The following is a 121,896-nucleotide window of genomic DNA, read 5'->3' on the forward strand; positions in this document are numbered from 1 at the left end:
CGGAAAAGGCGTTTCAGAGGCCTAACATTCTAGTCACCCAGAAAACTCCAGACTCCTACTAAGCACTAAACTCTTAATATGCCTAACAAATGCTATCTTGTAACTAAATAAAAAGTAACCTGCAGTTAAATCTCTCTCTCTTCACCCTGAATTCCACAAAATAAATGTGAGCCTATATCACTATCCATATAATGCAATCTAATCAGGAAAGACGTTTCTAACAACAGTACCAGGAAACCCAAGTTCCCTAAAAACACAGAATAGCATGCTCTCTCTAACAAGGTTCAAATACTTAGCTCCAGTCAGGTTTTGTTTGGATGTTAATAAAGTAGGAGCTCTCATCTGGCACAAGCTTCAAGTCCCAACTCCTCCAGACTTCTCTCTCCTCTGCTTGCTCTCCTTGTTTCTTCCTTCTCCTCCTGCTTCTCCTCTCTACCCCATGCTCTTAAGGTGAATTTATACTGTGTCTTTTGGCCCTGCTCCTTTGCAATCATTAATCCACCACTTACCTAGGCATACTAAAGGCAATTTTACTTGCCTTTATTGTTCCTGCTCAAGGACCCCCCCCCCCCTCCCCCCAGACCTCAGCAAACATCCTTTCTGCTTTGAAGCTAGAAGTGTTCACTTTTCCCAGTGTCACAAACTTTTATCTAAATTCCAAGAGACACTTCACAAGTCACCCAAAGCTGTAACAATACCGTATAACTGTATTAGTGCATTTGAGCAAAGTAGTTAAGATTTTACTTCACCCCAGATGAGTTAAAATGTAAACTTAAAAAGGTAAAATGTAGAGGAACAAGTAATAGGTTTGTTCCATGCTGAAAAAAAAGAGAACACAATGTTTCGGCCGTGGAGCCTTCTTCAGGTGTGAGAGAGACAGGGCAGTAGGCAAAGGTAAAGTAGCGGGAGAACAAAGGTTGGGAGGGAGGAGGAGTGAGAGGCGGGAGCAGGGGACAGAAAGAGAGGCCAATCAAGAGGTGTGAAGTCAGAATGGGTGCAGAGAGGTGTGAAATGAAACTTCCAATGAATGGAGAAAATTTAAAAGAACAGTAGATAGATACTTTATTGATCCCGTGAGGGAAATTGCAGTGCAACAGCAGCTTAACACACACAACACAGCCCCAGTGTAACGAATTATATAATAATAGTACAATACATACAATACAATACAAGAGTTACTCACAGTCCGGACACACAAGAGGAAACTAGAACAGAACAGTACACAGAAAATCGTATCACACGTATGAATATAAATATAGATGTAACCATAGATATAAATATAAATATAAATGTATTGCACAGGTCCCTGGCATATATTGCACAAAAGTGGTTGTAAACGGGAAAAAGAAAAAGAAAAAGAAAGAGAACAGATGTAGCAGTAGATGTGTGTATGCGTTTAGTCCAGAAACAGGTCACTGTCACTGTTGCCTCTGCCAAGACGCAAGGTGGATGCGTTGTACAGTCTTATGGCAGACGGCAAGAATGACCTCCTGTAGCGCTCCCTGTCGCACCGTGGGTGAATCAGTCTATTGCTGAACGTGCTCTTCATTCCTGCAAGCCTGTCATAGAGGGGATGGGAGAAGTTGTCCATGATGGCCTCTAGTTTGGACATCATTCTCCTCTCAGCCACTACCTCCAAGGGGTCCAGGTCAGACCCAATGACAGAGCTTGCTCTCCTGATGAGCTTGTTCAGCCTTTTGGAATCTACTGCTCTAATCCCAGAGCCCCAGCACACCACTGCGTAGAAAATGGCACTCGCTACCACCGACTGATAAAACATGTGTAGCATCTTACTACACACATTGAAGGACCTGAGCCTCCTCAAGAAGTAAAGTCGGCTCTGTCCGTTCTTATAGATGGCCTCGATGTTCTTAGACCATTCCAGTCTATCGTCGATGTGCACTCCCAGGTACTTGTACGAGTCCACCATCTCCACGCCACTCCCATGGATGTAGACAGGAGTAGGTTTGATCTTTTTCCTCCTGAAATCTACCACCAGTTCCTTTGTCTTTGTAACATTCAGTTCCAAGTGGTAGTCAGTAGTGTAACTGAAAGTGTAACATTCAGTAGTCGTTTAGAGAAGGGAGAATGTGTGATCCTAGCTGCAGAATAATTTTAGTTTCGATGGTCTTTCTGATGTATGAGTTTGGAAAACCGTCTTTGAGAACACAGACCGAGAGAACACAGACAGGTAAAATATAGTTGGAGTAGCTGTGCTCTTGGCAAACAGATAAAACACTTGTTTGTTGAAATAGAGTGCACAGAAAAATCATAAAAAGGGTATTGTCTGTTCTGGTCTGTGTGCCAAATTGAGTTGTAAAGCAATCACTGGTGTGTTTCTTTCTCTCCTCAGCACATTTAAACATCCTGGAGCAGGCTATAAGCAGTAAAGCTGTGAAATCAGATGCTGATTTAGACACACATACCAGCCAGCACTTCTCAGGCTGCTATGGACATATAGATGGATACGGATGAGATACAAACACATAATAATAATAATAATAATAATAATAATAAGAAGAAGAAGAAGAAGAAGAAGAAGAAGAAGAAGAATAAGAAGAATAATAATAACATTAATTGCTTACACTTTTATAGCGCTTTTCTGGACACTCCACTCAAAGCGCTTTACAAGTAATGGGGACTCCCCTCCACCACCACCAATGTGCAGCATCCACCTGGATGATGCAACAGCAGCCATAGTGCGCCAGAACGCTCACCACACACCAGCTAATAGTCGGGAGGAGAGCAGAGTAATGAAGCCAATTCATAGATGTTGATTATTAGGAGGCCATGATTGGTAAGGGCCAATGGGAAATTTGGCCAGGACGCCGGGGTTACACCCCTACTCTTTTCGAGAAACGCCCTGGGATTTTTAATGACCACAGAGAGTCAGGACCTTGGGTTTACTTCTCATCTGAAGGACGGCGGCGGTTTACAGTATAGTGTCCCCGTCACTATACTGGGGCATTAGGACCCACATGGACTGCAGGGTGGACTGCTGGCCCCAATAACACCTCTTCCAGCAGCAACCTTAGTTTTTCCCAGGAGGTCTCCCATCCAGGCCCTGACCAGGCTCACTCCTGCTTAGCTTCAGTGGATTGCCAGTTTGCAGATAAATGAAGAGTTAAGTGTAATGAATATATAACTTTGTATTTCAGAAACAAGAAAAAACATTCCATGATAGTGTACAATACTGTAAATGGGAAAGAGGTTGCTAGCACTCTGGGGAAAGAAAGGATATAGATCTCAAGAGTCTCATGGTACAACTGCATCCATATCACTATGCAACTCACAACTGGCAACCCATTGAAGATAAAAAATGTAGATGATTGTCATCACACAACTGAAATACAGCATTGTTAGTCATGATTAAATAATTAACTATTATGACCAGCATTGTAAATGTAACATTTAGCTTTTGGGAATTTTGGGAACCTTTTCCTTAACAAATAGGGACAAACAACAGTCAATAAGGTAAAATATGATTCCTTCTTCAGCCAGCAAAGCCAGGAAGAAACAAAAGGGAGACAGACTGTCTGAGTAGGTCAGACTGCTCCCAGTTTTATTTTCTCCAGCACGGGTTCAATGTTCTCACTGAGAGTGTGAGCTATAGTGTAGAATGAGAATCTAAAATAGAAGGAGTTTACCATTTCAACTCATGAGACTCCCTGTCACTCATGAAAACGGCCATAGAAAAGGGTAATTCTTCAGCAAAAGTTATTATTGATTAGGAGATAACAGTCTTCTGTCGGTTGTTGACTGCCTGGTGCCCACACTGCAGACCTCCCTAAAAAAAATGGTCAGGTTCCAGACAAGAGTTGTTTTGAATGCAGTTGCCATGATCCAGGATAGGTCTAATTAAATAGGAACCTTTATGCTGAGGATTTGAAATGTAAGGGTTAATAATAATATTCAAAATAATTACTGGTAATGGAGACTCCCCTCCAACACCACCAATGTGCAGCACCCACCTGGATAATGCGACGGCAGCCAAAGTGATGAAGCCAATTCATAGATGGAGATTTATCTTATAAGATGAAGAGTACAATGTCTGTGCTGGGCTTCACGTGACAGCCCAAGGAAGCTGGAAGAAAAATGTAGCTTTAAAGCATGGCTAATAGCTTATGGGGCAGTGGAAAAAATTATAGAAAAGGTGGGACCTGTACAAGATGAATGGACTGCACTCAGACCACAGCAGTATCAATGTTCTGGGAAAGATATGTGAAAAGTAGTTGAGAAGGATTTAAACTAGGGAATATGGCAGAGGGGAGTGTGGAGGGGGCAGGGAATTTAAAATAGGCCAATTCAGAAAAGCCCTGGACAACACCAAGGACAAATTCAAGACAATTAATTTGCCAAATCTTAAATTAGATTACCTCAATCCTAGAAGCAAGGAATAACATGTAAAATGCAATAAAATAAATTGATTCCACTGCACTAACTGGGAACTTTAATGTCATACAAGTAACTAAACCATGTGAGGATGGACGGGTCCACACTTTTTCAGAAAGACAGGCACGGGAGACAAGGTGATGGCGTGGAGCTATATATCCAAAATAATCTGCAAGTTAAAGAGTTGATATTAAAGATTACAGGCACTCTAGCGTTAAACTGGTTATACACCAGTTAATGCAGGACATCATGTAGATTAGCAATTTGGGCACAAAAGTGATGAGACCAAGGTCTTCACATGGGATACTGTGAATATAATGGATACAGAAGATGAAATTGAGATGGCTGAAATGGTTAATCATTGCTTGTTAACACAGTAAAATCATCAACTTAGCAAGATGCTCTTAATCTTTTTGAGCAACCAGGATATAATTAAGTGAAAAGACATGATAGAACTGCTGCAAAATTGTGACCATAATATGATATCCTTTGATGATACATTAAAGATAAAAAACGTGAGTCTAAAATTAGGGTCTATAATTTTAGAAGAACTATGAAGCCATTAAGGAAGAACTTACAATCAATGAATTGGGAACAGGATTAAGAGTCAATAGAAGTAGGATGGATATATTTCAAAACATAATGTTAAAGGCTCAAAATTCCTTCCTAAAACTGTGAAATCCTGGAAAATGCTGCCTAAATGGTTTAATAGAGATATTTTAAAAAACCATATGCAAGATAGAACATCACAGACAGCATAAAAAGGTTCATGATTCAGAAATAGGAAAAGAATTTCCAAAAAAGGGACAGAAAAAAATATTGCAATAGAGGCAGAAAATAATGCAAAACACTCTTTACAAACAAAGCAATAATACTGTACAATTGTGAATAAATTGTTTGCAAGATAATAGTGATTTTTAACAGTAGATGGTAAAAGTATAGTTAACATACTAAGTAAATATTTCACACAGGTGTTTACAACAGAATATATAAATAACATGCTCCCATGCTATAGATCCAAGTTCTGGCAGAATTCTGTGATTTTAACCTAAAAAAGAAAGAAAGGCTAAAATAATGGTTATCATCTGGGGTTTATCCCTTTCTGCACGTCAGCTTAGAGGCAGGTAAACACAGATGATCAGGTTTCTGATGATTTACTCAGAGAGAAAGAAGGAAGATCAACTTCAACCTTCTCTTCCTGAAAATGTGTGCTATGTGAGAGGATGTTGTTCTGATCCGTCTTGGAAACTAGATTCTGGTTATATAATTATTTATTAGCACTCACTCTTTTTATTTTCTTTTTGGCCTGTTTAGATGTTACATGGTGCTTTCTGATTACAGGTGTAGAACTGTGCTGGAGAATAAATAGAATTCACATACTATTTCACATGTGCCTCACATTTGCCAAACACTTGGGTTATTTCCTGACCCTGCTTATTTTTAACAGTATTCATTCCCTTCCAATAATGTTGTGCTTTGTTGAATTACAAAAACGTTTTAAATCATTACTTGAATGCTCAGACTTGAACACTTATGGGTGGAAGTGTATTTCAACAAGGCTGAAAATAAGAATAATCTATCATAACATAAGTATTTACCACCCTTACTCAATACTGGATGGAACCATGTTATTACAATTACGATCATTCTATATAAGCCATTGTGCATGGTTATGTTCACTTTGAAGCTGTAAGGCTGCTCTGAAGAGGTGAAAAGGAGCCAATGCAGATGCAGGAGTCGTAGGGGGGTAAGTAAGCGAACAAACCGAAACTAGAAGCTGAATCGTAGTCAGAAGGTGTAAGGTAGGTCGAAATCCGGTAGAGACACAGGTGGCGAACAATCCAAAACAGAATCGAGGTCGAAAAGAGCGGTAGTAAATCCGGTATAGACACTGATAGCAAACAATCCGAGGGGAAAGGCGAGATCCATAGTCCGAAGTCAAAAAGGTGTAGTCCAAAATTCCAGGAAGGCAAAAAGGTAGAGAAACACTAGGTAGAGCTTACGAGAAGTTAACTCAATACCGAGCAACGGGAAGCAGATTAGAATGGTAATAAATAAATAGAATGTCCAAATAGGTGATTTACAGGTCCAATTCTTAATTCAGATTCCCCAAATTCAACAAACAGGCCAAAATGTTCATTTTTGTAAATATTAGTTTTGTAAATTTGGTTTAATGCTGCAACCTGCAATTGCCCACATGTAGTTCTTTAATAAATGGAATTTAAATTAGGAGGAAAGGGAAGATGGAAAATGAAGGAGCTATTTGTGGAAATGGTCCTCAAATAGCCCTTTCATTGTCAGTAATATAAATGTTGTTAGTCACTGCTGAACATTTTGGTTTTCATGTTGTTTTTTCTTTGTTTTCAGGAATTGATCAATATAAGCTTTTGTGGTATTGCGTACTTGAAATATGAAAAATCATTGACATTGGAATTCTCATCATTGTGTTTTGTCAAAACTCACAACTTGTAAGTTTACACTGAATAAGGTCTGATTACAATATTCACTTGTAAAAAGGTGTAAACATTTTATATAATTCAACAAAATGGGGCAATTATTGGAAGAGGGTTAATATGTGTCAGCACAATAAAGATACATATTGTTACCTCTGAGGGCATCACAGTTTTTAAATTTCACATACATTCCCTAGTGTGTTAAAGGGAAACAATTAACAGTACTGTTTGTGCTTGGAAAAACCTTGGGAATGTATACACAGCTGTCTTTATCGGCTCCTGTCCCTGAAGCAGTAAACATGGCCTAACAATTGAAGAATTGAAGAAAGGATCAAATACCACAAAAAACATACCACAAAAAACAGGGAAGAAACAGTGCTGTGGGAGTTTCCTCCTTTACAGACCAGGAGCATAGACCTATCAAGTAATTTAGTCTTTAAGTAAGGGACTGTTGTGTTATATTTCTGGAAATACTGATTTCCAACTTGAGGTATGCAAAAGGCTATTATGAAATCTCTAAATCTGTTAGTGATGCCTTATTTTGAGTAAGGAAATACAATTGTATAACGTCAATTTGAAAAAGGATCTATTGGATAAGACATGGGCTGCTTCCTTAACCTTCCTTTCCCTATAAGAGGTCTATTTGTTCATGTGTGTAATGGGGAGGACTCTGTTTCTCATAGATTTGTTATTATGTCTCTTGCCGCAGAGGTTTTGTGTTGTGTATTTTAAATTTAGTATAACTTAAGTCTTTGTTTTGCCACCTGGTTATTAGTTTGTTACCACGCTATGCCAGTGAAACAAAGAAAGCATGTCAGAGTTATACCACGGAAGGCTGCTGGACCTGACAATATACCTGGTCATGTGCTCAAAGAATGTGCAGCACAGTTAGCTGATGTTTTTACAGACATTTTTAATATCTTCCTTTGCCAGGCAGTCATCCCTGTATGTTTCAAGACCACTACGATTATACCAGTGCCGAAGAAGTCTACTGTGTCCTGTCTCAATGACTATCGCACCGTGGCACTAGCACTAATGAAACGCTTCGAAAGGCTAGTCATTGGGCACATTAAATCCAGACTCCCCACCTCTCTGGACCCCCTCCAGTTTACGTATCATCCGAACAAATCTACAGATGATGCCATATCCCTGACCCTTCACCTTGCCCTGTCCCATCTGGATAAGAGGGACACTTACTGTATGTAAGAATGCTGTTCATTGACTTCAGTTCAGCATTCAACACAATCATCCCCCAGAAACTGATAGAAAAACTGAGCTTGCTGAATCTTAACACCTCCCTCTGTAACTGGATTCTCTCTGACTGAGAGACCTCAGAAAGTCTGGATTGGAAATAACATCTCTAGTATCACGATACTGAACACCGGAACCCCTCAGGGCTGGGTACACAGCCCAGGAGCGTAGCCACAGGTGGGCCTGGGTTTCCTTGTTTGTGTTACATGATTTAGCAATTAGTGGATTGGTGCTTAAACAACAATCTGTCTCTGAATTTATCGATAAGACAAAAGAGATGATAATTGACTTCAGGAGGGCCTTTGCTGATCACTCCTCACTGCACATCAATGGCTCCCCTGTGGAGACAGCTACAGTAGAAGTACTAAGTTTCTTGGTGTGCATATCACAGATGAACTCACTTGGACCATCAACGCCACCTCCCTAGCTAAAAAAGCACAACAATGTCTCTACTTCCTGCGGCGACTGACAAGGGCAAACCTTCCCTCCCCATACTATCCACATTCTATAGAGGTACCATCGAGAGCATCTTGACAAACTGCATCATTGTTTGGTTTGGGAAATGTAAGGTCTCGGATCGCAAGTCCCTGCAACGAATTGTCAATATAAGCAGGAAACATCATTGGAGCCTTCCGTCCATTCAGGACATGTGCCACTAACGCTGCTCACACACAAAGCCTCCAGTATCTCTCCCACCCTTCCTGCAACCTCTTTGTCCTCCTACCATCTGGTAAAAGGTATCACAGTATACAGGCCAGCTCCACCAGACTCCGTAACAGCTTTACTCCACAGGCTGTCAGGCTCCTCAACACCTTGGTACAGTACTTACTGCACTACTCTAAATCTGGAAACTGAATTCTTTTTTGCCTAATGTCATGCATACTGTCTGATGTATTCTTTGCACAATTTTTTGCACAAGCCTGTGAAGTAAATTGCACATTGCACTTTATGTACCCTGTACCCTGTCAGAAATGTCTATGTCTACATTGTCTATAGCATTGTCTTGTCAGTGTATTGTCTGTATTCACACCGTAGACCTGGAGAATGATATCTCACTCCTCTGTATACTTGTTTATGGCTAGAATTACAAATAAACTTGAACTTCAACGTAAATGTGGTCAAACAAAATTTTAAAAAAGGTTAATATCTTTCACATCTCAAATGCACATTTTCATTTCAGATGGATCTGTGACATTTAAAAGAAAGTAGTCTTTGATTTAGAGTAATGGAGTACAAGCATAGAATCTATGCCCCAATCCACATAAAATTATCTTTTAGATACAGTATGTTTTCCTCACAATGTTAAGAAAACCTTTTTTTAAGAACTGTGTCAATCACTACTCAACATTGTTTTCAATTCCAGTTTTTAATGAATTTATTAAAATATTTATGTATTTCATGCACTTAACACTATATATACACTATATAGTATATATATATACTGCAGTTTGTGCTATTCATGTGGCATGAACAGAATGATAATCCTCAACAGCAATGCTTAAAAAAAAACAAATCAATTTTGTATTTTATTTTAAACTATATGCCATGTGCCAGTAACACTCTTTAGTACATTTTTGTTGAAAATTTAATACAGTAAAATTATTGCTGCTTTTCACAATCTTTGCAGGTGTATTTTGTGTATAGCTACTTTTTTTTTACAAGTTTAGCCTTACCCTAAACCTGGCAATTCTGTTATATCTTACTGTAAAGAGATGTACAGTAGTGGTTCTCATTTACGCCACTGCTATAGCTAATCGCCGTCACTGCATCTATCTTTAGCATCTTTTTAGTTGCTTGACATCCAATGTATTTGACATACTGTACCCTGGTCCAAATGTGACAATAATGTCATTTTGGTACTGTGGCATTTGTGTTAATTTCACAAAATAGCTTTTGATAAGGCGTTTTTGTATATTTTTGTCATTAATTCTGAATTCGATTATTTTGAATTAGGTCATATGTTGTTTGAGAGAAAATATTATACCTCCCTTGTCCTAAAATACTATTACCCAAAGTAGCATATTTGCAGTGCAATAAGACTTTCAGTAAATATGTCATCAGCAGCACTTTGGTCCTCCTTAGTGCCCTCAGTAGTCAGTAGAACAGTACTGCACTTGAATAATTTCTATAAATTTTGGGGTATATTTTACTACAATATCTTGTTAGTATGTAGCACATACATTTTAATGATTGGAGATTTCTGTCCTCTCAATGAAGCTCCTTGTTAGTAAACCAGGCTGATTCCCCAGAATAGGGACAGTTCCTGAACGTGGTTATAACAAAAAACAAAATCAACACTAAAATATATATTTTTTGGCAGATGTGAAAAAAAAAACATACTTTTCAAGGTTAGGCTTAAGGTTTTTACCCTTAAAGCTTTTATGAGTTACATTTCATTTAACAAACCTTAAAATCATTTGCATAAAAAGAGCTAATATACTGTACAGTACACTATTTCAGTATACGTATAACTACTAAGTATAATAAGTAGTCTGAATTATTTAGGCCAGTTTTATGTGGTCTAATAATGCAGATCTAACCAGTATGCAAAGGTTCACATGTTATAATAAAGCATCAGGAAAAAGAAGGCACTATGCATCTATTAAGCATATTTACTGGAGAGCCTTTACTGAAATGAAAAGTAAAACCACAATTGTTCTCCAGTTTTATGGATAAAATCTTTTTAAACTGTACTGTTTGTGAACCAAAGATTTTCAACCACTGTATTTTGCTTTTCATTGGTAATGAACACAATTGCAGATTCAATTATCCTACTCTTATGCTCTGTTGCTGTGGATACTTTAATTTTAATAAAGCATTCCAAATTCTCTCACAATTACCTACTTGTATAAATAAATACAGAATGTCTAGCAGTGTAATGGTCATAGAACATTTGCATTCAATATATTCTGAACACTTACAGCTTATTTAATTTTTTTCCACACAGACCATTCATTTTCTAAGAGACCTGCTCTTCAGGGTTCTGCATCTCATTGAGATTAAGTCCCTTATTTATATTCAGCTTCATTAGGCATCTGCATATAAACATACTTTACAGGCTGTGGAAAACATTCAATTTAGTTGATAAATAACTGATTATACACGCAGAGGGAGACTAATTACCTTTATTTTTCTCCTGCAATGACCAACAGGCATCACTACTCAAATCCACTTGTTCCCTGTCATCTTCCAAAAACATGACAGGTATTTTAATTGTTGTTTCCCAACTGTCTCTGTGTGCTGTGTGTGTGTTTGCTCTGTGATGGACTAGTGTCCTGTCAAGCTTGCAGTCCTGCCTTACATCATATGCTTCAGTGACAGGGGCCATTGTGTTGTGACCATCGCCAGGAATAAGAAGTTCTTAGGACTGAGCTGCATTCAATGATATCAGCGATGATGATGTTGATGATAAGAATGCACTATTATAGCACAATTGTAACTCACATAACAGAACCTAAAAGAAAGAGAAATCTAAACTATGCTTTGAAAGCTACCTTGAAACCATAGTCCTTCAAAAGAATTTTCAAGACGCTGACACTGGCAGAGCAATTTGCAAAGTGTCTAATTTGGGGAGTCACGTCTACAGACATGGTGCTCACACATGAAGGCTCCATCACCCATTGACTTTGGAAAAGCAAGCAGGCCTAAATCAATAGATCTCAGATTTAGAGTTTGGTTATAGTCAAACAATAAATTATTAATATGGAAATAGACAGATAGACTATTCAGTGCCTTGTATCTGAGCAGGAGACACTTGAAATCTTGTGTAATTTGCAGACCATGGGACATATATGGTAATATAAAATACTTTTAGTTGCGTTAGAGCTGCAGTATTCTGACATATTGTAGCATTTATAGTAAATAAGAAGATACCCCAGTAAGTAAAATAAAACAATATTTCAGCTTCAAATAGCAATGGACTTAATGTTACAGTTGAAGGAAAGGTACCCTTGTGACATTCCTAACATTGGCCTCAAATGACAACAGGGTCAGAGTTAAAACTTCCATCAAGGCTTTAATTTTATCACAATGCTAAATTTACCGAGGTTACAAAATGAATGTTGGGAACATATGAGCAGAACTGCAGTCTTGTCACAGTTCATCTTGGAAAAAAAAGTTTTGTTGCACATATTTCTTAATTACAGACATCTGGAAAGTTAAAAAAACACAGCTGTTATAGAATTTTGAAATCCGAAAAGAAACCCATATAACAACAGGCCAGCCATTTAATGAACTACTGCCTATATCAAAATCTAGATACATTTGAAGTTCCAAAGCAAAATCCTGGTGTTTCAGACTGCCCAATGTTGACCCCAATGTAATTTTGTACTTTTTTGCCTGTTATCTTCATTAACTAATGTCATGTATGTTTTGAATATATGTCCTCAAACTGGACTGATAGATGTGCACAGCCCAAGGCAAATATATCACCAAGAAGCATGGATATTTACAGTAAGCACCTACTGTATACATATTGAATAACCTGGCCATAATTCTAAGACAAACATACCATGCCTCATGCTGAAGACCTGTAGGAAGAACAGAAACTGGTACAAACTCAATGAAGGTAAATTAAGTTTCTGGTGTCCATTACTCCCTAGTTCATTAATAAATCCTTTTCCATCAATGGTTAAACAGTGTTGCAGCTCATCCCAGAACCACCTGGCCATATTGATGCAAGATTGTATCATTGATCACTTTCATTTATGTGATCTATTTTTAACAGCTTCTACTACAGCTTGAGAGACATTTGGAACACACCAGTGACAAGTGAAATTAATATTTCATGGCACCAACTTAATAATTCTCAGCTGTGGCGTCATCATCTCAAAGATGGCACATTTCATTGAGTTTCGTTGATGGGCTCTTCAGCAGCGAGCGGTAGTTGGCCTCCTGGAGTCACAAATCAATGGCAAAACATTCTTTCTTCTAATGATGTGCATTTCTTTATGTACTGTTATTGTGATGATATATATATATACTGTAAAGATAAGTAGAAAGGGATTCTAAGGGAAGATCTTCTAACATGTTATAAGCTGTCATTCAGTATTAACAGACACTTGTCACGGGTGTGCTTCAAAGGTCTTTGTAAAAAAGGTCTCTCTTGAAAAGGTTAAGTATATCCAAAGGAGTCAATAAACAACAGACACAGTGTAACGGACAGTTCTTTCCGGACCCTATGCGGACGACACAATCCGAAGTAATGAGGAAACACTGGGGGAAAAGGTCATGCAGGAATACGGGGATGAAAACAGGTGGGCATGTCCAAAGTGCACTGGTGCATGGGGGAGGTGTGGCCGAGGCAAACAATCCAAAGGTAAACCAGATGGCGAACCCAAAAACACAAGCATTAGTCCATGGCCAGGCGATCCATCCAGGAGATTAAAACCAGGAACCGGGTCGGGACCGGCAGGGGGAACAGGAACAGGAACAGGAACAGGAACAGAGACTTAAAAACATGAAGGACCCAGAGTCATCAGGACCCGGGCTTGCACTATATGGAAATCAGATGCAGAGCCCAGAACTGACTGAGTGGGAGGGGGGCGGGAAGGAGGCTGGAACAAGGTGCAGGTGCACAGAATTAAGTCCAAAGTGAAAAGAGCCGGAGCGCACTTAAGGAGGAGGGACTACAATCGTGACACACAGGTAGTGGCAGAAATGCCACAGCACAATAAAAGAATGTTCTCTGGTTGCGTTGTTTAATACAATTTTGTCTTCCAGCATGACAAAGACAGAGCACACTACAAGACACATCCCAGAATTCCTTAAACAGAACATCATTAAAGCAATGAATTGGTCCAACCTTAGCCCACATCTAAATCTTTCTAATCTACTGTTTTATACCGTAGATGTCCAATATTAGGGGATCTGAATTAAGAAACTCTTTCTCTCCAAACGTTTGTAATAAACTTGTCTATGGAGGAGCTGCAACTGTTATTAATCAATAGTTTGTTCTTCAATAGGGGCCAATAGTTGACAACACAGTTTTCAGAGACTGAAATTAGTCACATAAGATATTAACACATGTAAATGCTTTATACAAGCATTTGGGATCAGATTTGTTTTATTTGAAATTAGTGTCTCATCAATATATTTATATTTCCTCCAAAATACATTTGGCCTATGCTTTTTTTCAGAGGTGAGTATACAGTGCATTTCGTAATCAAAATACAAAGTATTTCATTTTATTCAATTTGAAGTCATTACATGTGAGCCTGAATATCATATTGTTTAAGCTATGTTATAACACATCTTTTGACAGCTCTCTGAATTACTTTACATTTTATTTGTCAGTTTCCTGTGTTTCCATGTCCATTTGATCATAGTTTGTTTTCTTTTTTCAACTCAATCTAATATCCAACACTGCAAGTCAAAAGCATGATCCATTTGTGTTATGTTTTAAGTAAATAGTTGCATTAGCTTTTAAAAATTTGTAAATAATGCTAAATGTTACAGAGCAAATTGTGAGTGCATACAAAATTGCTCTAAATAAAAGCAACAGCAAAATAAATTCACAGTGTAATTTATAGAAGAGTGTGCTTTCCTATATTAAAACCAATCCAAACTTAACAGATGTGCAAAAGTAAATTCACTCAACAGTTTGCCACTGTACAGTATATGCATGTGCAGAACCAAGCGTAATGGATGTTTGGTGTTTTACACAGAAGATAAGACAAAGAGCTTTCCGTTATTTTACTTTTCCATTTAACCCTAGCGCATTTACCATATCTAATTACTACCTTTACAATCTGGTCCAGGCACTTTATTAACATTCTACGTATGTTCATTAGTCGAGCAAATGCTCCATGAAAGACATTTCCTTTGCACAATGCATTTTGCAAAACACTTATCTTCTAATGTTATCATTTATACAATAGGCACATGGCACAGTTAATCATGTTTCAGACTGTGATTGGAAATAATGGTTATAAATTGACCCTGATAAACTCAGCAATATTATAAAGCTACATATTCATCCATATGTATTTGGTAGTTTTAAGAGCAGCAAACAAAAAGCTTTATGAAAGCAGAAAGATCATCTAAGAGAACAAGCGCTACAGTACTTTAGTGACACGTGACATGAACTATTTTAGTAATGTTCTCTGGTGTCTTTGCTAATGTCTGCTGTTCTTTCTTCTCTCCCATCAGAGAGAATGATGTGTTGGCCTTTTACCTTACAGTATACTCAAGGGCACAAGAGAGAGATCACAAGAAAAAGTACTGTACATTGAAAAGCTTGAGCTGCATAAGGCTTTATACTTTGTGGGAAATGCTTTATATGAAAAACTAACTATACCAGAATCTAGATCTTTGATATGAATTAGGCAGTCAGTGGTCCTAAAACAGATCCCTATGGAAACCCACTAAGTGCATCACCCCAAGTTGAGGTTTCACCCTTGTCTGTACCCTTGGTTTTCAATTAATTAACCAATTCAAAATTCAAATGCTTATCCTCAGTTGTTTGAAAAATATCCCCTGTGTACTTAGGGCCTATAGTTTGAGAATTAGTCTTTGATGAGAAACTTTATCAAAAGCGTTCTGAAACTCCAAATACAGTACACTATATCATATGTTCTGTGAGCATCCATTACTGTAAAGCAAGATCCACCTTTTCTAAATCCATTTTGGCTATTTTTTAGAATTATTTCCACATAGGTGATTTTCTAATTCAATTCTAATAATTATTTTCATAACCTTACATGTTCTGGATGTCTGACTTATTGGGCTATAATTATTGGTTCAGTTTTGTTGTTTCTTTTATAGAAGGGCACTACAGTACATTACCAACTCTCCACTCCATGAGTACTATTCCTAACTTGAGCAAGTGTTAGAAAAGTTGCATCAATGGCTTATTGTACAGTATGTATATCATTTCTTGTTTCCTTGAGTACAATTGGTAAGATAACATCAGGCCCTGGGGATTTTGTCATTTTGAGTGCTTCTAGTACCTAAAACACTTCTGCCTCATCTATGTTAATATTATTTAATAACATTTTTTTTCTTTCTGTTGCCTGGGGCATGTTGTTGACTTCTTCCCTCATAAACCCCTGAGTGAAATACTAATTTAATAGATCTGCTATTTCCCTTTCATTATCTAGACGTTTACCATTGTTGTGTAGGATTTAATTTTATGTAATCTTTAATGGTTCTTTTCTTGTTGTAGTACTAAAAGGACTTTTTATTATTAATGTTAGCCTCCATTCCATTTAAGTTTCTCCCTGGGCTTTTTTGCCTGTCCTTGTCATTGTTTGTAATTTTCTTAAACTGTATGCTTTTGTTTCTTTGCAATTTTTAAAGCACAGACTTTTCCCTTATGTTTTTCCTAATTGATTTGTTGAACCCATGATGATACTGTTTGTTTATTCTTTAATTTACTCACTCTTGGGATAAGTGTATTCTGTGTTTTAAGCAGGATCTCTTTAAACTGTTGCCATACTTTCTCCATTGATTCCATGTCTTTCTTATTCCATTTTACTTCACATAAACTCTGCCTTGATCCTTCAAAGTTTGTCTCCATGAGCTTGAAAAACTTTGATTTGGGCACACACTGCAGTTTCAAAATATACCTCAAAGAGCACCACATTATGATCACACTTCCTTAAAGGTTCTCTTACCTTTGTGTGCCTCAATCTATCCTGATTGTTTGAATACTCCTAACATAATACCAATAATATTTCTCTAGCTTAAGTTCCTGAGCCTGTTGGAAAATGTCAGATCTATCCAACTTTACCTGTTCTTACTCTGAATAAGCAAGAACAAGAAACTGAATAAGCAAGCAATACTTAACCATGTGTACTATTTCAGTTTCTGCTGCTGATATTCCTACAGTATACTGTAGGTCTTTCCCAGTCTATGTTGCCAAAAATGAAGTCTTAATTGTATTACACAGTGTTGAATTATAATCAGAATCTGCATTTGGTGGTCTACTGCAAACTCCTAACATAATACTAATACTGTTTCTCTAGCTTAAGGTGTTTATATGTTTACTCTTTTTGTAATATAGTGTCACTCTTCTTTCGTTTCTCCATGGAACATTGTGGATGCATTAATGTTACATTAATTTCCATGATTTGCACCCCATGTTACTGTGATTCCAAAAACATCATAATTGGAAATTCTTCTATCTCATCCAGTTTATTTCTAATACTATCTGCATTTAAGTACAGTATAAGGTCTTAATTACCTGGTACTTTATTTTGTTGTCCCATTGGTTCTCCTTTTGTCTTTGCTCCTCAGATAACCTTCCTTCTATAATTCTCCTCCATTCCATTCTGGACATTTAATATTTTCAGGTTTCTTTTTGTGTTAAAGTGACTGGTACCCATCTGTAACAGGGCAGCCAGATTTGGGAGGTGAAAAGAGGCTGGAGCTGCCAGAGGGTGGCAATGAGGCATTTCCATATGCTGCTCTCTCACAAAGAAATAAAATAATTAGCTGCACCTGTGATCAGACAGCCATCCATAAAAGTCATAATACAGGAAGGAAGGGGGTTCACCCTCACCAGTCTTCCAGACAGGGAGACCCAAAGATCTCAGGGTGAGATCACTCGCAATATTAGGATGAAAGAGAACAATTACATCTCTTGTGATCTTAGAAACAGCCAAGGTCGAAACCATGTCAGCCACTAGTAAAAAGATGATCATTATTTGGAGGACTGTCCAAACTTGTCCAAACCAAGCGAGGACATTTTCCACTGTTACCAATGGGTTAAAACGGGGACCTAGGCATGCCTTCACTGGGACTCACGTCAAGGTGGGAAGGCAACATTACATCAGGGTGATCTGTTTGCTATCTAGGCTCCTCTGTAATACGGACCATTTATGTGTAGATTTACTTGTTATGCTACCAATCAGAGGGGATCTGTTACACCATCTCATTGAGATGTAATCCAACACATGTGTACAGATGGCCTATATAGTGGAAAGGTTTCCAGTGGGCAGGAAGTTTATTCTGTACACCTTGTCCTAAGTCTTGCATTGTGTTGATGGGTTAATATTTGAAGCTATTCACTTTTGCACTATAGGTACTGTAGGATTCCTGAGAAAACAATTGATTTAGTCCTGTTCTTCAGATTGTCATTGTGTTATCTGAATTTTGTGACAGATGGATAGTTGGCTGTTAATGCCAATGCCATTTGTACCTACATGGATAAGCTAGTCAATGATAATATCTTATAATAATAATAATTGCTTACACTTATATGGTGCTTTTCTGGACACTCCACTCAAAGCGCTTTACAGGTAATAGGGACTCCCCTCCACCACCACCAATGTGCAGCCCCACCTGGATGATGCGACGGCAGCCATAGTGCACCAGAACGCTCACCACATATCAGCTATGGGGGAATGGGAAAGTTTTGCCAGGGTGCTAGTTCAACACCCCTACTATTTTCGAGAAACACCCTGGGATTTTTAAAGACCACAGAGAGTCAGGTCTTTGGTTTTACTATTATTATACTGGGACATTAGGATCCACATGGGCTGCAGGGTGAGCACCCCCTGCTGGCCCTACTAACACCTCTTCCAGCAGCCACCTTAGTTTTCCCAGGAGGTCTCCCATCCAGGTACTGACCAGGCTCACACCTGCTGGGCTTCAGTGGGTTGCCAGCTGTGAGTTGCAGGGTGATACAGTATGTCTGCAGGGTGATACAGTATGTATCTCTAGGGTGACTAGAGGTAAGATACTATACCTTACATCACCTTAGCTCTATGGTGACTGCAACCACAACTTCTCTTTCTGCATTCTTGGTAATGCAGGCAGTACAATCAAATCAGGGGGATTAGAAACCCTGTTGAAGCAGCAAATGATATTCCAAAAGATTAAGCTAAAATTCGAGACTGGGCCAATACCTGGCAGATGATGTTCAATGTGGACAAGTGCATGCAGGTAGCAAAAACTTAAAATATAAACATAAAATTGGAATAGTGCAGCTACGTTGCAAAAAGATATTAGGTGTTTATGCTGACATATCATTTCCATCTTCTAGGCAATGTGGGGAAGCAATAAAAGGCAAACAAAATTTTAGGATACAGTATGTAGATACCTGTGTGTTTAAATGAAAGGGATGATATTTTAAAATGTGTATGACCTCATTTGGAATGTTATGTCACTGCATTATAAAAAAACTCTTTTTGCTCTGGAATCTGTCCAAGAAGGCCAGTTGGATAGATTCTTGGACTTGAGGGAATGCCCTACCCTGACAGGCTGAAGGACCTGAAACTTTATAGTCTTGAACAGAGAAGACTGTGAGAGAATCTCAAACACATACTGTAGTCTAAATCCTCAAAAGGCACTGGCAAAGTCAACTCAACAGATTTCTTCAGAATGAACAGGGAAACATGAACCAGAGAGCACTCTGAAGTGCATTTGAAATGGAGAACAGGAAGCACTTCTTTACATAGAGTATAAGCGTTGTGGGGGTATGGAAGAAGCTATCCTCCCTGTTATTGAAGCCAATACACTGGTTTCTTTCAAGAAACAGCTGGATAAGTTCCTTGGATCAAACAGCTAACAAAAGCGCTTCATGGGGCAGATGACCTCATCTTGTTTTTAACTGTTCGTATATACATATTGAAGAGAATTGTTTCTTTTTTAAAAACAAAGCACTCTGCTGTGTATTACATTCAGAGAGAAATTGTCTGGATGAAGTGCATCTAAACAAGTCCTTCCATTCTCAGCATCAAACCTCAAGAAATGTAAAGTGTTATGCCTGCTCTTCATCTGCTACCTTCCAGATATGAAATTCAGAGCACACTTTTGTTGAATATGAATGTAAGACTCTGTGCCAAGGAAAGGTTAAAATCTAGTTCAGCAGGTAACTGCATTACTGGCACACTGCTGTCAGTGTTCTGTTTGTTCTCATGTGAGGCCTCATGCCAAATCCATACATCACTGTCTTCTTTAATGAAACATTGGGCCATTGTGAACTATGCAAACAATATTATCTGACTACGGCACAGGCCGAGGATCTGCAATAAAGATAACTACATTTAGCCTACCTTCTGGCCAGTGGCTATTTTTGTCTTAAACATGAAATCCAATTGAATTTGTACTTCAAGATTTTTTGCAACTAGTATTTGCCTTTCTCACTCACAAAATAATTTTATTGAGTTCAAAGGACAGACTTCAATGTAAAGATATATATATAATATATGGTGGCACGGTGGTAAGCATGCAGGTTGCATTGTTGCTGTGTGTGTGGAGTTGCATATACGCATATGTGAGTTTCCTCCAGGTGTTCTGGTTTCCACCCACAGTACAAAGATATACTGGTAGGTTAATTGGCTTCAGAGAAACTGGCCCTGGTGTGAATGTATACATGCTGGTGTCTATGTATGTCCTCCAACGGACGACATCTAAGGTATATCCTTCCTTGAACCCATTGCTTGCCAGGATAGGCTCTGGCTCCCCTCTGACCCTATATTGGATAAGTGGATTAGAAAATAGATAAATTGGGTATACTGTATATACTTTTTAGGCTTTTAAGACTGCAGTATACAAATGAACGACTAAAAAAAAGTTAAGGTTTAAATGATTAAAAGAAGCATTTGTTTCAGAAAGTTTCAGACAACAGACTTTCTTTGGGTGTAGAAATAAATATAACCACAGTGCAGTATACATGTTTAACATTGGTATATACAGTATGTACAGAATAATACATATACATATACATATACATATACATATACACACACTTGCATTAATTCAAGAAAGGTTCCCACATAAAGTACAATTAATGTGTTCTTTTTTATAATTCCTTACACTTTCATAATCTGAAAATAACTTGTATCCATCAGGTTATTTCTTGAATGGAAGTGTTGGCCTCACAAAATATGGCACAAGCACCAACAGAGGCTGCATTGTTTGCCAGATAATGAGGCTGCAGTGCTGCTGGAAAGTACTGGAGCACAGTGGGACCTGAAAATCCACCGGAGCCGGAGTTGGACTGCAGCAATTAAAAAGTAAAAAATAAATATTAACCAATGCAATTTACTCCTGAAAGTACACTTCTTAACGAAACACTATCGAAGGGTACTCTGGCACTAGTGAACTGCTATGGTTGTGATAGATCAATGTGACAATTATTGCTCAGAAGCTGTTATTGCTTTTAATACATGTTCACCAAGAAAAAACAAATATTCCACTCTAACACAAAATGTCATTATATTTGTAACATTTATTGAAAAAAATACTTTATTGATGTCTTATTTTTGCATTTTGGCAGGGCAGGATGTAGGCAAAGCATTTAGATGAGCTAAACTCATCTGCAAAGTAATTAATAATATAGTACAGTATCTTACTGAGGGATAGTTTTATTAACCTTGAGATTTTATTCTGATAGTAACAGCACATGTACGTCTGACTGACCATGATGAACACTACACTGCAGCTGTGTGGAGTGCCCCACTAAAGGGTATGATGGATAAAAAACTCAAAACATTGTTTTCTCAAGAATTCCCATGGTTTAGTTCATGAGATTAAAAGACATTGGCCAACTCAAATTAAAAATCCATTAAGTGAAGAGGCAGGGTGGCATAGCAAGTATCTGGCCCCATAAGTGGTGGGTAATGGGTTCAAATCCTCTCTGCAGTTTCTGCTGTTGTACCCTGAGTGAGGTACTTTACCTCAATGATTTCAGTCCACCCAGCTGTACAAATGGCGACCCCATTGCTGGGGTCATCCCCGCAATGGGCTAGTGTGCCTTCCAGTGGAGGAGACACATGTGCTCTCATGTCCACATAATGCCCTTTAAACAATGTGAAGTCTGGCCCTGGACAAACTGCTGTGGTCTTGATTATTAGAAAAGACTAGCTCAATAAAGAAATTCCCTGCAGTAGGTGATCTGAGAAAGCAATTGATAGGCATGTCTACTATTTCAGCTACAGTTGCTGAAATTTCTGTTGGTTTTGCCCAGTGCATGTAAGGGCAACTCAAATTTCTTAAGATAATAGTAGATTGCATTGCACTCTGAAATACAACCAGCTACCTGTGGAGATAGATGACCCAGCCTGCCCATCCGCTGCTAGTCAATGGCATCAACATACATCCTCCAAGCAACGTTAAGTGTCTTTTAGGCACTTAGACACTAGCAGCATGAAAAATGCTGGATGGCTCTGACAAAACCATAGTTAAAAGGAAAGCTTGTGAAATCCCCAACCTACCTGTGCCTGTACAAGGGTTTTTGTGCTGACATCAAGTTTAAAAATGGGTTATTCCAATATACAGTAAATCTTCCTAAAAATTCAAATTAAAAATGTATTCCTAAAAGATGAATTTTAGTTACATTAACCATTTATAGAAAAAATAATAAAAGGATCGAAGTGTTCTTTTACCACCTGAACCACTGTGGAGGTCCACGGATACTTTTATATTTATTTATTTAATATAGTAAATAGTCTACATATTATTAGAAATACTCCATGTGGACTGGATGAATTTATCTAACTGGTCATATTATGCCTGGGAACTGTAGGCTCTGTACAGTGCATCTCGGTCTATAATTGTGAGCAAAGTCTTGAACTGCTTGTTTTTTATCTTCTCATCCATGGAGTTTGTGGCTTTGATTTTTGCAGAACAACTGTTCAGTTTTGTTTCTAGCAGATTGTAATATTTCTGCTTGACCGTTCCTGTGCTCCTGTAGCAAGTCTAACTGATGCTTTTATATAAAGGAATGATTGATTCATTCACAAGTTAAGGGAGAATCCACTGTTTTCTTTCAGAGGGAAGAAACAATTGTTCTCGGCCACTGCATGAACTTTCTTTGCTTTTCTGTTGCTCAGCAGAACCTTGCAAATTGATATCTTTCTAAATGAAGGACAAGCTCCAGGTTTGTGACAATGTGCACATTTTCCATTTTATTTAACTTAATTCCAAAGAGATGTACATTCTTCCATCTCTACTAGTACAGTAAATCCTCGGTTTAACAGACCTTACTTTAATGGACTTTGGATTTAACAAACAATAGCTGCTAAGGGGAATTTCATCTGTAAAATCAGAAACTCTGGACTTTCCCCACCCCACAAGAATGGACAATGTATAGAGCAACGGATATAGGACTAGATGAATTGCTTAAAATGGGTGTTGTTTGTGTTTCATAGGCATTATGTGAGTTTTTATAAAAGACCATTTCAAAACAACCTCAAATGGTGATCATGTAAAAAAGCTCTGTACAATGTGCAAATAAAACAACAAGGTGAAATTAAACTGTACTTACATTTAGAAACTCAGATACATTAGTGTTGCCCTATGGGGGTAGATCAGCTGCCTTTGTGTTTCACACGCATTAGCAAATTTGAAAGAGTATATTTATGACACCGTGACAATTTTTATTAACTGTGTTAATTGTAAATAATAAAAATGTCCAAAGATCCAGAAATCTATATATAAGATATATTTCCCGTAAAATAGTGTTTTTAAGCCTTCTTGACAAGGACTCAAGACTCATTTCAGTGGTGGTGGAAGTATCCTTTTGAAGTCTGGGAGGTGGGGAGAACCAACTGCTTGGGGATCATTGAGGAAATGGCTGTGTACAGATGGCTCGATACATTGTGTATTTGCACCCTGTTCTAGAGACCCCCTCTCAGTCACAGGCACAGTCAAACATGTCTTGCCAGCAGCCATATCACTCTGCAACTCACAACTGGCAGCCCTCTGAAGCTGAGTGTAACAGTTCTTGGGGTTTCTGCCCTTGCCACTCCTGCCCTGCCAGTTCATCCCTCACTGCCTGGGTGCGAACCTGGGTCTCCGGCATCATGCAACAGGGAACTTGCCGGCTGAGCTAAATGAGACCTCCGTTAGCAAGGGCCTGCTGAGATCCCTGTTATATGCAGGGGCGTATTCGTTACATAAGCAAGTGTGAGCCTGGTCAGTACCTGGATGGGAGACCTCCTGAGAAAAACTAAGCTTGCTGCTGGAAGAGGTATTAGAGAGGGGGTGCTCAAACCTGTGGTCTGTGTGTGTCCTAATGCCCCATTATAGTGACTGGGACACTATACTGTAAAAAGGCGCTGTCCTTCGGATGAGACATGAAGATCCTGACACACTGTGGTCATTAAAAATCCTGGGGCGGATGCGAAAAGAGTAGGGGTGTTACCCCGGCATCCTGGCCAAATTTCCCATTGGCCCTTACCAATCATGGCCTCCTAATAATCTCCATCTCTGAATTGACTTCATCACTCTGTTCTCCTCCCCACTGATAGCTGATGTGTGGTGAGCGTTCTGGCGTACTATGGCTGCCGTCGCATCATCACTTTTGACTGAGCGAGTAGTTTGACCATTCTATTTAGATCATGTGGATTCTTTCAATTTCTTATTAACTGGAAAAGATGGGGGCAAAATGACATACATTTTTAAAAATTGAGGATGACAAAAACAACACATTGGATGTCAGGCAACAGAAACTGTAACCCCATACTACTTTCTCAGTACATTATTTATATGATTTAACAGTAACTACATCTTGACTACAGTATTAGTTTCCAAAAACCTTTTTCAGAGCCACATAACTTAAACAGACCATTTTCTAAAGCTTTTGTTTCATTTTTTGTAAACAGGGCAATATCCCAAGCTTGTGAAAACAAATGGTTTTTGATTAAGTTCAAGCTGATTGACTGACTCAAACTGATTTTTACATTGAGACACAAGACATTTGTAACATGAGAGGGATGCTAAAATAGTTACGCATGTCGTCCAGTATAAACCTTCAAGTTATATTCCTAGAAATATTCCAATACATAATTCTTGGTTTACCTAAAAAGGAATAATGCAACACAATGCAAAGATAATGAACTACAATGCAAAGCTTACTGCAATGTGAAATAAGAAGGCAATCAATTCTTAGAACTGTTAAAACAGTTAGAACTGTTGGAACATAAACCTGAAATGACCATATTAGAGAAGGCACCCTCCATTAGTGGTGACTTTAAATAAAACAGAAAACTATTTATGACAGGGAGACAATAATGTGAAAGGATCACTTGGGTGTCTGACCTTAAAAATATATGCAATCATAAACATAATGCAGTTTAACATGGTTAGTCATTTAATGCATATTATAATATAATATGCATTTAAGCATATTATACTGCAAATTAATTACTGATGAAGTGACAAAATGCTGGTTCAAAAGAAACACTGATCAAGATGTTTTCTAACAATAATGTGAAACAGCAGGATCTTTTTAAAAACTCAACACAAAACTGGAATAAATGAAAACTGAAAGTGTGCCTGCCCCATAGTTTGAGTGGCACTACAAATTGTATACAGTGGATATCACATTTTATTTGTATGAAGTTGTGTTTTAATTTGATCATTCTGGCACTCAAGGAAAAGAAACAAATAAACAAAAATGTATTTTCTTTTCCTGAAATGTGCAAAAAAAGCCCTGTTTGCATGGTTGCTATGGGTGACTAATCTAAGCTTTGAGAGAGAGAATGAGCAGATGGACTCCTCAATGTACAGGATCATGGGTCATTTGTTTTATGAAATAAAGGTTTTGCATCTATTATGCTTTGGATATTTCATCCCTTTCATAATTTTCTGAAATGATTGCAACACGTCATGGTCATAGAATATGAAACACAGAATCCAGGCCAGCATTTTATTCAGTAGCTCAGTTTGAAATACAACATCCTTCAACAGTAATCTGCCACATCAACTTCACACATATCTTGTTTCATCTAAATTAAAAATGAATTGATTAAATATTAAAGAAAAATATGATAATAAGAACAAATAATAAGCTTTCTTATTATTTATTATGCAGCCTACATTTACTGTAACCCAAAAAGACAAAAAAAAGCTGTAATTGAGAATGCTACATCAAATGTAGAGATGTTATCCCTTAATATAAAAAATAAGGTTAAAATGCTGCCAGTACTAATTAATGCAAGAATGAGTCTAGCATTGAAAAACTCTAAAATGCCTCCTGAAACCCCATCCTTTAAGAATAAAAACTCAAGAGGCATTGACAGTTTACCAAGCTCTTTTAATAATAATGATAAGAAGTGGATTGAGTTGTTATCTTCTCAGTATTCTTTTTTTAGATTCAGGAAAAAAAGAGTTTACTGGGACTGCAATTGTATTACCCTGAGAGAACAAAACTGCAAAAAGTTCTTCTTCCTCTTTAGTATTTCAGGACTACATTGAACTTCATTGCTGTTATACCTGTGCGAATATCGACTCGCACCCCCACATATTCACGCAGTCTGATGCAGCCACACAGTTTGGGCTTTTGTCTGTCTCCCCTGCCACTAATTAACAGGCAATTACCTTATTAACATATTTAGTATTTAAGACCTGACTACCCCTGCTGTCATTGTGGGTTTTCTCCCTGAAGATCCCTGTCAGCCTCGTTGTGCGTTGCTTTCTCTTTGCTCGCTTTGCCTTGTCACTTTTCCGTGTATCCACCTCCAGCTTGTCTCCCAACCGTGATCCCCGATCTTCCCTGGCTTTGTCTACTCGGAGAGTGCCTGGCTACAAACCTCGCCTGTCTGACTTTGTGTTTTTGGAAACCCTTTGGATTCTGCAGTCTGATCTCTCCCTTTGTCTTGGCTCTTCAGTTGACCAGCTTGCGTCTGGATTCAAGTGCCAGTCTGAAAATCACCAGCACAATCCCTGAATGCCGGTTTAATAAAAATAATTGCTTACACTTATAAAGTGCTTTTCTGGACACTCCACTCAAAGCGCTTTACAGGTAATGGGGACTCCCCTCTACCACCACCAATGTGCAGCATCCACCTGGATGATGTGACGGCAGCCATAGTGCGCCAGAACATTCACCACACATCAGCTTTCAGTGGGGAGGAGACCAGAGTAATTAAGCCAATTAATAGATGGGGATTATTAGGAGGCCATGATTGGTAAAGGCCAATGGGAAATTTGGCCAGGACACCCCTACTCTTTTCGAGAAATGCCCTGGGATTTTTAATGACCACAGAGAGTCAGGACCTCAGTTTTACGTCTCATCCGAAGGACAACGCCTGTTTAAAGTATAGTGTCCCCGTCACTATACTGGGGCATTAGGACCCACATGGACTGCAGGGTGAGTGTCCCCTGCTGGCCCCACTAACACCTCTTCCAGCAGCAACCTTAATTTTTCCCAGGAGGTTTCCCATCCAGGTACTGACCAGGCTCACACCTGCTTAGCTTCAGTGGGTTGCCAGTTGTGAGTTGCAGAGTGATACAGCTGCTGAATTTATGCTTTATTGCTTTATTACCATTCTAAAAATAAATGATGGAAGTCAATCAGAACTGATAAAGAGGGTATCTATTGTGAAAGCCACTGCCTATTATTATATGTGGCCACTGGTTCTAGTATATGTGGAAGAAATATAATCAGTAGATTGGGGATCCAGACTTTTGACCATTTACAGATATTGTATTGTCAGGTGAGGGCCTAGGACTTGATCAATGTAGCACCAGGCAGTGGGGTTGCCATCAATCACTAACAGAAGAGATATGTAGCAACTGCACACTCCTGAACTGACCAATCACCCTTGCAATTCTCCATCAATTAGTTTGCCGCACCCAAAACTAGTAGACCATTCTGTGTATTTGCATCACACTTGCTGACACTATTTAAGTGATCTGCTCAAAACCTTGAACAGCTAAAAAGAAATGGGCTGCAATGCTAAGAACTCATCTGAGGTGACTTATAACCAGCGTCTAGCATATACATGACATGAAGGCATCATTTTCTTGATAAATGGAGCATATTGCCTCCTATTTGTGTTATCGCTTGATTTTCTGCAGATGTGACCATCATCAGGTAAAACCACTTCATCATTTGCTCCCAATCACTTTTCTCACTAATGAAGTTATGTAGTGCTTGTTCAAGTGCTTGTCACTTCACTATCATATTCAGACATGAATCATTAATCAAATGATACCAAAAAATGTAATCAATATTTAACATCCATACACCTTATTTCTTTCTAAAAACATACATGCATAAATAGAGCAATGCAATTTAAAAGCTATAAAAGTATATTTTATACCAGCTATATCCAGTAACTTCCTATTGAATAAAGTCTTTCAATCCAGCTGTCTTTTAGTAATGCAAGGTCTTTGCAGAATTCAGTTTATGTTTTATGACTTGTACAGACTGAGTACAAAGTGACTGATAACGACAATTTGGTTTGTTGCAGATCCTAGGTTACCAATTTCAGTCTCCATAGCAATAGGACTTCTAATCAGATAAAGACACTGCAGACTCATCTTTCTGACAGGCAGGATGGCCTTAGTATTAAACTTACGACCCTGACAGGGGGATTAAACATGTGACTTTCCCCTCTGTGGTAAAGTAATTACTGTGTTTTCAGTGGTGTCCACTGAAGTACATTCTGTACAGGTTAAGTGTACACTGTGGTTGACATAGGGCTGCTGTGATGGTACATTCAAACACATTATCTAAATGTGTAGATTTTGTTTGCAAGATGGGAACAAGAACAAGAACAAAAAATAATAAAATAATATATTTTTTTGATTATTTTTTTATAATAAAAGAATATTCTAACAGAAGAAGCCCTTATAGGTAAAGAAAGATTGTAAACAAGAATGTTTACACATAAATTGTGAAGCTCTCTTTAAGCCATTGCACACAATCTCTGTACCAACCATCCAGCTGTTGGTAGAAATATACAGTACATATACACAATACAAATACTGTTTTTGAAAGAAAAGAAATTCATAATAGCAAATTAATCTAGTCTTCTCAGTTTACGAACACAAGAAAGATTGCCAACAAGAGAATTCCCTTTGGCCCGTCTATCCTGTTTGCTGGAAAGTAAGGTCCCCTTTTCAGGCCATGAAGGCCCATGGGGGAATAGGCCACCATTTTTCTCAACCATCCGACTTGTGTGCTCTGGGTTGTGTTTCTTGTTCATTCCAAAGGAGTCTGGTGGGTTTACTTTATTTCAATCACAATTGGAATTGATTTTCTAAAGTTGTAAAGTTACACTACTAATTTTGTACAACTCTTGATAGCTATAGAAAATATGATTAACAGATTTGACATTAGAGAGCTGCTGACACTGTCCACACTTCTCAAATTTATCTTATCATACCTTCAACTGTTTATAGTGGATATTCATCAAAACTGATCGAATGTATATTCTGCACTTTAATCCCCACTCTTGTAAAAATGAAAATTCTTTTAGTAAAACTTTCCCGTAGCAAATTACGTTTTCTGTGTATATGGAACTACTGTATAGTCACTTTCCAGTATTCTTGAATGTTTTTCCAATACTTATCTGTATTTAAAGCCAGAACTCCATAGCTGCTTGGTTTCAGTTGTGCGCAGTTAAACTGGTGCTTACTTTAGTTAGTGTGATCAGATGAGAGCTTTAAGCCTTCTTTCAGAAATCCAATTACCCAGTTTGTATAACTGTATTAAAGAAGTAGAATACTTAATCTAAAGGCTTGACTGTGAAAGTAACTGTTTTTAATAACAAAAGTGCTTGCAAGCACTTTTACCAAGCCTTTAGATCAATGGAAGTGCTTAAACTAGTCAGAACATGCACATTACTGTAGATTCTTTGAAATGTAATTTTTACAATATTATACAAATAATTCATAATGGAAAATGCTCTTACACCAAGATTTCTGTTCTGATTAATAGAACATACCGCTCTTGTGGTTAAACAGATTGGTCTATACAGTATTTATTTTCCTGTCAGCAAAGTCTCCACTAAGACCTCCTGTAAGAATACACTTACTGTAAAAGGTAACACTGTGCAGACCTTCTGCATATATCAGCAATGTTTCAACATTTTTTTAGCTCTCATTTGTATAATGTTGACAGCAAGGTTTGATCACTCCAATACTTTTATTTTGATATATACAGTGCCTTACGAAAGTATTCGGCCCCCTTGAACTTTTCAACCTTTTGCCACATTTCAGGCTTCAAACATAAAGATATAAATTTTTTATTTTATGTGAAGAATCACCAACAAGTGGGACACAATTGTGAAGTGGAACGAAATCTATTGGATTTTTGAAACTTTTTTAACTAATAAAAAAATGAAAAGTGGGGCGTGCAAAATTATTCGGCCCCTTTACTTTCAGTGCAGCAAACTCACTCCAGAAGTTCAGCGAGGATCTCTGAATGATCCAATGTTGTCCTAAATGACTGATGGTGATAAATAGAATCCACCTGTGTGTAATCAAGTCTCTGTATAAATGCACCTGCTCTGTGATAGTCTCAAGGTTCTGTTGAAAGCGCAGAGAGCATCATGAAGACCAGGGAACACACCAGGCAGGTCCATAATACTGTTGTGGAGAAGTTTAAAGCCGGATTTGGATACAAAAAGATTTCCCAAGCTTCAAACATCCCAAGGACCACTGTGCAAGCGATCATCTTGAAATGGAAGGAGTATCAGACCACTGCAAATCTACCAAGACCTGGCCGTCCCTCTAAACTTTCAGCTCAGACAAGGAGAAGACTGATCAGAGATGCAGCCAAGAGGCCCATGATCACTCTGGATGAACTGCAGAGAACTACAGCTGAGGTGGGAGAGTCTGTTCATAGGACAACAATCAGTCTTACACTGCACAAATCTGGCCTTTATGGAAGAGTGGCAAGAAGAAAGCCATTTCTCAAAGATATCCATAAAAAGTCTCGTCTAAAGTTTGCCACAAGCCACCTGGGAGACACCCCAAACATGTGGAAGAAGGTGCTCTGGTCAGATGAAACCAAAATCGAACTTTTTGGCCACAATGCAAAACGATATGTTTGGCGTAAAATCAACACAGCTCATCACCCTCAACACACCATCCCCACTGTCAAACATGGTGGTGGCAGCATCATGGTTTGGGCCTGCTTTTCTTCAGCAGGGACAGGGAAGATGGTTAAAATTGAGGGGAAGATGGAAGCAGCCAAATACAGGACCATTCTGGATGAAAACCTGTTGGAGTCTGCAAAAGACCTGAAACTGGGACGGAGATTTATCTTCCAACAAGACAATGATCCCAAACATACAGCAAAATCTACAAAGGAATGGTTCACAAATAAACGTATCCAGGTGTTTGAATGGCCAAGTCAAAGTCCAGACCTGAATCCAATCGAGAATCTGTGGAAAGAGCTGAAAACTGCTGTTCACAAACGCTCTCCAACCAACCTCACTGAGCTCGAGCTGTTTTGCAAGGAAGAATGGGCAAGAATTTCAGTCTCTCGATGTGCAAAACTGATAGAGACATACCCCAAGCGACTTGCAGCTGTAATCGCAGCAAAAGGTGGCTCTACAAAGTATTAACGCAAGGGGGCCGAATAATTTTGCACGCCCCACTTTTCATTTTTTTATTAGTTAAAAAAGTTTCAAAAATCCAATAGATTTCGTTCCACTTCACAATTGTGTCCCACTTGTTGGTGATTCTTCACATAAAATAAAAAATTTATATCTTTATGTTTGAAGCCTGAAATGTGGCAAAAGGTTGAAAAGTTCAAGGGGGCCGAATACTTTCGCAAGGCACTGTAAGTTTCATATTCTACCCAAGTCTTTGAAATATGGATTACTACAATAACCGATGCTAAGATGTAACTGAAAAAAAAACAAAAATGTTTCGCTGACAAAATACTGTATTACGTGTAAAACACCTTAAATGTCAGTACAGCCACTTCACAAGCCTGTAAAAACCACAGAATTAAAATACTTGAAATCCTATTTTTTCCTGCCAGGCCAATGGAAAAGGCTTGGTGCACTATAATCACGGTATACCAACCTCTTATTTTTTCTCCTTTTGATTCCTGCTGTTGTTAACTAAAACCATTCAAATGTGTTTGGAAGACGATATTTTATTGCACAATGAATACGAGTGTCTTGGTGCAGACCAGCAAGCCTGTACCCTCATTGCAGGGAAAGATATAAATATCACTCCTGCAGCTCAATAAAGCAAGTGCAATTCCATCAGCCCTGACTGGACGAGATTTATTACAGAGCTGAGGGCTGGGAGCTTTTGCAGTAGTGGCAGAAGGCCAGCAGCAGAGCCTTGCCCTGCAAAACATTCACATGATCATTACATTTTAAGAAATATGAATCTCTTAGCAGAGAGAAATCTCACTATTTCCTCTTCATTTTACAGTTGTAGGAGCATTGTTAATGCAGAGACTTCCAAAGGATATATTGCTTAGCATTCCACATAGGGTCACAGGTTGGTCCAAAATCACACAATATCAGTCACAGCTATAACCAAATATAGTTAATTTCTGTTAAACAGCAGGGGTTTAGCTCTCAGTACACCTGAGAATCTTGACTTGCAGTATGACTTTTTGTCAGTCCTGCTATTTTAAAAACTTTGTAAAAATTTAATGATGATAAACTGGTGTTAAAACCACCTTATACAGTAGCTTCACTTGATCTTACAAATATGTTGCAAAATACCAACAGAAATATTGTTTATACTGTATAAGAAATCACTAAGAAAATCTCAAGATAATTTCAGACTGTTGTTTCATAAATGTGTGTACTGGAAATGATCCAAGATAATTAAAAACTGTTTTAACCATGCAGTATACTGTATATCACTGTATATAACTGTCTTATGAAGAAATTACCAAGCCAAAGACAACTCCTCCCCCCCATTCAAAGAGCTTGCTTTTTGAAACTTTCACAACACAACATTTTGGAAAAATATAAAACAGATAGCTGCAAATATGAGATGATTATAACAAAAAAGGCAAACAGCAAACAAAACTTTCACTCTTAATGGGTGAAGTCATTTCCCAGTTCTTCACCTGATCTGCTTTGTAGTTTACGTGTTGGGTGGTGGGTGCTGTAATTCAATCATGAAGTTAGTTACTGTACAGAAGTGCTTTGGGATCCCTTGGAATGAGCAGTATACAGTATACAGTATATATAAGAACTGTAGAAATAAAACATATTATTATTATTAATTAGCAAGAAAGCATGATATTAAATCAAACTGCAAGCATGTTAAACAACAGTATTGGAGTCTTCTCAGTTTAAAGCTAAAAATTATTGGAAAGAGGAAAATTGTATCATGTTAGTGTTTAATTATAGCTTGGCTTTTAGGCTTAAGTGTGTTCTGATCGATTTTCAAACCTGCATTTCATATTGACTGCACAATTACATAGAAAACAGATTATGTAGCATTAAGAGACCATTTTCAAAGGAAAGGACTGTAATTTTTGGGTAGTTTTCCTCTCTGTCATTAAAGGGATCCAAAGTATAATTTGCTATAAAATTATTGACTCTGAGATAGTACAAAACCACATGTGCAGGTGAATACCATGTAATTTTTTTTTTAGTTTTTGATTTGCATCTGTACTCAAAAGTTTAAGCTTCTTCTTATTTTACCAGCCATCTTCTGAGTATGGTCACACAGCCTTTCATGTGATTTGGTACAGAACTGGACTTTCATAAGGGTCTCTCAAAGTTGAAAGAAATTAAACTCTAAAATCCCTTATGTCCATACAGTATGTGACAATATGCAAATTCTATACCAGCTATACCTGGAACACTCTTTAATAGAGCTTACAAGAAAATTCTGGACAGCATGTAAAAATATTACATTTTGGTGGTTTTATATTTACCCTGAGTTAAAAAAGAATCTGTAAAACATTTGTTTACTGTAGCTTCAGGTATTTCTTTTAAGTAAATATTGAAGGCAATATTGAAGTTCCACATTTTGCTAAAATCAAGATGGAGAACATTTGTAAAATAGTCTAAATACTGTAGTTTTGTTTTCACATCCGATTCATGTTAAATATGAAAAACACAGAATGCAATAACTATCTATCACAGCACAATTGCTTTATTGTGAAACAGCCTGGTGAAATAAAAAATGTAGACATGTTGTTTACCCGTTATCTCACACTGATCTTGACTATAACAAGCAATTCAATATACTGAAGAAACAGCAACTTCTTAAGAAGTGCACTTAATAGCATACAGTGATAGGTACTATATGTACTATGGGTACCTTGTGGAAGCACCTTCCAGTTTTCATTTTGAAGTTGTTAATTCACCAGCTACGCAACATGCAGTTGAGTGTTGTATTGAAGATAAAGGTAAGGTAGAAAGGGTTGTTTGTCCTGATATTTCAAGTAAAATGTTTTTTTTTCACCCTCACGCCCTCATTTGTGAAAGTGAAAGGCTTGTAGTACACATTCCTGAGCATATGGAAGAAGACATGTTATGTATTTGGTTGTTCTGGGTTTTATGGCACTTGTCATATTAGTTCACCATCAGGGTTTTCAGTTGTTTCCAATGGTTGTCATAGTGAGGAGAGTTTTACCAGAAATGGAGTCAGTCTAATAGGCAAAGTGCTTGCGGTGATGCAGCATTTCCTCTTAAAAAAAAACAACAAACAGTTACATTTTAGAAACCTTGTATTTTTCCTGCCCACAACAAGTTGTTCACATTATCCAATTCGGTTTCTTATTTGGAGTATGGGTTATAACATGTCTGTTCTGAATGCTTCCCTGTCTGATTCTTTAACTGATTTTTGTATTCTTAAAGTGTATGATCATATCAAGGTAGCCATGTAATGTTAGATACAGATGTTCTGTACCTAGAACCCAAAAATGAAATAACATATTGTAATTTGCTTTTACATAAAGACATGCTATATAATTAAATTCCACTTAATTATGAATTACGTTGCTGACATAATTACTGTAGTAAATCGTTATATAGTTATATTATTATAGAAAAAGAGGGGGAACCAAGACTTTTACCAGTAAAGCTTATCATTTTTGATCCAGCCTTCTTCAGAGCTCTGTGAAGTGAAAGATGTGAGAATTGGAGCCTCTTTGATTAATATTCTTACCCTTTCATGAGTAACAGGTGTAGAAGAAAACTCAGTCTTCACTCAGGTTGGGAGATTGTCCAACAGAGATCTCTAATTCAATCAGCTGAAGGGGAGCATATCACAGAGAATGGGTTTCTCCTAGCACTCAAGACATGCTCAGTGGACTGAAGTTACATTTTCCTTTTCATACATTAAAAATAGGCAAGACTTTAACATATCAAAGGGACATGAGGGAAAGGGGCAGTGTCAGAAGTCAAACAAACAGGACAGGAAGAAGCCATTTGGCATCCTGCAATCTGTTTCATTTCTCTCTGGTTGAATGGGTGTGAAGAATCAAAGGTTTAGTTTGCATCTAAGACAGTGGTCTTAGGTGCCAAAACAAAACCTTTTCCACTTTCTTTATCTTTTCACTCAGTCTTCCACACAGGCAACTACAAAATCACTTCAAACAACAGTTAAATCATATAAGATAAACATAGGAACAAGTAATAGGTTTATTCCATTCTGAAAAGAGAAAAAAGAAAACACACCCGAAGAAGGCTCCACAGCCGAAACATTGTGTTTTCTTTCTTCTCTTTTCAGTATGGAATAAACCTACTGTATTACTTGTTCCTTTGCAGCCTATGCATGCTTATGCAGATACCCACCTGAACTAGCATAAACATATTTTAATTTTTGATTTTTCTTTGCAGATTTTGTTTACATTTAATTTCACTCACCTATAAAATGTTTCAGTTTGAGCATTCAAGTTTTAATTTTAAAATATTAATTGTAAAAAATCACGTGTCCATTATTTGTGCTGTAACTGTAAAAAAGTGGGACATCATTAGAAGGAAGGGAATATGTTATTCATTTATGGATTCAAAGAAATGTACAGAATTTTTATGTTTTAATGCGAAAAGGGGACAATCGAGTAATCCTAAGATCTATGAGATCCAGAAGATAGACAACTCCACAAAAACTTAAGACGAATAGCGTGCTAACCTGAAATATATTAGTACCAGAGACAAATAACATTTCTATAATTGGAAGAGTTGTTCAAGGTCCATTTCAACTTCATTCAGTAAAGAATTACATGTAAACGAGTGAAGGTTGTTCATTATGGGACGCTTAACCTAAATTTAGCATACAATAAGAAAAGGAATTATTTATTGTAACCAGTAGAAGCACGCAATATGCTGGCACAGAGGTTACACAGCACTGGGGCCCTGAGGAGATCAATGTAGGGAGTTTTTATGTTCTCCCCGTAGTCCTGTTTGTTTTTGCCTGGTTCTCAGATTTCCTCCCACCGTCCAAAGACATATATCATAGATGAAATAGCTGCTGGTGTGAGTGGTTATGTGTTTGTGTCAGTGTGTATACTGTGATGGACTGCGTCCAGGGACATCCAGGGTGTATCCTGCCTTGTGCCCGTTGCTTGTCGGGATAGGCTTTGGCTCTTCTACAACCCTGTACTGGATTAAGTGGTTTGAAAATGGATGGATGGATTAGTAGAAGCGGAAAGCCAAATTTAACAAAAATGTTTAATACCTAAAAAATGTGTAGCTTGCTATAAAACAATAAATATAAAAACATGTTTGTGTTTTTGGCTTGTTTCCCCAAAACCGTCCTGTTTTGGGAAGTAGGGGAATGTAAAGTAGGATAGTAAACCAAGACCAATTATAGGTTTTGGCTAAATGTTGGTGTTTTGCTGAAAAAATGGATCTGAGTGCCTTTGGACTACATACAGTAACTCAGCTACAGAAATCACAAATTACACAATTACAGTAAGTACAACCCTCAGAAATAAAAGACGGTCTCTTTGAGTCTGTAAATCTCTTATTTGGCCATACATGTTTGGCTGTTTTCCTATGACTGCAAATACAATTACATATACTGTATAGAGAGCATGGCCAGTTTTTGTAACACAAAAACTAATATATTTTACTGTTTATCCCATCTTTCACTACTTATTAAGTCTGAGCTTTTTTCTGTCAGGATGCCTTTACTCTACTTATGTAGGTATTGGCGATTCACAACAACACTTGTTAGTTCACCTTCTATAGAGACCAATAGGAATCTTACATCACAAGAAATCTTAAAAATTCTGAAAACTGGTGAACTCTTGAATACATCAAAGTGATTAAGACCATCCAGTCATCCAGTGAGCCATGATGACTGGGTGAGAGCAAATCTCTGACACTCTGTTAGATTTGGTGGGTTTGTTAGATGCCCAGCATTAGAACATAATAAAAGTTACAAATGAAAGCAGACCATTCCACCCATCTATCTTATTTGGTTATTGAGAATTTCATCCAGCCATTTATTGAAACAAGCTACGGTAGAATGTTGGTTTCAATAACATGGCTGAGTAGCTTGATGAAGACTCCTACAACAATAGGGCAAAAAGTGGCTCTTGTTCTGTTTTACATGTATTTCCATATACTGTACTGTAGTTTCTGCTTGTGTCCTCCAGTTTTTGTTTCACTGTTGAAGAAGAAGACTTATTTGCTATTTGTGTTGATGCCTTTGATGATTTGACTACTCAAATCAGGACCCATTATTTTTCTCACTGTTCAGTACTAATAATGTGCAGTCACTTTAGCCTGTCAGTGTCACGGATGTTGGAAGGGATGAACCGTGGAGATGCAGAAGAACGGAAAAAAACCCATATGCGTAGCGGCGGAACGGGGGATTAGCCCAGGCTCAGCAGTTCAGGAGTCGTATAGAAACCAGTGCCCTCAGGCAGCGGACGTGGGGCGACCTGGATGCTAGGCGGGTCTCAGGACATCCGAACGTCAATGCTGAGCGAAGGTAAATGAGTTACCCAGAAATATATAGCCCCATCGAGAGAGACACCGGAAGGACAGCAAAGCACAGGAAACTAGGAACAGGACAGAGAAGGAGCATCCTCTGGCCGCAGAGGGCGTGACAATACCTCCCCCTTCATGGGCGGCTCCTGACGCCCATACAAATAAGTGAGCTGCACAGCACTGGGCGGAGGAAAAACCTCATTTAACTGAAAGGAAATCTCAGAGAGTCCATGGCTGAGAGCTGCCCCCTCCTCCAGGGTATAAACCTTTATTGGGTAGAGGAAGAGAGGGTCAGGTAGAGCTCCGGAGACTTAAAACAAAAAAGACAAGGACACAAGCTCAAACCACAACAAAGATAAACCTGGGAGACCAGGGAAACAAACCACAAAAAACAGATAGGAACCAAATGTTCCAAGACACATGGGACGGGGACCAGAGAGAAGGGGAAACCAGGAAATGAAAAATCAAACCACCAAGCAAAAAACAAGAATAAAAACACAAAAACCTGGGGAAAATACCACAGAATGAGCAATAGTCACATTCTCATTCTATCACTGATATTGGAGTGGACAACCCGAGGAAAGCCAGGCACACGGCCCGCTCACAGGCACGGATGACCGGAGTGATATCCAGCAATGAGGATAGGTGGGCCAGCTCAACATTCCATCACGGATGCCGGAATGACAACCCAAGGAAAGCCAGGCTTCAGCCCGCTCACAGGCACAGGAGTAGGAAAAAGCATCCCGTGATTAGAATAGGAGAGCTGTGAGAAAAGAAAAATACCAGAGGAAAAAAAACTGCAGAAAAACAAAAAGTGCTGCTCGCAGGGTCAGTAGGAGACTCAGCATTCTGTCTTGGGTGTCGGAAGGGATGAACCGTGGAGAGGCAGGAAAGCGGAAAAAGACCCTATGCTTAGTGGCAGAACGGGGGATTAGCCCAGGCTCAGCAGTTCAGGAGTTGTATAGAAACCAATGCCCTCAGGCAGCGGACGTGGGGCGACCTGGATGCTAGGCGGGTCTCAGGACATCTGAACGTCAATGCTGAGCGAAGGTGAATCAGTGACCCGGAAATAATAGCCCCAGAGAGAGAGACACCGGAAGGACGACAGCAAAGCACAGGAAACTAGGGACAGGACAGAGTAGGAGTGCCCTTTAAGCTGAGGACAATTCTTTAAGATGAGAGAATATTTCTGGCTGCTCTTTTCTGGACCAATTCCAGAATAGCAGACCTTTTTTGTAATATGGAGAACAAAATGGTACACAATATTCTAATAGTGCATTGTACATTCTTAACATAACATGCTTTAATCTACATTGTACTGTATGTACCATGAACTATATAACTATGAAGTGTTGTGTAAAAGTATTCACTCCCTTCCAATAATGTCCCATTTTGTCTAATTAAAAACAATGAATACATACAGTATTTGAATAAGTCAAATAAAAAAATGGCACAAAGGGTAATGAAAAATGTCAAACACATACATTATCTCTTTGAGCATTTGAGACACTGCCTGGATCAGGCAATCCATCCGAACTGAGCAGCCAGGAAGGGAGGACACGGGTCAGGAATGTCACCATGAGGTCACAAGCGACTTTGAAAGATCTATAGAATTCAATGAGTACGATGGGAGAAAATGGCAGTGGATCAAGAATATCCACAAAGCTGGCCTCCTTGGCAAAGTGGTGAGAGGGACGCCAATTCTGCAGAAGAAGCCATATCAAGGCATTTAAGTAGCCCTGCAGACATTCTGAAAAGGAACTTGTGGTACTTGTGGAACTTGTGATTCCCTGAAATGGAATTAGGACTTTTTGGTCGAAAAGCAAAGCATTAAGTCTGGTCCAAACACATCATGGTGAATCATCCATGCCAGCACTGTCCCAACTGTCAAGCATAGTGGTGGCGGGATCATGTTATAGTTCTGCTTCTTGTCAGCTGGGACTGGGAAGCTTGTCAACACTATGGGGAAATGGTTGGAGCAAACCCTGCTTCAGTTTCCTACAGACCTAAAACTGGGATGAAAATTCATATTTCAGCTGAACAGTGACCCAAAATACAAGGCCAAAAATACACTGGTGTGGCATAACATAACAAGGCAAAAGCGAATGTCCTTGAGTAACCCAGTCCCATCCTGACTTGAATCCAATAGACATTCTGTAGCAAGACTTGAAATGAATTGGGGTAGCAGCATCTTGGTGTACAAAGTTGATAAGAGACATATACTGTAGAAATTCTTCTCAAAGATTAAACTGTTTACAAAAGTTTTATTCTGCGATTTTCATTTGCAATTTTTTCTTACACCTAATTTCTTTCTCTCAGAAATCTGTTCAGTTTGAGCATTAATTTTGAATTAAAAAGGTTCACTTCAAAATATGGGTATAATCCATTTTAGAATTCAACAAAAACACCAGGAAGAGGTAAGTATTTTTGCAACTCACTATATTGTAACATTCTAGAAGATGTAAATACTGCCAACATAAACTCCTGCATTAAATCTTTTTTAAGTAGCGTTTTCAAAATCGCTTATATTTATATTCCATTCTTTTTCACCTTAAATCCTTTATTAAAGTTTTCCTGGCCGTTCAAAATAAATGGCGTGCTAATTAAAGTTCTACAGGGCGAACTTGCCCTGCATACACTACGATACACCACGAATTATTAGCCAATTACTAAAGAAAAATGTCTAGAAAAGATATTTATAACTTTCAAAACATACATGTATAAAAATAATTCATGCATAACGCAGGTTTGAGTAACACGCAACAGCTAATCTAATAACTACTGCCCATCAAACAACTGCTGCCACTATTATCGCCTTATTTATTCAATTAAAGCGTAAATGCGTATTTAGGTTTCTAGTGGGAAGCCTTCGAAGTCTTGTAAATGAACGGAAACAAACTGGATTGGATTAATTAATGAAACTTTCGAAAATTAATGAAACTTTCGAAGAGTGCCCAGCATCTGGAAATGTTGGTGTGCGTTGTAAATCCGACACTGACGAAAATGGAGACTGTACTACAGCAAGGTTTGTTTGCTCAGTAACAGACGGCCAGAGCAAGGCCAGGGTGGGTGTGTGTGTGTGGGAGAGCACCAGTCTCGGAGAGACAGCAGCTGGAAAGGGTCTGAAGTGAATCTAGAGTTTCAGGCTCAGATATACACCAATATAAAATTATAAACTAATTCATACTTTTACCTTTTAATTCTCCTTCATAATTGCAGATTTATATAAGCCTTAGGTGATTCTCTGTAAAATCCTGCCTGCATTTTATTTTACATGCTCTATCGAAGAAGCCACATTAAACCACCAACATCTCGTCTCATCTGCAGTCTCAGATTTTCAGAGAGGTTTGGCGAAATGTCTGTCTGCAGAGGGCGCCTCGCAATTCTGAGCAGCGCACGGCCAGCACAGAGGAATGCTTTTTATTTTTTAGTTTTGGCTCACAAAGCTTGCTGAAACACACTGAGGTTGCAAGTTTGGAGAAGTGCAGCTCTTAGTTACGAATCTCAATTACTAGTTGGTAATGAAATCTCTTTCAGTAAGAGATGGTTGGTACGAAGTAATCCCTGTTACGAACATTATCGGCTCTTAAAGGGCTTCTAGTGGAATATTATACAGTCAGGGCTTATGTCCTATTACTAACATTTTTCGTGAATTTGATATAGATATTACACTCGACAACTTTCTGTTAAGGTAAGAGCCCATTCACTAAATGTACGTATGCATGCGTTTTGTCTGCAGTGTTTTCAGCATGTTATTATTATTCGTAATTTACTTGTAATTGTTGACCCTCGGAGGCAGCTTTTTTTCCCAACGCGAGTATTTTCTTTTTTTGTTTTCTGGTGGTCTACGCAAGTCAAGTCCGTTACTGGAAATGTTTTCTACAGTACAGTTCTACACATACAGTATTGTCTTCTTTAAAATTGAAATTAAGTAATTTATTCTCTAAATGATTATAAATAATAGGTATATAAAATGAATCATATGAATTCATTTGGTATTTTGGCTTGTATAATCCTTTTTATTTTTGTATTTGAAGTTTTAGATGCATCAGGAGTAATACCATTGTAGCCTTCGGTCTGCTTTAAGGTTTTAAAGCAGTTTTCAATAGTGCAGATGTTTTCTTACTTACCAGCTGTTGTTTAGGAATATTCAATACAGTACTGGAAATGCTATATCTTTCTGTATATGTATTAGTTATTAAATATATTCTGTATGCATACGATTACGGATAGACAGTTATGTTAACACGAATTGATTAATCGGATAACTATGGATCGCTGACCTAAAACAAAACGATGCGGTGTATGCTATACAACAGGTATAGGTGAACTGAAAATGTAATTGTATTTTGTCTTGTGTGTTTTGTTGTTATTATTATTGAAATAAAACAGCAAAGGAAAATGAGTTGAACTAATCCTATCAAATTGTCCACATTGTTACATTTAATACAATAGTTATAGTTAAGAATATAACGTTGAATAATCACTTAATTAAATAAAAAACTAGAGGAAATGTAATCTATGCTTCTTAGAAACTCAGTGCTCATATGTTCTGTATTCTAACTGTTTTTACTGTTGATTTATATAAAAAATTGTCCTAGTCACCTGAAATTGTTCAGCCATTAACACATGTGAATTAATGTGTACTTCATTTTGAAAATGCACCTTTATTAATAATTACTGAAGCAATCGAAGAACATTCAAAATAAGCATTGGACAACGGAGTGCAGTTAATGATATGAAGCTGTATTCTCTTATCTATATTGTACTTGATTCTGAAAGTGGCTGATTTTTGCTCCAGTGGAAACGGATTAATTATGCTGTTATGTTGTATTAACAGTATACATTAAAAGGAATGACCTCAATCCCATAATTTATAAAGGCATTTTTAAAAGCATGTTTAAAAGCTCTCTCATCTGAGTGCAATACTCTCAGTAAACAACTTTGAAGAATACTATCTGGAATGTTTGACTGTTCACTTATACCTGTAATGTTGGAGAGTGGACTTTGGTGTGGTTTAGAAAATCACAACTACTTTGAGATAGGGAATTGTTAATTGTATCAGTAGAAACAAAAACAATCATTTAACTGAAGGATACATTTCATGGGTGCCATATAAAAATTTATTGGTGAGATCAGACCACCTATTTCCTTTGTATTCTCATCTGGCACGTTTTGTACAGTTTTTACTTTAAAGTTTGCACTTGGTCAAGTACAGTAAATCAATCTACAATATTAAAATATACAGCTTAATATATACAGTATGGCTACTGAAGTCTTGTTAGCTATTATAAACTGCAAAAAGTTATAAATCCAAGAGTTCACCAGTATACAAAAAATCTGTAAGCAGATCACATTTGTGTTTTGTTCACTTGTGTTGTTTTTAGTAGTACAGTAATTACAAGAACAGATTAATCATTTTAACAGTACACCAAGAAAAACATATTTTTGTGCAGTTTGTTTAATGTACAAGTACCAATTTAATGGAGATGTACTATCTGATGCAGAATTAAGTAGTGGTGAAAACTGAACACATACGAATATGCTGTTATAATGTGCGCTTACTCTGAAAGCAAAGTTATTTAAAATACACATTCCAGTGCGAGACTCAGGCCGAAGATAAGGAATGGTTGATGTTACAATATTAATAAATGCTTAATACAGTAGTCTGTCACTTACGTTTATCATAGTTTTTAACTTTCTACTACGCATGAACGAAATAATAAAGTATTTTATTGCATGAGAATCATGGTTGATATAGTGCAGCAGAAAAGTGATTTTTTTAAAGTGAAGTTCCTCCTTTTGAATCCAAGATCTGGTTATCCTGTTGTTCATTTTACAGCTTTTAAGTGGACATTATTGAGCTGAATGACACCCGAACAGCTGCTGTTTTCAGTGGAGTAGTTCTGTTTGCTGAGTGTGCTGTGTGCAGTAAATAGATATGTCAGAATTGCATACCTTAGTGATATCAGAAAGGTATTGTGGTTTTCTGCTCAAACAAGTGTGACAAAGTCATATCATGTGTGGCACATTTTGTGGTTTCAAATTATTTTATCATTTTTTGGCACTACGTTTACTTCTAAAGATAGGAGGAAATGCGTAAAGAAGTGTCAAACATCAGAAATACTTTTTTGTTCTAAAATTTTTGCAGAATCTTGGATACTGTAATTCTGATATGACTTTTAGCCACTCGTGGTACAGTAACTGCTTTGTAAAGTTTGATTTGAAGGAGTTTATTGTCCGTTCTGCAGAACAAACTTATTTTAAGTTAATATTATAACTGTAGTGGATCCACTTTAGCTGTATTTTTTTTTCCTGTATTTTATTTTGTCTGTCCTGGATGTCAGCATTTGAAGAAGCACGAGGATAAGAAGTCGTACTCACTGAATGCTCTGTGACTGCAGTGGGGATCAAATCAGGACTATAGTCCTTTATATGTATTTCTCATTATCATCTGATTAATACCAGAAGTGGAAATGCTTTTGTCTGATGGATTGTTCTGATTATATCAATTAAGTTATTTAACACTAGGTTGAACTGAAATGCAGAAGTAGCTTTGGCCCCAAGAGCACAGGATCAGTCTTCTTTGTTGTTTTAGACGTTGCTGTTTGCCACAGCTCTGCAAATGGGCAGACTGATAAGACACTGCGTTCCGTCTGATTTTTCTTATTTAGGCTACAGCATGTGAAGATAGCACATCCTCAGGCAAAATAACAAAATTGAGGATAGGTGACGTTTTCACTAGAACTAGTACTTGCCTTAAAATAGTTCAATATTGGCCACTTTATTGTGCGCCATCTTTTAAATACTTGTTACGGTGAAGCACGGAAAGAACACTAAGAATTCCGTAAATTCTATATATGTTAGAATAATATTTACAACGGAAAGCTTCACTAATTTGTTCCAGAAAGTAACGTGTATTCTTGGTTAGGAATTTGTACCATAAGGCTGTCCAAATGTTTAATGTCCTTGACATGTCTGTATGTTGAGACCTCAGGAGTCATTGTGCCAAACTGGCAATGAATTCAGCTCAAAACAACAACCAGATGGTTGAAAAAAATGCTGAAGGCTTTGGCACATGTAAAAGTACGAGGCCAGATGCTGAAACATTTCACTCTAATCCTTAATTTTCACTGGCATAAAAATAAATTTTGAAAAACTGACTAATTAATAAACCACATTTGGAATGTCTGCAACATAAATACCGTATTGTCTGGATATTCTGCCGTTTTTAATGACTAATTGTGCAAGAATTGTCAGCTAACAGTATAGGTAAAGTTAGAATTTTTTCCCCAACACAATCGCACTTCTTACTGAAAGACACATTTAAGAGTTTTACTTTTTTATAGGTGTAAAATAAACTAATTCATATTTGGGTCTACTCGATAAAGTACCTAGGTGAAATAGATTTGTGTATGGCTCTTCAGGTAAAATAAGTAGACATATCCAGACGGTACATAACAAGGGCTGCAGCATGTCTTTGTGTTGGGCACCTGAACAATATGTAATGTGCCATACATTGTAAATGCCATAATTTAGTTTGTATTTTGGAATTTTTTGAGTAATGCACAAAAAATTCAAATTATTTACAAATATATTTTATTCTGAATAAAAATGTAGAGATTATTAACAGATTTTCTTTTTTGAAAAACAACTGGAAACAATTGACTATTCTTTCCCCTCCTTAGTATTAAATAGTGGATGGTTACCGAAGTAATGAAACTTATTAAATATATTTTAAAAACAGAGTGAAATCTTGGAATTTTCACTCAATTTGATTTTAATTTGCTCATTTTATTAGTGTCACTAATAAAGACTAATATTGAGAATTAAAGTTAAAACATTCACCACATCAAATGCATCGAATACCTCTGTAATTGCACAAGTCTATAGGAAGTCCTCTTACCAATTTGTGGAAAACGGAAACCAGAGGTGCTCATGGAATTTCTTATATATTATCCTTTGTAGTTAAATTCACACTAACATGTGATACCTCACATCTTCTGAGATTAATTATAGGTGAATTAATTTTGAAGGTGCAGTTAAATCAAGGGGGATAGTTTCAGGTTGCCCTACTGTACATCAAGAGAGAATTACTGTAATTGCAGGTATAAATATGCCTGATGAGTTATCATGGTCTATTATGTCTAAATGATGCATTAGATTTCAGAATCTGAGCTGGAGAGCGTGTTTCACACTTAAGTAGTTTACATTTGCACACAATGATATGTTTTGTTTATTAGGTGCAGTGTAAAGTGGGGAAAATTGAGATTACTCTGCAGTTTAACTGACATAAAGGGATTAATGCCATGGAACTTTAAAGCAGCTGTGGTTAAAATGAAACTAGCTCACGTTATTTAGTACATTGTATTGTATGAGTGATCTCAATTTTATGGATGAGTTTCCACACATCTGAGCAAACTGTAGACGTGGTCAGTGCTTGTTATAACAATGAAAAGCTAAGTTATAGTAAACAAGCAGAGAGGGTGGTCTTGGATATATGAGGCTTAAAAAGATTAAATGGAAAGACAAATTGCAAAAGGCTTTGTGCTGTAAGTATTGAAAAGAGAGCATGCTATAAAACTAAAAGATAATTTTAGAGTTTAGGTTTTGTACATGCTATAACTAAGCAGTAAATTAAAAATATAGGTATTGTTTTTTATATTTTGTCAGTATATTCCTGGACTGTGCAATACCGTCATTTTAAAAGTTGGGCCTGTAGCTTTAAGATAAATTCATCACAGGCAACGAACATGTTTCAAGATTCAATTCCAAATCCAAGTGACTGATTATATAACAAGGCTTTAATTAGCTTTAATTCTCACTATGCAATTAGAGTTCTAGGTTCCAGTAGTGCCTTTGATTGTTAATTATGCTGTTTTCTTTTTAGCCTTTTTTAGCAACGGAGGAAGGCCTAAATCCAAACACTGGATTAAAGAATTTTGTACTTGTTTACATTTACAGTAGTGTTATTATGTACTAAAAAGTGTAAAGAGTGTAATAATACATGCATTTCTCTTTAGTCAACATTCATTGAATGTAACAGCTGTACTATTTGTGATGTGCCTATATACATTGATGTCTAATTGGTTTTTATTTATCTGCCAAGAAGATGCAACTGGTTCCACACACAATATGTTTCTAGGATCAGAGCCTTTTTACCACCAGATGTGTACAGTACAATAAAATCGTGTAGATCCTAATGATTGTTTATATGAATAATTACACTAAATTGTATTTGTATAGCACCTTCCATCCCAAAGAATCTCAGGAGCTTTAGCATACTGTATAGGAAGGGGATAATTTCACCTTCTGACATGGGAAATTCCCTTTCAGTTTGCGTGTTTTCACTAGACAAACTTATCATTATTGTTTTCAATATCTTTGTGTACAGTAATTAAAGACGGCAGTCAGTTCATTCTCTTATCACTTAATGAAATTAATGCACTGGAGCTATTTACCTTTTAGACCTTCAGCCTGTCACTGAGAATCAAGCAAAATAATGATCAAGAAAGGTAATCCATTCACATCTCACATCATATTGACACATTTCATTTAAGATTCACTAGTTACTTAACTACCAAGGGAGCAAGATGGTTCCTTTTGTTTTTCAAGCTTCTTATGTCCTTGTATGCTACAGGCAAGTTAGATTGTATCAGCTTTAGTAGTTATTGGACAGTAATTCAATGGAAACAGTTACAGTACTTACAGTACTTCAATCCTTTATGCTCTTTTGAATATAGTTCCTTCTCCTCAGTGGCTCCTTATCTCCTGCTTTTAAGCTTTGGTCTGAATGTGAAGAGACCGCATTCGGATGGCTGTTTGAGCCAACAAGCATCCAGGAGTTCTTCTGAGGCAGGGGTACATCTAACGCAAGCCGAAAACCCAAAAATACTAGTAGCATTGGTACTGGCCAAGTCTATGCTTTAATTACTGCACACAGTCTTCTGAATAAACCATTCTTTGATTACGATTAGGGCAGCCAGTGCACACAAAAATCTATGATTGGGCAGATTCATCAGTACTGATGAGACAGGCAATAAGCTGTTCCCTTAATTAATGTAATTGTACTTCTGTGTTTAACAGACCTTGTGATCATAATACAGAGCCTAAAACGGATTTTTCTAAACAATATGGTAAAAACAATAAAACATTTAAACTAGTAAACTTTGTCATTATATAATGTCAATTTTCATTAGAAAATAACTGGCAGTATTGCTGAGTTGCTGAATTATAGGGCTGTTATGTTCTGGAATTTGCAGTTTCATGGTGCTATAAAAATAAAATCAATTTCTATATAACAATGTGAAAAACTCCACATTGTCAACCCGAGAATTCTACGAGCTTTATGAAAATGCATTGTGAATCTCATACTCTGCATCAATCAGATAAATACATTAATAAAAGCAAACAGCATCCTCAAAGCACAGATGGGTTTAGAATACAGTGGTGTGCTGTGGCAAAAAGAATTCAGGCAGTAGAGCCAATAAAACTAGCTCAGTTCCTATCTACCACACACCCCAACACAATGCATTAAATACTAAAATAGCTTTTAATGTAATATATCACTTATCTTTGATTTAATTATTTAGTATAAACAATGCTTAATTTTACCATCACTCTCAATAACTGCTTATCCAATGCAGGGTCACGGTGGCCTGGAGGCTTTTCCCTAGACGCATTGGCTGCAAGGCGGGATATATCCTGGATGGGACGCCAGTCCATCGCAGGGCACTCACGGACACAAACAAGAACACATTCAGACCAGGGATAATTTAATGCGTTGATTTATTGTGTAGTTAACATTTGCAATAAAACTAGCAGACATTAAGCAGACACTTTTATCCAGGATATATCAAGCAATAGAAGCCTTGCAGTATGTAAGTCTACAATAAAATCAACAACAAGAGTAGTATTACTAATGACATTTTGCAGGTTAAAAAAAATACTGTAGCTAATTCAGCCTGGAAGAGCAGTGTATGTTAAATGCCTAGTGGTCGCTGATTCCCCCTCCTTTGGTAGAGGGAGAGTCAAAGATTGAGTGTTTGGTCCAGGGCTGGTACAGCCCCTCTCGGATCCTGAGGAGTGAGGACCGTTGCTGGGGAAGGAAGTGCTGTTTTCCCCGGTAACCTTGGGGAACATCCCCCCACTGGGGGTCTTTAGAAGGAGCAAAAGAGCTTTCATGCCAGATTTCTTCAGTTCCAAAACAAGATGAACCTGCCTTTCAGTTCTTTGATCAGGCTTGGTCCTCTGTGTAATAGCTAAGGGCATTTAAGTTAGTTTGCTGCGCACTGGTGTGTGAGGAATTTAGTTCTGCAAATGTAACATTTTTTTACATGTAAAAAAAACAAACGGCAAGATGCTACCTGCATGCAAAACCATTAAACATCATCTGCTAGCTTTTTGTTCAGTCTTAAATTTCATTTGCTGCATTTGCAAAACAGACCAGTTTACTAATGTAACCAGAATCTATCTCATTGATTTAAATCACAGCAGTGGCCCTAGTGTTGTCCTTGTTGCACTCCACTATTTGCAACACTCCAATTTAACTCACTCTCTGTTTTCTATTTATTAACCAGGTCTCAGTCCAGATGCACACATCTCCTTGAATACTAACTACCTAACTACTTTTAGAAATAAGCTTTTATAGGGTACCGAAAAAACATTCGGAAAATCTGAATACATCACATCATATGCGTCCATTACTGTTGTTGTTCATTTAAAGAACTCTTACTTAATAAGTTGGTTTGGCAAGAACTACTTTTTCTAAATCCATATTGACTATTTCCTAAGATGTCATTTTATGTAGCTGATCGTCTAGTTTAGTTCTAATAATTGTTTCTATAACCTTTCATGTTACAGATGTTAGACATATTAGTCTATATACAGTAGGTAGGAACAGGTAAAGGTTTATTCCATGCTGAAAGAAAAGTGAGAAGAAGGCTCCACAGCCGAAACTCCGAAACACGTTCTTCAGGTGTCTCTTTTCCTTTCAGCATAAACCTTTCAGCTAAAATAAAATAAAGTAAATAAACCTTTAGTTTGTTCCATGCTGAATAAGCATGTTACAGCCTACGAATGCTAACACAACTACCATATTGGTCATTATTACTTGAGTCAGTTTTTTCACCCTGCTTATGGATGGGCACGAAATGAACAGTTCTCCAGTTCTATCCCTGTATTGAGCTACTGTTGGAAGAGTTGCTTCAGTGGGATCTGAATACCAGCAATGGGTTCTGAATAATCCTATCCTTGACTACTGTATGACTGGTAAAATACAATTGGGATCTGGAGATTGTGAATCCTTCTAGTAACTGAAACAATTCTGCTTCTCCTGTGCTAATACTGTTTAATAAAGAACTTCCTTCTGCTGCCTGAGGCATGTTGTTGACATCTTTAGTGAATACCTGAGAGAAATACGTGTACATCTGCCATTTTCCTTTTATCATCTTCAAGTTTTCCATCATTGTCTCGCATACATTTCCATTCTCACTATTTCATTTTTTATTTCCATCATTGTCTTGCAAACTTAATTTATTTGCCATTGTTTTTTTTCCCTATTGTAGTACTGAAAAAACCTTTTATTATTTGTTTTGGCCTCCTTTGCTGTATTCCTTTCTGTCTCTCTCTTGGCCAGCCTAATATCCTTTTTAGTCTGTACTTGCAGTTCATTGTACTGCTTTTATTTAACTGTCCTGTTATTTTAATCATTTTATGACGCCTTTTCTATTCCCTTATAGGTTTCATAATTTGTTGAACCGTAAAATTCTAATACTAGTACCATTTGATTTACCATCTACCACTTTAAATACTAGTTGGGCCATTTGATTTGCTGTCTGTTTGCTAAATGTGTTCTGTGCATCAAGCCCCTCATCTCATCAGCTCATTAGACCACTGCCATCCATTCTCCACTGATTCAACATCTATCCTTTCTCATTCTGCTTCTCCTAAGCTCTGTCTCTTTCCTGCAAAGACTGTGAGATAGATCCCTGTTTCTGGTAGGATCAGACTTTATTCACATTTTTTCAACAAACAGAAACCTAACCCATCTCTAAGATGACTTAGATGACTTCAGTCCCATTGTACTGGTCAGCTAAGCTGCTTACCGACTCCCTTTCTGAGGCCAGAACTTTTGTTGCTTTCTTCCCTTCTCTCTTATTCAAGAGTCCCTTGAAAGTGTCAGCTTCCTGGTTTTAAATGTCAAACTACCAATTGCCTTTCATCAGCTGGTCAGATGACTGAGAATCACGGGTCATTCTCCATTGCCTTCTGGGATTTGTAGTTCATTCAAGAGTCTTGACTAAATCTACCTACGTCTTACAATCTGCTTTCCAGAAATGATAAACTTTTGATTTGGACTCAATCTGTACAGTTTCAATATACATTTAAATGCACAATATATTATGACTGTAGTTCCCTAATGGCCCTTTCAGCTCCAAAATCTAGGTAAAGAAAGCAGTCATTAAATTTAAAAAGTGTTCACAGAAATTCATTGCAGTGACCACCTTGCTTCCATATAGGAATTTCAAAAGACTTTTTCCCGGCATTTCAAGGTCAGCATATAACAGGAGAAGACAAGCTGTGGTGGCCAACTCCAATTTCAAAGTTGCATTCCAGTGCAATTACTTAAAATTCTCCATCATTTTGGTTTCTGTTGCTGATACTCCTGTAGGTTTGCTGGTCTATGCTGGGAAAGTTGAAGTCTCCAATGAAAACACTTTCTTCTTTTGTGCACAAATTCTTAATTTCATTGTACAGTGTTGAATTATAAATGACATAAGAATTTAATGGTGTATAGCGTATCCTAACAATATATCTTTCAAATTTGGTCAGCTTGACCCGTTCGTTTTAAGCCATACTGTATGTTTTAAGATGTGAGGTAATACATTTTCTCAAAACATGTTTTGACTGTAAAATCAAAAGGTTGCATGCTTTCTTCTCCATAGGAAAATTACTTGACCGCCATCTTTTTTTTTTTTGTGGGCACGGACTGCTGCAGATTTTTAGATTCTTCCGAAAACAGCTGTTCTTTTAATTCAGAACTCTATCTGGTTCTGCTCTCTTTCTCCCCAATGTGGTGGATCACATCACTAAACTTGAGCAGCAGAATTAATGTAGTAGCCAAGGTGCTAACCGATTTTGTCCACTGGAGTGTTCCTGGTAAAACATGTGATCTGAATGAGGGCGGATGATCTCTGTCCTGAAACCACAGAAATGGGTTTCAAGGCCAGGGCTTCTAGTTCTGGCGTGCTTTTTGTGAGTCCATTGGTCGGAAGAAACTGGAGCAGATCACTGTGAAGTTTTCATTGGAAACCTGTCATCAAATATATGGCAATGGGCATAGCTTAAGGTTGCATTTCAACAAAATGGTCCCACATGTTTGTTGTGGGTTTGAAAAAGCAGTTTCTGGAAACTTATTCTTGTAAGCAGTGAACTTCTTGGCTTGAGCAATGAGTTATCCTCTTGTTACCTTTGAATATTATGACTAACTGATTTAAAATGTTATCTGTGATTTCAAATGACAAGCTCTATCACACCTTTAGTGCCATTTAGATTGTCTGATGGGAGATTGGTTTTGGCTATGGCAGTGACAGATTCCTCATATATATTTAGCCAAATTTCTTTCTCTGAAGCGCTTTTTTGGCAAGGTCCTGCTGATGTTTGAAAGAGCATGTCCGTGAATGTGGAAACTGTAATTAATGTCTTTAGCTCAAAATCTAACTCTGAACCGTTTAGTTGTATAATAAATACACTTTTTGCATGTGGTGAAAAAGCTCTTTAAGCTCCTTTTTTTCTTAATCTATGCAAACCAGCTGAGATGAGAAATTCATCTCATGATTGTGGGTGCCACCTGTGTGTCCACTGTGTCCACTTTGGGGGTTTTGGGAAAGATATTGCCTATCCTCCAAGATTGCTAGCAACATTTTGCATTATCTGTTTTTTCAATGGCTTTGTGACAGCGCTAGATGAAGTACATGAGATAACACCTGAACGAGAACTGTTAGTGGACTAGATCATTTCACACAAGCTTGCACACCACTAAGCTGAGATGCCACACCACTAAGCTGAGCATTTTGCAGCTACAGTGACCTGTTAAGAACAGTCAAATTGATGAGATAATTAAAGTTGTGAGATATCCATTTATTTATCTGTAACATTCATAAAATGTAGAAACTGATCTTTGGTACCATTATCAGTCACATACCTGAAAACACAAGAAAACTGACTATTATTTTGAAATTTGTTGCTTCATTAAGCTATACTACGACGAATAAGATTTTCCTAAATTTCTGCTTGGGTGGCATCTGGCACAATGATTATAGTCTTGTTAGATGTACCTGAGACTAGTGTGGCTGTGGACACCTGATTACTTCACACACTGTCATAGCTGGAAATTAGAATATTATTCCACATAATTATGTTTTTTAGAGGAATGTGTGCCTTCATTTATCATGCCCCCTGATGGCCAATTCCTGCTTGCCAAGGTAAAAGTCAGAATCAAGAACCCCTTTTCCCCTTTGCATCTTTTCATCCAGTTGAATGTCAGTCTTTGTACATGGATACCTCTTATAAAGGAAACACAAAAGGAAGAAAAAAATAAATCTCTGGGAAAAAAAAGGAGAAAGTTCTCCATTAGAATGGAAATGTTAAGAAAGAAATATGATGCCTCTGTCATCGTGACAGTTTTAAAGTAAAATACAGTTTTGAAAAGGTTTTAAAAAGTTATAAAATTCAATTTAAATAACAATATGGAGACGATTATATACAGTATTTGTCTTTATATACAATATACAATTATATGCTCGTCTTTTATTAAATGTAACCGTTGGAGCACTGCTAACCAAGAAATGCTAATTTTGGTCACTTTGTAGTTGCTCATTTGTGGCAATCTGACAGCTCTCAGATGTTTGACTTCTCCATTGGTGGCTATGTCTGTCCCTTAAGCTGAATCAAAGAATACACTGGGAGTTTTATGGCCAGTGACTGCTAGCTCCTATATGGATATCTACCTTAGGAAACTGTAAATCTTGAACTCTCCTATTGGGTAAACTCACTCAAGGCCTTCAACTCAAGCAGAGGATATTTTGAACTATTGCTGTGTTGCATCACTTCCACAAGGTAATTATATCGTTGATTGGATAATCAAATCCCCTTCAGGAAAACTTTAGACTCTTAATAAGACAAATGAATAATGTATAATAAATGGAGTTTACAATGAGCATTCAGAGGAAATGACAGCAGCCAATTCACTTTCACCTCAAATCCCAATCATTCCTGAGGTAATCTTCTTATTTAAAACTATAAATACTATACGTAAGCCTTTTTTCCTTTGTATTTGTCTTGTGTATACTGTACCTACTCCCGTCTCCATCTTTGAAGCTAGTCCTTGGCTCAGTCCTCACTGTGCCAGGGGTCCAGGCATCCTTGTCGGTAAATATTTTCAATACATTTAATTGTTGTTGCTATTCCTCATGAACTGATAATTGTGGTTGTTTCATAACATAAGCACTCACACTGTCTCTTATGATTTATTCCAAATTATTAAACTATGTGGCAGTGACAGGTTGGTTAGCATTGTATGATCCCCAGAGAATACCTTTGAAGGCTCTGATGGAGTGCTTCTGTCAGAATGTTACTTGGTTTTACAGTTGGATGATGTGTTTTTATCAACTTTAGCTAATGCAAAGTGGATGTTTATGTCCTTTTAATTCAGACGCACTGCTTCTTTTGTCAAAAAGGAATATTCTCATTCATGTCATGGAACAGAATCATTAAGACATCTTCTGACAAAATGTAGGTTTTCCACAGATTAAGTTTCTACCAGCTGCTTCCAGATCTTTCTTAGCATATGTCTATGACCTTACAAACACTGTAGTTAAGTTTGTTTTTCACTGCTAATCTGTATAACTGCTAAAAGGGCCAAGCAGCAATTGAGATGAAGTAATGGAATGCTAATATTGTTACAAAACAGTATCTTGTGGCACAGTAAGTAGCAGTAAGTTAATTTTCAAACCTATAAAAATACGATACTGATACATTAAAAACAGATCTCAAGGGGATACATTTTTTTTACTGAAATTAGTGAGGATTGCAAATGTCTTCAGTTCAGTCAAGGTCAAACAACTTTTTCATTTGAAAAATCAAAGAGACAAATGAAAATTATTCTCTAAGGTTCTATATAATCTGCTTACAGTACTAAGAATGTACATGGGTATTTCTATTTCTTTGACATAGAGTTTATTCATGCATAGGATTAACCATATTTCTATGTATTAGAATTACATCTTTATGTTTTAATTAAATTATGGATCTGAGAATCTCAGTTTTCTTATCATATTTCTTGATATATCTTGATAATTGCTGTAATATCACCGTAAATATGACCGCACAGTACATTGTACATGAGCAAATAAACGTTGGAAATGTTAAATGTGTGAGAGGAACATGTACAAATGGACAAGAGGAACATGTACACATTTTCTTTGCAACTAGAAGGTACAGAGCAATGAACCTGCTGGAGCAATGAACTAGCAAGGTCTATGTCTTTAATTTACATCAATTAAATTATATCTCATTGAAATAAGTCTTGTTAATTGTCTTTATATTTCTTAAGACTAGTCACATTAAAAAATAAAATATTTATATAGTTTCAGTAAAACAATGTTGTGAAAGTTTAGAATGTTTTTTCTCATGATACAAAGTGACATTCTGCCTCAGGGTGATTATGAAAAAAAAAATTGTACTACATTTGAACCAGCCAAACCTGGTTTAAGACTGCTTATTGGAAAATGCTGAATGTGGTCTTGCACATAAGTATAATATTATGCCCTGCATAGAAGCTGGAATCAAGACTGGAATTTTGCGCACTTTGCATTTTCCATGTAGAGCTCACTTTACAGATGTGTACCAGAGCCAGCCATTTGGCTTGCTTACCAAGATTTTATACACTGTTTCTCTGCTGGTTGTAACTCTAATAGCAAGTATACAGTATACAGTATACACTGCATTATATTATATGTTGAAAAAGCTGCATTATTTGACACTTGAGTAGATGGCAGCTTACTTGATAAATGTTTTTGAAATCTTTTTTTTATTCACAATTATTTGACTTTAGAAATTTAGATATCTGATTTAGGAATATTGTGAAACTGGGATTTTCAGATTTCTAGTTTGTATCCTAATAAGTTGCAAATAGACATAATTTATCAATTTATCAAGTAATTTATCAAGTGTCCTACAAATGCTCAGAATTAAGTATTCCATTTATTTCTAGTATTGTGTTTTTTCACTGTGACTTGTTTTTACTCAAGCAAAACTTTAACAATTTTTACATTTGCCAGTTTTCGTTCTTTTAATGACCTTGAGAAAATTGGTATTTCCTTTCCGTTTATGATCCTCGATGACCACAGACATAAAACCAAAGTGATTTGTTTAAAAATGTAAAACACATTTGAGCACTGTTGAACATTTTATGAAAGTATCTTCCATGAAACTTGGCGTTAGTACAAATACTGTATAACTGAATGCTGAATACCAAAAAATAATATATTGTAGATAAGTTGAAAATTGGCAATTAGGTAAAGTGCATTTAAGATTTTTACTAATGGTTCCTTTGCTAAAATTATGATGTTAATACGACTCAAATAAAATAATACACTCCATGCACATACAGTGCTTATGTTTAATTTAGTGGGGAGTAATACCTTTCTGGAATAAGAATTTCTGGGGCAAAAGCACCATTGCTCCAGCGTATGTGATACTATGATTATTGCCCAATTTATTCAATTCAATATAAGTTGCTCTCAATTTTAGTGGTAACTAAATGAAAAGTCAATATGAAGAGGTGGGTAGAATTGGAGGATAGAAATAAGTTCTAACTTAAGCAAGTTTGGTATGCTGTAGCTTCCAAACTATTGGGAGTGATATAGCAGAGGGATTGGTTTTTGTAGGACTTTTTTACAATATGTTCCTTTTTCTTTGTGGCATAACGAATTAATTTTTGTTTGTATTTTGTTTTTCTTTTTTAGTCTTTTTTGTTTTTCTTTTTTTCAATTGGTCACAGTCTCAAAAAATATATTTTTTAATATAGCTGGTTTTTTTTTGTAATTGCCTCTTTTCAATTTGCAATCAGAACAACCAAAAAAACAAACATGGAAATGATAACAAAGCCCTCCACCATGAACCCTTTTCCCTGCTTCTGCAGTCAGCCGTTTTCTTCCAGAACGCACCCTATCCCAGTTGGCCATTCCCAAAGATTCTGCAAAAGCAACTCAGTAAGTAGAGGATGGGGGCACGATAAAAAAGGCTGTATCTTTTCTTAAGTTGTCTCCCAATGTCACAGGATTCCTTCTGTTGCACCAAAGATGTGAACATCAGCTTGAGCAACCTCCACATGGGGACAGGCCCACTGGTGCCAGGGACAGGGGTGTGGTGGCGTTCTTTTGGCAGCAGTAAGAGCCAAACACACCTTTTCTATGGTATTGTTAAGCCCGTGGAGGTGTTGCCAGTGAGCAGTAGGACCAAAGGTAAACAAGGAATACTCTACTTCAGCACTGTGGACAGTGTCACACATATCCTTCACAATACTAAATAATTAAAACACGCACATAAAGCAACAAAAATTCCTTTGTTCGATTATAAAATCAGGAAAATAAACCAATTTCCTAATTCACAATTTGAAAAATAAAGTTTGTTTTACTCCATGTACACCACCATTTTGTATTTATTATTAGATGTTTTATTTTAAATTAACTCAAAGAGTGCAGTGCTTAGTATTGCTGTCTTGCAGCACTGGGGACCTGGGTTGTATTCCTGGGGTACTATCCGTGTGGAATATTTTCCTCCCATGTTCACTTAGGGTTCCTCAGTTATCTGGTTTCCTCCCACAGACCAAAGATATACTGGTAGGTTAATTGGCTTTTGGGAAAATTGACCCTGGTGTGAGTGTGTGCGTGTTTGTGTTTGTGTGTGTCAGGCAATGGACTGGTTTCTTGTCCAGTGTGTATCTGCCTTGCAGCTGTTGCTCACTGTGATAGGCTCCAGCTCCCTGGCAACTCTGTACTGCATAAACTATTTAGAAAATGGATGGATGGACGGATGGACTTACTGAAACCTTAATAACCGTATATTTATTTGATTCACTGTAAGGCAGTAGAAGGAAAAATCATGCACCCATTATCTAACCAATGAAGAATGTATAGAGTGGTTCCAATGTAGTAGGTTCCAGTTACTGAACACCAAACTGGATGCAGGTTCCCCAAATAAATTATCTTAATTTTGGTTAAATTACCTCCTTTTTCACGCACTCCATGTGATGTGTATGGAAAGAGGTTAGTGATAATAAGGGATTTAGCTGTGAGAGGCTTAGACAATGTTATGTGTGTAGAGAAGAGGGGTATAGGTTTGAGGGAGTACTGGGATCCCTTTTGAAATAAATAGGACCTTTACAAGTAGGACAGTCTGCTTCTGGATCGAGAGGGGTCATGTGCTTTGGGCAAGCATGTGTGTGAGTTGATTAAGAATTACATAACCAAGAGAGTGGGGAAGCAGAAACATATCTTTATCTGTAGAACAGAAAGAACATACTTAAAAGTACAGAAGAAAAAATAAAATACACAATGTGTACAGCTCACATGCTCATGTTGTTCCCAGCTTTATCAGAAATGGTCCAGGTGAAAATAAACTAATTCAGACAGGCTTGGAAGAAAACATTTTGACTTAAAGGGTATAGGCCTGGCTGGTGAAGGAAAATGCTGTGCAAGAATAAGCAGGGAAAACACTATAAGGGAAATTGAGACCTAAAACAGCCAAGTCCTTAGAGACCCATACCTCATTGCTAGGCATATCAAAAACAAGATACTGGATTTAGGAACAACATCATTAGCAGGCAGCTATAATATCATGGGCTTCATAGAAATATGGCTTACATAGTATGATAGGGATTAATTTAATATTAGTAAAAGGTTCATGGGCAAGCAAACAACCAGACATTGCAGGGTAGCCGATTATATCAAAACATTTATATTATATGTAGTGATATTGCAGTTATGTCTGTTTATATGTCATAAACTGGCAGAATGATGTAAATACCAATATGCTTCTGTAAAAGTATGAGGGCTTCTGAATCTTTATGGATTAAAACTTGAAAGATCTAGTAATGAAGGTGTGCTACAAGCTACCTAACCCAGAGAGTCGTGATGATGTTTCAGTAAACAATGCAGTCAGATCTGCATGTAGCGAGGACGAGATCATAATATACATGAAATTGTGGGATTTTAATTTTTAATGAAACTGAGAGTATAAAAGATGAAATTGAAATGGTGGATAATAGCTGCCTGCTTGCCCAGCTTGTCAGAGTATTAAAGGTGCATTAAACTGATCTCTTCAGGTGCTCAAAATCGAGTGACATTGGCAGAAGTTAGAGAAGCACAGTATCCTTCAATACCAGACAGTTAGAGACTAAAGGAAAGGTTTATGTTTTTTAAATGAAAAAAGAAAATGAGGTAAATTGTACTTAAAACAAATTGGGGGTAAATTCATGGCTACACTAGAGTACACTAGTACTGTATATGAAACATGGGACTAGAGACAGAGAAAACATCCACTCCTCAAAGTCATTGACTAAGTCACTCTGGAACATTGTCATTATCAGATATACAAGAACCTGTTTGACGTTGGCTCATGAAATCATTAACAAACTGAATAAAGGCAATACTTAGATCATGAAGCTACTAGTAACCAAGTTGAACCAAATTGTTTCCTCTTGTTTGTCACCATTCTTTTCTTCTTATGCAATATTCACATTACTCACATTGTTTTTCCAGTGTTTGTTATTCATTGGTTTTTCCAGTGCTTTTCATATCGACACTGCTTTCCTTGATATACACTCTGCATGTTTGTGTTCACTGTTTAGGTGATTTCCAGCTTGTCTTTTTGTGATTTTCTTTTTTATTTTAACATTTTGTAAATGAGCAATTATATCAAAATATAAATAAATATATATGTCTCCCCACAAACATAGTCACTCTTCCTTCACCTCCTACTGGTGGCAAGCCATCCCATAGAGGTACCCTGAAAGACTAAATCTTAAGGTGAAGGATGATGAGTTAAATTTGCTTTAATGAACAGGTTGTCTCTGTTGTTTAGTATTTCAAAGTCATAGCAGTGGTACAATACAATAGCTTAAAATGTAGAATATTGGTATCATACTGTGTATCGTGATCATGTTTGCTTTGGAGATATTTTTAACTTATAAAGTTGGTAGAATACTTTAAGTTTAGTTTCCTATTCAGAACTCATTGAAGGACACAAGAATTGTGAGACTAAAATTGTGGAAGAGTCTATTAAAATTGTGATATGAGCAAGTGACCACTAGCTCAACGCCTATAAAGACTCTGCACAGCTACTGTAGGTCAGTTGGTACATAAATTGATACCAATGCTGTACACACTTAGGACTCTATTTTTATTTTTTAACATACATTTAAATTTAAAAAACGGTAGCCAGAGAATAAAATATTGCTAATCTTGTTTAGATATTTTCTATTACGAAATAGTTCTTGGATTATGAGAATAATAAGAAACTCTTAATAGCTTTGTTTTTAAGAGGAACCTGTGCCAGGGTGCAGTTTTTGAGGTCAGTAGAATAGAGCAGCTGATATTTACCAGGCATCGATTCCCAGTTGCATTATCAGGCAGTGTTCCTCTTGAAGAGCTCTGTGCCAGAGGAGCTGTGAAGCACTTCAGCCAATCAGCAGTTAAAGTGGAGTGCTCCACCCCAAGTGTGCGCAGATTAACAGGCACAGACTGTCTGCGGCTGTGAACTGAGACCTCTGGAGAGAGACCTGCTCTGTTAAACATCAGCACAAATGGGGAGCCACAGACGTTAAAGCAGTAGATAAGGAGGATCTCTGTGAAGCTTACAGTATATGAGGTCCTGTTAGGTGTAAACTCTAAAATGTGTGCAGCTTTGTGGGGTCTTTGTAGAAGCAAAACCAAACCAAAAAAACGCTGTGAGATAATACCTACCCTTTCATTTTGAATATTAGTCGCCAACTAATATTTTTCTTTTCAAACCTCTTTAAAGCAACCCTCTTTTCATCAGATATGGGTTTGGTTTGTACCGTTTCCCCTGTATTGGTTTATTACTACTGGGATATGTAAAAGGTATCTTCTTTCTTCACCTTGTTCTCTGGCAAAAAAAGACTGCCACATTGGTTAGGACTGGATTATGTGTCACTTCTGGGCCTCTTGGTATCTTGATTGCTTTCTTGATTCGTCAGCTTGTCCAGTTCCTACAGCATCATTACCTTCAACGTGAGTATTCCACTGTGAATAAAAATAAACCTTCAGTTCTTCTAAAAGAAATTTCTAAGGGTGAGCATACTCTCTTTTGTTTTGTCTGTCTGCTCTTGGCTGTCCTTACTGCAGTTCATTCTTCCTTCCTAACTTTTCTCTTTCAGGTGAAAAGCAAAGAAACAGATGGCAGACAAAATAAGGAGGAGATAGACTAGGCTCTTCCAGGTCTCTTAAGTGACCAGTTTTGCATCAGCAATCTCCACTGCTGTTTCCTGCTATCTGCTGCTCTGCCTGTGCACTCTGTGTACCCTGGTCTTCCAGGTGTTTCTGCATACTTCCAGTATACTCCAAGAATCCATATGGTTTCATGCTTCTGTGCTCTTTGGCACTTTCTGTATACTTCTGTTCCTCCATGCATCCCTGTACACCCTCTTTATGCCTCTGTGTGTCAAAATGAGAAATTCAAGAGAACCTCTGCAGCCTGTGTGCTGTTGTTCTCTCTGGACACTCTGTGCAACCTTAGTACCCATAGCAACGCCTACCCCTGCGCTCTCCATGCTAAATCTAGACCCTGGGGTTTTTCTTGAACAGGCTTCTAACCTGTAGTTCAGTAATTTATCTTCCAAGCTTCCATACAGACACCATCATCTCAGAGATCTTTAGCATAGAAACATTTATTTATTATGTAATTAGAAACTAATTATGAAGAGCGTATTGGTGTAATCAATAAATTGATGCAATTAAAAGACCCGCCAAGAAAATTAAAAATGGATGTATAGCAAAAAGCATTTAATTGAGGGAATGAGTACAGCAGGCAGCACTGATGTGTTGCACACCAATGGAAGCAATGTTTTTTGCTAAATGTGTAATGTGTTGTTTACAAGAGGTAACAATAGACCAGCATTTAAAAATCACAAAAGCACCAAATGAAAGGCTGAAATTGACACTGGTAAGAGAGAGGTTCTATGTGAAAAGGCAAAGGCAAAAGGGAAGTGAAATCTTGGAATGCTAGCATGCCTTCATTGACAATTTAGCGCAGTTTTAATGTGCACTATTGAAAATTATAGCCATTCCAAGATACATTTCTCAACAGAAATATAATAGTGAGTGGGGAAATTTTGACAGCAAATCATCTGATAAAGTAGTATTTACCATAGACTGCAAATTTGTACAAAAAACAGAATGAATGTGTTTCTGTAGTTTGAATCTACAAGTGTAAGCAATGACTGCTGTGCTTCTGTGTGTTTCATAATTTACTTGTTTTCCAACATGCAATCAAGTAATTGTAATGCACTAGCAGTTAATCTCACAGGTTACCTGCGTTCTGTGAATTACTCCTCAATGGCACAGGGCACCATTAAATACTTGAACAAGTGGAATTTATAAATATGAGTGGATTTATCACAGATAATGCCATTTACATGATCAAGGCATATAGTGACATTCTTTAAGGTTTGTTACCAATTCAGTGTAATTCAGATGTAATTCTTACTGTATATAGCAGTGCTTGCACTTAATGTATGGTCAGATGATTTCCTGATATGGTTCTAAGGACCATCTGTGGGATGTAAAGAAAGACCTCTCCCATAAAACTGCATCTTCAGTCATGTTCAGAATACCATTCTAAATGCATTAGCGTTTACTCAGTCTTTTTGGAAATGGACATTTCACCAAACACAGTGGGGATAATAGAGCTAAAAACATTGCTGAAGGATTTACGAGGTTTGGAAACTCAGTTCTCTCGGATTGCAACACATGGCAAGACCCTGCTTGATTTAATCCAGTGGTTGGAGAGTCGTAGAATCCAAGAAACATATAATAAAGGAATTGATACATGCCAAGCATTGGCACAGCTGATGCACAATAAGTATACTTTGTCTTAATACCTTTGGTGCAAACCTCTGTGAAATTGTTGGAAAAACAGATTGTTTATCTCAACCCAAAAACACATTTCAATTAGCCAAGGCTGTCAGGATATTCAGCTCAAAACAAGTTTGGATGTAGATACCCCCCCGATAACATTTTATTCCAGGTTTTCTTAATGAATGCAAATCTAAAGTGGACCAAAACACTGCAAAAGTAAAGGGCGGTGAAATGTGTTTGGACGATTTTTGCAATGATCCTGAAAATCTACTTCCCAACCTAACAAGAAATGCTAAACAATATTTGTCAGTTAATAATTCTGTGGATGTGAACAGAAGCATTTCTTCTTATGGGAATGTTTTCACATCACCATCAGCCCATGAAAGAAGAATGGGAATGACAATAACTGTGTAATTGACACATGATTAAATTTAACACTGAAAAATAGCACACAATGATTGCTTTCTTTCACTGTGCTATCATTGACATTTATATGCTCCAAACTGTCTTTTCTTTTTTATTTACACTGTTTTATCTAGGCATCTCAATTATGTTAGTGCACTCACTTTTGGATTTGAGTATTTTTCATCTCATTAATTAAAGCAAAACTATGCTGTTGACACGATGTAACCTTGTTATTGAAGATCACTTTAATTTATTACTGCTTTGTGTTACTACTGAGTATAGCGGATGTATGATGTTGATGTTAAGTACATGCTGTAAATCTATATTTGTTGCAGTAATTAAACAGCTAATTGAGATAATAAAAGAACTATAATGGGATGATAGTTTAATAAGTAGCTTGAAAGAAGCTATATCAACATCTAGGTGCTAGAAAACTGAAATGCAGTTTACTAATAAAAAGTACATTCATCTGGTTTTGATAGTGTAATAAAGATCAGCTTTATTTATGGCTGTGCCACCAATTGTCTGCCTTAAAGAACCATGAATCATGAAATAGAATATAGTACTTTCAATCTCTAGTTGTGTCTTTATAAGCATTTAGCTTAACCCGCTTCCTATTATTGTATATAGTGCAAAGAAATCTCATTCTTGAAGTTACTCTGTTTTGAAAAACATATGGAAGATTTACATTTCAAATCTGCAAAAGTTACTTGTCCAATTGTTATCAAAACCTTTAATGAATGATTGTTTCACATTTCTCCCATGTCAATTGATTTCTCACAGTAGAAAATGCATTCAAAGTGACAAATAATCAGGAATCTCTTTAAAGGTATCTGAAGTGGGGGTGCTCCACTTCACAAGGCACCTTGGCGTTTTGTTTTGCGCGACCTCCTGATAGCATTTAAAAATTAGCTACACTGCTCCAAGCAGTTTCCAACAGAGAATACATTTCAGTGACTGTAAGACAGTAGTATCAGGGTGAGAAGCATCAAGAACTCATTGAGTTCATCATGGGTCATTTCATTTCCAGTTTTAGATATTGCTGTTTTATTTATTTTGTGTGTTCTGAGTGAAAGAAATTCACTGAGGCTATAATTGATTCTCTGCGGTCAGGTTTAGAGATGTTTAATTAATAACCTATTAAGGACCTATTAAAACAGCAATACCGTGCAGAGTGTGGCTCAGACCCATACAGTACTTGTATAAAGCCAGAAGCTTAGCTTTGACAACACTCCAAGCCTTACCAGCTTGTTAGGAAATGTGTCAGATGTCCTTGACTTATGGTTGACAATGAACAAGACACTGCTGGCACTTCTTCAGCATTAATATGAATAGAATACATGTAATATCAACCAAACTATAAAGACAGGCTTTGTTGAGCAATGGGAGAGAGCTTACATTACGCTTTCATAACATGAGTATAGTATATACATTATACATTTCATACCTGTAATGAGACTGCATTAGGTGGTATAGTTCTGACTATGATAACAAGCTGTAACTGTAAAGGTTAAGTGCACACACATAGCTCTCTCTCTGCTAAGCTTGTGTTCCTGCTTTATGCTATGAAAAATATCTTGGCACATCTGCGTATTGAGTTGTTAACAATCTGAGGACCTGTTTTTGGCCTTTTTGAATCCCTCGTGTTTGTTCAAGATGCTGTGAGCTATCCAAAATAAAAATGAAGTCATTTTATGGTTCTAATAAGAAACTTTAAAAAAATTGCACAATATCTTGGAGTATCACTTCCCTCACCTTTTAACTGCGATAAAAATAAGTTAAGCCTTATAGTTTTAACCTATCTTGGGCCTTAAGGTAAAGCATTCTATTTAAAGTTTTCTGATTTAGTTTATTTATTAAATGCCTGCTTCTAATGTTAGTATTGGTGCGTCTTTCAAATGTTGACAAATGCAATTGCACCCTGATCTGAAAACTAAGGTAGGAAATGACTTTTTTGTCATCAAATTAAAAACATGAAAAGAGTTTTTAATAAAACAGGAGGGCAACTGAAATTAGTGCAAAAGCACCATTTAGACTTTCAGAAGTAAATGTTTACTAAGTTGCCACCCAGCTAAACTGAATGTTGTTTTAAAAGCTCAAGTTCGTTTTTAACTTCTAAGATAATCAAAATGAAATATACTTTATCCCTGAGAGGCCTTCAGCTGTATGCAAGACTAATAGCTGTATTTTTCAGCAGAAGGCAGGCAGAAGTTTTAGTGGCTTGTGGTCTAATAGATGGATAAGAAGGTCAAGTACAAAGACATGAGGTTAGATGTCGCAATGAAGGAGAGTTAACCTTGTGTGATGTGTGGTGAATGGGTTTACCTCTTGTCTGGCCGTGGGAACTCTTCTATAACTTTGTTTAAATAGGAATCGTTCAATCTACGGCTCCCTTAATTACTGACTAATTTATTTAGGCTGTAAATTATATGTAGGAATTGGGGAGCCTAAGTATCAAAATAATTCAATAACAATACCTGGTTTCAAGTAACCTTGTTTGTCTTTGACTCCTTTGACATCTGTTTAACCTTATTTTTTTTAGTTCTATTATTGTTATTATCTTAAACATACTGGAAGTTTCTGTACACCTGAATGTTCCATGTTATCGTCATTTACTAAGAGCTCAGATATGTTATCTCTATGATGAACTTTGGCACTGCAGGCATTATATAGACACTAGAGATACTGTACATCTGAGCTGCAGCACTTAGTTGAAAATTGAAATTTCCTTACATTTTATAAAATGCCATGATGCAGGTGTAACCAGGTGATGAGGTGGTGGCACAGGAGTCAGTATTGACCTCACGCAGGCTGGCAGTTTGGTCCCCGCTACCAGCTGCACCAGGTAAGACCAATAAACCTGAGTTAATATGGGTTTTTAAATGTACTTTAATGTTTAGCAATGTTATTTTTTCATTATTTAAGGTTCACGTGTTTGTTTCAAAGGTTTCAAAAAGTGTATACAGGAGCTGGGGGGGGACCAGGGAGAAATATCCCTTAGATAAATGTGTTAAGACATTAGGTTAAAAGTGTCATTGTTAAGTGTAATGTAACTGTAATAGTAGAAAATATTATGTTACATTGTGTTTTAATGTAATATATGTTAAAGTTTTAAGCAAGAGAATGTAAGTTGTATGAGACTGGGAGTGAAGTGAGATCCCTGCTACCTGCTGTAGTACTCCTGTCCTAGCTCTGCAGACCCTTCCATGGCCTTTTCTCATTTTTAAAAACAAATTCAGATAAGGGATAGCAGGTGAATTTTTCTTCTGTGCACGTGCTGGTGGTAACAGACCCCCCCAACAATGACACTGCCAGCACTGGGAGGGATTTGCAGGACATCAAGATGGGCAGGCAGCACAGGGACTCGGGACGCCTTCAGGAAGTCGCCCCAGTGGGTTCTGTGGGAATTGTAGTTTCTAAGACAATGCAGAGTCTCCGAGTGGTCGTAGCCAGTTTCTATACCTGTCTCCCCTCTGATTGATGTTAACTTGTACTCCCTAGCAGGTGAAGTGAATTACTAGCCACTGCCTGCTATGGGGAAGATGCCCCATAGACAGTGTTACACATGGTTTATAACTAATACAAAAATAAATAAAGTCCATTCCTCAACCTATCCTACTGATATGTTCAATAACAAGTGTATATTCTGTACCCTGCATTGTTGTAATTAATTCATAATTTGTGGATGAAAGGTGTTTAATTCATGAACCCTTAATGTGAATCACACTAGATTGTAAAATTAAAAATAACGCTGCCCTGTCTGTCCTAGATGATTTAATATATTAATTGATTAACTTGATAGATTCAGTATATTAACTCTTTTGTGAGGGTCTGAAACAAGCTGCCCTCCCATGCTGATTATCTAGGATCCTCCAGGAAACTCTGTACGATATCCTTGGACCAATGAGGCGATAGCAATTAAATCAGCAAGAATGGCATCCTCTCATTTGTAAGCTTTCTGATAGTCTAATCTGAAACAAATATGAAATGTAAAAAAAAAGATTGTTTTTTATAATTGAAGTAATAAAGATTTATATTTATATTGCCAAAGTAATAACACACACCTCATAGGGTGAATGAAGGCAGCTGAGAAACATTAAGATGTTACACCAGTTCATGATGTAAAATTATACTAGTAGGTCAGTTGACTTTCTAGGAAGCCTGTAACTGCCTTCGTCATCAATATATTTACTGCCAGTAACCCAACAGATAGCTTTCATCACCCTCAATCTCTATCTTTCCTCTGTTGGCACATGGCCTGATGATGGAAGTTGTTGATTGGCATGAATGCTAATTCATTTCTAGCATTGCACCAATTGCGTATTGCATAAAGTATTGAATTTTTTAGTCAAATATTTAAGATGTATATAAATATATAAGAATTATAAAATAAACCTTTCCAGTCATTCATTACTCTTAAATTAGCATTTTCATACAGTTTTGTGCTAATTAAAACCAAAATGTACCTGAACATTTGAATTAATACATGATTAATAAAATGTGAAATATTTTAAATATAAGATATTAAAATAGAAGCCAATGAACATTGAAACCCACACATGTACTTGTTGCATGCTACTTAACATTTTGTGCATGTTTTAGATGTCATCTAAAAAAACCTCAGAGATACGTTGAAGTGCATTCGCTTCTTGGTGGGGTTCTGGGTTCTTAATGAGGATCAGTAAATTTGAATGATTATTGTTTTTCTAATGTTTTAGTTTGAGTAAAGTTTTATTTAATACTGTACTAAAAATGAGAACAAAAAACTCTTCCTAGCTGGCTTCTACATTTGATGCCTTCAGGACTATTACATAATAAGCAAGAATTGCTATTGACCTTTTTTGAAAAAACATGCATTGTTTTGGTATTTCTAACTTGTGATCAATAGGACAAGAAAAATTATATTAAATGTTTTTCTAGATTATTTGAATGTGATGCCCAGAGATACTAAAGTATTATTTTTTATTTGTAGTGATCTTAAACTGTGCAGCTTGTGATAAACAAATTAAAAATTAATGTACTGTTTTATTGCAGTCTGGCAAAAAAAGTTGAAATATACTGTATTCTAAAAACAACATATCACACTGCTGAGACCTGTATTCAATCTAACTAACTTAATTTGCAAAAAGATGTATGTTGTAACATGTACTGTAGTTGTCATTTTACTTAATTGGATTTGCAGTGCCTATTCTGAAGATCTAACACTAATTACTATTTGGGTGATATAGCTGGATCCTGAAACATCTGGAAGATGAATATATTACATCAGTACTTTCCGTTTAGAGGTCTTTGTGGCAGAAAATAAGCTTTTTTGGCTGAGAGTAGATCTTAAATGATTGTTTGACATTCTAACCCTGTGTGAGCAACAGTTTTTAAAATTCATTCACTACAGTACAGTCAACAGAATGTACTGTTTTACAAAAAAGTAAAAACCACAAGCATTTAAGAGCATTTTTAGGCTTATTAAAGTTATAAACTGTTTAAGTATTAGATTTAAAGCAGTGTTATATTACACCAAAAGCTCATTCTTGTACAGAATTTAGATCTCCATAATAAACAATTTAGAAAAAAAAAATACAATTTAAAACCTGTGTCGGATTATATGAGCTGCAGCCCACTCCAGATGTACAGTATTCATAACTCCAATTAAATCGGAAATAAAATATACAATATTACAGAATGAGTTACAGTTCGGATATTGTGTCTTGCTCAAAACAATTCTAAAAATCTTACCCTGTAATTCTCTTGCACAGAGCAAAGTCATTTTTGTCATGAATAATTGAGAGGCCTCTGAAAATGTCCTGTTTCAGTAGTAGATTGCATCATCATTGTTAAGGTCAGAGAACTCGCTGAAACTGCAGGCAAATAGGCATTGACCTCCTCTAAATTGGGGATAATCCACAAAAAGTAGAATCTACCACCTTTCACTAGTGTCAGTTGTTTAGAAAATTAAGGCATCTGGTAACAATCCTGCCAGGAAAAGAACTCAAGTGCTTCTTGCCACAGAGGGCTGTAAGACAGGTGGTTTAGACGACAATGGTAAATCCAAAGGATATCTTCAACATTAACTACCATTCAGGATACAAAGTGTCAAAAACTACCACTCTGCCTGGATTAATGTGGCATTCATGGCTATGTCTCAAGGAGAGCCCCCTTAAAGTGGCTAAACTACATATCAATGACAATTGCACCCGTATGTTATGGTGAGATGAAATGAAGACGTAGCTTTTGCACATGTTAAATAGTAATATGTTTGGAATAAAAGTGAAGCTCTGGTCCCACTGTGAAATATGGCGTAGGGCCTATTATGTTTTGAGGTTGCTTTGGATCTGTAGGTAATGCAGCCCTTATTAATCTAGGAGGAATCATGAACCCCAACAATGTCCAGTACAAGGACATTATGGACTGACACCTGGTTCTGGCCGCCAAGAAGCTCAAGCTTGGCAGAAAATGGACATTGCAGCAGGGCACTCATCCAAAACGACAAATAAGTGGTTAACTGCACACAAAGTAAATGCTCTTGACTTTCTGTCTCAATTTTTGGACCTCAGTCCATCTAGAGATTTGTGGTTCAAACTCGAGAAATCGGTTCACAAAAATAGAAACCCAAAGGTGTGCAGTACATAGAGCAATTCTGTGTGGAGCAATGAAGCAGTGGCCAACCCCCTCAGATGAGCCAGAACCTCATATCACTCCACAGGACTAGAGAGGCATCTTGTCACTATAACCCACTGCTAGAAGAGGATTTACAACGTGTTAACTACAAGGGTGTGAATAAATTCAGCCTTTGTGTATTCTGGACTTAAATTAATTGTTTATAACAAATATGATGGTAGTCGGTACACTCATATTCATATTATAGAATTATTGTTTTTCATTTTTCAGCAGGACACTTAACCTGTTAAATATCTGATATGTGGTGGATTTTGTTTCTATTTCATCATGTGGAGTGTAAATAAACCTGGAAGGCACTTTATGTTTTTTTGCTAAACAAATCATGCTTGTCCATTTTCTCAGAGCTATAAAGGATATTGGTTATCAGAAACTTAACCGAAGGAACTTTGTTGTGCTTAATACAGTGGTGGTGTTCTTCAGCACTACTCTCAAAGTTATTGATGTTTTCTGTTTGTAGATTTAACAGGTGTTACTGCTAGGCTATAGATATACAGGAGTTTTACAGTTGTACACTGAAGTATTTCTGCTCAAATAGCCAATTAAACCAAGACAATGTCTTACTCTCTGTACTGTTTCTCATGCTTTAAACAGACAGGACCATGTGATCGTGGAAAGAAAAAAGGCTAAATAATAACTTTGATCTGCCTTTCAGTTGCAAATTAAAAGGCCAGAACCTGATGTTGGTTTTTGTAGGAACAAGCAGACAAACTATAAGCCTGTGTTTTAAGTGTAGGTTTTGTAGTTTGTGGGTGGGTCAAATATTTAATGTAATGTGGACACAAATTAACTCTTTGTTTTCCTTGTGACAGTGGTCTTTCACTTGTAAATATAGTATATTGTGATTTAGCAACTGGACACTTTGTAAAACTATTATTATTTATTTAACACTTTTTGGCAATTTTTGTAATTGTTAAATGTGTAAACCTAGCAAGATACAGAAATTAATTTTAATTAATTAAAATTAATTCCATTTAAATTTTTGAAAGATTTAAACGTTTAGTTTACAGACGGACAAGAGCAAAACATATTTTAAAACTGTAGATAATTCAAATGTGGAATGGTACAAAATTTCACTTGCCTTTACCTCTTAAAAAAACTTTTCTTGCATTCTGAAAACAGTTATATTTTATTACATGTCTGTTGTAATAACTAAAAATTATCAGAGGATTACCTTTTGCAATAGCTCTGTCAGAGTGCAGCTGAAAAACAAAATAAGAAAACAGAACTGTACATAAGGAGCTGGTTGTGCAATCATGATTATTTTTTAATAGGAAACATAAACTGTGGGTTGTGACCAATTGGGCGGATGTTAAGAGGTTACAGCCAATTCCCACTGGTGTGGGTCAATGTCCCTTCACTCCAAATTCAAAACAGACTTTCTTGAAAGGCTGGGAGGAGTGGAGCCGATTGCGGGTTGAACCATTTTTGTCGGGAGGGAGGGATCTCTTTGCCTCATTCCACATTGCGAGGACTGCTTAAGATTCCTTGAACTAATGTGCTTCTCCCTCACTGACACTAGATCCTTCCCAAATCCCAGTCCAGTGTTGCAATAGCTCTGGAGCCATCTTCACTTCATCTTTATTAACACAGCTTGCTCTCCTACAGTCAGGTTTACAGCAGATGGGAAAAGAACCTTTAAACTAAGTGAAGAAACATTGTTTTTTGTGACAGATAAAACTGAAATCTCAATTAGGTACTTAATCTTTCTTTACACATTATGCAAACTTATTTTTTTCAGAATCTTAGAACACATATACATTTGTGTAGAAATCCCTAGGTACACCCTTTTTTAGTTAAACGTTCTAATATGTTTTTCAAGTAGTGCTCATATGGGAGAAAACATTAATAACTTTTGATTGAGCTTGGCCTGTTGGAAAAATACATTAATTTACTTCCTGTTCCTTAATGTAGAAATACTATCAGGTTTGTCTGTTTTCAATATAATATTTTAAATATAATCATTTTAATTTCAGAATGTGGAGTGGTTTACCTGCAGATGTTATATATTTAATAGTCTTATTAAATAGGTGTTGTAAAATGTGATCTGTGGACAGTTATACACCAAATTACTCAAATCCGTTTCAGTTTATATAAATCACTTATATGGAAAAGATTAGAAGTACAGCCTTTAAGTATAAATTAAGTCATGTTTGTCCATATTTTTACACAAAACATGTCTGAGAGTTGTATATACTGTATGTACGTACTTTACATAAAAATATTATTTTTAATGGTTTAAGGGAATATCTTGCACTGACAGGATGAAGGAACTTTCTAGTCTTGACCAAGAAGAATGCAAGGGGACTTGACATAAACACTCAGGGGCATTGATATAGTCCAACCCAGTGAACGTCATGAGAATAAAAAGTGAAGCTCTGTGAAATCAGTGAACTACAGGACACTATGTAGAAGTCCAATTAAGAATGAGACCAGAAAGCACTTCCTTACTCAGATGGTTGCGGGACTATTAAACAAGCTACCCATACATGTTGTTACAGGGGAACTGCAATCCCAGTTTCTCAGACCAGTTGTTAAATATCGGTAAGAAAATACATTAATTGATGTTATAGAAAAATTGTACACATTTTGAATTAAGCATAAAAATTGTGGTTTGTAAAATACTGTAAGTTGCCATGTTGTCACATGCAGAGTTAACAATTAAGTTCTTTCTCACCTAATTTAGTACAGATTTTTATAATAAACACTCCTTCAGCTTAAACATAGATGATGGGACACTGACATGCCTATTAATTTTCTTGTCTTCACGCAATATCTTTAATATAGTTAACATTGTTTCAGGCTTTTCATAGGTACGTAATCAGATTTCATTTTCAACTGAGGACTATCTGACTTCTAAGTGATTAAAAAAATATATTTTTAATATGATATGTTTTGATTTGTTTCTACAGTATTTCTGAACTATATGTTGATTGCCTCTCCTAATCAACTCTACAGTTGTGTCAGCTCTACATTTTAGTCCTGAAAACAGTGTTAAATAATCAGGTCAGGAATGTTTGACCTGAGTCTAGCATTCAAAACTCATTTTCAGTGTTGGGAAGATCTATTTTCAGCTTAATAACATTGTGCACAATCATACACATCTCTCCAAAAATGAGTTAGCAATCAGATGTGCCTCAGATCTGTTGCTTTTTTTCCATCCTTATCATTGTAAAACAGTGCTTACTTGTGTATCCAAGCATGTTCTTAACAAGTTAAGTATTTTCAGGACTCAACTACTTGGATTTTCTCCAAAACTAAAATGCATGATAATACTGTAGATCGTCCAATTTAGCTTACCTGCACTGGGATTTCAGGTGTAAATTTCAGGATACAATTCAAAATACTGTGGCTTGCCTTGAAAGGTTTGTATGGTTTGCACCCATACTACATCATTGAACTTTGAACTACCTACAAACCTACAAGAAAACCTGTATAGTTACACCTATAAAAAAAATGTGTTGGACTCTGGGCTTCCGGTAGCCAAAAAGAACCTGAGTGCTTGGAAAGTAAGCTTTCAGGTCAGTTGTTCCGAGACTTTGGAATGATCTCTTAGCCCATGAACAGACATGAAAGCCACAGTAATGCTTAAATTATTCTTAATTTCTTGCTTTTATGATTAATTGTTTTAATGTAAAATGCCTTGAGATTATGTATGTGCTTGCTACAGGGCGGTAAAGAAGATGGCAGAGATGTATTAAAAAAGAAACTGGCACTTTAGTGTGTTTTTATTTTCTTACAGTATTCTCTCTCTTACGGCTGCTCCCACATACTCCCACTCTCTGCCTTTTCCCTGGTACCTTGCACCTGCTGAAAGGGAGCACACGTTTTTGTAGAGAGGATCGCAGCTGCCAGATACCACAGTCGTAAAGACCGACAGCTGCATCCTCTCTGACAGTGATGAAGCTGACTGCCTGTCACAGCCAAGTGTAAAATAGATGTTATTATTAAATGTTTTATTCATTGCTTTTTTCCCCTTTTCTGAAACACCTTCATAGATGCAGTAGGTGTGAATTGTCTATACAGTGTATCTCAAATAAAATTCATTATGAATAGTAATAGCGATGTAATTTTGACTTTTATCTGAAATTATTCTAAAAAATGTATTGCTTTTCATGCTGTAATTCAAAATGGGTTGGGAAATGCTGTAATTATTCACAAAACATTTCTTCTTCTAGACTAGAACTTCCTAACCATTTTTAAAACTCCATTCTAAGCAGCAAACACAAAGCTATTTCATACCTAAGATGTAGGTAAACGTTCCTTGAAAGATTTGTGATATGAAGCTTCATAAAGTTCAAAGGCCAGGATTCTTTATCTAATTTTAGGACGCACTATTCCCAATATAACATGTGCTGTTACTGCGTTTACGGCAAACTGAGGCCACGAAGCTAAAGCTTTTGCCAGACTTAGTATTAAGGGTGTCTTTGTTGCTTAGAAAACAGATAATTTAGTTCAGTTTTTCAGTCAGTGCGGCCAGGTCGTGAAAGATCAAATAGTAGGTGTTTTCTGATCTTTTTATGTGCTGTTTCCCAAACATGTTCTGTTACGTTTAAGACAGAACAGACTAGAACGGAAGTGTAACCTTTGTCTTGCAAATGATTCCATGGAATGAAGATCCAGCTCCCACTCTAACCATATAGGAAATACAGTCTGTATACAGTGGCTGACCTTTCCACATTATGGAGACATCCCTAGCAGTTCCAAAAGACATTAATTAAAAACCAAATGGCAGCACGAGTGATTGAGATCTTAAATTTAATGGCGTTAAGTTATTTGGAAGTTTATATAATTGTTAAAATATAAATGGAAATGCCCAGTCTAAAGTCCAAAATCACTTGGCAGTTTATCAAAATTCCTTAGTAGGTTATCACCAGTAGACAAGAATTGTTGTGTTGTGCATGGTTTTTGCTTAAAGAGATTATAAACCCCAAAGCAGAAGACAAAGGCTGTCTGCATTCACAAAAGGATTGTATTCTTTTATAGGACTAAGCAGTGGTTAAAAGGCCCAGCCTAGTATGTATGAGTGAGTGTGGATGCTTTACAGAGAGAGTGAGAAGCTATAACAATTCTGCAAAAACTTAGCCTGGGTTAATAAATGCACATAATTTTTATTATCGCTTAACAAAACAGGAGGTGAGCCATAGTGAAATCTAGGCCGCCATGTCGTGCATCATTTTACCACAGAACCTTGTTTTGTGGTGGAAGAAATGGTCTGTGGTGCAGACAGTGGAACAATGCACTGTACGAGAGACTTCCCTCACTTGCACATTGAATATGAATTAATGATACGTTTAGTGATACTTGAGAACAAAAAAATAGCTATTTAAATGCTCATCATACAGTGCTTTGCAAAGTATTCAGACACTGCCACAGTATTCACATTTTGTTGCTTCAAACCTTGCAGCCATGATGTTTTGACTTGGAAATTAATACTTGTTATATGCACAACCTGCTCAACATTTTCAAAGCAAAAATAGATAATATGAAAGAAAAAGATTGCTTAAGTATTCAAACATGCTGAATTCATGAAATTGCTCAAAATGACCTAAACAAGCCAAACAAGTAGTTGAGTAGCCTCTGTCTGTCTATGTCTTCCAGTATAATATTGGGCTCATGATTTCAGATTAAAAACTCCTTTTTAAGGTTCATTGATCAGGCGGTGAATTTAAAGATGAGAAAAAATAAGCATTTTTTTTTAGAAATAACATTAGGGACAGGATCCCAGTGCTTATGCTTATAATGAGCCACCACAATAACATGATTAGACACTGTGACTGGAGTAAATGTGTGTATAAAAGTACACACCATGACAAGCTTGAATATCATGGATGTTAAAAAAGCCCTCAAATGCATGTAAATAGTTAAAATAGCTCTGACATGCCTCAATCTTTCTCTTTGTTGCAGGAGCTGTCATCATGACTATGAGACTGTTTATCTTCTGCTTTGTTTGTGGAATCGGAACTTTGTTAGCAGAAGAGATTCCAGTGACATCAGAAGGTACTGTTAAGGTTTTTTTGTGTTTATTAAAATGTAGATCTAAATCTGTTTTCAATTTTCTGTTTTCTTTAAAAAGTAATCGTTTCTAAAATACAACTTGGTTGGCAGGTGACAGGATATGATATTTCTTTATGAATCTCATATATAGAAAGAACAAATTGTTCTGAAATAATATTAGGGTTTTTAGATATATTAATGGTTGGAGTGATTTAGTATTGCTGTCACACGGTGCTGTGGCCCTGGGTTCGATTCCTGAGCTGCTATTTGGATGGAGTTTGTATGTTTTCTCTCTGAGTTAAAAAAATATTGTGTTCAAGCATGCAGAATCAAATTTTATCAGTTTTAAACTTGCAAACATCATGTACATAACACCATAACAATGGTTCCAGATGAAGATTGCTTCCAAACTTCTCAGGGATCCTGCACTAAGAGTACTTAATGAATTCTGTTTTGGGAGTGTCCTTTTTGTCTCAGATGAAATTGCAGTAACTCACAGTGAACCCCAGACTGCTTCTGCTGAATGGCAGCTCCTTTGGTTACTGTCTTTCTTTGGGCCTATCTTTTCCTGGCAGTTTTGACCTACAGACAAAAAATAAATTTTGCATGGAGTTTGTGGTGACTCAAAATCAGACTTGGTTACAGAAGATGGTCTTGCAGAGAGCATGACCACGCTGTTCTGTGTAAGTGTATTTGTTTATACTGTATTTGTTTTGTTGAACTGTCATGACTATGGTCCCTTTTCTCCTCTTATTTTTCTACTTTTTATGTTGTAGCCTCCACTTCACGTGTTTTGATATTGTTCTAAAATAACTAAAAATCTTTTTAAAAATCTGTTCAGAACAAAAATGCAATCTTCTATTTCAAATGCACATAACATTCTTTGTGTGCTTGATGAGCTATTGATAAAGAACTTCTACTATTGCGTTTTCATTGTGTGTCAGTACAGGTGTATGTATACATGGTTACTCTCCACACTGGACCCTGTAAGGGATTGAGATTTAAGGTTGATGGTAGGTTGGTTCAGTATTTGAACATACAGCACTTCGGTGCCAGAAATGACTGGGTGTTCTTTAAGTTGAGTGCTCGCATTTTATAATGCTGGAAAACAAACCAGATTTGGAAAAAAAACAAAAACAAAATAATGGCACAACTACAAGTTGTTTCATCCATAATATTAAAACGTGTCATGTGTTGTCTCCATACCCTTGCGTGACTGCTAGTTCTGTCCACTCAGGAGAGTACTTCATCAGAGGAAATACATCAAGTAAAAAATAAAGAAATTGCTCACTGATATCTTTAAATAATGAAAATGGAAAATGTGAATCATTCAGAATGCTAATTTATCTGCACTAGGAAAAAATAAATTACATGTTCCGAATACTGAGTGATTTACAAAATTGTACAGATTACCTTGTATAGAAAATGGTTATGTTAAGTGCTTTCTTTTCAAAGTGCACAATTTAGTAAAAATGTCAACCTTCCTTATGGATGATCGGGTGGGAAGTTCAGTTAGGTAAAATGGCCTCTTGTTTCAAAGTAGTGGAAGGAAGTGTCCAGGCTAGCAGCAGTCTGAAGGTTATGAAAATTGTCTGACCTTAGGATAATTAATGTGCAGAATGAAGACTTTTTAAATAAATTGGGGTCTTCTGAAGTGAACCTGTCTGCACGATATCTGTAATGCCAGGTGATTTCAGATTGGCTCGTAAAACTATTAACTTTAATAGCATTTCTTAAATATTTCAAGGAGAAAAATGTGTCCTTTACCAGGATTTTTTTCAGGGAAAGTTTTTAGTTTCACATTTTTCTCTAAATCCTTCTTATGCTGTAACCCATAGGACTCTTTAATATCAAGTAAGCTCCCTATATTACAAGGTATAACAAAGAAATTAGCTTTTTAAAAAATCAAACTGTTAAGCCACAATTTGTAAAAAGGTACCCAAATTAAACAATTATAATTAAATAGCACTACAGTATTAATTAATGTGGTATCAGTTGTAGTAATTATTTGTGCTTTAATGTTATGTTTTCATTACTTTAAGTAAATTATGGAATATTTTATACCACACATTTAAGCCTTTTTGTTGTTGAAATATATAATAGTAAATATAGAAAGACTGGACTTTAATGGATAAAATCTGAGAAACTCTCTATTCATTTATACTGTTTATGTACTGTATACGATCTGTACTACCCTGAGTATGTGGTTATGTATAGAAATATTATGCTGTATAGGCTGCTAAGCCTTCAGTTGTGTTACAGTGTTGATTTATGTAGTGAAGAAGCACAGCTGTTGCTTTCAGTCTTGACACTGTATTAATAAACATAAATATTGCTGTGAGATATATTTGGTCTTGCATATTCATCTGGTTGCTTTATGGTAGGGGAGTCAACAGCAACAATTTGTAGGATATAGTAACAAGTTGATTGTCTTGTATCAAATTGGTCTTTGCTAACTGGGTCAGAAACAATAGTGTCGTCACAAAGCAGACACAATCACAAGCTCCAAAACCTGCTGCCTGCGATGCACCCTAGCCAAGATTTGAGCATAGCCTTTAAACCGACACAAACACGAAAGCAATGTGAAAGCTACTGTACCACCAAGTGGCATGTGTATCGTTAAATAATCTCAGAGGCAGAGATTTGAAAATAATGTTTACAGCAGAAAAAATACTTTTAATCCAATTTAGATTTATTTTTTTCTGTTTCTGTGCCCAATGCTTTCAATAGCACTTTAAAATGCATTTAAGTGGATATGATCCAGCATCCAAATTTTTCTAACATTTCATCTAATATGAGAAAGTAGCATTCAGGTAGTAATATGTTGAGACTTTTGATAAAACATATTGTTCTAATTAAATTAGAATTTACTCTTATAATTTGGGAATATTTTTGAAACAATGAAAAAAAAATATTCTCGATATTCTCATAATAAAACTGGCTGGTTTCCTAAGATGTCAACTTTGAATAATATAATGTTGCAAGTGGGGGGTTATGAAAATGGTGAAAATCAGGAGTTGACAGAGTGGGAAAAACCGAGGTTGCTGCTGGAAGAGGTGTTAGTGGGGCCAGCAGGGGGCGCTCACCCTGTGGGCTGCGTGGGTCCTAATGCCCCAGTATAGTGACGGGGACACTATACTGTAAATAGGCGCCATCCTTCGGATGAGATGTAAAACGGAGGTCCTGACTCTCTGTGGACATTAAAAATCCCAGGGTGTTTCTTGAAAAGAGTAGGGGTGTAAGTTTGGCATCCTGGCCAAATTTCCCATTGGCCCTTACCAATCATGGCCTCCTTATAACCCCCCTCTATGAATTGGCTACATCACTCTGCTCTCCTCTTCACTGATAGCTGATGTGTAGTGAGCGTTCTGGCTCCACCTGGATGGTGCTGCAGGATGATGGAGGGGAGTCCCCATTACCTGTAAAGCGCTTTGAGTGGAGTGTCCAGAAAAGCGCTATATAAGTGTAAGCAATTATTATAATTAGAGGCATGTGAATTCTTTGTTCTCTGGCTTTGATGAAAAGAATAATAATCCAGGGTTTTGGTTAAACAAATATTTATTATTTATATGATGACAATAATAATAAATAATAATAACTACACTACACACAGTGGAACATACATCACACAAGTTACTCTATATACAGTATTTACAGACAAAGGCCTAACATTCTAATCACCCAGAAACCCCCCAGACTTCTACTAAGTATGAAACTCTTCAATGATGCCTACAGAGGCCAAAAAAGAGATAAGCTGCCTTCTAAATAAATGCAGTACAACCTGCAGTTGAATCTCTCTCACTGCACACCGAATGCCCTAAATAAATTGAAGCCTGTCTCGCTATTGTATAAATGCACCCTAAGCTGGAAAGATGTCTCTAACCAAGGAATCTCTTACCTTGGAAACCCATGTTTCCAAAACTACAGAATACCAAGCTCTTTCTCTAACAGGCTTCAAACATTTAGCCTTCCTGTCAGGTTTTGTTAGGATGATCATGAAGTAAATGCATGAAGTAGGGGCTCTCGCCTGCATCCTGCCTTTTGTTGTCTCTACCCCTTCCTTGTTGTCTCTCTGTCCTCTTAATGTGATCTTATACTGTGTGTTTGTGTACTGCTCATTGACTGTCATTAACCCACAACATACCTACAGTAGGTATACAAAGGTAAACTTTATAATTGTTTTTGATCAGGAGACTCCCACATCTCAACAAACATCCTCTCAACTTGAGTTACTGTAGAAGTGTTTACTCTGCCAAGTGTCACAAACTCTATCTTAAATCTAAGAGACACTTCTCAGTCACCTAAAGCTCTAACAATAAAATTGTTTGAAATGGTGGTATGGGAATCTAGTATGTACGTACAGTATGTATGTGAATTGAAGTGTCCTCTTTACAAAATGAGTTATAAAATTCAGTTAAACAAAACAGTAGAAAAAAATAAGACAGTACCCATTCAGTTCAATACAAAGTCCACTTCATTAGGGTACTTTAAAAATGCATTGCAAAAGAAGAGGGACTTGACATTATCACCACTCTGCAGCCTACCTAAGAATTAATTCATATGGCATGTGTTCAGTTATTAAAACATAGCTTTCCCTTCTCCCACATAGAATGGCTATTATAAAAGCCCCTCCCCCAGCTTGTAAGACCTGGGTGGATGCCAGAATTTGATGCCCAAGTGGTGCCATTTTTTTCTGTCTTGGACTTCACTGAGTTAACAGAAGTCAGCTGCATTTCGTGTGGATTTCTTTGGTGGTCAGCATATATACAGTATTTTAAAGGCAAAGTCCATTCAAGTGACATGTGATTAACCCCCATCCTTAATGAGGCATTGGGACATTAGCCGATTGTAGGGATTACCTAAAGCAATTTTTGTGCCCAGTTATACAGCTGGGTGGACTGGAGAAAATGGGGGGTAAACTACAGCAATAAATTTGTAATTTGAACAATAAAGTCATTTTCATAATTTGGTTACATGGCTTCAAATCACAAAACCAAAAAACCACCCAAAAAAACACATTACATTAATACTGTTTTGGGTGATATACCCCCCTAATTTCAGGGGGTATTTTAATTAAGTTGCCTTAGATACAAATTATCAAGACAGTGGATCTTTTAACTTTTCATTTCTTCTTGAACATGCAACTTTTGATCATGGTATTGCATATCCTTGTTGCTGGGTGATATTAAGTTAAGATAGATCCTTAAGAAGAAAAAAATACTGTTTTAAAATGGAAAACTCCAATGTAAAGAAAATGAGAGGGAAAATATCAGACTACGATTTGGCATTTATTTCCTGTAAGCATTGCATTTAATAGCAGTTTTGAGAATTTTCACTTCTGTCCTGAACAAATTCATTATATACTTGTACCTATAATGGATAAATGGTACTTCTTAGAATTACCAAATGTTGGATGTAACAAATTATTGCAAATGCTGGGTTGATTTCTGTGGCTGAAATGAAGCCAATGAAGGCACAGATGTGGAATTTAGAACACATGGGTTGTGTTCTATATCAACCAAGAGGAAGTTGAACTGAATAGCTGTTGTGTATTCAACAGTAAATAGACCTCTTCTTTGCGTATTAATGCAATTTATAGGGCTTTCAGCAGATGGTGTCACATCCAGGTTTTTTTTGTTGAATTGAGTTGGATTACTTAAACATCTGAATGGTACATTAGCACAAGGTTATTTTTAAAGAGAGATCCAACTTTATTGCCCTTTATTTACAAGGGGGTTGAGCCCAGAAGTGTAGTTTGAGCTATTAGTGTCTCCCATTGTTTGATTTCTTAGTTTGTTTTGTATTCTCCTACTATATTCTCCACCGTTATACTGAACATCATGCTGAACGGGTATTGATTGGAAAGGAGATTCCTACTGAATATCTGATCATTTATTTTCTGGCTGGGCGTCTATTAAAAGTTTACATTGAATTAAAACAATCTATATTTCCTTTTAGCCCATCAGATTTATTCACAGGCCAGTGTGCTCTGTAATATCAGAGGGCTTTGAGGTCCCTAATTCAGAAAAAATGCAATCTTGACTAGACTAATAACACATGTGCCATTGGTTCTGTGAGTCGGATCACTGAAACTGATCCTTACTAGCCCATGAGGATTCTGCGGAAAGGGGACAAATTCACAAGGTAAAATTTAACAGGGCTCATTCAGTGTGTGCCTGTAGTCTTCTTGAACTTGTTAGGTGTTGCAGATCTTCTGTATCATAGGAGTCATCTTTTGCCTTGATCTATTTGTTTGGCTGTCTGTGTGGCTTTGAGGTGCTGAAACATGTCTGAGAGACTAGATCAAAACCCAGCTGGGGATGAACCTCACATGCACCACAAATATGAATATATTATAGTTATTATAGTTGGTTATAATGAAGATGGCAGACTACAGTTCAAGGTCTTGGTAACAAAATAGCTAAATTGTTTACTCACTTTACATGTGAAGGTTTGGCCTTTTAAGTAAACGTGAGTAAAATGCTTTGTTAACACAACAGATGCAGATGTGGTTCTCTTTTGGCATGGTGGACATTTTCAGACAGGAGATGATTTTTTGTTGACTTTTGTATTGCTTATTTAGTCTAGGGTGTCAGATTATTATATTATAAAAAGTCTACAATGTAGATTCATGTTTTTTAAACCAACATCCAATTCAGTACAAAATTGCATTTCCTTTTTATCATGAAATTATTTTGGTTTCTCCGATCCTTATATACTGATATAGATCCCCAATCCCCCCCACCCCCAAAAAAAGTTGTTAGCAAAAAAATAATCTTGCTGAAAATATATTTCAACAAAAACCCATGTACATTTCATTTAATGTTTGGTTTTCAGCCCATGAAACTGGACTCTTTCGTGACCATGCATATTAGACGATATATGTAAGATTAGGAGGTTTGAACAGGGAAAAACAGAAACTTGTTATATCAAACAAAAAGGTTGCCATTAATCACTACATGTGCTGTACACAATAATCAGTATCATTATACACATATGTGCTGATGTTCTTCAGCACGGTGAAAATAAAGCCTTGGGTTATTGCTAATGAACACTTACTTCCACTGTTGCTGACTCATCTTGAATTTAGTTAGTTCAGACCCTATCATACAGATTTCACAAGGATATTTGTTGATTGTGTTCATATTATAATGTGATTGTGATGTGAATGGAGTATATTGGTTGCTTTTGTGTTTTTCTTCCCTGATTTTCAGGCTTGATATTCAAGTTAAATCACAATTACTGCTTATGCAACAGTCTCCATAAACTTAGTCACACATGTATAACAACAACAACAAAAATGAAACCAAAAACATTTAACATCCAAAATCCATACACTTTTGTTCTAGAAATAGAGTCATAAATTCATATAATGATAAGTTTCTTACGTACAGTACAGGAAATAACCACTCAAGAGATAACTTGAGGGTCACACACAATGAAATCAAAAGTGAAAACAGCAGAAGGTTAAAAGCAATAGATTATTTTCCTGCCAAAGCAAACAGTACAGTACTTTGCATAGCCCTTTTATAATCTATTTGCTTGTAGTGTTGAAAGATCACAGCATACCGTAGCTTAAATTAAAAGGTTCTCTGTGATGTGTTTTACGGCCAGGTGTGGTTATTAATTGGAAAGCTTTGGAAATCACAGATGTATAACAACAAAACAAAATGAAACCAAAAACATTTAACATCCAAGATCTGGGCAAGAGGCCACTGGTATTTCATAGTTATTAGTAATATATCGTACAGTGTATTTCACACGACCTTTTTGTGGTTTTGTGATTTTTATTAAAGTTTATTAAAGCTCAAAATCCTAACTTCATACACAAGCACACACAGGTGTACACAGTTAGCCTGTTAAAGACAATGAGGACCAAGTTAAATTGTAATTTTTTTTGTTACAATTAAGCAAGGTGGAAGTCATAAGCATAGTCTCTTTCCTTCTGAGTGAGCTTCTAAACAAACTCCTCTCCCTGAAAAATATGTTAACAGGGTGGTCTTTACAGCAGTCAACACATAGAAAAAGCTAATCTCCTCACACTGTGATGAGTTGGGTGGTGAGGATGGATAGGAAAAAGGCTCTTAAGTTGCAATTACAAAAGGTTACAAAAGTAGACTTATTGTTGATAGTGAGAGTTGGACCTTTTCTGGGGCAACTCAGCAGCCACAGGTATCTGAATCCACCTTTCCTTGAAAGCTATGTCAGAGCACAGGTACGAAAAACATGGAATGGCATATGCCATTGTAACTTATCAGCCTTTAGTTTCACTTCATGCAATTACAGACAAATTCCAATTGTTTATCATAATGTGATTGTGATAAACAAGTCCTCTGGGATTGAGGGACAACCATTTGGCCATATGGGTGAAGAAGTCATAACCTCCCTACAGTAAACTAAAGTTTTGCTGCATTGATGGTGGCACTGGAGAACTGGACAGGTTTTGATGTAGTGGACAGCTAGAGATAACTGTCTCTAGGCCTGTATTTATATCCTATAGTTACACTAATAGGTGGAAATTGTTTTTTCCCTTCTATCAAACTTATTCCTTGTGTAGTTTGTTTTGCATACAGTGTCTTGGTCTTTTGGGTGTTTCAGCTGGGATCAGGACAGCATCTGTCATTACCCATGTCTGAGTAACTTTGCCAGCTGATCATGTCTGCTCTCTCTGATCTATCGATTTCCGGCATTAAGGAAGGTATACTGTAGCTTTCTTTAAACCTTGCAGTGATTCACGCATGAAATCTTTAAAAAAAAGGTGGCTAAGAAAGCCATTTAATTTATTTTCTATTAAAATTTGAAAATAAGAATGTACATAGATTTCAGGGAATAAAATAATTAATCTACAATTTTACTTTTATTAAAATTAACTAAGTTATTATTTAATCAGTGTTAGGTAATATAATTATTGTAGCTCAGATAAAAAATTATAACTAATTCTAACACAATTTTGGAAAGAAAAGATTAATAGGTGAAGCTCACTCTTCTGTTTCCTATCTACAGTAAGGTTTCCTTTAGCGACTATGTTATATGCAGAAATCTACAGGAATTGTTCTTTGATTCTAAAAGGCCTATGCTGATCTGTGCAGGACATATCCAATCAATTCTGAAGTAAATGGTTGCTTAAATTTAAATAAATGCTTTCAGGCAATTGTGACTGCATTTTTCAAATAATCAATATGATGCATGCTTGCAGATTTTAATTAAAATACTCCTTTTTACCCCATTAGATTTGAAGTATGATGAATGATAAGAATTTTGCAATTTACATGGTTGGACTGCAGCTATTGAGTGGTTCATATACAGTATTTCATATATGCCCAGTTCTACATCTGTTGATGACTAATTCCACCAAATATTTGTGCAAGGAAGGATGTTAATCAAAGCAAATCCACAAATATACGGTTGCTGTGTTAGGGGAACCTTCATCTGATTATTTCCATAGTGATACAAGAGGTGAAGGAGTTCAAACTTGAGTGTTTAGTGTATTTGACCACATATTACTCTATAGATGTTATTCCAAAAGGCAGTGGTACTCATGGAACTATGTTCAAGTGACATTTTTGGTGTAGTACATTGCAGGTGTTTTTGAGTTGGAAGAACTAACAAAAATGTTTTGTCTTTTATTGTTATATACTGATTTCTCAGAATGTTGCAAAATTAATTTAAATGATACTCGTCGAAAACTATATTCATAAGCATGAGCCACGTCAAATGTTTTATTCATCGATTTCCTAACTGCTTTATCCAGTTTAGGGTTGTGGGGGAGCTGCAGTCTATCCTGGCAAGCTCTACTCATACATAGTAAAGATAACATACACCTGAAAACTATGTTTAAATAATGCGTCTGCTAAATTACACTTACAATATCATTATAAATGCACTTTGTTTCTTTGTAAATTAACGGTTTATAGAGATCCTTCCAGTTAAGGATCTATGGCTTTTTAAAACATGCTGATATTATTGTTTCTATCTTTTTTTTGCCTTTTAACACGATTTATTACACAGCTTTGTTTGGAAAGTGTTTCATGTGGTTAACAGCACGATTAACTGAAGGCATACTTTTGAACCCTGGGGTTAATCTTTCGCTTTCATCCAAATCACTGCCATAAAAACTTATGAAATAAAAAACCAAAACACTCCAATTTTTCATCTTTAACAAATCAAAAGAATGACTTTTGTAATAATAGGCTTTTAAGGCTCAGTTCTGTTTCAACTCTTCCTCCCATGTTTAAATAACAAGAGTTATTGGGTGTGTTGAGTTCCTGGAGAAGTTCAGCTGTTGAATTGGGCTGGAGATCCATGGCTTGCTGAATCTGTGGCAGTTTGGTTTGGTTTTCTTTGAGCAGTCAAAAAGCAAGTAGGGTCACTAATGTACACTAATGTCTGTCTCTGGCAAGAGCAAGTGCTTATTAGGAAACGTCAGCAGGGGAGGGATGGAGGTGAGAGGAATGAACAGATGCTGCAGTAAGTTTCAGTGTCCAGGGGCTTCCCAGGAGGAATGTTAGTACCACTGGAATAATTGAGCTGCTACTTTGGAGGAAACCTCTTGGGGTGCTTATGGAGCAGTAAGCATAAACAAAATTGGAGAGTTGAATATGCTGAATAATCAGTGTGGAAGGCTGGAAAATAGGAAATCACACTGAACTGTATTGATTATTGACTACTAGATGTTGAATACTAGGGGCAGGAGTGAATGCAGAGATTATATGTCGCCTTCTTTCTGAGCCGCCGAGGGTAGGACACAGGAAAGATCTGGGCTGATGAGTTGCTATCAATAGCAGCAGGACCTGAAAGAGGGGAAACTGAGGCCATTGGCACAGAATATGTTGTATCCAAGGCCAATAGAATGCCAAGGACAGTGGTAGAATGGATCAGATAGACCTGGGACCCAATGTACAGTGCACTGGGGTTTTAGAAACCGGCTGAGAACTCTACATAAAGTGTTTAGCAAGGTTTGAAAGTTCTGAGCAGAAAATTGCAGGACTTGATGAGGGGGGGGATAGTTAGAAGTGGCCAACTAGTCATGCTCGACATCAGATGACAGTAAAGAGAAAAGGGTCATAGAAAACCTGTTGACTGGGCTGAGGGTAGGATGCCACAAAGACCCAAGAATTAAAGTGGAATTGTAAGGAGCAACAGGGACTGAGAGTGGGAACTGGAGCCAGAGGTATAAAAGGTGTTGATTCAGGACCAGACAAGACACCAGAGACAAGAGAAAGGGTCAGAGGAGAGAGCAGAAATTAAATTTAGTAACATAGAAGAAGGGTGTAGATCTTTAGCCTGAGGCTCATTGAATTGAATATGAGCTAAATAAAGTCACAATTTCTACAGTTTATTTACAAAACCTGATATGAATTGTGCTTAACTCAAGTTTATCATCTCTGACAGGTGCTTTATTTCACTGTTGCTGTTCTTTGTCCCCTCCCAACACTACACGTGAGAAAAAGTATAGTGTAGCTTTTCTTTCACTCACTGTTAGCCTTCTGTCAGTCCAAAGGGGGCTACGGGGAAAACATAGTCAGGAATAGAAGGGATGGCGAACTGGGAGCGTTGCCGACAGTGATCAGGTGCGAGGGGGAGCGCAGGCAAACAAGTCCAAGGAAGTCCAAAACGGGAAATCCGGGTGCAGTCCAAAATCCAAAGCCGGATGATCCATCCAAGACAAGACAGGGTTAAAATCCGGAGCGGAATCCGGAACAGGAACAGGAGGTTAAAAACAATAACGAGGCCAGGTGCTCCGAGCCCTGGACTCAGCTAGGTCAGGATGCCAATTGGAAGCCTAAACCCTCAAGCCACGGACATAGGGCGACTTGATGCTGGGCGGGCCGTCTTCCAATGCAGAGCCCCGAGCTTCCGGAGCACCGGGTTTAAATAAAAGGCGGTAAATCCAGAGACAGGTGTCCGTGATAATTAAATGAAAAGCACAAAAGGGTCGGAGCGCCCTCCAGAGGAGGGTTGATGATCATGACAAGCCAAGCCTAATACAATTTAGTCCATTCCATTGAGATTATGGCAGAGACTGTATTTTACCACGTCCACTTGAGGATGGTATTTTACTGTCACTTACCCATGTATTACCAATGTCTTGCATGTACTCATACATTAATGGTTTGCCAATGGGTATTACAAGTTAGAATAAAGAGAAAATAAAAGTTTGAATTCCAGAAAATGTCCATTTTTGAGTGCTTCTTGGACATACCTACACTTCTGACTGGGAGGGATTAGCTCCTTTAATCCATTCTGATGAACCAACAGCGGCTGGGAAGCAGATTTCCCATATAGCCTTCTAAGGTCATCTGAGGTCCTCCTCACAAACTCGGTGTCCCTGATTAAATCTACATTTGAATGTTTTTAAATGTAACCACAGAAGAAGACAGCTAATACTTTTGGCAAGGCTTCACTCTGTTTGAGTAAACACTGTTAGAGTAAAAAAAAAAAAAGTTTTCCTGTAATGTTTGTATTTAATCCAGGCCACAAAACATCTTTGAAGGAAGTCAGCCAGTTTAAGTAATTATCTTCATACATTTAATTAGATGTTAGCAAGAACTGAGAAGTGTTAGTAGTAATCTTTATTTTATATAGCATCTTTGATGATGCATCGCCTGATGACACTTTAAACCAAAACAAAAGAGATAGGTGTACACAAAGTGCTTGAGTGTATACATGAGTTTCAAGACAGGATTTAAAAGTGCTGATTTGCAGGTGCTCATATTGGCAGGGAGATCATTCCATAGCTTTGGAACAACAGAATAGAAATCATATAAAAACAACAGGATTATGTGATTAATTTAATAGTTCTTCAAATACTGTAGGTTAAAGGAGCAAACAGGTGGGATTCATGAGGTACTTAGCTAAACTGTGTACATGAATTTTACATTAAGTAATATCAGTCATTAGTACAATAAATCATAGTTTAATGTTGTTGTCTCAACCAGCTTATTACCTGAAATCATAAAAAAGCTGGTTGATAAGATGTGTCAGTGACCTGTAAAAAAACATACAATTAAATAATGACATACAGTGCCTTGCGAAAGTATTCGGCCCCCTTGAACTTTTCAACCTTTTGCCACATTTCAGGCTTCAAACATAAAGATATAAATTTTTTATTTTATGTGAAGAATCACCAACAAGTGGGACACAATTGTGAAGTGGAACGAAATCTATTGGATTTTTGAAACTTTTTTAACTAATAAAAAAATGAAAAGTGGGGCGTGCAAAATTATTCGGCCCCTTTACTTTCAGTGCAGCAAACTCACTCCAGAAGTTCAGCGAGGATCTCTGAATGATCCAATGTTGTCCTAAATGACTGATGGTGATAAATAGAATCCACCTGTGTGTAATCAAGTCTCTGTATAAATGCACCTGCTCTGTGATAGTCTCAAGGTTCTGTTGAAAGCGCAGAGAGCATCATGAAGACCAAGGAACACACCAGGCAGGTCCGTAATACTGTTGTGGAGAAGTTTAAAGCCGGATTTGGATACAAAAAGATTTCCCAAGCTTCAAACATCCCAAGGAGCACTGTGCAAGCGATCATCTTGAAATGGAAGGAGTATCAGACCACTGCAAATCTACCAAGACCTGGCCGTCCCTCTAAACTTTCAGCTCAGACAAGGAGAAGACTGATCAGAGATGCAGCCAAGAGGCCCATGATCACTCTGGATGAACTGCAGAGAACTACAGCTGAGGTGGGAGAGTCTGTCCATAGGACAACAATCAGTCTTACACTGCACAAATCTGGCCTTTATGGAAGAGTGGCAAGAAGAAAGCCATTTCTCAAAGATATCCATAAAAAGTCTCGTCTAAAGTTTGCCACAAGCCACCTGGGAGACACCCCAAACATGTGGAAGAAGGTGCTCTGGTCAGATGAAACCAAAATCGAACTTTTTGGCCACAATGCAAAACGATATGTTTGGCGTAAAAGCAACACAGCTCATCACCCTCAACACACCATCCCCACTGTCAAACATGGTGGTGGCAGCATCATGGTTTGGGCCTGCTTTTCTTCAGCAGGGACAGGGAAGATGGTTAAAATTGAGGGGAAGATGGATGCAGCCAAATACAGGACCATTCTGGATGAAAACCTGTTGGAGTCTGCAAAAGACCTGAAACTGGGACGGAGATTTATCTTCCAACAAGACAATGATCCCAAACATACAGCAAAATCTACAAAGGAATGGTTCACAAATAAACGTATCCAGGTGTTTGAATGGCCAAGTCAAAGTCCAGACCTGAATCCAATCGAGAATCTGTGGAAAGAGCTGAAAACTGCTGTTCACAAACGCTCTCCATCCAACCTCACTGAGCTCGAGCTGTTTTGCAAGGAAGAATGGGCAAGAATTTCAGTCTCTCGATGTGCAAAACTGATAGAGACATACCCCAAGCGACTTGCAGCTGTAATCGCAGCAAAAGGTGGCTCTACAAAGTATTAACGCAAGGGGGCCGAATAATTTTGCACGCCCCACTTTTCATTTTTTTATTAGTTAAAAAAGTTTCAAAAATCCAATAGATTTCGTTCCACTTCACAATTGTGTCCCACTTGTTGGTGATTCTTCACACACTTTCAACAGAACCTTGAGACTATCACAGAGCAGGTGCATTTATACAGAGACTTGATTACACACAGGTGGATTCTATTTATCACCATCAGTCATTTAGGACAACATTGGATCATTCAGAGATCCTCGCTGAACTTCTGGAGTGAGTTTGCTGCACTGAAAGTAAAGGGGCCGAATAATTTTGCACGCCCCACTTTTCATTTTTTTATTAGTTAAAAAAGTTTCAAAAATCCAATAGATTTCGTTCCACTTCACAATTGTGTCCCACTTGTTGGTGATTCTTCACATAAAATAAAAAATTTATATCTTTATGTTTGAAGCCTGAAATGTGGCAAAAGGTTGAAAAGTTCAAGGGGGCCGAATACTTTCGCAAGGCACTGTACATACAGGAGTACTTTCCTAATTATGTCATTGCAAGAGACAAAGACAGAGACCTTCAAACAAGCTCATTACTGGTAAAAACTAATAGTCCCTTAGGTCCATCCAACAAAACAATGAATGCTTATTACTGTAAATTCACAGTGGAAACTACCTAACTAAAGTGATGTTTCATTGCAGTTATTTTACATGACTTAATATTTAAGTTAATATTTCACATTATGAAGGTGTTCTCCCCTTTGTAAGTTTCTCTTTAGTTTAATCTAACCTTTAAACAGCCCTTGGCTTTTGTAGATACTGACAGCTTCAGAACACTTGGAAAAGTAGTTTCTGGTATATGTTACAGTAATGGATGTTCATTACCAGTTTGAAAATTTCAGGTATCAGACAGTAGGTACAAAACTTAATTTATATTTTTTTTGTGAAACATTTAGTTTGTTTAAAATACATTTTAGGTTAGACTGTTGCCTGTGGGATGTTTTATAGTATTGTACTATAAAAAACACCAGTTTCTACCAAAGCATCAAAGGTTTTGCCTTATGTTTGGGCATCATTCTTGTGAAAAGGGTGACCACTAGTGGGTGGATTAGTGAGCAGCTAATTAATTTGTGTCATTGAGAGACAGTTTCAGATGGAATGTATTGATATTCCCTGCTTCTATTATTAGATTTTTGTTCCTTAGAATCCTTAGACTATTAAGCGAATGAGGCTGTAATCCATCCGTTTTCTAACAGCTTTATCCAATACAGGGTCACAGGAAGGCTGAAATCACATACATTCATTAAATCTCTTCTTTATAACAGCTTAGAAACAAACAATGGTTTGTAAATGAAATGTTCTTTAGATGCGTATTTTGTACATGTCCATCACATAAGCTCTTTGTTCTTATTTTGCATGTGTAATGTCTTATTACTATCCTGTCCATGAAACGTTTAAGAAATTGTTTAAGGATATTTATTTTATACACAAGTATCCATAGTATAATCTTTTTATTAAAACTTTGACTGATATTATGATATTAATTAACTCATATAATGCATGTACGGGACAGTCCAGGGAATGAGTTATTACATATTTATATCTATTAACACCGATATGGCATCAGTTTGTTTTACTGAGACAGTTGACACAATGTTATTCCCCTTAGTGTTTTGAATGAGCCTGTTCAAGCGAATTCTTGTTATGATCTTGTCCTCGATGGACAGAAGAGACATCTCTCTGCAATTTCAATAGTCAGATATGTCTTGAAGATTGTCACAATTATGTCATCCTTGAAATAGTTCAGGATTACATCTTCATACGAGATTGGTCTAATGAGATGGAGTAGTATTAGTTTGTAGTGTACAGTGGATTCCTGGTAAAATAAATTCAAAATGCTTCCTGTAATGAACATTGACTGCCCTGATCGAGTCCGTCTCTTCTTTACATCTAAGAATTACTGCTCCTTGTCCTTTTTTAAATTTCTTAGCAGTAAGCAGTGCTTCTGGCAGTGATGAAACCAGGGGGGTTGATTATGTGTGCAGTGTGTGGACATACAACATATTGGACACACATACTGGGCAACCAAGCCATATAGAGTCTTTAGTGTAAAGCAGGGATTTTAAAATTAACTTGAAATCTAAGAATCTGGTTAAAAGCCAGTAATGCATTCATTTTTACTCAGCTCAGTCTGGATTATAATATATTTTAACTAGTTCAGAATTCAGCAGAAAGAAAACATATTTTAGGCCTTGAGAGACTCCTGTAAGTCGAGCATTACAATAGTCAATCCCTTTTGAATTTAACAGATGAATCGGGTTTTTGCTCATTGAAAACGTTACTGGAAAAACTCTGTTGTTGTAACATTGAAAAGTCAATCTTGGATGGAAGATCATGCTCAAATCCATAATTTTGATTCAGAATTAAAGCATGCTCTTGTCAGTTGACAAGGTTACAATATTAATGTCACCTAACTGATAGGAGGAACCTCAGGCTTATCACATGCAAAAAAAATCATGCTAGGTTTTAAATCAGAAATGCAATTGGAGACTACTAAAACCACTAATTTAATTTCAAGTTTGGTGTGGATATAGATTTAAATGCATAAACTTGGTCATTCAAATGATGTAATCTTAGTATTTGACTCGGGGGACACATGTCAATAGACCCCAGTGTCGGAGCCAACTCAATCCAACAATGAAACTAAAACCACCAAGAGAAATAAAACTGAAGTTCATTATAGTGGAATTTATATCACTTAAGGACTTGATCAGAAATATCAAACAAACTGCCTAACTGACTAAATAGAATGTCATCTTTTGCAGTATCGAGTGCTGCACTGAGGCCTAAAGAATTAAGACAGTATACCCAATTTATCTGCCTTGAGGAGACCATTAGCAACTGTAAGTGCTATGTACTTGCCTAAAGCCAGATTGGAAGGGATTGAAAGCACTGTCTGCTCTCCTGTTAATCAGAACCTGGCTACTGGGAGTGCAAGCAGACAGTAGTGCCATGGACCAGGATAAATACAGGTGACAGACTCCTATATTTCAGTGAGTTCTAATGGGTCCAAGGTATCAAATGCATGTATTAGGGACTTATTGAACAGCCGCACCTTATCTTTCAAGTATCAGAAAAAGAAAAAAACAAGAAAATTAAGCCAGAGCAGATTCAGCCAACCTAACATGATCCACCGATTGCCAATTGAGAAAGCTTACAGACCAAGAAGTGAGAGACCGGAATATTCAGATTGAAAGTGTGATCAGAAAGGTTCAAATCAAGACTAGTCAAATGGGTAAACTAAGGAGCTGTTAGCAATAACTGAATCCAAGATTTGACTTTTGTTACGAGCTGGATCATGGACAAACTGTCAGACCAACATAATCCATAAATGCTTGAAATTTCACACTAGATTGCAATGTTGCAAGTCCATGTGGATAATAATATTCATCCAGGATTGAAATCTTGTTAAATCTAAAACACAGCAAGAGTAACAGATCAGCAAATTCACTTAAAAAGACGATATTATATTAAAGAGGTCCATTGATTGTAATATGTATAATATGATTGTAACAATAGTCTGGGCAGCAAAAAATTCAGAGTCGTACACTAATGTGATGAATATTCAGGTATAGTAAAAGGAAGTTAATGCATTTGTACACAACTCCAGTGATGAATAATAATCACCCTGTGTAGTATTATTTCTTATACCTTTCAAAGGATTTTTACTAGTTTTCTTCCTTTTTTGTAGTTAAGGTCTCTAGTCACACCATGTCAATTTAGTCTCCTCAGTAACCAAAGTATTTAACAATTACTAATCAATTACATTAATAAAAATGTATTTCTGATTTGAAGTATTGATTTTACTTACCTAAACACAAAATTCATATATTAATATAATATTAATACACAGATCTTAGGCTGTAATGTTTTTTGCCATTTGGTGTAGACACTTTCTATTAAACTGATATGCATTTCATTAACCTTACATTTCTTTAAATTCACGAGATTATACAGGTCTTCCTTAAAAACAGGTCATCTTAAACATGTTTTCTTTGTGTGATTGGTGTGAATCTACAACACTATTGGTAATATACAACTTTTTCACAGATTCTTATCAGATAGTGTGGAGAAAAAAATGACTGTTCTTCCAATTGTGGTCATAAACAATGACATAATTAAAATCCTCTTCAGAAACATTTTGAAAAGATTTAGTGATGTGATAGCTGAATTTCCATTGCTTACTATGTTTTCTAAGATATTATTGTGAGCATTCTGTTATTTATTTTCAGGATGACTTTAGTACATTTATGGATCTCTAAAAAATGTAAAAATGTTTATTTTAGATTTACTTTATTGTTTGAAAGACATCCTCAGTTCATTTTCATTACCAGCCTTATGTTTTCAGTTTTGTTTAGTGATATGATATTTTGCCTGTCACTGGCAATATTTTTTAAGAATCCAGTCAGTGATGTTCTGTTGGAAGAAATAGAAATGTTTTATTTCAGACTGTGATGGGAATTCTCGTTCACTCATGATTTTTAAGGCACTTCTACTGATCTATTTCTCAGTACATTTATTAAGCATTGTACTACTTTTAAAAGGGCTGCTTGCTTCAAAATACCATCTGTTTAGCATTGCAATTTTTGTGTTTATACACCAGGCACACTAAGGTATATCCATTAAGGCCTTAACAGTATGCCAGGGAACTCATAAGATCCTGTGTGATTAGAAATAAACCTTTGGTTTAATTAGCATTTTGGGGATTTTCCAAGTGGAGTTAAATATAATAAAGGAGTAGAACGGTATAACCATAATCCTAAAACCTAAAATCCTAAAAATTGGACAGTTCCATTGTTGTAATGTTTTCTGCTCAGAAGCATTTCTAAACACCATTTAACCTTTTTGGTGCTAAGAAATGACACAGATGATGCCCTTTTGTGCAGTACTGTAGTGTAGAGGAGTCATTTATTAACGCTCAGTTAAGAATCTGGAGAACATTTGATTCAGAGGTTTTTTTTGGTGGTCCCACTAATGGTTCATAGGAGCAGCCTTCCATATTTCAGCAGCCCATAGTGCCCTTTAACACACCCAGAATGGGGAAAAAAATATTTAGAATTAAAATCCAGAGATTACATTACAATTGTAGCTTTCAACACCTTAAAATCCAGAATGATTAATTAGCTCAACTTTTGTAGTGTGCCTTGTGGGCCTTAGGGCAAAGGGAAGGTTCATCAAAGTGTTTTCATTGGAGCTTTTTCTTTTCTTTCTTTCCATTGAACTTGTATTACTGGCCTTGGGTACCAGGTATGGAACTTTGCTCTGTGGGCCCTCATATGCTAGCTGACATAACTTTTCAAGTGTGGAGTATTCTAACCTCTCCAATTAAAGCAACCCAAGATGAAATCCAGAAATACGAAGGGATGCCAAGATTTTAAGATCCAGTATACACATGCTTGGCAGGGTGTAAAAATAGCATTGCTTTTAGTACTCGACTACAAGCTTTTCTATTTTAGAATGATTTTTAGGTTCTGTGCATATGTACAGTATACCTATTTTGGTTTGTTTGCATACATAGAGTGATTCTGCTTTCTAATGCTGTCGGCAACATATTGTTACCTAACATGCACATGCTAGGCTTAGTTAATAAAAAGCTGGATACGTGTAGCAACTGATCAACACTTTATCTTGGTACTGACTGTTTGGCGACACAGGAGTAAGGATTAAGTTCTTCACGTCCTTCGTTGGAACAATGATCTATAGCAAGGCTTCTTTTTAATTTCAATTTGTTTAGAAAAAATGTTTAACTGAGTGAATTTAGCATTTTGTGTATGCATGTAGTGATAACAATGCAACTCTGTGATAAAAAATATCTTAGAAATGACAGATAGAATGAAAAATTGAATTAGAAAGTTGCACTTCAGTTCACTGTTTCAGCTGGCTTGGTTCCAAGCTTTCTCCACAGGGAGATAAGAAACAATTCTCTCTCCTGCTTACACAAGAGGATATTATTATAAATCTGTTTAAAGAAACCTCAGGACCCCTTCCTTTTCCTTTTATTCTCTGTTTTATATACATTTTTATTGGTTTGTATGACTTGTAATATATCCTTGCAACGCGGTCAAAGACTTTTTAGATGAGGTGAAAGCTGCAAGAGCTCAAAATGCCAGACAATGAATGGTTGTATTGGATTGTGGATTTGTAGTGATGTATATCTCTGTAATAAATTATATATTAATAGGCTGAGACATTTTTCACTTCTATTAATTCTCAGTGGCAAGTATGTGGATTGGTGAGTTACTACATTTCCTTGTGGACTAAAAAAAAACAACAAGAAGAAAGTAATAAAACTGCCCATTGCCCATACTTGCTCGTGTGTCTAGGATTATAAATGCAAAATGCAAAAACATTTTAATTTAGGATCACAATGCCACACTCAGTTGATATCTGCACCCACATCTGATGTCCTCTGATGTCCTATGCTAGAGGTTGTGTAGCAGGTCATTAAGAGCTGGTGCAACAGAGTCATTGTACCAGCTCTTGGGTGTGTTAAACAGGTGTGCCAAAAATATGATCACCTATGGTATTACATCTGACATGTAGAAGACTAGATACTGATTAAGCATTATACCATACAGCAAAAGGGCACTGATAGAGCACATTTCAAAAGAACCTATTCAGAGCCTGTCAGATGTTGCAGAACCAGCAGGCAGGATTGAAGATACAGTTTGTCAAATGCTGCACAAGTTTGGCTACAAAAGACATGTAACTAGGAAAAAAGACTTTATTGATGGCGGCATATGTGAAGCACATTTTTTTCTGGGCTGCAGAAATGCATCAATATCCTGTGGAGTTTAGGAGAACGGTAATGTTTTCCAATCCCGATGTCAGCAATTCAGCTGAGCAGGCTCTACGGGCAAGGAGGAAGGCAGGTGAAGAATTCCACCCCTCTGTTTTGCAGGGAAGAGACAGATACCAGTGTCGTGGAGTGGGATGTCATTGGATATTGTGGAAAATGAACCATCTTTTTATTAAGGGTCATCAGTTACTGTACATCAGTATTCTTCCGACCCACCTCCTATCACTCTCAGAGTTCCAACAGTTACTTAAGGCACGTTAAATAATATTTGACTGGAAATCTTTAATGTAGGGCAGCCGGATAGCACATTGGTTAGCATTGCTGCCTCGCAGCTCTGGGGCCTTGGGTTCAGTTCTTGTGGTGCTGTCTGCGTGAAGTTTATATGTTCTGCCTGTGTTTGGGGTTTCTTCCCATAGCCCAAAGACATACTGGTAGGTTAATTGCCTTCCAGGAAAATTGATCCTAGTGTCTGTGTGTCTGTGTCTATGCCCTGCGATGGGCTGGCGTTCTGTCCATGCTGTATCCTGCCTTGGAACCATTGCCTGCTCGGATAGGCTCTGGTTCCCCTGAATTAGATAAAACAGTTAGAACATGGATGGATTACTAATGTAGCACCCATCCATAAAAAGGGGACTAAAACTGAGAAATAAAACTGAACCAAGTAAATCCTGTATAGACTAAGTCTGAATTATATGACATGTAAGGTCAGGGAAACATTAATTAGAACTTAATTCTAATATCTGTATGGCAGTAGAATTTCTTACAATGGAATAGTCAGCATTGGTTTAGAAAAGGTATGCTTTCCTTTATTAACTGATTAGAATTCTTTGAACAAGTAAGTGGCAATAATGGATAAAGAGCATATAATATAGGTCACCGCGGAAGCATTCTGAACAGGTTTGAAAGGTTTCATACCTCTGAAAGTATTTTGCATAATGTTAATTTAGCACTTCCTAATTAGTTTTAATACAGGGCATGTGCATTATTTATCAGATGTTAAGAACAGCAGAAGTTATTTTTCCATTTACCTTTATATATAGACCTACTGTATATGTGTTAGGTTGTGTTGTGGTTTGCTGATGTGTTTGCAGCTTTGAAGGTATTATTTTGAGGCTGCTATGCACTGTCTGTCAGGGATAAGCCCTCGTTAATTTTACTGCAGTGTAAATCCTAGTGAGTTCGAAGCATAAGAAAAATATGTGCAGATCCTGCATGGAGTACCAGTTGCGGTTGAGAAAATCAAAATGAGATTTTAGTTGTTTGTCAAACGTAACTTGTTTTTTATCATTGAAATTGGATTCATTTTTATATTAGTATTGTGAAGCCTATTACAATTATTCTGCTTATTTTCAACATGATACCTTGTATCCATTGCTCGCTGGTTAAGGCTCTGGCGCCCCTGCAACCCTATATCAGATAAAGAGGAGAGAAATTGGATGGATTTTTAACATGATAGATTGTAAGCCTTTAATAAATATTTTTATTTAATAAATATTTCTTGCCTGTTAATCAGACCAGCCTTTTACATTACTGTCCAGATTAATTCTCATTCTGTGTCATTCTGCTGTTGATGGTCATTTCATTTTCTTGTCACACTTCCTTAATGCATCAGTATCAAGGGAACTCTTTGCACTAACAAATTACAGCTGGTGTTAACTTAAGCATGGTTATATGTCCCTTGTTGTTAAGTGAAATTTGGAAACAAAATCTTGACAGAATGTCAGCATTTTGGCTGCCTTCCAAGTTGTTCAAGACTTATCATGTTACACCTCATTGTAAGCGCTTATTTATGATAGAGCTGTGAGATTTTTTTAATCTGTCTATAGTGTAGTAGATGGTCTTTTCAACAGTTTAGGATTTTATGATTCCAGCACACTTGAGTAGGTACTCTTTTGGTGAGTTATGAAGTACGTAGTAGGACTCATGAGGAGATCTTTATAGCATGCAATGAGATATTATTTTTACCTTGCATTTGTATTTTAAATGTATTTTTCACACGGAAGTCTTCAGAAAAAGCATATTATGAAAAAAAAACAGCTTTAATTATTAATCTTGGATTCCCAAATTTTGCATTTCAAGTTATATTAAATTTGCCACTGTATTCTCATAGATGTTTTTACTATTGAAAACTAAATTGCAGCATAATTTTATTGTTCACTATGGATACAGTAAAAGTAATTTTGGCCTGAAAACAAGAAACAAATACCGTAACTAGCTACGTTATCTAAAATAAAGAGAAAAATACCTTCTAGCAGAGTAGATATTTGTGTTAAAGCAGGTTGTCTGTTTTGCTTATTTCATGTCACAGGATGACAGAAAAGTATAGTATCTATCCCATGCCCAACTTCAAATTTCACACAGGCAGTACCCGAACACATTCCACATTCAGTTTCACTGGCTACAAGATAAAAATATTATACTTTTATACTACTCATTTTTTAAACTGAGTTGTTATGAAAGCAATACTAAGCTTTTGAAATACATACAAAAGTACTCTTGTCCAGGTGGCATTCATTGATTGGAATTGCTTCAGAAGGATTTTTGGCTTCTTCTATAGTGTCTGTCTTTGATATATAAACTATAATGTTACATAAACATATACAGTGTAATTACATTTTGCCTAATTGCATAAAACAAATCCTGAAATGATCTGTTTTTTAGTTGTTTATCTGCATCAAGTCAAGCTTGACTAACAGTCTCTCCAATCCTTTCTGATTTAGTGTTTCCAATTCCAAACCTAAATTCGGACTGACCACGGAGTAGTTATTTCATTTTAGCTGTAACAGTCTGCTCTGGGGACTGTCTATGTCTTTCTTCCAGTGTAATTGTATAAATTCTTACTCTCAGCTTAAGTTATACCCATGGAATTATAATATCCTGCCCGTAGTTCGTATTGTAATTTCACTGGGAGCATTAATGAAGTACTAGTATGACATGCAAATGGTTTTGAACAGCCTTTTTTCTTTACATTTTCTCTCTCTGGGATGGGTTGGTTAGGTTTGTATTGGTCTGATCTTTATTAGGCCTGTTGTTTGATTAAATTTCAAGTATGAGTTATTTGAATGTGAATCAGTGGTTTTTGTCAGAAATGACTCGGAGAGATCTGAGTGCAGGACAACAGGCACTCAATCAATCGCTTTTTAATGAACCGTCATCTTAATCTTAACAATATCTAAGAATAATCCTAAAAACTATCTGCCAAGGATAATCTGGTGTTGCTTCTGTCACTAACAGTGGTGAATTTATGGAATCATAATTGCAGTGACTTTACAACATGTTGCCATTTAATCTCTTGAGGGACCTTTTGACTTTACACTGAAAAGATTGATAAATATTTATTCAATTTTCAATGCCTGTGCAATCATATTTTCACCCATGTTTTCCTCAAGGGTATTCTAAATATTTCAGCTTTTCTTTAAAGTCCTGTTTAAAGGTCTCTTGAGGTATCTGCAGTAGAAAGACGTGGCTATAAAACATTTTCCCACCACAAGACCCCTATTTAGCAGAAGTAAGAGGTCCTCTGCTCCTTGCACTAGGGGTTATATTACATACAGTAATAACTAGTGAATGTAATGGGAACCATCCTTTTCAATCGTTTCTGTAAACCCTGTTCAAATATATAGAATTTGTGAGCTTATTTTATTTTGTTGAAATGCACAACCATTAGAGAAGAAATGTCTTGCTATTTTTGCTAATTTTTCTTAAATATGTGACTAATTTAATAATTTTCAGTAGCTTTGCAAGCACAAACACTAGCATTATCATGAAGAATGATATCATAGTAATTGTTTGCATTAGTATAGCAGTATTCATCCCAGAGGATCTAAAAGCTTCACATACTACATTATATAGGAGGTCCACTTCCTCCAGCACTGTGGTGCAGTGACCATTTGGGTGACACGTGGCAGCCGTTCTGTGCTTCAGAAGCAGATCATGTATAAAACTGAGAAACTGCTTCACTTTTTGAAGTAACTTTAGTCAGGCCAGATGTGCATACCCAGCAAAGAGTTTAGACAGGACACCAGGTTTAACACTCTTATGAACAGTGTCATGGAATTGTTAATTTGTCATTCCCAACCTTTTGAACCAGTGTGGTGACAGGGAACAGTGGGCCACTAGACTGAGATCCTAACTACTTTGTTAGTAGTTAGGATCTCAGTCTATGTGGCCTACTGTTCCATGTCACCACACTGGTTCAAAAGGTTGGGAATTCTGTTCCAAAGAGAAGATCACCACCTGCTGGTTCTCCAACGCAGCAGCAGTCTGGTTTTCTACAGAGATCTCCCATCCCTGTAACTGACCAGGCCTAGTGTTCTTCTAGGATCTGACAGGCTGCCTAGAGGCCACACAAGGCTACACATTTTGCAAGCAAAATCATTTTTTCAAGGCCGTGTTTGGTTTGGTTTCCTTGGATTGAATTTAATTTTGTTCCTATTTTGAAATGTACAGTAGTTATAGAAAACATTCTTGAAGTCTTCACTTATGAACCATACAAGTTACCTGAAACTGAAATGATATTTATCTTTTTATTTGTTTTGAAATTTACAGGAAAATAAGTGACGTGAACGGGACGGAATGAAGATTCTCAAAACTTTTGGCTCCAAAAGTGTTACTTTGAAAGTTATTGCTAAATGTTCAAGGACTCCCTAAAACATTGTACAAAACAGTGCTCCCCAGTAGCTGAGCTGAAAACGCTGGTAGTGAAGGGGTACAGACTCGCAGGTTCTTGTGGGCTTATAATGTTTTCAGTAAGAACTGTATCATTACTCCAGCTGACACCTGGTCGCCTGTGGGCACTTTGAGACTACTTTTAAAAGGACGTCGGTCCTTTATTCTTCCCATGCTGGTATGAGATGAATGATGAATAGATGGAGATTTAAAATTAGGTTTAATAGAAACAAATTCCTTCCTGGAGTAATTTTTTTTTACTATCCCTATATACATACAGTAACTGAAGTACAAGAATTACATGTTACAGGTCAGGAAAAATTTTAACATAATTTAAGCACATAAATATTTATTACAGAAATTAATTCTGCTGAGTTTTTTGGTTTTTCAAATAAAAAAAAAATTTTATTTAAAAAAATCTGTTATTTGCATTAAATTTTGCATTAAATAATATGGTGCAAATTTAATACAAAAGCTATTGAATTTCCAAGGGTGCTTTTCTCTTAATACAAATAACTGCCCCTATAGTTTGCACTTACCAGTATGTGCTAAACTCTACCACATAAGTAGCTCAGTAAAATGTAGTCCCTTCTCTGTGTCATAATCCTATAGGTAGATGCTTGACTAGTTGGCTCAGAAGCAAGAATTTCCGTTGGAAAGAGAAGCAGCAGGGGACAGTCTTTTTCTGGCCAAATGAAATTTGTAAAATAAAGAGCTCCCAGCATTGTGATCTGTTCTGTTGTTTTAGCTCTGGAGACTTGCACCACATAGCTTGTGCAATAGAAAAGGGGTCATTTCCAAAGGTTTCTGACATCTCACTTTGTTTTTTTTTAAACATTTTCTGATTTTTGTCACTTTTAAATGTTTGTCAAGTGCTTAAAACCGTCTACAAATTTTGGATAGATAGCAAATAGAGACCTTTACTCCTAGGAATGTTTCCAAGTAACCAAGTGCCCTGGGATCTATTGTACCCTGGGCAGACATTAAACAAACATTAGCACAGTCACATGCGTTTGTTTGAATTTCCACTGCAGGAGCAAAAAAACATTGTGTTTGTGCTGAATCAGGTGGACCAAGAGAAAAGGGTTGTGATTACGATTCACTTGTAAGAGACAGTGTGAATTTATTAAACTTAGTTTTTCGTTAGTACTCTATTGTGAGCATAATGCAGAATTTTGTGTGGACATTGTATTTCATGGCCAAATTTCATTGGGGCAAATGACATGCATCTGGTTGAATATGTATGAATGGATGGCAGTCCATTACAAGGCACACACAGACACGCAGATAAGCACACAGCCACTCCAGGACCAGTTTTCCCAGAAGCCTGTTACCTTACTAATATGTCCTTGGATTGTGGGAGAAAACCAGAGCGTCTGGTCTGGAGGAATCCCAAATGTACATAGAGAGAACATACAAACTCCATACAGACAGCACCCCAAGTCCGAATGGCACCCAGAACTCCAGCGCTGCAAAGCAGAAATAATAACTGCTGCGCCACTGTGCTGCCTGAGTAAATCATATGTTAATGTGCAATTTTGTTTTCTTATGTGTTTATGTGTAGCGGTTTACAATGATTTACGAAAGATGTTGACAATATCAAGACCATTGCTCTTGATAGCTAAAGAGAAAATAGTTTCTGAAAACATGTGCCACAAAGTGTAAATGGTGTCATACAAAACATAGCATAAGAAATGAGACCAGTATAACCTCCTCCAATTCACCATTATTCGCTTTTAAATTTGTTTTCTGTGATAGCTCAAAAATATTAACATTAATTTGCAGCGGTGGGTAGGTATTTGGTAGTATATAGCTACAGTTGTTTCAGTCAGGCTTGCCAGAATTGGCTCCGGCACACCCAAGACCCTGAATCAGAGGCAGCAGTTAGAAGATGGATGGATATTTCATTCAAGTAGCTTTAGATGTACAAACCTCATTTGAACTATAAAATGATGGATATCCATTTCTGGAAATAAATAAACGACTGCAGGAGTCAGTTATGCAGTGGTTACAATATTCACTGCAGCATTTGAGAAAAGCAGTGCATGGTACAAAAATCATATTAAAAGTAAACATGATTTAATACCAAATCTATTAAATTGCAGAGTCTCCCCTTTTTGAATCTTTAAGATGCAATTCAATCTGTTGGCCATCTCAGCCCCTTTAAAAGGAACACTAAGTAAAAGTATTGTTTTAATCTAGGATTCAGAATTTGCAATTAGGGCACTTACAAGTTTTATTCTGTTATGGGCCTACTTAAGTTTTATGGGACTGTAAAATAATTGTTGTAATTGATTCATAACTACTTTGACCCTCCATACGTTGCTGAGTGATTGAGTGTGCTCCTGCTTTCTAGGGAGGTAACGTACAGTAGCTAATAACTTGAAAGAGAGCCCAACCAAAGATACCCATCTTGTTTCATTTGTAGAACAAGAACTACAGTATCAACCTTGGAGCTCCATTTCTTGTGTGATTTTTTAACAGTCTGTTTATTTATGTAGGTTGTTTGAATGAGTCTCATTAAACCTGTACATGATAATAAGAAGGTTAGTTTAAGAACATCTATAGACCTAACTGTTGGCCTCTGTGCTCATTACAGTAATGTTGTAATGTTTTAATGTTGCATAATTGGGTATATCTTTGACATTCAGGTTTATAATTCATCCATCCATCCTTTTTCTGAGTGTTATCCAATACAGGGAGTCATAGCCTATCTTGGATATCTTGCACACACTCATACCAGGACCAATTTTCCCAGAAACCAATTAACTTGCCAGTTTGTCTTTGGACTGTGGGAGAAAACCCACACAAACATGGGGAGAACATACAAACTCCACGCAGATAGAACCCCAGGTCAGGAACTGAACCCAGGGTCTCAGCACTGTGAAGCTGCAATGTTAACCACTGCACCGTTGTGTACACCCTAATATTATCAGCAAAAATACTTTTCTAAAGACCTTTTTTTCAAAATAAATGGACATATGGAGGTGGGTACCCTCAGTTCAAAACATTACATCCACTTTCACATATCCACCCCATCACATTCCACACATTCCAGCCCTTCTCAAAAACATGTCGGCCCCTACCTCCATGCCTCCTCTGAAATCAGTATAAAGAGAACAAACAACTTACACAGCTGCCGTACTGACACAAGTGAATTCAGAAGCACCTTGCACAATTAAATAAGTTAAATACAAATATTGTGAATAAGTAGTGACAAAATTGAAGTAATGGCCATGTGAAATAATTAGGTTGAACACAACATGTGTTTTTGTTCTAATATGATAAAATGTATGCACAGAATCCCCCAAAATATTGGGTATCAATTTTTATAAACATTTGGGTATAAAACATGTTGAATATAAATATGTAAACAATAAAATGTTTATTCCTATGTAATTAAAATTCATATTAAACTCAGAATCGCAAATACAAATTGCTTTACTTTGAAGCAAGAATAATAGTTTTGACTCTGCTGCCCCAGTACTTTTGGAGGGCATCGTATGATGCTTGTTTTTATAATGGAGCTGATTGCTGAATTAATAAAGTTTAAAGGTTGCCATCGATCTGAGTTTTTAGACAAGCTCAACAGCAAAATGTATTGATTGCTGGCTGTCCAGTTGGGTAAATGTATTTAACTGACACAAGCAAATGTGCAACATAGATAAGCAGAAACAGTAATTCTTTAACTAGAGTTTGATGTAGTTCTGACAAAGTCTGTACTTTAAGCTAACTGAGTTTTTTTCGTAAAAAGACAGTAATTCATGATATGCTTTTACAGACCGCAAAGCAATTGTTTTGCTAAACAACAGTCACTGATTCCTGGCATGAATACAGATTGCTGAATATTTTTTAACCTCATCTGTCCACCTATGGTTAAAATATTCTGTGTTTACATTTCCTACATCAACATTCTTTTAGGCAGTGTTCTACAACAAGACAAGATATAGATTCTGTGCAGTGAAATAAAGAGACTACCACATACAGTACACAGGTTTCTTACATTCTTAGATATTTTTTATGCTAAGGCCTACCATGTGTGGATAACCAACTATTAGCAGTTGTGGCTGTACAGAGAAATTGTTTGTGTGTATTTGTGGGCTAACACTGAAACTGTTATTTGTTTTGTGATATAAATTGTTCTTGAATGTGATATAATCATGTCAGTTAGAATTATTTTTCAAAATAAATACCCAAAACCCCAGAAAACTAGACTCTCTAGCAGCTAAATTGTCTCAAGTTAAGTGTTAACAGGTGTTTCTCAGATTTTCTGAGTCTTTGGTGAGCCAAGAAGAGTGATAGGATGATTGTTATTTCCTGGCCATTTTAGTTAGTTTTTCTAGTAGTCTGTGGGTACTGACACTTATATTAGGCAAAGATTAGGAGATTTGTGTGGTAAAAAGTAACATATAATTGTAGATGACAGGTTTGCATGGTTTTAGAATGTCTCTGGCCTGAGCCAGCACAATCGTGGTAATTTTTTAACCTACTTTCTTCGCTTGAACCATTCGGACAGATCCCATTCTCATTCTCTCGGTATAATAGATTCTTGAAAATATTGGTTGGTGCAGGTCACTGCATGTTTCACTGAATCTAGAAATGGACTTAAATGAAATAAAGATGTTCCCCAATACTTGCAGCAAAAACAGAACAGAAGTCTGAAAGAGGTTATATATCTGAAACCACTACAGCTCTGACTGCACTTCTGGGAAATACTGTCATGTCTGAAAACACTCAGCAGATGGTTCGTCTCTGGGTTCAGTTACAGTAAGCATTTATGAAGTGACACAGTGTACATTGAACCACATGCAAGGCCCTTTAAATAACAAACTCTGGAGTAACTCTTCACATTCACTCTGCATCACTGCTAGGTCTTTTAATAGAACAGAGAAATTTCTTATTTGCTTGTGATAACATTAATAAGCCTTCAGGCTCTCATGACAATACAAGACTGCTGTGAGATATTTGGAACAAATACACTAAGGAACCTTGCGTATATCAAAGCTATAAGGGAAGCCTGAGATGATTAATGAACTAAGTAAATTTGCTTTTAAATTGAAAAGCCCTTTTCAACATCTCAGTTGCCAGTGGATCATAAATTGTAAGAGTAACGTGGCTAAGTTGTGGACTTGCACAAGATGACCTACTTAACCTTACCCCTTAACTTAAGAAGTGAAACAATTTCTTATTTCTTCAGAAGAACTGCCTTGTAGTGGGGCAACCTGCAATGAATATTTGCGCAGTGTCACTTATTATTTTTATTATTTTTGTTGTTGTTTGGTAGTATTAGTTTCCTGCTACTATTGTTCCCACTACTGTGAGAAGTGTGGTGATTAGCACAACTGCTAAAATCTCATGGGTTCTGGCATTGATTTTAGACCAAGGCACATTCTGTGTGGAGTTTGTGTGTTCTCCCATGTTAATGTGGGTTTCACCAAGTGCTGTGGTTTCAAAAGCCAAGAACTAGGCTAGGTTGATAATATGGATGATTGGGTTATTTAAACTCGCCTAGGGGTAGCATGGTGGCCCTGGGTTCAATTCCTGAGGGGTGCTATCTGCATGGAGTTTTCATGTTCTCTCTGTGGGTGGGATGCATGGGTTTCCTCTCGGTGCCCTGGTTTCCTACCACAGACAAAACGTATATTTGATGGTTAATTGTATTTTGGGGAAAGCACTGTTGTGAGTTTCTGCTTGTTTGTGTCTGTCTGTGCCCTGCGATGAACAGAGGTTCCATCCAAGGTGTATCCATATGCCCATTGCTTTCCGGGATAGGTTACGACTCCCCCACGACCCTGAAGTGCATAAAGCGGTTAGAAAATAAATGGATGGGCGGTTGGAAACTCACATTGATTTTTTTTGAAGGAAGTAGTGGCTTAATATGTTAGGGCCAAGTGTCTTTCAGTTTCCAAGGACTGTGAGATGTGCTGTTTACATTATGCGTTCTACTGTTAGATGAAGATAAATCAGGGTTACAATTTACATTCTGTAATGAGGTAACCATATTGCACCTTTATTACAGTTCCAGCCAGAGGCCCTCACTTCACTGGCTGCCGGTCCCGAGAACAGGAGACGTTCAGATGCTGGTGGAGCCCAGGGAGCTATCAGAACCTGACCGAGCCCGGCGCTCTGAGGGTCTTCTTCCAGAAGCGGGACAAGTAAGAGACATAGGAGAAGCAGTAGCTGTAGTGGAAGGGAGCACTGTCAAGCAAGTGGGACTCAATGGATCCAAATGATCATCCTTCCAACTATCACAGACAGAAACTGTTTAATAGCTGAAATAGGTTTAACAAATATACCACAGTGCAAAGTGTTTTAAGTTTTTAATCTTCTATATCTGAACGTGGCCTGACAGAAGCTTAGCTAAAGATATGATATTGAAGTGCAGTTCTAGTCTTGTTCTTTGGCTTGTGTGAGTGATTTTCAATTTGTCTGTGATGTACAGTAGTTATTGCTAAGGACATTGACAGGCCTGGATTGTTTTTTGGATTGCACTGCTCCACGCCCTTTTTTACCTACTCCATCTTTTGTTATCCTCTGCCTTATTTATTTGCTACTTTCTCTCCCTCACTGTGAAGAAGGTTCCACAGCCAAGAAGTTGTGTTTTTTTCTTTACCTTTCAGCGTGGAATGAACCTTTAACCATTCGTTTGCAGCTTACACATCCTGACGCAGCTATCTACTTGAACTATATTTTCTATTGTAAAGTAAGTTTTCTGCATGGGTAATCTATTTTTTTTGTCTCAGAGAGTGGAAAGAGTGGAAGGAGTGCCCAGACTACAGCTCCTCTACAGAAAACGAATGTTACTTCGATAAAAACTACACGTCAATTTGGACCTCATACTGCATACAGCTCAGGTCACGCACCCAGGATGTCACATATGATGAGCAATGTTTCACGGTTGAAGACATAGGTAAATTACAATGAGCGAGACTGATAAATCCTGTCGTCAGCTCCAATCTCCCGCCTGTTCCGCAGGTGTAATGGTGGTAGTTTTCGGAACTATGAAAGAATCTCATTCTTTCATCCTCCTCTGTTCTTCAGTGTACCCCGACCCACCCATCGGCCTGAACTGGACATTACTGAACGTGAGCCTCACAGGGCAGCACTTCGACATCCTCATACGATGGGAGTCTCCTCCTTCAGCAGATGTGAAGAGTGGCTGGATGAGCCTTGTCTATGAGGCTCAGTACAGAGTCGTCAATGTTTCTGAATGGATAGTGGTAGGTCCAGTTTGTAATGCGACCATATGTACATGTACTTATATGTGTTAATCTGAATGGAACTGTAGTGACTCTTGATTGTCCATGTGAAATTATGGGTTTAAATGTAAACAAGTAAAAAGAGATTCAAGATTATAAAATATCAAATGTCAAACTCATACACACTTACGCCAACAGTTTGTCTAGGAAATAGATGTGGATGAACACGACCATAAGCAGTTTATATACCGCCTTGTAGTTTTTTGCCTAATAGATTTTTTCACCTAAAATGTACTGTTAAAGAGCCCAAAAGCATACAATATGAGGGAGGCATACCCTTAAAATTGATGTTGAAATAAAGTAGAAAAATGTGCTAAATAGCTGAGTGGTTTACCTGTGACATTAAAATGTACTCTTTATGTTCATTCCCTTTATTCACAGATGGATATTGAAAAGCACACTTACCAGTCTATTTATGGGTTAAAGACCAACACAGAATATGAGGTCAGAGTGAGGTGTAGAATGCCGGCGTTTGACAACTTTGGTGAATTCAGTGATCCTATAACTGTGTACATTCCTCAGATACCTACAAAAGGTAAGACTGCATGGTTGAAAACATTTTGGGACAAAAATGGCCTTACAAATTTGCAGATAGATGGTGATAAGGAGTTTTCTTTAAGACCTAGGTAACCTGTGCCTTTTGCCAGTGTAAAGGGTAGGTCAGTTTAGTTGTCCACTTCAGCAGTGAAACAAAAGCTGATTTGTAGTTGACATGCGCATGTCTCTGTGCACCTAGTTTTGCCTGTTACTCCTTAAAAACGTTGGTTATGGGGCATTATGGTGGCACAGTGGTTAGCATTGCTACATCACAGCACTGGGTCCCTGGGTTTAATTAATAGCGTAATTAGCATGCTATCTGCATGGGACTTGTATGTTCTACCCATGTTAGCGTGCTATCTGCACGGGGCTTGTATGTTCTACCCGTGTTAGTGTGCGATCTGCGTGGGGCTTGTATGTTCTACCCATGTTTTTGTGGGTTTTCTCATACAGTTCAAAGAAATACTGGTTAATTAGCTCCAGGGAAAACTGGCCTGCTGTGAGTGTGTGCATGTCTGAGTCTGTGTCTATCTGTCTGCGGTGAACTGACATCTCACCCAGAGAACCACCTGCTTTGTCTCCGTTGCTTGCTGGGAAAAATGGAAGAAGCAATTAGAAAATGCATTGGTAGATGGATGTTGGGTAGCTGTCAGTTTAGCTGATGGTGAGCCATGTTGATCTGTGTCAAACTGTAAGCACGTGACTGAAGCTATGTAGCCACCAAGAAAGAGGCAGAACACAGCCAAGTTAACAGGGAAGTTATTTTCTATAGATAATTATACAACTTCTCTTTAAATGAATGGCAAATATCCCTTTATGATATCTCAGGAAAACCCAGTGATATTTATATGATCATACGCTTATCACATATTTGTAAAAATGGAATACAAGAATTTAGGCTTTTTTATTGTACTTTGAAATCAATTTTATCTGTAAGGCATTTTTTAAATTTAACTTTTAGATAAATATAATAGGCTCCATAAGTACGAGGAAAGGATAGGACATCTAGTTTATAATACCTACAGAAAGGGAAAGCCACTTTCTAAAAGTAATTTGCACATAAGCAGAGAGACTTATGTCTACCAGTAACCTGGTAATTAGCATACCAGTATGTAGGTATGAGAAACAAATGTTCAAATTAGTAAAATCAGTTGTGTCTTTTTGGTTGGTTTCCATTCCGTCTTTTTTCAAATAGTTTAAATTCTTTAAAATGGCAAAGAGACATACAATACCATCCACATGGTGATGTTTTCATTTTTCATTCTAGAACAAATCTTTTCTTTTTGTTTCAGAGTCCACATTTCCAGTTGCTTTTGTCTTTATCTTTGGAGCAGTTGGAGTGGCAATTCTACTAATGCTCATAGTTTTCTCTCAACAGCAGAGGTAAATATATATATTTAGATATAGATTTACATTTTACTGGAATTCCTTTCCTTGATCCTTTTCTCAATAAAACCAAAAACTTCTTAAAGAAAGAAGGTGTCAGAAAGAAAGAAGATGAGTTATATGCACATTAGAAACAAAACTGAACAGTTGTCAACAAATATTAGCCATGCATTTTCACTTATATTTCATAAGAAATATAAAAAATATATAATGATTTATAAAGCCAAAACATTGCAGTTCTTCTATATTGTATGGAAATAGTTTCTTAAGGACACGTACTGTATACTAAATGTCAGTGAAATTATGCTTTAAACTGTACAGTACTATATAGTATTAAGGACCTTGTGTCAATTGCTAATAGATATAGATGATATCAGATTTTGGACCTCATTTCTAGGCATTGGTACACATTTTAACACAATAAAATCCTACAAAATCTAACCAATTGAACAACATTAATAAAACAATACAATACAACACAATAATAAAACCTGAAAGAAAACGATTCCATTCCATTTCATTGGTTCCATTGTATTGGTAGTAGAATTTAATAAATCTTAATTAGTCTTTCTGAGTATACCTCTATTACATGATTACACTGACAGTTTAATGAGCAGTTTAAGATCAGTGTTGAGTGTTGGAAGAGATCCCATTTCAATTGAGCAATTTAACAAGTTTTTCTTTCTTTTTTAGCAGTTATTTTTTTCAAACATTTTAGGCAGCAGTTATGTAATTTCATTCAATTATGTAGAAACAGACACAAAAAGTATTGCAATCAAATAAAACACATTTACATGAGTAGTGTACTGTTGATTGAAGTTACATGTTCATGTTCATTTGTATTAAGGGTTTAAATCACTATATAAGACCTAACTGTCAGGAAGAATAAACAGTTTATTCTCTAACATAGCTTGTTTTCATTTCCATCATAATTGTCAACAAATATTATGATACACACTGCCTGTCTCTAGAAAATAAATTCACTGTGATATCCTCTGATGGAAACTGTTCTTTTTCTAAGGCTAATGGTGATTTTTCTGCCACCTGTGCCAGTTCCAAAAATTAAAGGAATTGACCCAGAGCTTCTGAAGGTACGTAATATTTTTAGTATTATATTCTGGTAATAGAATGTGGCATAAGAGCGAAATAGCATATGAATGCACAAACATAATTTATGCTTTGGTAGATTTTGGTTTAATAAAAAATATACAATCTGCATTCATATGCCAGGTTTTGCAGTTTCATTTACAATTCAATGCCATATATACTTGTGGGCCCTCTGATCTTAATTACATAATTAAGCTACTTAATTGACCAAAATGTCAAATCACCTGTTGTTTTAAGTCTCAATCAGTTTGTAATTGAGAGATACCTCCTTGTGGCATGAGCTCATCAGATTAGCAGCATGTTTGGACCTGGCACATTAGACCTATAATAGGAGACCTTTACATGGTCAGTGGACAAAGCAAACATGCTTACTTTATGTCAATTTGGCACTGCGGCAATATTCCATATGAATGTATATAATAGTAGGACACGCTGTTCCAAGTTAATTCACCACACGGGCTAACATTATAATAAAAAAGGACAGTTGAGTACTGCTGGCAGTACTGGTTGTTCAAGCTTTTAAAAATGTTATACCAACTGGTTGTAATGTTAGTCTAAAGTCCACATGTTAAAATCATGCAACTAAGGCAGAGTTTCAGATCATTACCCAAGTTAATGGTGCAGTGTTTTTTTCATGATTTCATTCCCTCATACCTAGAACTGATACTGGCTGAGATAAAACACTTTCCTGTAGTTTTACAGAGTACAGCAATGTTACAACTCTAATATAAATATATAGTGATGAAATCTGCCAATTTGGAATGTAATAAAAAGGCGAAGTATCTGAAAAAAATATATATTTAAAAGAAAACCGGAAAATAAAAGAATATTTTCTTCAATGTCATAAGGACCCTTTAAGCAGTTTTTGTGAACTGCTTAATAATGTTCTTTGAATTGTATTTTTTCTTTCGCAGAAAGGCAAACTGGATGAACTGAACTCCATCTTCACCAACCACCACACCTACAAGCCCGAACTCTACACTGAAGACCTGTGGGTGGAGTTCATCGAGCTGGATATCGACGAGCCTGGAGAGAAGATGGAGCGCTCCAGCACTCACAAGCTCCTGGACCTGGCACAGCTCAACAACACCAATGCGCTGAGTATCAAGGACGATGACTCGGGACGTGCCAGCTGTTACGATCCAGAGCTCCCGGATACCGAAGCTGTACCCTTCAGCCTCACTCAGCTGGAAGCCCTGGGGGAGAACGCCGGCCTTCTCGAATCAGAAAGCCATGCTGCCGTTCCGCGTCTCTCCCCTTCTAATTATTCTGCTCCCGAATCCTCACATCCCGCTGCTCTGCCGGCAGCCAGCCGGGCAGAAGGCCGCCCTGTGATCCAGACACAACTGAGCAACCAGAGCTGGGTTAACATGGATTTCTACGCCCAGGTAAGTGACATTACGCCAGCTGGGGGTGTCTTGCTGTCGCCTGGCCAACAGTGCAAAGCAGAGAAGGCCTCAGAAAAGGAAAACCCCCTGAAAGATAAGAAGTGTCAATTTGCCATGGTCCCGGTCAGTGCCTACACCTCTGAGACTGATGCCAAACAAATAGGCGCCATCCCTTCCCGAGACGAACACGAGCGCAGCAGAGAGAAGGGCTTCGCCCAGGAGAGCTGTTCATCTGCCGAGAGTCAGCCGGTGGAGCCGCAGGGCCCCTGTGGGGCAGCAGACTCCTCAGTGGCCTCACCGCCTTGTCTCTCAGACTACACCTTGGTACAGGCTGTGGATTCGCAGCAGAGCCTTCTGTTAAACCCCACTGTGGTGCCCACTGGGGCACGCCCTGTGCCTGTCGGATACTTCAGCCCTGACCTTCTGGGAAACATCACACCCTGAACTGTCTCAGAAAACCTACCCTTCGCGCCGAATACCAAAACAACCAGCAGGACAATGTACGGACAAAAAAACTTTTGACAGTGATCTGTTGAGAAGCTGGGAACCGAGGAGTTTTATTGTTTCTTTTTATTTTTTGTTCTCGTAGCCTCTGAGGTAGAAGCACGTTCAAGTGGCCTAAGGAAATTTCATTTTAAGGATATGCTTTATCCTGATAATAACTTAAAACTCATTATAGTGGAATTGCAGCTGTTGCTCCTTTAGCAATCTCAGTGATGTATTCTTTCTATCAAAAGCTTAGATAGATATAAATATGCATAACATGAGATCATATGGGAAGATCCTTAAGAATCCCATTTGATAACAAGGTTATTCAGTAAATTCTGTTAAACTTTTTAGGCTTATTTCTTCTACATATGAACAAAAATTCATTGATGCTCTTCAGGGGACTGAAAGATTGATGGATTGAGCATATCTTCAGTCTTTGTTTTGATATACATTGTATCTTCAGTGCAATGGGGCTCATATATTCAGAAGAGCCAGCTTCTATGGTGCATTCTTGTGTCTTAATAATACTGGGATCAAGTGAGGTGAACTGCCATAAAGTTAGCTTGTAAAACACACAAGTGTTACATAAAACAACTTTCCGCACACCTTTTGCAAAGATTAGTGGTATTTTGATTGTGGAGAATTAAACAGCACCCCAACTGACTTCAGTGTATTTTTGTACTATACTAGTCTTAGAAGAAAAGGCTACACATGTTACAGTATCTTACATTAATCCTACCATATGTATCTTTATTATAAAAATGAAATTATTTAGTTCACAGTATGATGTTTTACAGATATATTTTTTTTACCTTTAAGACTAGCTGTGGAGAAATAATATTGTTATCTGCTTACAGGACATATGGAAAATTTTGAAAACTAATCAAACTGAGTTAGGGTGTAAACTGAGCATTGTGATGGCAAACTGGAATTGTGATATACCCCGGAAAATCATCTTTCTTTTATCATACCTCAGTCAGGTCTAATATTGATGTTAGTATTCATCGTCTAAAACAGCTCTAACCTAAACCTATTAGCAAGCCATACTTGTCTTTACCAAACTATAAAGTTCCTGTCAAGCCTTGTGACATAAAGGAGCAGGTCAGGTAGATAATGTGCGTATTCAGTACTTTAACAGTCATACATAAAAATGCATTGCCTTAAAGACATGATGTCCTTTGAACCTCCCTGTTTGTTTTACCTTTGTCTCTTTGTCCCTTTGAACTTTCATTTCTTGTTAATGTACAACACAGCACACATCTCATAAGCTTATCTAAGCTCATCCGTAGAAATCAGGGAAGCTTTCTTCATTAAAATCTCAGTGAAATGTCCCACCAGGATATGGTACAGATTGGGAAGACAGGGTATGTTTGGTTTTACAGAAAGCGAGGTGCCTATACTTGTATTTACTAGGGATCTGAATGACAGTTCATAGCATAGCTTTTCCATTGTACCTCAGTGCTGCTGCACAAGTATTAAAAACTTTGGAAAAAGCCACATTTGTTAAGGTGAAACAAAATGTCCCAAGAATGAATAGTGCATTGTGGCTGACAGAAGCACACTAAAAATGTTCTTTCTTTTTCTTTTTTTTAAAGATATTTGTAATGATTAGTTGGAATCAGAACACAAATTACTGTTGGTAATTAGTCAAATAAAAAGTTAAATCACTTTTATGTTGTGGTAATATTGTATCTACAGAAGATTATATAAATCATTTTTGTGGAGGATTATTTTAAGTCTGAACTCCACCTAAAACTCCAAACTTATTTAATAGAAGCAAATACTTATTTAACTGAAGTATTTATTTACTTCTTTAATAGAATTAATCTTCATAAATTGCTGTGCACAAACTAGCAAAAACATATTTTTATTTCTGAGTTATACACCGAACAGCCCAAATATTATAGCAAATGAATTGACTTTTCTAAGACAGTCAATGCGAAGCAAATCTGTTTTGAAAAGCATATAACAGACCTCCATTGCCTTCCCTGGTATGAACAATCCTCAGTCTCCATCGTATTGAAATCAGGTGGAACAGCTGGTTTGTGCAGTTCCATTCCAAATAGCCAATACCTTGTATCCTTGTGGAATGCAAACTATGTTTTATTTATGCTTTTCTTGCTTCTTGGAGAGACATAGGATGTTATATTGTGGTGGTTCTTTTGTATTTTGGCCAATAAGTGTAGACTTCTACATCCATACAAAACCTTAAAGGGTTTTACAGATAACTGAAAATATTTCAAATACAAAAAATGTTTTTGATTGTAACATGCCGTAGTGCCTGAGGTAAACACAAATATAAGCATCAGAGCTTTGTTGAAAATTGGTAAAAAGAGGCGGTAAAATATTTATTTTAAAAAGCTAGAATTAAGAGGAGTGCCTCTGCCATACATGCATTAAACATAACAGAAGTGTAATGGAACAAATGCCATATGTCTCTCAGTGTACAATTCACCTGCAGTATTCCCTACTGCAGTGACAAAAACATGTAGCATACTCCTTTTGACAGTCAAGTGCAACACTTTATTCACAAATATGAATACAATTAGCTGTTCTCTGGACTGTGTAAAATGTACTAAAAAATGTACAGAACCAATGCATCAAAATGCCCAAGTACAGGTATCTAAAAAATAGGTTATACAGTATGTTAATTCCCATCTTTTCTGTTTCCAGTTACCGTTTGAGATTAGACTTTCAATCTGGTTTTAAAAATGGTCAGATTTCATTTTCTTTTAACACCAGATGCTTATTATATTTTCTTCTAATTTTTAATTGTCAATCGCAATTTGTCTGCAACCTGTGGATTGTCACAGAAATGCATCTTGGCATTATTGAGCTTAAGCTGCAGTTGTTATAAAAACATGCTCATCTGTCTGCTTAATATTAATGTACAGCTCTTTGCATTTTCTCAGCCGATTTTAGGCACACTGAAAGCATACACACACATTTTTTTTAGACGTATCACCTAAAAAATCACAGTGACTGTGTCAGAAATATATGGCTTGCCCAGTATTCTAATTATCCCTTCTTGCTACTGTTTCCACAGGTCTACTCACCATCTTCTAGTGAAAAAAACAAATTTAGGTTTACATTACACATTGCCAGATAAGTGCCTATTAGCGCCTTTGGAACAAGGCTCAATTTAAACTACTTAAATTCCATTTTCGTACTGATGGAATCTTTTTTGTGAGAGTGAATCTGCATAGTGTCAGAAAACAGGCTCATGTCAGGTGAGTTAAGGTAGCACAAGCTTTAGTGAACGTCAGTTCTTGACTCATTTTGGTGAACCAGCTTTACACTAGTCTCTGCCTTCCAGCTGTTTTGATTTTGTTATCAGGTCTCAGTAAAAGAGCATGACAGGGCATCACTTGTCCACCCATTAATTTAACTTAAAATACTATAGATGTATAGAAATATACTGAAATATTTTTCATTGTTTTTATTTACAAATTACACTTCATTTTATTACATTGTATCCACCTACTTATATAAACCTCAAAATATCCAAATGTAAATATTAGCATCAATGAAACTATAGTAAAAAAACTGTAAATTGATGGTACGTTCATGTCTGCAAGTTTAAATTGTGCACAAAAACCACATCTTCAAGGTAAATTTTAAGTGACACATTCTGATAGCAACACCATTTCAACATCTGTAAACAAATATCTGACAAGATGTTTGGGAGCTCCTGCTTACCTGATCAGTATCTGCTGTGTCCCACATTAGATCAATCACAAGGATGCAAATGGAACAACAGACTGGCAGAGACACTGCTCGTGGCTTGTAGAAATGCTTTTTATCTCACTCAGCACAGTCATTGCTAGATTTGCAGTGCCATTTGACAGTTGCTGACGTGTTTCCATTTTATTCCACAGGTGATAGATGGGATTAAGATTTAACAAATCAGTATCACAGTGATCCCAGCTTGATGTGATATTTGCTTTGTAGTACCAGATGTGGAAAAATAAGGCATTGTGTTGAATTGGTGTTGCTGTAGCAGCAGGTGGAGCATTAGTCTCAAAACCTGGGCACAGGTCACAGCACCGTAAGCTTACTATTGAATAAGACTCGTAAAGATTAATGAAATGCACACCATTCATGCGACCATTCTGAAAATTGCCATATAAGACACTGTTGCTGTTAAGCAGAAAAGATCAAACTTCAATAAAATCCACGAGGCTGGAATCTGTATTGATGTGACAATTGCATTTGTGCAGTTTGGTGACATGGAGTGATGATGTAATTGTAATTCATGGGTACACACAGAAATATGTTAGCAACCACTGTTACAAATGATTGGAAGCCATCATAAGCGACTATCTGCTGATCCCGTCATTTTGTAGTTAGCTACAGTCAGCTTCGTGCGTGTTGGGAGTTTTGCTGGAGCCCACCGTATTTGGACAAGTTGACACTGAATGTCCCAGTGACTTCATGTTGCAACAGGCAAAATGATTACAAATAATATTCTGAGAGTTCATTCCTTCTCCATCTTGCTGAGCAAGCTGCAGGAGGGTTAAAGTGGTTGAACTTGTGCAATTTTACTTGTGTACACTTGCGCCGTTTGCACATACAAACTCCAAATCAGACATAACAGCACACATAGCACATTGTCTCGCTATATCCCATTTTAATTACAGGAACGTAACAAGAGTTGCAGGAAAGGAACATTAAAGATAGAACAGCATGATACTACAAGCATATAACAAGTTCTCACAATGTTAAAGATGTATAGATTAATTGGTTATCCTTGACGCCCGTCAGAATTTTAATAACAAGTGGCTTCATTCAATTTCTGAATTTAATTAATTTCCTGTTTACTGAAGAGGGGATATAATGAAATGCAAAGCAAACAAAGGCTGAGGTTTTTTTTAAGTGCACATGCACTTTGAAGGCAATTTTTGTAAAGGTGAAAGCTACTTGTTATATCTGATTTTGTAGTTAATTATATACATACTGTATATACTTCATTGATCTTCAGCTCATTGATCTTTTTGTAACATGCAATGTTAATGTAGATGCCAAATGTAAGTGCAGATCATGCAATAAAAGCAGTAGCACAAGCTGCCTCAGTAAGTGCCAATACTCCTGACAACTAATGGACTAGTTTTCAAAGCCTGGTAAGCAATGTTAAATAAGCATAAGCTCATGAATTCCTAGAGTGAAGAGAGAAATCATATTGTGAGCATTCTGACATAAGGTATTAAGTACTGAACTCTGAGGAGGGCACTTGTTCAAGCATAGCTGCGCCGCTGAGAATTTTAAAATAAGAGTTTATTTAAAAATAATTTGAGTAGTATTGTATAATGTGTAATTGCATGCAGAATGCTGCTGTCTGCCTGAATTGTTCAAAATCTAATGTATATTTTTTAAAAAATTGTAATATTAATATATTGTATTGCAGTTTACATGTAAACAATTGAATAGTTTTCTAATTTACCTTTAATGACATGCATAGATAACTTCAATGACTCTGAGAAAGAATTTTACTACATTTTAGAATGTATGGAAGCAGGAAGCATCACTGATTTAGTGGTTCATATTTTATATGCACTTAGGTTTATATGTTATGAAGACATGAATAAGCTATAGTACAGTATGTCGTTTAGGTTTTTGTCAAAATCCTCATTTGAACATACAGCATGTTACGGACAAAGATGAACATTACATTTATCCTCTTTTTAGTGTTTTTTTTTTTTGCAGAAGTAGTATCATATGAACATATGTCCACACAGTTTTCTATTGTGGCACAGAAGTTAATGATGAACATTACATCACATTGTTACATTTCCATTGTGCCAAGAACAGCTAGCTTTGTCCTTAACATAAGCAACTATAATGCAAATTGCCAAGAAGCAAGATATACTTACATTAAATAAGTATTTTGCCTTATATAAGAATCCTAAAACGCTGCTGTTTTTCTTATATATTTAGAGTCGGCATGTTTAATTTTATATACAATTGTCTTAAAATATATGTTGGTGATATAAAACTTTTGTGTATTTGACTGTGCTCTAGTAGAAAATTGTTTTTGCTTTTTCCTGTTTCTGAAGATTTAGATATGTTTCGTTGTGTGGGGTCGTATTTGTTATGTATATAAATGATCATATGGAAATTAATTAAAATTGTTTTTGAAATGTATACTATTTTATCTGAATCTCTGATTTCAATCTTTAATCGAGGGTGTTTTTACCTTGAAGTAGAAAGCAAGATACCGTGCTGCTGGGCAATAATCGTTCTGTTGTATCATATTGCCTGCACATGTTTTTTTTTCATCTATTTTTAAGTCTTAATTGGAATTTAATGAATAATACTAGTGGCTGTTTTACAGTGAATTATTCACTTGATCTTTTAAAATGCTGTACATACAGCTGATATCAGAAAGCCACTGCTCTTGAAGCCAGACTGTTTGAACCACAGAAAAGAACTGCAAACCAATTATCAATGTGAAGGACTCTGCCTTTTGATTTCAGCCGAATGGTTTGAGAGGTGGCTTGGGTATTTTGCCGTGAAACCCAAATGAAACACAGGTACAAAAGTTTGTTTTGAAAATCCAGAGAGTAATTAAGTTTGACATAGTAGCTTACCCAAGACCACTTTTCAATAGCTTATCCTCATTCTCTAATTCAAAATTGCAGAAATGGCTAATTGAATTAGGCAAAACAACACAAACAATAAACAATAGCCCTTAGAACATCATTACATTTGCACTTTCCATGACTCACCAATACCAGATATCTTGGGAGTGCTGAAAGATTCCCAGCACCTTATAGTTGCATACAATTCTACAGTTACAGCACTGAAATATTAAATATTTCAATATTAAAAGGGGAATATGTCACAAAAATGTGGGGTATGTTTTCCATCCTCTTTCCCACCATTGACACTTTCTTCTTAGCAAGCCAAAATTGCTCTAGCTGTGCAAAAAGCTTTAACCCGAACAGCATCCATCTGAAAGCACAGCTTTCAGGGCTATGGAGCCTTTTTTCCTATTGGTTGTCAAGTATGAAGGGATATACACAATACCAAAGCAGCGATGTAATTTAAAGGCACACACAAGCCTTCTATTGAGAAAAATGTAATCATGTCTGACTCAGCTCTTGTCCCATTTCTTGCTGAAGGAAACGGAAAGGATACAAGCTTTTAAAAGCTGTACATGTTGTATTAAAATATATGCTGCAGGCTATGCTTTAACGTCGTTCTGAAAGAAACTGGGTCGTGCTGTGGTGTCTTAGCATGTTTTTAATGCTGATTGTTCGGTAGCTCTTCTCTTCAGTTTTCTGCTGTAATCTTTTATGTCCTAGCTTTGATGAGGTGTTGTTTAATTATGACATAATTACATTTGCATTATGTTAGTTAGGAAGCGATTTATACTGTATGTGATCAGTAGATGACTGTACAGTACAGTATGTGGTCAGACAAAGAGCTCTGCACCAAGACCGTCTCTGATTTCTTCATTGTTAAATGTTTTCTTAATTCTGTTTGTTCCTCAGTTATGCAATAAATGCATTTTTCTTGCCATTCTTTTTCACTCTTTATTTATTCTATCAAATGAGGCTTAGAGGCATCTTCTGCCACTGGAAACCCACGCTGCTAAATTTCCCTATAAAACAAATGCACAAGAAAATTGAAAATTGCTGTCCATCAAAGATACACAGCCTTCAGCACCTCAGAAAGACGAAAGGGTAAAAATTGCCCCATTCCTGGTGTGTAATGTTAATACAGCCTTACGAAAAAAAGACTCACCGCTGTAATTGCTGCCAAACGAGCTTTCACCCAGGTGTTGACACAGAGGGGTGAATACTTACAAAAGCAACATATTTTAATATTTTTCTTTGAGGTGTTTGTTGACATTTAACTTATATAAATGTGTTGGATTTGAGCACCCAAGTTTTGAT

General features: G+C 36.9%; 1 protein-coding gene across 3 annotated transcripts; it reads left to right on the forward strand.

The window, feature by feature from the left end:
• The first annotated feature begins 40,762 nt into the window (after window positions 1-40,762).
• On the forward strand, window positions 40,763-121,519 carry ghra (growth hormone receptor a). Of its 3 annotated transcripts, XM_015368022.2 has the most exons (10): window positions 40,763-41,348; window positions 65,980-66,067; window positions 75,802-75,894; window positions 107,852-107,987; window positions 108,576-108,742; window positions 108,874-109,052; window positions 109,473-109,626; window positions 110,921-111,011; window positions 112,036-112,105; window positions 113,036-121,519. In XM_015368022.2, the coding sequence occupies exons 3-10, from the start codon at window positions 75,813-75,815 to the stop codon at window positions 113,951-113,953; spliced, it is 1,797 nt and encodes a 598-aa protein (XP_015223508.1). In that variant the 5' UTR covers window positions 40,763-41,348; window positions 65,980-66,067; window positions 75,802-75,812; the 3' UTR covers window positions 113,954-121,519. The 3 variants fall into 3 exon arrangements, with proteins under 3 accessions (XP_015223508.1, XP_015223506.1, XP_015223515.1); XM_015368020.2 differs by lacking the exon at window positions 65,980-66,067; XM_015368029.2 differs by lacking the exons at window positions 40,763-41,348; window positions 65,980-66,067 and adding an exon at window positions 60,477-60,972.
• The last annotated feature ends 377 nt before the right edge of the window (window positions 121,520-121,896 follow it).

Source organism: Lepisosteus oculatus, chromosome 3, assembly GCF_040954835.1.
Source record: "Lepisosteus oculatus isolate fLepOcu1 chromosome 3, fLepOcu1.hap2, whole genome shotgun sequence".
Classification (NCBI taxonomy): Eukaryota; Metazoa; Chordata; class Actinopteri; order Semionotiformes; family Lepisosteidae; genus Lepisosteus; species Lepisosteus oculatus.

Coding starts and splice junctions, on each gene's coding strand:
- ghra (XM_015368022.2), top strand. CDS start 75,813: ATGACTATGAGACTGTTTATCTTCTGCTTTGTTTGTGGAATCGGAACT. Junction 75,895..107,851: donor GATTCCAGTGACATCAGAAG/GTACTGTTAAGG, acceptor CCTTTATTACAG/TTCCAGCCAGAGGCCCTCAC. Junction 109,627..110,920: donor TCCTCAGATACCTACAAAAG/GTAAGACTGCAT, acceptor TTTTTGTTTCAG/AGTCCACATTTCCAGTTGCT.